This window comes from Centroberyx affinis, unplaced genomic scaffold (assembly GCF_046629955.1).
Source record: "Centroberyx affinis isolate AG114_WGS23_722 - 3 ecotype Tasmania unplaced genomic scaffold, CSIRO-AGI_Caff_v1 ptg005195l_1, whole genome shotgun sequence".
In the NCBI taxonomy this organism is placed as follows: Eukaryota; Metazoa; Chordata; class Actinopteri; order Beryciformes; family Berycidae; genus Centroberyx; species Centroberyx affinis.
The window spans coordinates 5,397-145,829 of NW_027282584.1; the positions used below are offsets into that span (position 1 = coordinate 5,397).

At 40.7% G+C, this 140,433-nt stretch overlaps 14 protein-coding genes and 1 pseudogene across 19 annotated transcripts in view; 7 read left to right on the plus strand and 8 right to left on the minus strand.

Annotated features, from left to right (window-relative positions):
• Window positions 1-10,002: 10,002 nt before the first annotated feature.
• Window positions 10,003-16,031, minus strand: cenatac (centrosomal AT-AC splicing factor). The gene is made up of 11 exons (XM_071546272.1): window positions 15,778-16,031; window positions 14,273-14,439; window positions 14,037-14,135; window positions 13,877-13,943; window positions 13,638-13,700; window positions 13,135-13,202; window positions 12,917-13,031; window positions 12,791-12,821; window positions 12,010-12,111; window positions 11,219-11,351; window positions 10,003-10,302 (listed from the first exon to the last, which is right to left on the minus strand). The coding sequence occupies exons 1-11, from the start codon at window positions 15,892-15,894 to the stop codon at window positions 10,209-10,211; spliced, it is 1,056 nt and encodes a 351-aa protein (XP_071402373.1). The 5' UTR covers window positions 15,895-16,031; the 3' UTR covers window positions 10,003-10,208.
• A 1,881-nt stretch (window positions 16,032-17,912) lies between these two features.
• On the plus strand, window positions 17,913-19,154 carry LOC139666930 (gastrula zinc finger protein XlCGF57.1-like). The gene has a single exon (XM_071546279.1). The coding sequence runs from the start codon at window positions 17,943-17,945 to the stop codon at window positions 18,474-18,476; it is 534 nt and encodes a 177-aa protein (XP_071402380.1). The 5' UTR covers window positions 17,913-17,942; the 3' UTR covers window positions 18,477-19,154.
• Window positions 19,155-20,752: 1,598 nt separating this feature from the next.
• On the minus strand, window positions 20,753-22,036 carry LOC139666929 (zinc finger protein 239-like). Its single transcript, XM_071546278.1, has one exon. The coding sequence runs from the start codon at window positions 21,966-21,968 to the stop codon at window positions 21,405-21,407; it is 564 nt and encodes a 187-aa protein (XP_071402379.1). The 5' UTR covers window positions 21,969-22,036; the 3' UTR covers window positions 20,753-21,404.
• A 3,694-nt stretch (window positions 22,037-25,730) lies between these two features.
• On the plus strand, window positions 25,731-27,069 carry LOC139666907 (zinc finger protein 679-like). The gene is given in 5 exon segments (XM_071546246.1): window positions 25,731-25,758; window positions 25,953-26,323; window positions 26,458-26,599; window positions 26,602-26,865; window positions 26,915-27,069. Coding segments are annotated over 5 exon segments (960 nt in total).
• Window positions 27,070-28,423: 1,354 nt separating this feature from the next.
• On the minus strand, window positions 28,424-32,047 carry LOC139666908 (zinc finger protein ZFP2-like; annotated as a pseudogene).
• Window positions 32,048-32,441: 394 nt separating this feature from the next.
• LOC139666928 (prolactin receptor-like) lies at window positions 32,442-42,381 on the minus strand. Its single transcript, XM_071546276.1, has 9 exons — window positions 42,166-42,381; window positions 40,573-40,661; window positions 39,767-39,899; window positions 37,833-38,002; window positions 35,694-35,860; window positions 34,982-35,123; window positions 34,782-34,878; window positions 34,613-34,682; window positions 32,442-34,530 (listed from the first exon to the last, which is right to left on the minus strand). Exons 2-9 carry the CDS (start codon window positions 40,634-40,636, stop codon window positions 33,793-33,795), a joined length of 1,581 nt encoding a protein of 526 aa, XP_071402377.1. The 5' UTR covers window positions 40,637-40,661; window positions 42,166-42,381; the 3' UTR covers window positions 32,442-33,792.
• A 1,087-nt stretch (window positions 42,382-43,468) lies between these two features.
• malt1 (MALT paracaspase 1) lies at window positions 43,469-61,309 on the plus strand. Of its 2 annotated transcripts, XM_071546261.1 has the most exons (17): window positions 43,469-43,714; window positions 44,606-44,772; window positions 49,030-49,151; window positions 50,678-50,825; window positions 51,391-51,569; window positions 52,593-52,689; window positions 52,818-52,865; window positions 53,322-53,345; window positions 53,470-53,514; window positions 54,532-54,735; window positions 56,037-56,214; window positions 56,874-56,945; window positions 57,056-57,183; window positions 58,020-58,169; window positions 59,199-59,356; window positions 59,977-60,102; window positions 60,555-61,309. In XM_071546261.1, the coding sequence occupies exons 1-17, from the start codon at window positions 43,566-43,568 to the stop codon at window positions 61,047-61,049; spliced, it is 2,490 nt and encodes an 829-aa protein (XP_071402362.1). In that variant the 5' UTR covers window positions 43,469-43,565; the 3' UTR covers window positions 61,050-61,309. The 2 variants fall into 2 exon arrangements, with proteins under 2 accessions (XP_071402362.1, XP_071402363.1); XM_071546262.1 differs by lacking the exon at window positions 52,818-52,865.
• Window positions 61,310-61,820: 511 nt separating this feature from the next.
• Window positions 61,821-64,775, minus strand: LOC139666932 (complexin-4-like). The gene is made up of 3 exons (XM_071546281.1): window positions 64,693-64,775; window positions 63,492-63,579; window positions 61,821-62,185 (listed from the first exon to the last, which is right to left on the minus strand). The coding sequence occupies exons 1-3, from the start codon at window positions 64,755-64,757 to the stop codon at window positions 61,958-61,960; spliced, it is 381 nt and encodes a 126-aa protein (XP_071402382.1). The 5' UTR covers window positions 64,758-64,775; the 3' UTR covers window positions 61,821-61,957.
• Window positions 64,776-66,098: 1,323 nt separating this feature from the next.
• Window positions 66,099-72,327, plus strand: emb (embigin). The gene is made up of 8 exons (XM_071546271.1): window positions 66,099-66,256; window positions 67,946-68,023; window positions 68,335-68,518; window positions 69,195-69,277; window positions 69,448-69,584; window positions 70,453-70,750; window positions 71,181-71,214; window positions 71,364-72,327. The coding sequence occupies exons 1-8, from the start codon at window positions 66,199-66,201 to the stop codon at window positions 71,422-71,424; spliced, it is 933 nt and encodes a 310-aa protein (XP_071402372.1). The 5' UTR covers window positions 66,099-66,198; the 3' UTR covers window positions 71,425-72,327.
• A 986-nt stretch (window positions 72,328-73,313) lies between these two features.
• On the minus strand, window positions 73,314-77,960 carry mrps30 (mitochondrial ribosomal protein S30). Its single transcript, XM_071546274.1, has 5 exons — window positions 77,347-77,960; window positions 76,738-76,883; window positions 75,659-75,764; window positions 74,491-74,667; window positions 73,314-73,830 (listed from the first exon to the last, which is right to left on the minus strand). The coding sequence occupies exons 1-5, from the start codon at window positions 77,957-77,959 to the stop codon at window positions 73,571-73,573; spliced, it is 1,302 nt and encodes a 433-aa protein (XP_071402375.1). The 5' UTR covers window position 77,960; the 3' UTR covers window positions 73,314-73,570.
• A 742-nt stretch (window positions 77,961-78,702) lies between these two features.
• Window positions 78,703-80,632, plus strand: hint2 (histidine triad nucleotide binding protein 2). The gene is made up of 5 exons (XM_071546275.1): window positions 78,703-78,943; window positions 79,204-79,341; window positions 79,496-79,600; window positions 80,055-80,127; window positions 80,286-80,632. The coding sequence occupies exons 1-5, from the start codon at window positions 78,857-78,859 to the stop codon at window positions 80,375-80,377; spliced, it is 495 nt and encodes a 164-aa protein (XP_071402376.1). The 5' UTR covers window positions 78,703-78,856; the 3' UTR covers window positions 80,378-80,632.
• A 5,620-nt stretch (window positions 80,633-86,252) lies between these two features.
• On the plus strand, window positions 86,253-95,132 carry LOC139666922 (long-chain-fatty-acid--CoA ligase ACSBG2-like). 2 transcript variants are annotated; one of them, XM_071546269.1, is made up of 12 exons: window positions 86,253-86,699; window positions 87,195-87,283; window positions 87,953-88,080; window positions 88,263-88,336; window positions 88,648-88,797; window positions 89,619-89,786; window positions 90,198-90,379; window positions 90,861-91,094; window positions 91,720-91,937; window positions 92,208-92,347; window positions 92,435-92,678; window positions 93,269-95,132. In XM_071546269.1, the coding sequence occupies exons 1-12, from the start codon at window positions 86,391-86,393 to the stop codon at window positions 93,352-93,354; spliced, it is 2,022 nt and encodes a 673-aa protein (XP_071402370.1). In that variant the 5' UTR covers window positions 86,253-86,390; the 3' UTR covers window positions 93,355-95,132. The 2 variants fall into 2 exon arrangements, with proteins under 2 accessions (XP_071402370.1, XP_071402369.1); XM_071546268.1 differs by having other exon boundaries at window positions 87,953-88,073; window positions 88,256-88,336; window positions 93,269-95,131.
• Window positions 95,133-100,057: 4,925 nt separating this feature from the next.
• LOC139666934 (flavin reductase (NADPH)-like) lies at window positions 100,058-105,247 on the minus strand. Of its 3 annotated transcripts, none has more exons than XM_071546284.1 (5): window positions 105,154-105,247; window positions 103,380-103,627; window positions 102,402-102,603; window positions 101,297-101,461; window positions 100,058-100,581 (listed from the first exon to the last, which is right to left on the minus strand). In XM_071546284.1, the coding sequence occupies exons 2-5, from the start codon at window positions 103,512-103,514 to the stop codon at window positions 100,424-100,426; spliced, it is 660 nt and encodes a 219-aa protein (XP_071402385.1). In that variant the 5' UTR covers window positions 103,515-103,627; window positions 105,154-105,247; the 3' UTR covers window positions 100,058-100,423. The 3 variants fall into 3 exon arrangements, with proteins under 3 accessions (XP_071402385.1, XP_071402384.1, XP_071402383.1); XM_071546283.1 differs by having other exon boundaries at window positions 103,380-103,523; window positions 105,154-105,239; XM_071546282.1 differs by having other exon boundaries at window positions 103,380-103,561; window positions 105,154-105,228.
• A 3,309-nt stretch (window positions 105,248-108,556) lies between these two features.
• Window positions 108,557-122,534, plus strand: ppef2a (protein phosphatase with EF-hand domain 2a). The gene is made up of 17 exons (XM_071546270.1): window positions 108,557-108,605; window positions 108,957-108,965; window positions 109,453-109,580; window positions 109,678-109,732; window positions 109,844-110,019; window positions 110,872-110,986; window positions 111,439-111,485; window positions 111,866-112,032; window positions 112,682-112,718; window positions 113,645-113,794; window positions 114,544-114,909; window positions 116,609-116,794; window positions 117,793-117,935; window positions 118,865-118,971; window positions 120,151-120,314; window positions 120,577-120,664; window positions 122,281-122,534. Exons 1-17 carry the CDS (start codon window positions 108,557-108,559, stop codon window positions 122,532-122,534), a joined length of 2,241 nt encoding a protein of 746 aa, XP_071402371.1.
• Window positions 122,535-131,376: 8,842 nt separating this feature from the next.
• scarb2a (scavenger receptor class B, member 2a) overlaps window positions 131,377-140,433 on the minus strand; it is a 12,360-nt gene continuing 3,303 nt past the window's right edge. Inside the window, exons 2-13 of one of the 2 annotated variants that reach the window (XM_071546263.1) lie at window positions 138,728-138,885; window positions 138,103-138,250; window positions 137,442-137,636; window positions 136,637-136,728; window positions 136,135-136,254; window positions 135,465-135,643; window positions 133,869-133,987; window positions 133,365-133,438; window positions 133,213-133,264; window positions 132,946-133,098; window positions 131,945-131,992; window positions 131,377-131,561 (exon numbers count right to left, since the gene is read on the minus strand). In XM_071546263.1, coding sequence (XP_071402364.1) covers window positions 131,430-131,561; window positions 131,945-131,992; window positions 132,946-133,098; window positions 133,213-133,264; window positions 133,365-133,438; window positions 133,869-133,987; window positions 135,465-135,643; window positions 136,135-136,254; window positions 136,637-136,728; window positions 137,442-137,636; window positions 138,103-138,250; window positions 138,728-138,885 — 1,470 coding nt within the window. In that variant the 3' untranslated portion in view covers window positions 131,377-131,429. The remainder of the gene's footprint in view (window positions 131,562-131,944; window positions 131,993-132,945; window positions 133,099-133,212; window positions 133,265-133,364; window positions 133,439-133,868; window positions 133,988-135,464; window positions 135,644-136,134; window positions 136,255-136,636; window positions 136,729-137,441; window positions 137,637-138,102; window positions 138,251-138,727; window positions 138,886-140,433) is intronic. The other variant, XM_071546264.1, reaches the window with a different exon arrangement.

Consider the following 140,433-nt stretch of genomic DNA (forward strand, 5'->3'; position numbering starts at 1 on the left):
ACAGCAAACATCAACGCTACTGACTGGGCTCTTAAACATAACACTTAACATCCATTTTGGATCACTACCTGAGTTCATCACTCAAGTAAATCATTCATTTTTTACAGTCCATAACCGTGGTATCATTTTGTCAAAAGTTACCTACTATCCTTGATTCTGTAAGAGTTTGTCACAATTTTCCAAATGGTCGACAGAGAGAGAGAGAGAGAGAGAGAGAGAGAGAGAGAGAGAGAGAGAGAGAGAGAGAGAGAGAGAGAGAGAGAGAGAGAGAGAGAGAGAGAGAGAGAGAGAGAGAGAGAGAGAGAGAGAGAGAGAGAGAGAGAGAGGCTTGATAAGCTCTGGGTTGACCCATATAATGCATAGCCATAATACATCTGCTTGTGACGCTGCTGACGCTTGTATGGGAGCCTGAGCTATTGAACCGCCATATGGACAGACAAAATGAGATACAGTTATATTGAGCCTATACATTTAGCCATCCAATAGACTCAAGTATGACAGTCAGCCCACATAAAATTCATTCATTAGGCTACTGCTTCAGATATTAGACTAAATGCAACATATGTCTGCAGCAGAATTCTGTATTTTAGCAACAATACCCAAGAGAGTGTTACAGAGAGTACAAGGGCAATGCATCATGGCTATTATGGCTTTTATACAACTCCCTGAACGGTTTTCTCCTAAGTAGTATAAATATATAAAAATAAAAGAAGAAAGATCACCGACTAGCTTCCTGTTCATGCAAGAGTTGGTATAACAAACAAAGCACGAGTAATTGCGGTTTATGAGTTTTCTCAGCACTGTTGGAACGCAGTCTTGGTGGAAACTGAACTACCCACTGTATAACAGCCGGTCCATCACAGCCATGAACGGATACCTTCTGCAACCGTCAACACGCGACTACCCACTCAGAGGACGGTAAATGCAACTTGACCAGGCTCGACCTTCCTCAATAGGCAGTGAGGAGAGTGGTGAGAGCCGGTCGACCAGTGCGCTCTGTCTGCTCTATTCATGATGTCCTCCAGCTATGCAACACTGTTCAGCATGCGTGGCTCTATTGATTTCTGTATGTGGACCATTTAAAGTGATGTTGAACTTTGGTAGTACCTTGGGTTGTAACAAGTATAACACTGAAATATTTACCAATAATTGTAAATAGGCAGAAAAAAAAGTGAGAGACTCATTTTATATGTTGGCAGAATCTGCTTTGTCAAAGTCCTCTCTCCTTTTTTCACCTATTTACAATTATTGGGAAACGTAATATTTTCTTTGTTCCACCAGCGTTTCCTCTGATCAGATATCGGTGTCACACTTGTTCAAACTGAAAGGAAAAAGGAAGTGATCACTTAACCACAATTCAGCAGCATGACTAGTTTTTTTTTTTAATATATTGTCAGAATCTGCTTTGTTCGCGTTCATTGTGTTATGTGTTATGTGTTATGTGTTAGAAGTGTGATTTTGAGACCTGTTTCCCCATATAATGGCAGTGAATGGAGAGAGAAAAAAAACACAATTCTCCAATCTCCTCCTATCAGAGCAACAGATAACAAAGAATTGCCAATTTTGGGGTTATATCATGTCCAGGAAGTTTCACAAGCCAAGGTACCACCAAAGTTCAACATCACTTTAATCGGTAAGGCTAGGACAGTGGAAGACACATAAACACATAGGCAGGCACACACACACACACACACACACACACACATACATCGCCTTGCTCTGCTTCAAGGTGTCTCTGTGTACCACAGCTTGAAGATCACAGGTGAGACTCAATACCCTGACGTCTGTAGAAAAAAAACACTATTTTGTGCGTGTGCATGTGTGTGTGTGTGTGTGTGTGTGTGTGTAAATGCTTCTAATTCAAGGTCAGTGTGACATTGCTTTGGCCCAATTCTTGATCTCCAAGATATATCCGCCAGTACCGGCACTTGCAACGGCAAGACTTGACTTTCTCATGAAGACACAGGAGAAGATAAAACTCACACACACACACACACACACACACACACACACACACAAACACTTATACATACAGACCCGAGTATCACAGGACTTTGCCTTTCAGGGTGTAATGTCAAACCATGCTGATTTATTCAGCAGGCGGTACTGTCGCCTTGCCATCCTCCCTCTCTCTGGACTGTCAGCTGTGTTTGAATAAAGGCGTGTACGCTGCTGGGTGGTGCTACCAAAACACTCTGAATAGGGAAGTGGTGCTTGTCAAGACTGAAGATTGTGTCTCTAAAGGTGCGATATCAAATGGTGTGAAGCTAGTTTCTTTTCATTCATGAAAAATGATTGGGAATATAAGCAGTGTTGCAGTCTATCTTTTTTTTTTTTTTTAAATCAAATTATGCTTGCGTCTGTGTGGATTCATTTATACAGAAGAGGATTAGGGCCACGTGAAAAATGTATTGGAGTTAGGAGATTAATCTCAGAATTCTGAGAGAAAATTCAGAATTCTGAGAATAATGTCAGAATACTGACTTTTTTTCTCATAATTCTGAGATTAATCACTCAAATATTTTTTTCACATGTGGTCCTAATCATCCTCCGTACATTTCAGTCATCCAGGTAGTAACATCTCTCATTTAACATCTTTACCTTGACAATTCACAAACACGCCAGCTACTCCCATTCAGTACCTGGAGGACGGGCGTCACCATTGGGGCACTGCCGGGTTTCAACATCTAGGCCTATCTCACCCCGCCAGTTTCACACCTATTCACACCTTCACTCATGTGACCTCAATGACTCTCACATGACTTCATGCTGTGAATCGCCCACAGAGGTTAAATGCAGGGGAATTCCCCATCACTAAGCAGAACTGATGAAGTCTCTTGGACGAGTGGTGAAACGTCTTCAACTCTTCATTTTATGTCCAGTGGATTTTGTTCCTATTTTTGTTTTTTTGGACATCATGTTGTGCTTGCAGATCTGCTCTTGCACAGGAGGAGTCATGATCAAGGACAGATATATAAAACATAATATATGTAGCTGCACCGCGTTTCTTCCGAAACTGCAGCCTAAAGACGATTCTTTTCATTATTTCTGTATTGTGCAGTCATTCTACTGAAGCCTGTTTTGGGGTACTGGAGTCCCAAACGCTTGTCCACCAATCAGACGTAATGTAACACTGGTGTCAAGATCCACCATTCACAAGCACTGTAGTATTAGCATCAAGCCTGTGGCGAGCTCCGCCAATCAGAAGGAATGTATTAAGATGAGAGTCAATCCTGGCTCAGCTGGCTTGGTACAAGATGGCGGTGCACCAGTGAAAACCAGTGATATCATGGCTACTGCCTGATTTTGAGCCATTTAGATTATTTAAGTGAGACACTGAAATGTAAAACCTCAATCTGCATCAAATCTGTACATCATAGCCAAATTGAAAAAAAAATGCAGCTGAGGTGATTAACTCACTAATTCGAGTTTGGATTGGCATTGGATTTGCATTAGTGTGTGATTGGTCTGGCCTCTACACACACCACTGGCCCCCGGTGTCCACTAATTTGTGCTCGAATTCATTTGCATTCATTGCAAAGTCTATAAATGGGTTCATCTATTAAGCATAGTAACCATTCAATACTGGTGCATGCACACACAATTTACACACACACTACAGGTTTTTAAGAGGACTTCTTATAGACAGTCTGTTAAGTGGACTACCTGACCTCTAAGGTAAGCCTGACTGTTAAGCTAGGTTTTAGACCAGAGGTGACACAGAGAGTGTGTGAGGGTCACAGTGGTACCAGTCAAGGCTGCACTGGTGCTATTTTAAGAGCTCAGGAACAAGCTGTTATTTAGATAACATAAGGCATAGTTCAAACACAAACACAGACTTCAGCAAGCATGCAGTAAAAAGTGGGATTTCTGAAATGGCTAGCCACGTATGTATGTATGTCTATACTTGTGGGGGCCCTCTATTATCTACATTCATCCCCATAAAATAAACCCTTGCAGAAGTGAGAACCAGACAAATGTCCTCACTGTGGAGGATTTTCCTCATCTTTCTATCCTTGTGAGGTCATTTGGTCCATATAAAAGATAAAATTACAAGAACACACACATCTGTTGCCCTCTGACCCCTTATTAGTTTTATCTTTTATCTCAACCTGCCTCCGTTCTCTCCCCGGATCTATTCACTATCACAGGATTTATTGCAGTGGTTCTCAACCGCAGGATTGGGACCCCCGAGAGGTCATGAGATGATGTATGGAATGTGAAAAAACCTAACATCTAGTGATAAATGTCCCTAATCTCTGTGATAAATGCTTCACTCTTGTAAAAAATAATGAACAGTTCTGCCTCTTGGCTTCCACAAGTGAAATAGGTTAAAAAGCTAAAACTGAAATCATGGGTTGGTGTCACTGTTTACCATTGTGTGCTTGCAAACCCACATAAGGGATAAGAGTTTAATTTTTACGGGTTACTGGCAGAATGACTGTGTTTAACAATTCCAGCATGTTAAAGTGACTAAGGAGCAGCTAGAAAGAGGTAGAAGGTTTTTTTTTTTGTTTTACTTCAAGACAAGAACATATAAGAGCAAATAAAAGATGATGACATGGGAGACGGAGTTGTGATTCAATTGCAAGAGAGAGAGACAGAGACAGTGTTCCTGTCAGCCTACCGGTCAGTACCAGTTCTTAGGGATGGTTTAGGCTACGCACAGAGAAATGCAAGGTATTTACAGGCACATACACATGCTTATACTATTATACTTGTTCCCTTGAGTACATTCCTCACACCTAAACCCTACATTTAACCTTCAACAGTACATGCCTAACCCTTAAACATAAACCTAAGACAAAACCCTTAAATAGCTCTTTTACTGAAGTGAGGTTATTTGGCCCTCATAAGGATGTAAGTACAAGTGTGTACACATACACAAAGACACACTCACACCGGAGATCAATATAGCCCCAGAGCAGCGCTGAGTACTGGCTCTAACCCACATAATCATCTGTAATCTCTGACATCAAATCCTGCAGAGACACATTAGAGGGCTGACAACAAGCCTTCATCAGCCCAAAGCGTTTAATAGCCCCCCCAGCTCCCCATACACACACAAACACAAACACACACACACACACGCACACACACACACACACACACACTTGTAGCATAAACACTATGCAGAGCCTACACACACACACACACACTCAGGGTTTTTTCTTCAGAAGGCTTATCTATGGCTGGGGTGTAGAGAATGAAGTGCACGTGAAAAACTTTATCAGCTGAGCACCAGGAGCAAGCTGCACTTCCTCTGTGTGTGTGTGTGTGTGTGTGTGTATTTTGCCATCTGTGAGATGCTTGGTATGAGGAAAAAGAGAATTGCAGCCATAACCCATTAACCACACAATTAGATACTGGCGATCAGCGCTGTGGAAGGCATATGCCACTTGGCAACCGGTGAACTCCTTTATCCAAGTGGCCTTAGAAGGTGATGTGAAGTAGGGTGCACACATTAATAGCACGGGTGGCCCCAGGGCGAATGGAGTCCCTAGTACCGCTCTCTACTCACTGCTCTACCAGATGAGCTGCGCAGTATCACAGGCAACGCCAGGAAAGCTACATGGAGGCTTACATTTGACACAGGCTATAACACTGTTAGTCTGGGCCTAATCTATTCAGACGGAATCAGGGGAAACTCTGCAAGCCTGTCCTAAGGATTTGCCTCATGTTGCCCATAATCTAAATCATCTTCCAAATGGCGTCAGTAGGCACCGGTGCCTCCACATACATGGTAAAAAACACAACATACTGTACATTCTCTCACTTTTCCATCATGAAAACACACACACACACACACTCCTACTCATGAACATACTCTTGCTTTACTCGTTTTATTGGGCAGGGCCATAAAAAAGCACAGCACCATACATTTCCCTGGGGTTTAAGATAATGTGTCAGTGAGGTGTGGCCACAATGGCCCCGCCATCACTAGGGACATGTACTCATTTCCTTTACTTGCTATATGCATTTTGTTTTGTTGTTGTTTTTTTAAATCTTTGTTGCGTTTTTGATGATATTTATATTACTGTTTGTCATTCTAACCCCCCCCCTTCTCTTTTGGAGATGAGAGCTTTTTACATGTTTCTTTGTCTCACCTGCACGGTTTGTATTTATTTTCTTTTTCCCACATTTGCCTCATTTTCCCAGTGTGATTCGGCATTTGTAAGCTAAAATAAAAGAGCGACTGTGCACCAGACAGGCCAAGACCCAGGATTCAGGTCTGCTGAACAACGAACACCTTGCCTTCAGGGTTGCAGTTCGGCTCTGCATGACGTCACACTCAGCTGAGGACAATGCCCATTGGTTTTTCACAGACAGAGAGGGGGAGTGTGTGTGTGTGTGTGTGTGTGTGTGTGGGGAGGGGGGGGGGGGGGGGGCTGTCAGAGCAATGCAAGGGCAAGCCACAGAGATAAGAATGTAGACCTGCAGATATATTTTCAGCAGAAAAGACTGAGTGTGTGCGTATGTGCGCCAAATCTTCTGCCTACATACATTTGAGACCATTGGTGGATTTGCATAGGCACATGTACTGTATGGGTGGTGTAGGGTGTGTGTGTGTGTGAGAGTGTGAGAGAGAGAGAGAGAGTGCATACACGTGTGCCTAATGTGTATGTCAATGCAATGCTATCATGCCCTGCTTGTCAGGACAAAGGGGGCCAAGGCATTGCAGTTGTGCATAATAAAACCACCGTAATGCACTCTGATCTATTACTTTATAGCTAGATTAAATATTGTAACAAAGATTTAGTGCCAATTTTCAATGTTCCCGCCGCTGCATGATGCAATGCAATTCCCAAGTGCAAACCAAGGGAACAATAACACACCCACTGCATTCAGGTCTATCCTCTCTCTCCTGTAAGCTTTCCACTGATCATCATTCCACCCGCTGAGGTACAGGCATAATCTCAAAGATTTATGCCAATGCTGGTTGATCCCTCCCTCCCTCTCTCCCTGCCTTCCGCATAGCCTATGCATTCAGCCTGTGATTGCATATAGGTGCGCATAGATTAAGCACACACCCCCATTCATCATGGTTAGCCGATTCACTGGGATTTCTACCACTTTGTCCCTCACTACCGCAGACTGCGCGCGCGCGCACATACACACACACACACACATAGGAAGAAAGAGTGAGGAAGGCAGACAAAGCAGGGGAACGCCCCCTACACACTGCAAGATGCCTGTAATAGCTAATGTCATGTCATCAGCTGGCCTCGGCTGGATTCCAGTGATTGTTGGTTCGTGCTCAGATTCCAAGATACATTAAGAAAGAAAAACATATAACTGTGAATGAATATACATCTCAGTTGCTCGGAATTAGCTACCTGGGCTCTTGCACAATTTACACACTAGCTGCCTGTCAAGTTCACACAATGCAATGACATTGTGAGCTAGCTGGCTGGCTGGCAAAAGCTTTATACTCACCAAAGAAAAGCACTGCAGAAGACGTGGAGTGAGAAGGGTTAAAAAGGAAAAAGACTGGCACCCCAAGGCGTCCCCGTCGTCCGGGACTTTGGCCTTTTTTATCTCTCACCCGTGTTCTCTGCTGCGTTGTAGGAATCTTGCCTGGATTCAAACAGCTACAGAAAGAAAATGGACTTCGTAGCAGGCTAAGAGCCGTTAGCCACCTAGCTAGAAATGTCTTTAGTGGATGGTCAAATAAACGGACAGTTTTAGTCTCGTCTTCCCAGTCTGTCTCCCTCACTCTTCTTGCCACATAGCTCGCTTGTTGGCTGACTACGTCCCTCCTCTCTATGCTTTTTTTTTCTGTGCTCGCAGCTGTTTTCGTTGTTTCAACCTTTGCCTAAAAAAAAAATCCTCCTGTCCCTTTAAACGACGACGTTTCCGGGGTTTGCTGGATAATAAATAGGAGGCGGGGCTTTCGGGACAGCTGAGCGCCTGTCATTTAACCGATTGGTCGCTTCTGCTCCGCGTAGCCAATCAGAGCTCGGGGTCACGCCCTGTTTAAATTACGCAAATTTATTCGAAAATCCCACTAAGTGATTGGACTGCGGATTAACGTAAAACACGCCCAGTACACGTGCTTTTTCTCTCCTCCCATTCTTTACTGCTAAGGCTACTGTGCTGTCAATAGGGCAACCAATCGCCTAAAGAAAACTAGAACAACGATAGATAATAATATAACAATGCCTCAAATGCAATCCATACAGTGAAATCAACATATGATAAAATTGATTTACGGAAGCTATTCAACTGTCAATCAAATGCATCGATGGTGTAAACGGTGTGTAATTTTCCATCTGTACAGTGTTCTCCTACAGAATGAGCCACAGCCATGTTGTCAGGGAGCTAAGAATAGACCAGCTACACGTTGCATCCCCATTCCCTCCACACCCATCTGCCCAGAACACACTGGGGCCTGATTACGTTTTCCTGTACAGAGAAAGAGGCCCGTACAGATAAAGAGACCTACTGTACGCTCAAGGAGTGGCCTCCCGTGCAAAAACGATCTTGAAGGAGCAGTAGGTCCCTCGATTTACTGTTCTAGGCAATTCATCCATCTGTTTACGTTCTGTTAATGTTCTCCTTTGACAGTGAAACAGTAGTCAATTTTATTTGTAGTAGCACATTTCATACACAGGTAAGCTCAATGTGCTTCACATTAAAGGACAAAGTGTGACAATAGTGACAATAAACAGATAAGTAAATACAATACACATATATAAAATATACTCCACGTAAATAAAATAGCATTTCAGCCACACACATACACACACACCCCCTACACCACCCATACAGTACATGTGTCTATGCAAATCCACCAATGGTCTCAAATGTTTGTAGGCAGAAGATTTAGCACACACACACACCCACACACACAAAATAACCCCCAGTCCTAGCCCTACAACAGCGCGCACACACACACAGACTAACTATCCAAAGGCCTGAGAAAAAAGGCAGGTTTTAAAAGAGGACACAGTTGCAGCAGATCTCAGATAATCAGACAGCTTGTTCCAAAGAATAGCACCAAGTGACTTCGTTCTACAGTTAGGAGACACATGCATGGTTTAAAGCCAGTATAGCAGCCATTGCAAAATCCCCCTTTCATGCATTTACCCTGGATCTATTCCACATTAATGTAGGAAATTCTTTCTATACAGCAGAGCCAAATCGGTATATTGCAGCACCAGATCATCCCTGATGGCAGAAAAGACAGCAACACTTTATTTTCCAAACAATTCCTCTTATAGGGATGGAGTCAGAGCACAGCAGCAGTTTGGCATGTATGCAGTAAAGGGGGACTTCTTAATATTCAACCTCACAATCTCTAGTCTTGGTAAGTACAGGGTCTAGAAGTGGATTCAAGCAAGACGATTCAAGAAATATGATTGAAACATGAAACATGATTTTCTAAAATACAAATCTAATCATGTTTAATATTGTGATCAGTCAAATTTTTTCACAACATAATGAAAATTTGCAGCTTTTAACCTTCTTCCAATATTTCATCAACATACCTTGAAAAGGGAAATGTCATCATTTAGTGTAAAGGTTCTCCATTTTGTGCATTTATAGGTCATGCGCAGGCAGGCATCACTTTATTGTTGGGGGTTTTGAGCCGAAACACAGAGAAACACAGCTCTACATGGAGAATAAAAAGATTAAATTTGCAATTGAGTACTGGTATTCCAGAACTATATCTATACATTTTGGGGAGGAAAAAAAATCTACAGGATTCAGTCTATAAACATGCTATCATGCATCGTATAACATTTTTTGTTGTCTCAGCGATATCCTTCAACACACTGCCTTTATCATCTCAACACTGTTCTTGAGCATCTCTTCCTCTGGCCTCTGGTAGCTGTGTGACTGGCGCCCCCTGCAGTTTATTGGCCGAGTATTTTGGCAGGGAAAGTAAAAGTTGAAAAAGAGCATACAAGCTTAGTAAACTTTCCTTTTTTTATATATGTAAAAAGGCAGAAAAGTTGTTGTGAAGTTGCATCATGCATGTTTTATTCAGAAGTGCCATTCTCAAAGGTAACTTTGTAACATGAACATGTCCAATAGGTGCTGCTTTACATACAAACTTACAGCAGGTTCTGTCCTTACAGTGGTTGTCCTACTACTCAGAAAAATACACAGTATACAAATTTTATTCAAATGTTACAGACTATATACATCCTTTCATACATACATTCTGTACATACTCCAGACTACTGACAGAATTTTTTCAGCTACTGAGTTTTTGTTTTCTTCGCCCCCTCTGTACCATGCTCCCTCTTCCTCTTCTGTCTGTTTGTGTGCCCCTCCTCTTCTCTGAACTGGTGCCTGTTGACAAATAAAATCCATCACATCCATATGTATAGAGATCCACGAGATCCTCCAATTAATCTACTGTAGTGATGAACAAACAAGACATACAAACAGCAGGTTTGGCAGCAGTCTTGTGTTAGTGAATGTTAGAAATGCTGGTGCAAATTCTTTGTTTAAAAACTCCATTAAACAGAGGGGCACTGAAACAAAAGGCAGCAATTAACTGGTTTGGCTGATTAATTTTGGAGATTCACCAGCCAACTGTGGCCTGTAGATAAAAAGCCCCAGTTCAATACTATCTAAATCTAGATTTAGCTTGAAGACAAATGTGAAAACAAGTAATCTGTTGGCAGCCTGGGAGAGAGAATGCAGGTTGCTTTTATCTGAATGAATGTGGTTTTGCACGTGTGTGCAAGGTATTTTATAGCTATGAACTAAGGCAAACTGGAGTGTCACTTGTGGTATGCTGTTTTCTGCAGGGATGTGATCAAGAACACTAAAAAGGCAGGAAAAAAAAAATGCATCAAGTTCTGGGTGAAATTAAAAAGCAAAATATTTTTCACCTATACCATTACAATTTGAAAAACTGTAGGCTGAATTATTCTTCTCAAGTGGACAAATAACAGGGCAATATTTCTCCAACCAAATATGATTTTTAAAATTGAAAACAAACTTTTAAGACAAACTTACCAGCCACAGCCAAAATGTACAAGGATTTGGCTGGTTCCTGGTGGCCATTTTACACCCCAAGAAAAAACGGTTTTCCCCCACTTCACCCAATAAAACATTACTAACTATGACATTTTTCTGCCCCATGATACCTATTGTCACATTTTTGTATTGCTATATATTATTTTTTCGATATATCATTCCATCCCTAATCATTCAATCGTCTCATTCAAAACAACTGCTGCTACAGAAGTGATCTCACCTGGACTGCCAGCGTCGGCCGCTGTTCCACACTCTGCCAAACGACGGCAGCCAGTTGGCGTCCGTCTGGGAGCTGTGGTCAAAGTTGGCCCCGACTCTGTTCGGCGGCAGCTTCCTCAGCTTCTCCTGCTCCTCTGGCAAAAGACAGAAGGAGCACATTTTGATTATCCTCTTATCTTTCATGTGATTTTTTGATTGTATTGTTTTATGTGCCTTTGAATGTTGCTCTACGTTGTTTGTCTGCAACTGTTCTGCAACTTGTTTTTTAGCCAGGTCTCCCTTGAAAAAGAGAATCGTCATATTGATGGAACTATATGGATAAATAAAGACACAGGTTAAAATATATATAAACAGATTCCTGACTAAGATGAAGGTCAGCGACTAATATGTTGATGCTGTGATTACAGTTAGTATAGCAGTAATACCCAAGAGGGCATTCTTTATTATGATCATGGGTGCGACAGTGATGTGAGAGTAGGCGGCAAAGAACAAATCAAGAACATCTTCAAGCATATTATGGCTTTTAGAACGAATAAAGAAACCAGAAGAAAACAAGAAATATCACTAAATTAGCTCCCTGGTTACCACTAGAGATGCCATAGCAACCAATAAAACACTCATAGGAATTATCATCACGGTTGGAACACTTCTTTGACCAAACCGATTGCTGGGCTGAAACTGTTTTTATAAAATTGACATAACACATTACAACTTAAAAAAAAAAACCCACAAGACATTCTCAGCTATTAAATGTGTAATGTGGAGGTTTTGTGTTGTGAGTGCATTTCCTACTCTGTTTGAGGAAGTCTTGGAGCGACGGGCCGATCTCCTGCTGCGCTGCTGCTCCGGAGCTTCCCTCCAGCGGGTCGTCCTGGAACCAAGGAGGAATCGCTCCTACAACACACAGTGTACATGCTCAAGAGATGCACTGAGCACAGAAGTCATAATAAACTCTTGGGAGAGATGCAGGGTTCCTATACAGGTTTGGAATGTATGGAAATATATGGAAAACAAATGTAGCAATTTCCAGGTCTTGAAAAGTTTGGAAATTACACAAAAACATTTGTGGTACGGTAAAAGTACAGAAAAATATTGTTGTTCCATTCCAATGTATGCATGACGACGCATTTTCTGTTTTTGCACTACGTAGCATCTCATGTTCATGTTAGGGCTGAAGAATTAATCGAAATTTTATCGAAATCGCACATCATATTCTACAGACTTAAGAAAACATCTTTGTTTGGTACAGATCCCTGCAAAAATCACACCATAATCATTTTAATACGTTTTTCAATGAAAATGAGAATAATGATGTAAAAATTATCATTCCCTCTAATATTGCAAATCATATCGCAGTTGCAACATCAGTCAAAATAATCGCAATTAGATATTTTTTCAAAATCGTTTAGCCCTAGTTCATGTCCCAATCCCCACTCAGCAGGACTGGTCCAAGATGGCTGTGCACCAAGGAAATCTCGGAAATTGTTATTCAAAGGCAGGCACATAAAACTCAAACATAAATTCTATTCTTCAATGACATAAATGAACATGCGCATGTAACCCATCATTTTACCTGTGTGAACATTTCCACTGTTTGACGAATCCTGGGAAAGAGGAAAAACAATGCATCAAGTTAAGCATTTACAGTTGTATAACAAACCTGAAACACATTTTTTTTTTACAAGAGCTGTGCATCTACCTGGTAACCGATGAACGTCAGGCCTTGTCCTGGTCCGGCCCACTGCACCTCCACCATCGGGTCGACCCAGCTGGGCCCCGCCTGCTGCTCTGAGCCCTGCGGCCTAAAGTGAGAGCTTTTCTCCCAGACGACATCAGACAAGATGAGCTTCAGATCTACAAATCATTTTTGGTGATGATATGCAAAAAGATGTACAATGTCGCCGGTGGAAACGTTACCTAGCAGCCTCCTCCACGGAGGAGCCGGGGCCGTTGGCTCCGTTGGGCAACTCCAGCTCTGCCTCGGGCTGATGTTGATTCAGGAAAAGCCAACAGTAGTTCATAGAGGAAGGCTGACCACTACCCACGCCCCATCATCACAGTCCTCACACACACTATTTTATCACAACTGTTACAAATATCTCTCCATTTCACTCTTTGTCTCTCTTAATCTCTGTGTTTTTCTCTCCCTTTCCACTGTTCTTTATTTTCTCCATCTATCTACTTTTTTCTCCTCTTTCTTTCTTCTGTTTAGGAACTGAATAGAACCTCCAAATGATGGTTGGTTACATGCTTAAGTGGCTAGTAGAGATGACAAACTTGCCAGCCACAGCCAAACATTCGGCTGGTGGATGGTGGCAATTTTCCACCCTAAACCCCTAAACACAACTCATAATGAGGAAAAGAAAAACAGTGCGAGGCCACAGGGAGGGATACTGCCCTTGCATCCTGGGAAAACAAACCTCTATAAGGGCCTGGAGGACCTCCTGACGATGCTTCTCCTGGGCCCGGATGTGATCCGCTTGCTGGGTGCACAAAAAAAAACCAAAAAAAAAAACCATCAGCTAGACCTGGGCCAAACAGCATCTCGTAACAACTACCACCAAGGTGCTCTTGAGAAAAGGCACTAAGACGGTTTACCTGGTCTTCAAGGTTTATGCAAAGCTAATCTCAAAACAAAAAGAATGAACTTGTGCGTTACCTGTTTAATGAATTCATCCTCCTTCTCCACAAATGTGCCCAATACTTTTTCCACCTCAGCTTTGAACCTGAAAAATAAAAAAAATCTATAATCCTCAGTAGAGAATCCTCACTTTTCCAAACTAGCTTTTACGCATAGATGTCTGGCTCTGCAAGCTTACCTTTCGGTTTCCTCCATTGTGATGATGACCTTGTCTCTAAGCTTGGGGTCGGCCTTGTTCTCCCACCAGAACTTGTGTGTATTCTTCCTGTGTTCTGGTCTGAAAGCAGTGACAGCATTCAAAATGTATTAGATACAACAGATATCAGCTAACAGTAAAACTCTGTTGATTGGACTGGGTACCTTGTGTGAACGTGAAGCGTAGCTGAAAAAAGTGAAAATAAAAAATAAGCTTACGTGGCCATGTGCTCCAGCAAGCCCCCGTACAGCACAGTCATGTTGCCGTCGGTGACATTTCTTTCAATTTGAAGCCCGCAGCAGTAGCACCAGAACGTATTCCGATGCTGAGTGCAATCAAACTTCTCTACTTGGGGTTTTTTAATTGTTCGCCGGGCTTCTTTCACCTGGGAGAGACAATGGAGTCAGCAAAAACAGGAAGGTCAAGTTATCTTTCTGTTTCAAGGAAAAAAAAGAAATCTATCAATGGGACAGCATAACAGTAATACCCAAGTATTACAACTGCTGTTCAGTAACAATGTGGGCAGGCCTTTTTAAGTGCGAAGAAGTCATTTTTTATCGCATACATGACTGTTCTGATGGAAAAAGCAAAACAAATCACTAAAAAATCAAAAATTTTGTCTGCAATAGACTACACTGTGACCCATCAGCTTGAATAGTTTTAGCCAATTCATAGACCTACCAATAAAAACCATTAGGCCTACGGTACATATCAACAGAAATCACAGAACATCCAAGTATAACCCTTAAAATGTCTTTGATGTAATTATGGTATTTCTATTTAGCAGTGTGGGGCAGCCTGTGTTATGAATCAAACGCCCTGTCTTTTCAATGGTGTGTGCATTTTTTAAACTACTTATCAAGAAAGGATCGGGACTGATATAGGCCCACAGACAGTGACTTAATATATAGATACAGAATATATAGATACAATACTGCCTTTTAAGCCAGTGTATATATTAAGATCACTATCACATCTGATCTCGAACCATTTAAACGAATGGACACAAATGAAGTTCTGTCACTTGACTTCTCCGCTCAACGTGGGGTCCGGGGACCACCAGGGGTCCTTAAGAGGGTTCCAGGGGGTACCCAAGCCAATTGATGAAGTGTTAAACTTCACCATTATTTAATTTACAATAAGTTAACACAATTAGAGAATGTAGAAGAATGACTGTTTTGATCATAGTTTCTCTGTTATCTCTCTACCTACAATACAGATAGTGATGAAATTCTAGACAAAATCATATGCAACAATAAAAATATTCTGAGATTTGGGTCCAACAGACAAAATCTCATCAAATGGGGGTCCGTGGCCCTAATGTGGACTAAATTAGGGGTCCTTGATATGAAAAAGGTTGAGAATCACTGGTTTACATGATGGCACTTTTCATTCTATGCCAATAAATGATCGTTGAAGATGTGATTTCCTTGATGTTTGCGCCTCCCAGTGGCCATTGTGAAAGTATGAAAAAACTTGGATGTGAAAAGGAATCCCAGAAAAACACCTTTGTACGGGGATTTCTGTTTTCTTGGCTATTAAAATAAAAATACAGATATAACCATTCGCAGCTTGGCACGGTGTGACAAACAATTGTAGTGTTGAGACTGGTTAACAGCTATCATTAAGCCAGAAGACTGTTTAGAGCGCCTGTGGGTGCACAACATTAACTGGCCAAACCTCTGGTCATCAGTCAGAACCAGTTAAAAGTTAACCTGCTTACCTTTTCCAAGAATTTGAGAAGAACCACTCTGAGTCTGCTTTGGTGACTTTTTCCGAAGATGTGCCCCTTGCCAGAGAAAGACGTTTGCCTACATATGGCACAATAAAATGCACCCATCTAGCCAATCTGCAAGACACGGACACAATATAATTAATGAATAAACGGTCTATCTAAACTAGAAGCAGAATTTTCTATCCATCTCGGTTCTTTCCAGTCCGTCTGTCCGCCTACTCGGGTTCGGGTAGCGAGCAAGCTAACGTCGGCTAGCATAGTCGGCTGGAGAGGAAGCAGTGTCGTCCAGATATGTTTCCCCCGTATTTCAGTTCCGACAGTCTAACGATGATGCGATAATGTCTAATCTGCGTTATTGCAATCTTTACCATCTAGTATCCAGTATACACGCTCTGTTCGTTTTGACATTTTTACAGCTATGTTACATACTCAATGTGACAATAGCTTTAAATAAATAAAATAACCACGATAAGCGGAACGATTTCCATATAAAATCATGTAACGTTCCGGCGGAAGTTTTTAAAAAATTACGACTTGTGCAGTTACAATGAAAGGTAAACTGTACAGTGTCCACTTTATTCTGCAAATGTCACATTATTACACTATGGCTGACTTTGAGGGCCTGTCATGAGTTTTCTTAAACAGCTTGGACCTAAATGTTAGTTTGTAGTTAAAGTACAGGTCTGTAGGAGTGTTTTGACATATAACTTGTGCACTTACAATGAAAGGTGGCCTGTGTAGTGTTTAATCTGTGTAGCCTATGTAATCCAAAAATGCCAAATCTCTGTTTAAATGTAGAGGGAAACCATCAAATAAATTATTACAACAATTCTTATCAGGGAAAAAATAAGTTTTTTAGTCAACATTTGAGTGTTGTGGATTTCTAGAAATGACGCTCTTATTCTGAAAAGGTCGGACCAGAAGTCTTATTATTATTTGAGCTGGCGGAACACAGCCGTTTTATTTAGCTGTAGCTGAGAGTTGGATTATCTGTGTTCCTTGTACAGTATCTCGTGTCTACTTCAGTGGAAATGTCTACAGCCCAGAGTATGAGGACGTTCGTCAACGAGCGACTAACTGCGGCTGCTGAGGAAATATTAGGAGTGTTTGAAAAAACTATAGTAGTGTACGAGGAAGAGATCGACCGTCAGCGCAGGCTGCTGGATATCGTATTGAAGCCTGAGATAAAGCTACACAGAACAGGTTGGTAAAATCACAATGTTCTTTGTTATTCTTGTTTGGTTGGGATTGGTCGCCCATATTATATTATTTCAATGTTTCAATGTTTTTAGTGAAACAAATAGTCACCTCATAGGTTCCACCTTTTAAAGCAGCCCGATTTGGATCAATTGAGGAATAGATCATAATTGACCATAAGTGGAGCTGACTACAGGCTCCCGGGACTCTACTGTCCTTATAGTTCCCTCCACCAATGAGGTAATATGCCTGCGTCTGTGTGTTTCTCCGCCTGTTAGCAGGATATCTAAGCGTTAGGCACGGATTTGCACAAAACTCACCAAAAGTTGGTTGTCAGACGTGGCGGAGGTCTTTGCTCTGCTGAGCACATTTTCTAGTTAAAATGTAGGTTTCTATTTGTTTGATCAAGTGTCCCATGTTCCTACCACTATAAAAAAAAGTAGTTACTTTTGTCCTCCCCCCTTCAGACCTCCCACAGCCATCTGTTGTTAAGGAGGAGGTTCTCCTTGACCAGCAGCACTGTAACCAGCAGAGGAACTTCAGTCTGGGTCAAGAGGACCCAGAGCCTCCACAGATTAAAGAGGAACAGGAGGAACTCTGCACCAGTCAGGAGGGAGAGCAGCCTTTACTGCAGGAGGAGGCTGGTATCTTTAAGTTGACTCGTGCTTGTGATGGAAGTGACCACAGTGAACATCAGTCTCTGCATTCAGATCCTTTCCAAACTCAGAGTGTAGCAGAGAAAGAGGCTCTAGAAAGAGCCTGCAGTATCAGAACCAGACAGTGACCGCCAGCTCCTCTCTCACAACTGTCATGTAGCTGAGAGCCAAGGTTACAAAACATCCAGCTGTGGGAACGCAGGATCAACTAGGAGTACTGAGCCTAAACCAAACAACAAACTGCACAAGTGCGGCAGTTGTAGTAAAGAATTATCCACATTGACAAACTTAAAAACTCACATGAGAACCCACACTGGTGAAAAGCCTTTCAGATGTGACACTTGTGGGAAAACGTCCAAGCAGAAGTCCGACTTGGTAAAACACATGAGAACTCACACTGGGGAAAAGCCTTTCAGATGCAGAGTTTGCGGAAAAGGATTCACCTGTCAATCGAACCGCAACCAGCATGTTAGGATCCACACAGGGGAGAGGCCGTATGCTTGCAACACCTGTGGGAAAAGATTCAGCCGTGGTAACGAGTTAAGAAAGCACATGAGAGTTCACACAGGCGAGGGACCTCACAGCTGTGTCCACTGCGGGAAGGAGTTTGCCGACAGCTCATCTCTCACAAAGCATGTCCAAGTGCATACAGGGGAGAAACCTTATAAATGTCTTTTGCGTGGGAAAAGATTTGCTGTCAGAGGCAATTTGAAAGTGCACACCAGAACCCACACAGGGGAAAAGCCATATAAGTGCAGCACTTGTGGGAAAGCTTTTGCTAAAAACAAAGGCTTGATAAAATATGTTCGGACCCATACAGAGGAAAAACCATAAAGATGCAGTTTCTGTGGAGAAGGGTTCAGCAGCAGATCAAACCTGAAGAAGCACACGACTGTCCATACTGGAGTTGCCAGTGCTAAAAAAGTGTTGCATTATTGAAGTGCAAATTTGTTAAAAAGTTTGAATACATTTATGACTGGTAATCAAAGTACCACAAGAATCCCACAGGGAATACTGTGACTGAGGTTCACCATGCTAGCATCTTGTTTGTTTTTTTCCAGATGTTTGATGAGCAGCAACATTTTTTTTTATTTTAAATTTTTTTATTTAACCAGGCAGGTCAGTTAAGAACAAATTCTTATTTACAATGATGGCCTAGCAAGAGGACAAAAGGACCTCTCGAAGGGTAAAGGGAAAAGGGGACAAAAAAAACAAAACATGTGGCCCTCATCTATTATTACAAACATCAAAATGATTTTAGAATGCTCACAATGTCCATACTTGGGTCAGAGTCACTAGAGGTCTTACTCTCATTTCAAACAAGTACACAATAAAACTGAGGCAAAGTGATTAAAAAACAGTGATGGAGATTTTTTTTTTTTTTAATCATAAAATACATGCAAAATTACCTGTCTGTCAGTCCGACCACCTACCTGTCTCTCTTAACTGTATATTTATCTGTCTGTATTTTCCTGCTTGGGTCTGTCAGTTAGTCCATCTATCAGTGGCTCACTCAGTCATTCTGGGCTCCAGAGTTGCAGTGGCCCGGTGTCATTTTGAAAGCATGTGACAACTAAACACAAGTTTGCTATGTATTTTGAAGCTGCTAACATGTTTTGTTTACATTGGCAATGTTTGTGTCAATTAAAATAAACTGTATTTTTGACTTTCAATCAATCCAAAAAGTTTATTTTCCATAGATAAGTTAAAGAGGAATTGTATGTATATACATCTTGGAAGGTATGTGAACAAAAACGATTTCTGTCTTAAGGAGACATATAAGGAGACATATCAATGGCACGACAAACTGCTGGAACTTTGTCAACCAGTGGAGTATAGGTACATTTGTTGGAAATGAGAGAGACTGGGTTGTGTTAGGGAGGGGGTTCTTTTCCACAGTGTTGGCTGATATGAAAAGTGAGGGTTAGGACCCCCAGCATTGGTCAGTGGTATGTGTATTATAAAGTGAAGTGTTAGTCTAGAACAGGAACCAGGTGTCATGGAGGCCCAAGACTACGCAGGTTTTCAGTCCGACCATACTAGTTTGTCAGATAGCCTCAGAGGTTGATATTAAATGATGATACTTATCACGCTACTTCACATTGCATCCTCCTTCCAGGCTTCCTCCCAGGCTGGTTTGTCAGATCCTGGCGCAGTAAGTATTATTTCATACTGGCCTCTGAGGCTATCTGACAAACCAGTCTGGAACAAAGTTAGGAGAGAAGTGAATCGCAGATGGAATCAATCTTCCCTTTTGAATCAGACCAGCCTTGAAGGCACTACTGACCACTAATCTGCCTGTATGGAGTCTAGAAAACGCACTGCAAACTAGCAATTGAGGGTCTAACTTTAATTAATTGAATTAAATGAATAATTATCAGAGTCTATTCGGCCATGGGGGCAAAAGAGACAGACAAGCCCGGCCAATTCACCGTCTGATGCAGCCTCAGTTGGCAAGTTAACTTCCAGGATCTTTATCCGTGCTCCGTTGTTTTGGAATCATGCTTTGGACATTAGTTCGATATTATGATATGATGATATGATTGTACCTTCCACTGTATGACAATATTTCTATCTTTAGGGAACAAATATCCAGTGTTGGAACTTCAGCACCCAGCACAATGGAGGCACAGAGATTATGGCTAGTTTGCAAGTTAACTGGCTGGCTATTGTCTGACAGACTATGGGACACCACATTAACTATGCATACTGTCGACCAATCAGAGTGTTCATTAAAACCCGGGTGTAGGTGACATCATTTACACCAGGAAGTAGATTGGAATTCTAAATGTGCTTAATTCTCATTGCACTGGGCCTTTCAAAAATAAAACCATAACATAAAATAGACGATAGTGCTTCCTCGTCAGTTAGCCGTCATTAGCTTTCTTACTACTGCAGCAGTAGGTTGTTGTAACGGGGGGAGAAAAGAAGACCTAATAGTAATAATACATTTTAATAATAACTTTATTTATATAGCATTTTTCAAAACAGAAGTTACAAAGTGCTTTACACAATAAAAGAATAATAAAACACAATAAAACAGTGACACAGAGAAAACAAGGATAAAATGACAAATGATAACTTGAAAATGCGTAGAGCAAAAAGTTGATAGAAAAGCCAATCTAAAAAAGTGGGTCTTTAAGAATGTTTTAAAAGTCGATACACACTTAGCTAATCTGAGCTCTTCGGGAAGTGCATTCCATAGTTTTGGGGCCCTGACAGAAAATGCTCGATCCCCTCTTGAAATGAATTTAGATCTAGGAACAACTAGGAGAGACTTTCCCGCAGACCTCAGGTTACAAACAGGCTCATAAGGAATTAACAGATCTAAAATGTAGTGCGGGGCCTGTCCAAAGGACCTAAAGGACTAGAACATTTTTGTCTGTAGTTTAGCTAGTTAGTAAATCCAGCTTTGGTTTTGCTTTTTTTTTTGTTTAGGAGTGTTGAAGATTTGGTAGATGGGTGCTTTTCACTGCTCCATATGCAGACAAACTTAGAGGTCAATGTAGCTAAGCATGTTAATGTTAACTTCATGACCAGCCTAGCGCTAGCATTTTCACAATTTCCTGTTGTGCACTCACAAGCTCTCAATTTTCTGCCTCAATGTTAGCCGTTAACCAGTCGCAAAATCACAGATCTTTGTCACACTGTACCAGGTTGTGCATTATAGCTTTATTATACAATAAGTAGTGGGTTTTTTCCCCAACGAAAGGCTCTAGTTAAATACTTAATACTTTCTCATATGAAGAACTGTGACACTTTTTAAGCACTGGTACTCTGTGCAACTCTAGCATGGACAGTCATGTGCCTCTTCAGGTTTGAGCCATTGGCAAACCCTTGTCCACAGAAACTGCATCTGTATGGCCTCTCCCCTGTGTGGCTCCTTGTGTGTATTTTCAGGGATGCTTTTTCAGTGAAAGCTTTCCCGCAAATGCTGCACTTAAACGGCCTTTCCCCTGTGTGGATTCTGGCGTGCTTTGTCAAAGCTGCGTTGACAGCAAATCTTTTCCCACAAAAGAGACATTTATAAGGTTTCTCCCCTGTATGCACTCGGCGATGCTTTGTGAGATTTGATATGTTTACAAACTTCTTCCCGCAGTGGTCACAGCTGTAAGGTTTGTCCCCTGTGTGAAGTCTAATGTGATTTTTTAAGTCTGCACCACGGCGGAATCTTTTCCCACAGCTGTTGCAAGCATGCGGCTTCTCGCCTGTGTGGATTATAAAATGCTGGTCATGTTTTGATTGACAGGTGAATCCTTTTCCGCAGATTCTGCATCTGAAAGGCTTTTCCCCAGTGTGGGTTCTCATGTGAGCTTTTAATTTCATCAAGTTAGGAAACTCTTTACTACAACTGTCGCACTTGTACAGTTTCTTGTTTGGTTTCGGCTCAGTAGTCCTTGTTGATCCGCCACTGTCTGGTTCTGATACTGCAGAGCCCTCTCTGTCAGATTCAGATGAGATGTTGGCTAGAGCCTCTTTCTCTGCTACACTCTGAGTTTGGTAAAGATCTGAATGCAGAGACTGATGTTCACTGTGGTCACTTCCATCACAAGCAGGAGTCAACTTAAAGATATCAGCCTCCTCCTGCAGTAAAGGCTGCTCTCCCTCCTGACTGGTGCAGAGTTCCTCCTGTTCCTCTTTAATCTGTGGAGGCTCTGGGTCCTCTTGACCCAGACTGAAGTCCCTCTGCTGGTTACAGTGCTGCTGGTCAAGGAGAACCTCCTCCTTAACAACAGATGGCTGTGGGAGGTCTGAAGGGGGGAGGAGAAAGGAAGGGACACTTGATCAAACAACTAAAAGCCTATATTTAAGTGGTATAAAGATAAGCCCTGACACAGGAGCCTTTGGTTGTATTGGTTGTTGTCTCTCCCAAAGGGTCTTGTGCTGCTCCATTAGTCCCAACGGGATGCTAGATGGGGTTGATTTGTATGTGCCATTAGTATTGTCCCAAAGACTTCTGTACAAATCAGCCTAACAAGTCCTTAATTTTTGAAAGTTTAAAAGTCCCTTGGCAACATACCAAAACATGTGAGAGAGAAGAGATGTGCACAATACTTTGCGGAGTAAGAAGGATTGTAAAAATGGGTTCATGTTTATTAGTAATGAAAAAAAATCAAAACAATTCATGACTTTACAAATAAGTGGGCCTATATATACACGCTATCTGACTACTTATGATCTATGACCTTAGTCAATTTTTGTGAAGAACATATTTAGACATTGTTACTTTATTGGGCAGCATTCACTGGACTGACACAGGGAAGATGAGGATGACATGAAACAAACATCATGAGCGGGACTTGAACTCATGACCTTCACTCCTGTGGCCTGTACTTTAGACCACTGAGCCACAGTGACCTGTCACAAACTTCACTTGTAGGCTGAATCCCATTTGTGTTTCCATCTTTGTGTTTTGCTTTTCTTAATTCCTCTCTATGACCGGGGAAACACTGGGGAAAGTCATGATACACACCTTGGCTCTAGTCTTGCTTCTCTTTATAATGGGTAAATTACAGTATTTTGCTTTGAGAGTGGCCAGTCCACTCCCCTTAGTTATTTAAATTCTTGAGACAATAGGAAAGCTGAGGGGGGTATAGAGTAGGGGAAAACATCAGAGAAGGTTCTGGTGGGACTGAAGCCCAGACCAGCAGGGGAAGGCCTGCATGTAGACCCAAAGACAGGCGGACTGCCACTACATCTGGACATGAAAATCTACCCTAAATGATAAGGAATAAGAGCAATCATTTTATGACCTGGGTTCAATTCACTGTCCATCCAGGAGTTTAAGAAAAAAACAGAGAGGAAGATTGAGGGGAAAAGTGCATTAACTTACATTGGAGTTGAACCCTTCAGTAATGATGGTTATCTTACAGTGAATTTTGTCATGTGTAAAGTTTGAGGTCACTACTTTGTGAATGAGTGGAAGGCCTATCACACATCTAAAATGCTCAAAGGCTTGTATATAGGCCTTCCCATGTGAATGATTCTGTGCCTTAGCTCTGATACAGTAATGATAAATTAAGCAGGATTGCAATGTACAAACTAAACACACGCAGTCTTGCGCCATCTTTGATTTCGTTACAATTGAGATTTGGGGTATACTTGTTTTTAACTACGTTTTAAAATTAATTTGTGTAAAGGAGATGTAGCGCGGTGAAAGAAGACAAGGGATTATTATATACATCTGTTTGGGTAAATTAAATGAGCCAGCACAGTCAGAAGTAATGTGTAAACACATGAGCCAATCCCGACTCAACTACTAGCAAAGGCTTGAGAATAATTTATACCTCAATTGATTCAAATCGGTCTGCTTTTGTGGAACCATTATAATAGCTATATAATGAATGGCCGATCCCCGTAATTGTTTCACCGAGAAGAATAACGTACAAAGATTTTACAAACCTGTTCTGTGTAGCTTTATCTCAGGCTTCAAAACGATATCCAGCAGCCTGCGCTGACGGTCGATCTCTTCCTCGTACACTACTATAGTTTTTTCAAACACTCCTAATATTTCCTCAGCAGCCGCAGTTAGTCGCTCGTTGACGAACGTCCTCAAACTCTGGACTGTAGACATTTCCACTGAATTAGACACGAGATATTTTAACTTTGCAAGCAGCGCAGGCAGCGGAGTCTAAACAAACTCATTCAGCTAACTGAACTAGCTTGCCCGCTCGACCTGTGTCTGAAATAAGAGAACCAGCGGAACGCATCTCGGATGGTTCCGCCAGATACTTGTGTTCCGCCGGATCGAATAGTAACATGCAACATGACAGCCTTCCGGTCCGATTTTTTTTTTCAGAATAAAAGCGGAATTTCTACAAATCCACAACATTCAAATATTGATTAAAACACTTATTTTGCCCCAAAAACAAATAACAAGATGCAACTATATACTCTGTACAAAGTTTTTATATGATAATAATTAATAATTGGTTAGTTAATTTATAATTTTATTGATGGTTTTGGTCCTAGTTGAACACATTAGCTTGGGCCCCTCTGCATCCTTGCCTGACAATGTTCTCCTACAGAAACACTAGAGTCTTTTAGGTAGTTTTCCCAAGATTAATTAGGTTACATACTTCCACTATGTAGCCTAATTACAGAATTCACTTTCACTTTGACAACTCATAGCCTACATCTCACACACTTTCAATTTTCACCCTGAGTGAAAGTGTTCAGGCTCCAAACACCAAACAGAACAGCTTGTAACAGGAGTACAAACAAGTGAAAATAGCACAACTGCTGCTATCAGCTTGTCATCACAAATTGGGACACTAATGATAACATTCAAAATAAAACGTAGCTAATATCTAGGCTATACTTCTGCTATGCAACTCAAAGTAGGCCTACTGCAATGTTAGGAATCTTTGTAGCGGATGAAATACCTTTGAAATACCTTGTGTTATATAGTAGTATAGTAGTAGCTATTAGGAGTGTACTATAGTAGTGCACGAAGAAGAGATCAACCGTCAACGCAGGCTGCTGGATATCGTTTGAAGCCTGAGATAAAGCTACACAGGTTTGTAAAATCACAATGTTCTTAGTGAAACAAAGGGGGGATCTGTCGCCCATTTTATATTATTATAGCTACAAGGGTCTCAATAAAGTAGAAAAAAAAAAGCGCACATCCCAAATACTTTCTACAGGTGCTGGATCAAAAACAGTTTTAACAGAGAGAAAAAAAAGCGTTTTATACAGTGTGCTGATTCTACTTTTTTCTCCCTTTTCTCTCACAGTGAGCCCGATTTGAATCATTTGCTGTAATTCACAGCCGCCTTACAGTTGACTCTTGTGTTAAAGGAATACTTCACCCCAAAATTAAAATTCGGTCATTACTCATTCTCATGCCAGTACAAAATCGGATGGGTGTTTTTTCTTCATACAACTTACTAGGCTTGCTGCAGGAGAAACTGCAGCATAATCCAAGTCTTCTGACGCCATGCGATCGCTCTGAGTGGAAAAAATGACATTTGATCCATTATTTAATGCAAATTGAGTATTCCTCCATTGTATTCAGCTTCAGTGCGTGACTTTTGCATTAAATAATGGATACAATTATGTTTTTTTTCCCACTTATAGAGAGACCGCATGGCGTCAGAAGACTTGGATTACACGAGTTTGTACTGGCATGAGGATGAGTAGATAATTACCAATTTAAATGTTTTGGTGAACTATTCCTTTAATACACTACTTATGATTGGAGGAGCTGACTGCAGGCTCCCAGGACTCAGATATCATCAGAATACTTAAAATATAGGTTTATATTTATATATATTGATATATTTATATATTTTCTCCTTCCCTCTTCAGAGCCCCCACAGCCATCTGTAGTTAAGGAGGAGGTTCTCCTTGACCAGCAGCACTGTAACCAGCAGAGGAACTTCAGTCTGGGTCAAGAGGACCCAGAGCCTCCACAGATTAAAGAGGACCAGGAGGAACTCTGCACCAGTCAGGAGGGAGAGCAGCCTTTACTGCAGGAGGAGGCTGATATCTTTAAGTTGACTCCTGCTTGTGATGGAAGTGACCACAGTGAACATCAGTCTCTGCATTCAGATCTTTACCAAACTCAGAGTGTAGCAGAGAAAGAGGCTCTAGCCAACATCTCATCTGAATCTGACAGAGAGGGCTCTGCAGTATCAGAACCAGACAGTGACCGCCAGCTCCTCTCTCACAACTGTCATGTAGCTGAGAGCCAAGGTTACAAAACATCCAGCTGTGGGAACGCAGGATCAACGAGGACTACTGAGCCAAAAAAGAAGAAACTACAAGTGTGACAGTTATAGTAAAGAGTTTCCTAACTTGATGAATTTAAAAGCTCACGAGAACCCACAATGGTGAAAAGCCATTCAGATGTGACACTTGTGGGAAAACGTTCAACTGGAAGACCAACTTAAATACACAGAAGATAACTCACACAGGGGAAAAGCCTTTCAGATGCAGAATTTGCGGAAAAAGGATTATGCTCTAAATCGAAGCGTGACCAACATGTTACGTGAAATGCCGCATGCTTGCAACACCTGTGGGAAAAGATTCAGCCTTGGTGAGAGTTTGAAATATCATGTTAGAGTCCACACAAGCGAAAAACCTTACAGCTGTGTCCACCACGGGAAGGAGTTTATTGACCCCTCAAATCTCACAAGGCATCAAGTGCATACAGGGGAGAAACCTTACGAATGTCTTTTGTGCGGGAAAAGATTCGCTCTCAGCTCAACTTTGACAAAGCACACCACACAGGGGAAAAGCTGCATAAGTGAAAAAGCAAAACTGAAAATACACAAGGAGCCATACAGGGGAGACACCATACAGATGCAGTGTCTGTGGAAAAGGGTTCACCACCAGCTCAAACATGAAGAGGCATCTGACTGTCCATACTAGAGTTAACCAGTGCTTAAAAAGTGTCACAGTTCTTCATATGAGAAAGTATTAAGTATTAAACTAGAGCTTTTCCAGAACTGGTACACTTGTGTAGTGTTTTGACATATTTTAGGAGGGAGCGGGGGGGTGTCATTGCTTTCTTGGTTGGAAAAAAACACTACTCATTGTAAAATAAACCTATAATGCACAACCTGGTACAGTGCGAAAAAGATCTGTGATTTTGCGACTGGTCAACGACTAACATTGTACACTCACACGTTCTCAAATTGTTTCAGAGCTTGTGAGTGCGCAACAGTAAATTGTGAAAATGCTAGCGCTAGGGTGGTCATCAATCACAATCAGTTAACATTAACCTGCTTAGCTACATTGATCTCTCCTTTGCCCCCATGGCCGAGTAGATTCTGATGAATATAAGTTAATTAAATTCCTTAAAGTTAGAACTTCACTTGCTAGTTCGCAGTGCGTTCATGTTTTCTAGACTCCATACAGGCTCCATTCAAGAGTTTTACTTATCTATGGAAAATTAAACCTGTTGGATTTATTGAAATTCAAAAATACAGTTTATTTGAATTAACACTTTACAAACATTGCCAATGTAAACAAAACATGTTAGCAGCTTCAAAATACATAGCAAACTTGTGTTTAGTTGTCACATGCTTTCAAAATGACAGCTCTGGAGCCCAGAATGACTGAGTGACCCACTGATAGATGGACTAACTGACAGACCCAAGCAGGAAAATACAGACAGATAAATATACAGTTAAGAGAGACAAGTAGGTGGTCTGACTGACAGACACAGCATGTATTCTATGATTTAAAAAAAAAAACCTGCATCACTGTTTTTTAATCACTTTGCCTCAGTTTTATTGTGGACTTCGAAGGTAAACTAAAATTAACTACACTTTACAGTTCACACACACTTGTGACAGCTAAAAGCATCCACTGTACTGATGCAGTCACAATAAAACTTCAACCACAAGTCAAAGCACAATTAACGGGTAGGCCTGACCTGACATCCATCCTCGCTCTCTCACACAGAGACACACGCACACATAAAAAAAGCAAGCATTAACTGCAATACCTGAGACAAACACAAAGTGATGCTAAAGCTCCACTGCAAAACAACCCTGGAAACATAATTTATTTAATTGATGAGTGTATGTTTGAAATGAGAGTAAAACCTCTAGTGACTCTGACCCACTCTGAAGTATGGACATTGTGAGCATTCTCACAATGCGACATCTCACTAAGCGTTACCTGACTGACTGACTGACCGACTGCCTGGCCTGAATTTGGCTCGTGATGCCCTCGGCTGTGCCATGGGGAAAATAATAAGAAATTTAAATCAAACCAATAAAACCATCAAAGATTTTGACATTTTTTAAGCACTGGTACTCTGTACAACTCTAGTATGGACAGTCATGTGCTTCCTCAGGTTTGAGCTGTTGATGAACCCTTCTCCACAGACACTGCATCTGTATGGTGTCTCCCCTGTATGGCTCCTCCAGGTTTGTATTTTGAGTAAAATCTTTCCCGCAAGTGCTGCACTTATACAGCTTTTTCCCTGTGTGGATGCTGGTGTGCTTTGTCAAAGTGAAGCGGAGAGCAAAACTTTTCCCACACAAAAGACATTTATAAGGTTTCTCCCCCGTATGAACTCAGATATGCTTTGTGAGATCTGAGCGATCGGCGTCTTCCCACAGTGGACACAGCTGTAAGGATTTTCACCTGTGTGAACTCTCATATGATGTTTCAAATCCTCACCACAGCTGAATCTTTTCCCACAAGTGTTGCAAGCATGAGGCTTCTCGCCTGTGTGAGTTCTCTTGTGTTTATTTAAATTAGACTTCTGGGTGAAAGTTTTCCCACAAGTGTCACATCCAAACGGCTTTTCACCAGTGTGGGTTCTCATGTGAGCTTTTAAATTCTTTACTACAACTGCCGCACTTTTGCAGTTTCTTGTTTGGTTTAGGCTCAGTACTCCTAGTTGATCCTGCGTTCCCACAGCTGGATGTTTTGTAACCTTGGCTCTCAGCTACATGACAGTTGTGAGAGAGGAGCTGGCGGTCACTGTCTGGTTCTGATACTGCAGGCTCTTTCTAGAGCCTCTTTCTCTGCTACACTCTGAGTTTGGAAAGGATCTGAATGCAGAGACTGATGTTCACTGTGGTCACTTCCATCACAAGCAGGAGTCAACTTAAAGATATCAGCCTCCTCCTGCAGTAAAGGCTGCTCTCCCTCCTGACTGGTGCAGAGTTCCTCCTGTTCCTCTTTAATCTGTGGAGGCTCTGGGTCCTCTTGACCCAGACTGAAGTTCCTCTGCTGGTTACAGTGCTGCTGGTCAAGGAGAACCTCCTCCTTAACGACAGATGGCTGTGGGGGACAGTCAACTGCACGGCGGCTCAACAGCCAACAACTGAGAATTGCAGCCAATTTCTGAATTGATTAAAATAGCACTTTGACTATTTACTGTTGTGCATTCACAAGCTCTCAAACAGTCTTCTGCCTCAATGCTAGCCGTTAACCAGTCGTTAAATCACACTTCTTTGTCACACTGTGCAGGTTGTGCATTATACCTTTATTAAACCATAAGTAGATGAAAACATGTACTCTTCACATTCAAGTTTTTCCATACTTTCACAATGGTCACTAGGAAGTGCAAGCATCAAGGAAATCACCTCTTCAACGAGCATCTATTGACACATACTGAAAAGTGACATCATGTAAACAGTCGTCCGCGTTGGCGGAGAAGTCAAGTGACAGAAGTTGTCTCCATTTGTTTAAATGGTTCGACATTAGATGTGATACTGATCTATATACATGAGCTTAAAAGGCACATTTAGCAAATATGTAATCTATCTGTGAACCTCTATCACACCTGAGTCTCATTGATAATTAGCCTAAACACACACAATCAAAAAGGCAGAGTGTTTGATTCTTTCCACAGGCTCCTGAAAATACATTAGATACCATAGAGAAACTCTAAGGGCTCTACTGGGATTTTCTGTGAATTCTAATGGTGTCTACTGGTTTCTATTGGTAGGTCCATTAATCGGTAAACAATGCCATGGAGAGCATTATGATGTTGATCAGTTAAGATAATGGCTTCTGGGGAAAGCAAGTCAGGATAGTAGTCAGTCAGTCAGTCAGGATAGTAAAGTATGGGATAAAAAGCTGACTTCTTCACAGCGAGAAAATCACCAAACTCCTGAGTACATTGATGGCAATGCAGCCACTTTGACAAGGTTCAGCCGATCTACGGTGTCACATGGTTTTCAGGAAGTCCATGTTTTGAGTTTGGACCCTCTGTGTGGGTTCTGGTGTGCACTTTCAAATTGCTGCTGACAGCAAATCTTTTCCCACACAAAAGACATTCAAAAGGTTTCTCCCCTGTATGCAATCGGAGATGCTTTGTAAGAGCTGAGCCGTCTGCAAACTTCTTCCCGCAGTAGACACAGCCGTACGGTTTCTCACCTGTGTGAACTCTCATGTGCTTTCTCAAACTTTCACCACGGCTGAATCTTTTCCCACAGGTGTTGCAAGCATGCAGCTTCTCACCTGTGTGGATTGTAACATGTTGGTCACGCTTCGATTTAGAGCATAATCCTTTTCCGCAAATTCTGCATCTGAAAGGCTTTTCCCCTGTGTGAGTTCTCATGTGTTTATTTAAGTTGGTCTTCCACTTAAACGTTTTCCCACAAGTGTCACATCTGAAAGGCTTTTCACCAGTGTGGGATCTCATGTGAGTTTTTAAGAGTGACATGTAAGGAAACTCTTTACTACAACTGCCGCACTTGTGCAGTTTCTTGTTTGGTTTAGGCTCAGTACTCCTAGTTGATCCTGCGTTCCCACAGCTGGATGTTTTGTAACCTTGGCTCTCAGCTACATGACAGTTGTGAGAGAGGAGCTGGCGGTCACTGTCTGGTTCTGATACTGCAGATCCCTCTCTGTCAGATCCCTCTCTGTCAGATTCAGATGAGATGTTGGCTAGAGCCTCTTTCTCTGCTACACTCTGAGTTTGGTAAGGATCTGAATGCAGAGACTGATGTTCACTGTGGTCACTTCCATCACAAGCAGGAGTCAACTTAAAGATATCAGCCTCCTCCTGCAGTAAAGGCTGCTCTCCCTCCTGACTGGTGCAGAGTTCCTCCTGTTCCTCTTTAATCTGTGGAGGCTCTGGGTCCTCTTGACCCAGACTCAAGTTCCTCTGCTGGTTACAGTGCTGCTGGTCAAGGAGAACCTCCTCCTTAATGACAGATGGCTGTGGGGGGTCTGAAGGGGAAAGGATAAAATGAACTATTTTTAGTGGTAGGAACAAGGGACACTTGATCAAATAAATACAAACATATATTTTAACTAGAAAATATGCTCAGTAGAGCACAGACCTCCGCCATGTCTGATAACCACCTTTTGGTGATATGTCACGCCCACCACCACGCCTCCTTTTGGCCAATCGAAATGAAAAGTTAATCAGTTCTTCCTTAACTAACCATCACACCAAGTTTTGTGCAAATCCGTACCTAACATTTTTAGATATCCTGCTAACAGGCGGATGGACCTACGGACGGACAAGCAAGCACACAGACGCAGGCGAAAACATTACCTCCCTGGCGGAGGGAACTATAAGGACAGTATCAGAGTCCAGGGAGCCTATAGTCAGCTCCAGTAATGGTCAATTATGATCTATTCCTCAATTGATCCAAATCGGGCTGCTTTAAAAGATGGAACCTATGAGGTGACTATTTGTTTCACTAAAAACATTGAAACTGTGAAACCATTGCACAATAATATAATATGGGCGACCAATCCCAATCATTGTTTCAACAAGAATAACAAAGAACATTGTGATTTTACCAACCTGTTCTGTGTAGCCTTATCTCCGGCTTCAAAACGATATCCAGCAGCCTGCGCTGACGGTCGATCTCTTCCTCGTACACTACTATAGTTTTTTCAAACACTCCTAATATTTCCTCAGCAGCCGCAGTTAGTCGCTCGTTGACGAGCGTCCTCAAACTCTGGACTGTAGACATTTCCACTGAAGTAGACGTGAGAGACTTTACAAGGAACACAGGTAAACCAATTCTCAGCTACAGCTAATAGAACTGTTTTTTGTGCGTGTGTGTCAAGGTTTGTACTTCCGCCGGACTCTTCTTCTTCTTCTTTCCGGCAGGCTAAACGCCCGTTGCCGTGTTGCTGCCTCTCACAGATTATTATGAGTATTACACTTTCTGCTTAAATCCATTCCAGACCTCACACCCTTAGGTGCAGTAGCCTACGTGGAGAAAACAAAATTAAGCTCTGATTTGACAGTTGTGTACTGATGTACCACAGGCTCGATCAAATATTTTGTAGTGACCGGTGACACGCCAGACTCTATATAATGTTACACTATTTTATGCGGAAGAGTTCCTGTTTTTTGTGCTTATTTTATTGTTAAAGCTTATATCACATGGGGAATGTATCATAACTACAATAAAATCATTAGCTAAGATAAAATACAAGCATATACCAAATAGTTAAGATTAAACACAGAAAAAAAACAGAACAGAATAGAATGAAAAGTGTCATGTAAACAGTTGTCGGCATTGGTGGAGGTGTCAGGTGACACAAGTTGTCTCTATTTGTTTAAATGGTTCGAGACCAGCTGTGATAGTGATCTATATACTGTATATGAACATGCACATTTAGCTAATATGTAATCTATGTGTGGACCTATATCACCCCTGAGTCATTGATAATTTAAAACACAGACACACACCTGTAAGAGGTAGAGTGTTTGATTCATTCCACCGGCTCCTGAAAATACATTAGGTACCACAGAGAAATTCTAAGGGCTTCTACTGCAATTTACTTTCTATTGGTTGGCCCATGTTGGTGAAATTCAACCATGCCATGAAGAACATACTGATTTTGTTCTGTTTTGGACTTTTATAGTGATTTGTTTTGCTTGGCGCTACATTTAATAATCCAATAAGTACATTTTGTCATTTAAACCGTCCCTGCAACTTACCAGTTTAGCAGAGGTATTTTTTCACCCCAGGGAATCAAACCTTAAATCGCATTAACTGGATCAGATGAAAGCACAAAAACAATCATTTGTTTTTTCTTTTGTTTTTTTTTTCTTTTTTGGCGAGGATGATGGTCAATGTTTTGTTTTATGTCAACTAATTTCACATCATATGCTTTGTCCACAGATATATTACATATATACAGCACTGTGCAAAAGTCTTAGGCACCCTAGATTTTTTTATATAAATTTCTTAGAAGTCTTAGATGTTTATTTGTTTTCTGCATTAGTGTGTCAGTAGACTGCTGTTTATTGTAAGTTTTTGATATTCAGAAACTTTTCATTTAATTAGTTTTGAAAGCATCTTCACTTTATGGATATCTTTGACATATGCCTAAGACTTTTGCACAGTACTGTATATATATATATATATATATATATATGAGAAAATCCTACATGTAGCACTATAAGTTGGCATGGTTACTGCCATAAATATACTGTTGTAGTTTAGCTTAGCTACTATGTGATAGCTATTAAAGTAGCTGTGCGGTCCCTTTTGTTTACTTTCTACATTCCACATACCTCAGCTGAATAAAAAAAATAATAATAAAACCAACTAAAGCAAACTATTATGCAATCATTTCATTATCTTTAAGTACACAGTTATTATCTAGTCTCTGAACTAATAAATCATGCAAACTAACAATAAATCAGGGCCATTTGCCATTCCCATTTGGACAACACAAACATTTATGAAACAACAAAATATCACATTGTAGGCAGCGAAGGCATAGTTTCTACATATCCACTATCTATGAGTTCTGTGCACACTCCCACTTTGGTGGCTACAGTCACATGAGGCTTTCTCGACCTCTGATTGGTGCAGTCCGCATGGTTACGTTTCTCTTTACAGGAAGTGTGGAGCGGGACAGTTTCCTTCTGGAGGAAAAGCACATTGTCACCGTTCACCCCACTGACCCTGCTGTAGTCCTCCTGTCGCTCATCCACCTCCCTCATGTTCTCCACATAACCGCTGTCTGCAGGCCCGACTGTGTTCCCAGCGCTGCAGTCAACACTGGGTTTGCCATCATGGTTTGATGGACTCTCGGCCGTTCCCTCTGTGTAGTGTTCACTGGCAAAGTTTATGCTTGGGCAGGGCTGTTTCTGAGAAAGCAATTGGGGTGGTTCCACTTTAGATAAAAGCTCCCCAGATGAAGGTTTATTGCTTTTTAGAATAATAGCCTGTCCCTCCTTTCTTTCCCCAGCCTTCTCTCTGTCATTCTGGCTAAAGGTTGGCTCTTTACAATGGGCCTCAGGGTGCAGGTGGAAGCCACCGAGAATTATTGAGCTTTTCCTCCTTTTTTGAGTCTTGTGAGAATCTGGCAGGGGGCCGTCGTCACTGTCGAACACAACCAGGTACTCCTCCATCTGGTCCTTCCAGGCTACCATAGGGGGAAAGCCCTGGTTGATGATCAGGGCGCTGACAGTGTCTTCAGAGCGCCCGTTCTGGAAAAATACAGGATGACCTCACCACTCTTATCAGGGCAAAAACAACATTTTTTGATATGGAAATGGTGCACAATGTTACCTTGAGAAGTTGAGCGTCAATTCCTCTTATCTTTGGACCAGGAACAGGGGGCAGAAGACACTGCTTCACACTGAGAAAATGAGACTTGTATCAGATTGTCCTTCTTGTCGTCTTGACTTTTAATAAACATTAGTGTTAAGATATATTTTTTTATGCAGGAGATACATACTATTTCCTCTTCATGATCAAGATACACATCACTGCAATAAGCGTAAATGCAGAGAAGATGGAAACCAAAATCCAGAATGGTCTCTCCTTCTGATTATCTAAATAAAAAAAAAAAATGTTTCAGTCATTATTAAAGCAAACTATAACAGTCACTGCTTTGCTGTAAAGCCAAAGATGGAGTAAAGAATGTTAGAGACTTACATTTAGGGACTTTCCTGTAGCTGGTGTTGCTCCACTCGCTCCAGTAGCCATGATCTAGTTTACAGCGCACCTGCACCATGTAAACCTCCCCGGGATGGAGGCTGAACATCCTGTAATGTGTCTGTTTACCTGACGTATACTCCTGCCAAGAAAACATTCAGTTAACATTCACCTCATCCATTATTACCTATTCCAAGATAAGTCGAGTCAGACTCGAGTCACAATATTAGTTGCTTGAGACTTGACTTGAAAAGGTTTCTAAAGTCTTGACAAAAGATCTTGTGTTTGTGTAAATTACTTAGATTGAAAGTCATGAGATTTGTGTCAACAGACGACTGAATTTAAATTCTGTTTTCTGAATTTGTATGGAATGATTGAATTAATTGAGGTTGAAACTGATTATAGAAATCAAACTCATGATGCTCTTACCAAGTTTTTATATGACATTGCATTGAAAAATTCTACATTTAGACATGAGACTTGACTTGGTAATCTACATTTAAACTTGACTTGAGACTTGTTCCTCAAGACTTGAGACTGACTTGGGACTCCAGCAAAGTTGACTTGGTCACACCTCTGCCAAAGAGTCTAACAAAAAACCCCTTGATTGGGTTTGTAAATACCATTTGACCCTGGTCTGGTAGATACTGTTGGTGTGTAGATGATTTAAAAACTATTCCAACAATTCGACAAGTCTTTGCATTTCACTCACCTCCCACTGGTCGTCGTTTTCTCGTTTGACTCTCAGCTGGTAGATGAGGGTGACCCAGCCGGACTGGGTGTCTGTGTCAGGGGGCGGCTCCCATCTGACCAGGAGATGTGGACTTTCCTCTGTCTCCTCCAAAAGCACCGTCACATTCTCAGGAGCGCTGGGCTGCACTGTGTGGAGAACAGACAGCAAAACAAGATATGTAGAGTGCATCCATACCGCTATCTTATAGGATAATCTTCTTTGAGGGGGTTACAGGGGGAAATAGTTTAATTTCACCAACCTTTTTCTAAATATTTCTCAATGAGAATATATGCATTTGACTATTTTGATCATAAGTGTCCCAGTCCCCGCTTTTATTGAGCCACATAGAGTGTAGACACATGCACAACACTATAATCTTTATTTATAGAGCACTTTTCAAAATCAAAGTTACAAAGCGCTTCACAACAAGGAACAGGTACAACGAATAAAATGTGTGGCGCAAAATAAAAACTGAAGGTACTATATAAATAAAATAGATAAAAATCGTGTAGAAAATTCAATAATGAATGAGGCAACTTGGCTAAAATCAGACAAGGATTAAAGGTAAGATTTTCAATAAAAGTACGTTTTTAGAAATGATTTAAAAGATGACTCTACTAAATCATATCTAATCACAAAAAATCCTCTCAGATGGAGGATCTTATCTTCTTAAAATCGTATGCAGTGGGGTCTGTGGGCTAAGATATAATGTATTTATATGTTGGTCCTTGGTGTGAAAATTTTGGGAACCTGTGTTCAAGTGCAACGCTCTATCAATATGTGACAGATTTCAAGACACTGATCCAAATGCATTGGGAATCCAACACAACATGTATGAATATCATGCATCATGTGAACCACACGCTCCACTACCTGTAACCACACCAAACATGTGAAATTTGATCTGAGGCTGTCGACAAGTTTTACACAGGGAGCAAACCAGTTCCTCCTCATTCTGTTCAGGTTTTCATTCGTGCCTCCCATATCCATGTCCATCGCTCATCACTCAGTACTTTTCCACTCTCGACTCGACTGAAGACGGTGGCACGTGCCTCAAAACCACAGTGTCAATCTTCCACTGAATCAGTTACTGCTTTGTTCTACTCGTTCCGATTCAAGTTACTCAAAATGATGAATACACAGATCTGGTAACACAGTGGTTTAAAGTGTGTCCCTCCTCCTGTCTGTCATATACACAAAATCACACTGTTGATCGAAGTAGATTTAATTCTTTCATCCCCCACACTTGCCTTCTTCTATCAGATATCCATCAGGGCATGACGGATATATCTATGCATCAATATTATCAGTCGATATTAGCCTTTCACCGATTTTGCTCTGATAATATTAGCATAAAAATATGAAACTCGGGCAAAACAACTTATGGTTAATTTGAAACATTTTCATAATTACACTACATCTTTAATTTACTTTTGAGGAAAAAGCAGAATTGTACACAGAAACCTGGTGTTCTTCACTGATTTAGCTCAAGTAACTAAATGTTTGGCCCACAATGTAGAAGAAAAAGAGATCCAAGGCAGTCCAAAGGAGGTTAAAAAGCCTTTATTGTATTTGGCTATTCATTATCAAAAGTTTAAAAACCATAAGCACCATTTCACTTTTCAATAGGGCATAATGTGAGATCATTTCCAGTTTGTGTGCTTCCTCACCATGATGAAGGCAGCAGCGCCGAAATATACGCATGGTCACAGTTATTAGACTTTTCATATTGAATAGCCAAATAGAATAAAGGCTTTTTAACCTACTTTGGAGTGAATTGGATCTCTCAAAAGACCCATTTTCCCTGTAGTTCAAATTACAAGTTACTCAAATTCTTATTCAGATAACCTCTTTGTTTTATTTGTTATGTTGCATTTTGGTTTTCTTTAACGAGGGAATACTTGAATACTTGCTTTCATTTATTTCTACATATTTCTTGCTCATCCTTTTATCATCAGGTTTTTGCTGGGTTGTTATTTCTTATTTTTATTCAGGATGAGAGGGTAATATGTTGCTTTTGACTTGTGATTTGAATAAACTTCAACTCCAAGGTTTGCTATGTTCATCGCTCATCCATACCCTGTTTTTTTTTTTTTTTTTTTTAGAGGAACAGCTTACCAATATACATGACGTCCACCTCCAGGGGGTCGGAGGTGGCGTTGCCCAGGGCGTTGGAGGCCTCCACCGTCAGGATGTAGTTGACCCAGATGGAGGTCCGGCTCCGGTCGAAGAAGCAGGAGTTCCTCCCTGCCGACCGGTAGTCTGGACACTCGTACGTTCCCTCCGAGCTGCACGAAGAAACAAAACAAGACCTTTACTGACACGGATACGGGTGAACGCTGCCCAGGGCGTTCGCTTACGCACGTACACAACAAACAAGGTCAGCACTGTAAAACTGTCAGCGCTGGTGGGCAGTAAATAGATGTGTACATTCAATAAGCAAGTTAGCACAGATCACAGTGACTGGGGTTAGACCGATATTGGCTTTTTTTTTTAATATCAGATATTCATCCACTGCCAATATGATGGAGGCTCCTCCCTGACCACAGTTACATAAACACAGTCTCTAATGAAATTTTATTTTCTTTGAACATTTATTATTTATTCTTTTTTTTTTTTCTAAAGCCCTAGTGTATCCAAGAGTTTCCCCTACCATTGATATAGATGAGGGATAAATGCTGCTTCAGAGGCTTTTCCGCACTGACAGTTAACAAAATTCTGAAGCAATCGCTGAATCCTTGTAATTTTTTGGTATGAAAACAGTCAAATTTAAAGATACTGAATATCAGCTATCAGTGACTTCAGTCTAAACTATCGGTATCAGCATCTGCCCTCAACAACCCTTATCGGTCAAAGCAGTGACTATAAAAGCCCTATAGGCCAGGCAGTGGTGGGAAGTAACTAAGTACATTTACTCAAGTACAATTTTGAGGTACTTGTACTTTACTTGAGTATTTCCATTTGATGCTACTTTATACTTCCACTCCACTACATTTCAGAGGGAAATATTGTCCTTTCTACTCCACTACATTTATTTGACAGCTTTAGTTACTTTTCAGATGGAGATTTGACACAATGGATAATATAACAAGCTTTTAAAATACAACACATAGTTAAAGATTAAACCAGTGGTTTCCAACCTTGTTGGCTTTTGACGTCTTACAAAAAGCAGTGTGTAATCGGGGTCACATTTCAGATGTCTATGAGTTGTTAACAGCTCCACCAAATAGTGATTTTCCCCTCTAAACCTCACATGGTTTCATTTCAATAAATGTTCAATCCAATTTCAGCAAAAATCAAAGATTAGAGAAAAAGTCCAAAAACTGAAAACAGATTTGTGTATCAGAACTTTGTTTTTTCTTCTTTCCTCTCCTTCCCATTAATCATCTCACGACCCCTCAGATTTATCTGGTGACCCTTTGGAGGGGCCCGACCCCTAGGTTGGGAACCACTGGACTAAACTAGCTAACTGTATATAAAGTAGTTCAAACTAGCTCCACCTCCAGCAGCTACAACAGTAACATGCTGCATACACACTGATGCTTCAGTATTAATAATCTAATGATGTCATATATAATAAAATATCAGTCAGAGGGACCAAACCACTACTTTTACTTTAATACTTTAACTACATTTTGCTGCTAATACTGTTATGTACTTTTACTTAAGTAGGATTTTTCATGCAGGACTTTTATTTGTAATGGAGTATTTTTACATTGCTGTATTGGTACTTTTACTTAAGTAAAGGATCAGAGTACTTCTTCCACCACTGAGGCCAGGCAGAGAGTGGCTCACACAGGGTAAGTGGTTGAAGTGCAGCGCTACTTGCTCAGCAACACAGATTTGTGCTCAGCTGACTGAGCATGTGTGTGTGAACGAGGGAGCTGGTATTTTTCCACTCTGCTGTCCGCAACCTTCCACTGACAATTCTGTCTGGATGATAACTTATCAGAAACTTTGAAGTTGGTTGAGCGAGGCAAATGATGATGTGATGGGTTTTTTTGTTTTGTTTTTTTTTAAATAAATGTATTTCTCAAATGAAGTGGACTGACTCTTCTCTCTGGTAGTAGAGGCGGTGTGTGGTCGGCAGCCCCCCATCGGCACCCGGCTCCCACCAGCAGGTGAACGTCTCCTTCTCGGGAGACCTACAGCTGAGGAGGACTGGTTTCCCCGGTGGAGACACGCCTGGCAACACATGTGACAAACAAGCAGCTCACCACCTTCCAAATTTAGCACTAATACCAGAAAAAAAGAGAAACCTTGGCATCGTGAGACTGAGACATAAACAGCAGGGTTGGGGCCATTCATGAATTGAATTGAGAATGGAAGGTAAATTCCAATTCAGTTTCTGCAGTTGGAATTGGAACTGGAATGTCACCCAGCTCTAAGGAAACAAATTCATTTAATTCCATTAAATTACATGAAATTCCACTTCTAAGAGAGTTTGTCTTGACTTGCTAAACATTATAAATCAAACATTATGAATCACATAAAAGACAGTTAAACAAATCACATACATTCAATCATAATGTGTGTATTAAGATTACATGTTCTGCATCAAATACCACCTGAAAGGTTCTTTTAACATTTTATGATATTCAGTATCGATAACATATAACACTACGTGTCATCTCAGATATGTGGTGAGAAAAGAAAGAAGAAAAATGAAATTAAACTTACTGAAATTCCAGTTCAATTCCAATTCTGTTTCCTGTAGGTTTTTTCAAAATCCAATTCCAATTCCTCGGTTGAATTGGAATTGATGAGTTCATTCAAGAATTGACCCCAACCCTGATAAACATCAGCTTGATATCAATTAACCAAAGATAATGTTGTCATCATCAACACTTCAACTCACTGTTGCACTCTACAGCTGCGGAGAGAAGCGACAGGAGCAGCGCCACCCCGGCGCCTCTCCTCATCCTGGCACAAGCTGTCCCTGCTGCTCTGAAAGAGGAAGTGACATCACCCGCCTGTGGTTAATGAGGCTATATAAACGTGTGTGTTGGCTGCATGTCGTGTTTTTACCAGAAACAAAAGATATGGAGGGAAAACAACTAGCACAACCAATAATTGTTTGTACATGTTATACACATACGGGCCTTTTGCAGGTATCACGCTGATGAAACATGACATAGAACTAAAAATACATGTTTATATATGTGAGCATTAACAGGTAATACATGTTACGATTTGATTCACAGCACCATACAATGTTGAACCATGTCAAACAACACACATCACCAGTCATAAACCTGAGAAAGACTTTCAGGGTTACAAGTTAACAAAGACAGATCAAAGGTGAGGAATATGAATGGACTTTAGGCAAAGTTTGTTTACTTCCTTATACTATGAACTCATCTTCATTCAGACTTACTGACCCAGAAACACACACACACACACACACACACACACACAATCTAAGGAGGGTGAACTAAAAGGACACTAACCTATAGAGATCAGCAGACAAAAGTGAATTTCCAGACTGCTGACATTTCAAACATTAACATACATGTTGGACGTGCATGTTGGTGTTCCAGACGTCAGCAGTCTGGAGAGAGAGAGGGAAAACAACACACACAACTGTAATGTCAAGCTAACTTGTTGCTAAACCAGTGCTTATTTTCTGAGGGTATGTGACTGTGGAAAGTTACTGGAGGCTGATTGATTGGTTTTGAGTGATCGCTTGGCAGATTTATGCCTGGAAATTAGTTTTCAGCTTCCCTTGCTCTTTGTTACAGAATCTCACTGAAATGCTTTGATGCAAAAAAGCCACTTCAAGAGGAATGGGGAAGCTACCTTGACTGGCAGGCAGTCTATAATTTACTGGAGACTACAAAGGGAGTTAATTGTTTTTATTTATTTTTTTTTGTGACGACAATGGCAAATAAAAAAAAAAGAAGTCCAGCTCAAGGTCATGCTGTGACATGTGACAGGTGATCTGACAAGTTTGAACAAGATATTGAGCCAGGCAGAATCTGAAAGAGAAACAGACTTATTCCTTAATTAAGGCATAGAAGAAGAAGTAGCCTGAGTGTCAAAAATTACAATTACAGCCTAAACATTCAGCTTTCACCCTCTCACACAGAGCAGTGTCAGGGGGTAGGACACCCAAATCAGAAAACAACCAATGCCCTTTGTGTTTATTTATTGAGTTATTGTATTTTAGATTATTTACCCACTTTTTACTTACACTACTTGCTAACATATCATGAAGAAGTGGGGTCATGCTGAGGCCATAGCTGCACATAGCCAGCATACCACTATCACCAGCTTCTTTAGTTCTGTCTACCTAATTTACACAACAAACTAAATCCATAACTTGACAACCAGTTTAAACGCGTTTTGATTAAATTGCTGCAATAAAAAATAACACTTTTAAACAAACATTTGCAGTTAAAACTTTAAAAAAAAAAAAAAAAAAAAAGCACAGGTGTTGGTGTTCACTCACCTCTCTCAACAAGGCTGGACGGATGTCGACCCTTGTGTTCAAATCCTCACGGTAATTTATTACTGAACTACATAATTCAACGAGACTAATTGAAGCCTAGATGATGCGTGCTGACAAGTAGGCTTACTGATTTTGAGAGAGAGAGAGACATACAGACAACGAGAGAGAGAGAATTTACTTCAGTCATGGGATACCGGCTGCCTTTGCAGAGGTACCTGAGAGTTGCTCTCGGTCGTCTCAGGTATGAGGAACGTCTCCAATAAATCCTAAAGGAGGAGGGACCTGTGGCCGTGACGCAGGTAAGTGACATGCCCACCTGAGTTCAGCCAGAGAGTGCATGGGCAGAGCGAGAGGTCTCACTTCGGTTTTCGTTTGAAATCCCGTTATCAGTCCGATTTCTTTTCCGCGTGATACTTATTTTAACCAAACACTGTAATGGTTCATACGGAAGAGGATTAGGGCCACATGTGAACACACGTGGCTCTAATCCTAGGTTCAGGTATTAGGAAGCTTCTAGTAGTTTTGGGAGACCTAGACATGTCTTTAAATTTGTCCACAAAAAAAATAATGTATTTAGCATGGTGATGGCATAGGATGAGGGTGAATGTGCCCACTTTTGCAGATTGGAGGGAGGGGCAGTTTTTACCAGGATGCCATCAGAATATTGCCTGATATTCAGAATGAATGGCCATTTTGTTCTCAGCTGTCATTGTCCAGTCTGAAATTGCTCCAAGTTCAACTGATTTAAAAGAGGGGCGCCCCGGAATGTGTTGCCAAGCGCAGAGTCATCCGAGAGACATAAAACAATCACAAAATTGGCTTTTTCCAAATTCTGCCTAGCAACAGATGCTGATTGGCCAGAACATTTTTTTTACGATCGAAACCTATGAGTAAAACCAGCGATTCCGGGACTGGTGCCAGGCAAATCAAAACAGTGTCATAGTCATCAAAAAATCACATTCAAGTCAGTCAGTCAGGTGTCACTCACACACTCACACACTTCTCTATCAAACTATCAGACTTCATCACAGTTCACAGCACAGAGAAAATGTATTCTTTACTGACTGAGCAGTGTGACAGGAAGTAAAAGTTATATTTTCAGGAACATCTAACTTCAGCAGCCACGAATCTCCGCACCTTAGGCTACTGCTATAAATAATCACACAATTCCCTCAATTCTCATCCATGAGTGGTTCTTTCTAAACATAGACGATCTTTGGTATAGCCAGACTGCAGCCGTGTGGGAAACTACCAAAGAACTGTAGGTGTGCCTGCATCACATCACTTGTTTCTTCCAGGAAGTAGTGTCGTTGAATTGTTGTCAAGTGTGTGTGTGTGATCTTAATTTTGTACCAATCCCGCCAGCTCCGAGCATATATTGATGAAAACCTCTTGCTGATATGTCGGATTCATCGGATCGATCCACGAACATCAACTTGATGAAGGAGCCGGTTTTGAGGAAGCTGTGTGAAGTGTTGGATAAAACCGACAATAAGGGATGGCGCAAACTGGGAGAGATAGTCGGCAGTGACAGACGGTTACGAGTCAGGTAGGATGAACTGGCTTGAAAGTTTGCAACTTACCTCAAAGTTATTCTATTTGAAGCTAAATTTCCTGACGAATCACCATAATATACGTAAAACGTCCCTATAGTTTGTCTGTGGTACACAATAGTGACTTATAGTGATCTTGTAGGCTACTTACTGGTATTTTTGTCTTTCTATGGTATCACTATAGCATTCGTAGAGCACACACTAAAGCATTTTGCAGTGATTTTTGTATAGTATCCTTACTATACTACTATACTATTAGGCTACTATAGCTCTTTTTCATAAGGGTATGGTTCCAGGATATTGGGCCATTTAGTTCAGTGAGACCACCACAGATGAAATTAAGCCTGATTACAGACTTTTAAAAAAATCTCATATTTTCCTCAGGATAAACTACACTTTTATCATTATACGTACATATATCTACATATATAGGTACATATAAGTATTTTATTTCGACTGCACATGGCTGCTTCTTCCATTTAAGCTTCAAATGACCTGCTGCTTGTACACTCTTATAAACTATGTGTCATTTTTAACGCATCTGTGTGTCTTCTTTGGCACAGCCACACTTGTGGTACTTTTAAACACAACATATGTTATTGGCAAATACATTTTAACACAACATGTGTTGTTATTAACATATCTTGTGTTGAAAAGTGTACAAGCAGCAGGTCATTTGAAGCTTGAATGGAAGCAGCAGCCACGTGCATTCAAAATAAAAGACTTATTTCAGATTTTATAATGATACAAGTGTACTTTATCCTGAGAAAAATATGAGATTTGTTTTAAAGGGACTCATTTTTAAGTCTGTAATAAGTTTCGTCTGTGGAGATGCGTTAAAATGACACGTCCCTTTCAAGAGTGTGTCTTTTGCTTGTGTCCCCCAGTTCAGATGAGATGGAGATGTGCTCTCTGAAGGTGCTGGACCTGGCGGGCAGCCCCAGCCGCATGCTGCTGAGGCTCATGGGAGAGCGAGGCTGCACCACAGGCCACCTGGTCGACTGCCTCCAGACTCTGGGCAACTCGGAGGCGTTGCAGTGCCTCAAACCTCCAGGTAACAGTAACACAGCTTCCTGCTGACTCATGCCTGTTGTTGGCTGCTGTGTTTTCATTCATCATAACCAGGATGAGCTCTGATCTTTGTTTTGCATTGCATTCATTACTGCAAAGGGGAATTTATGGCATTTGGCTGACACTGCAGGGAGGCTTACTATGAGTGCAACAGTAGAACAAGCTCAAATTCCTAGATCACCAACATGACAAACAGGGGGAGGACCGATGTTTGAAGGCCGATACCAATACTGTTTCCCCTTAGGGCTTGGTGATGTGGTTGAAATCAATATCACAATAGTCATAAGGATTTTTTTCAATGTTGTTATATGTCATGATATGGCTCAAGTATGCAAAATCACATGTTAAATAATCAAATTAATGTTCATCCCACTGAACCGAATGGTAATGTTGGGTGTGATGTCAAACAAAGCTGAAATTTTCAAATCATATTCCTGCCACACCTCATTTTGTCAGAGTTTTAAAATAAAATTTCCTTGATATCATCAGTTTAGATAGCAGAATTGTGTCACAATATCCTAAAATCATTCCACCGAAAGACTATAAAGGGTAATATTGAATTATCACCCAGCCCTATTTCCCCCAGTTTTATTCTTGTCAGGCTGGAAAAGCCTCTGAAACAGCATGTAGACCATCATGGGACGCTGAAACCCTCCACTGAAAACCCAGACTAATGAAATTCTTTTAGTTTCAGCAGCTCTTTAAGGCAGAGTGACGCACCATACCTATTCAATGGTAGGGAAACTCTAGGATACATTAGGCCTTTAAGTGAAGAATTAATAAATAAAAAAATTATTGAACGAGCAAATAAAATGTTCAAAGAAAAGACTGTTTTTATTTAGCTTTGGTCAGGGAGGAACCCCCATTGTATCATTGACATTGACTAGCTGTTGTCCAATATTGGTAACCCTTTAAATTACAGGCCGTTAATTACGCAGTAATGACTGGAAATAACTAAGTAATATCCAAGTAAAATAGATGTAATAACTAGTAATAGCATTACAATGACTGGTAATATAGTAATAAACAAGTAAAACAATATGCTTTTTACCAGTAATTGTATTGTAATGACTAGTGGTTATTTTTAGGCAATAATGGTATACAACACTGACAGACGGTTCATTGCCTATTATTGAATATTTAGATCAGTGGTTCATGTCAAGGACCCCTAAACTGACACAAATTAGACCATGGACCCCCATTTGATAAGATTTTTGCTTTCAGATGTTTTATTACAGAAAGTGTATGAAACCCATGACCAGAATAGTCATACATTCTGTCATTGTGTTACTTATGGATGGAATTATAGTGAAAATAAATTATGCCCCTTTTTGCTGGGTACCCCCTGGAACCCCCTCAAGGACCCCTGGGGGTCCCCGGACCCCACTTTGAGAACCACCACTGAGTTTATAGATTGGTAATGTGGATGATTTCCTGTACTAGGGTCCATGGTATACCTGATTTATTGTGTTACTATGTAGTGTATTCCAGTTCTGAACCATGGCTGGACTGCTGTACAACTATATTACTGAGGGATATATTTGGCAGCGGCCAATGTGAAGCCAGTCATCCATCAGAAGTTGAACAATGCTTTGAAGCTTAAAGTGTGAATGAGTGAGTGAGTGAGTGAGTGAGCGAGTTAATGTGTATGTGTGTGTGTGTGTGTGTGTGTGTGTACATCTGTTCTGTTTGTTTAGTTAATTCAGTTTTGATCTTTTCTATTTCATCTGTTTATTCAGTCTTTTCAAAGTGATGTTACCTATTGAATTTGATTTTTTTCAATCCAATGAAATTGAATTCAGTTACAGACAATCAAAAAAGTATTTTTGTGAAGTCCAGTTAATTTATGCTATTGTAGCACAGTGACTTTGCCTACAGTAAATACAGCCACTATTCTCAATGAGAGGAGCTACAACACTAATTACTACAGTACACACTATAGTACCTACCACTATTTACCTTTTCTGTGTGTTAATGTGTCTATTCCTTACTTTAATCGAATGTTGTTCAATCACTTTGTAATGTTTGTTTAAAAAAGTACAATATAATTTTTTTTATTGTAGTACCTGCTGAAATACCTACTATGGTGTAATATGAGAAGTGGGGGTCAAAGACTCAAACTAATTTATGCAGAATGTACCAATGCCATCGCAAAGATATTACTATTATTGAGAAATTACTTGGCTATATTGTGGAAACAGTGCCCACTACACTTTACAGGCCATGGTAAAGTAATTATGGTGAAATATCCTAGTAGTTACCATGTATTGATTTGTTATTTGGAAACTACCCAAATATTTCCAAGAAACGGCACCCACTACACTTTACAGGCCATGGTAAAGTAATTATAGTGAAATGTCCTAGTAGTTACCATGTATTCATTATTTGGAAACTACCCAAATATTTCCAGCGCCCACTACACTTTACAGGCCATGTGGAGGAAATTATGATGACATTTTTAAGCAGTTACCATGTCTTCATCTGAAACTATTCGACTATTCCATGGAAACAGTGGCCGCTACATTTTACAGGCCATGTTAAGGTAATGTTGTGGAAACTACAAGGACGTTACTATTTCTAATTCTGAAACTATTCGCCTACATCATGGAAGCAGCAGCCGCTACATTTTACAGGTCATGGTGAGGTAATTCTGCAGAAATGGCAAAGATGTTATTATATTGTTGGAAAACTACTCAGCTATAGCATGGAAACAGCGGCCACTACCTTTTACAGGCCATGGGGAGGAAATCGGGGAGAAATTTATAAGATGTTACCATGTACACATACAATTTACTACTTAATAATAACGAGTCATTATAATACAACTAGTGGTAAAAGCCCTGTTTTGGCCTGTATATTACTCAGTAATTACCAGACGATATATATTACCATTACCAGTAATTACTAGGCAATAATAGGCAATGAGCAGTCTATCAGTGTTGTATACCATTATTGCCTAAAAATAACCACTAGTCATTACAATACAATTACTGGTAAAAAGCGTCTTTTTAGTTGTATATTACTCGGTAATTACCAGTCATTGTAATGCTAATACTAGTTATTACATCTATTTTACTTGGATATTAGTTTTTTCCAGTCATTACTGCGTAATTAACAGCCTGTAATTTAAAGGGTTACCCCAATATTTTATAAAATATTCACAGTGTAACTCTAATTACAAGCATTAATGGTAAGAAGTAAGAAGTGTAATGGTCAGATCCACAGAGCCCTGATAGCAGATGTGACAAAATACACTTGTGACCGTAGACTGATCATGTTTGATGAGACAGTATTGGGTAAGTAAATAAAAGCTGAGGAGAAAAGGAAGAAAGCTTTTTTTCTACTTAAAGACAGGAGCATATTAGATAAAGCAGAGGAGGGAGATAGGGAGAGGGAAGTGTGATTCAGGTGGAAATTTAAGCTTTGAAACATTTTATTTCTGTGTTGTAGAGCAGTTCAGAGTTTATTAAGTATTAACTACTGCATGGTTCATAGCCACAGCACCCTGAAAATAGATGTAACAAAACATTCATGTGTCCCTAGACTGATCACAATGATTTCTGCTTTATTAGACAGGTGGCAGTAGAGAGAGACAGGGAAGATGTAAGAGAGACAGAAAGAGAAAGAGAGAGAAAGAGAGATGACATGCTGATTTTGAACCCACAATGTCACGGTTACATGGTGTGCATCGTAGCCAGCTGAGCCAGCAAGACACTACAGATTCATTATGTGTGATATAGAGTTGCAAGAAATAAGATCTGAAGAGGAAAGGTAGAAAGATTTAAATTTGGAAATTAGGAATTAGGAAATTATGCTCCAATCCTAATGGGACCCCCTGTTGTCCCAAATGAAAGCAAAAAGCAAATAAATGAAGCTGTAGATTGCAGCAGTGTTAATTGTATTTCTCTTGCAGACAGTGATATATGAATGAGAAGACGTTACAGATGAAGAGTTTTGTTCCAAATTAGATACCCACCATTTGAAAAAGTGACACCTTCTTGACAGCACAGCATTAAAACTAGTTATGGTACTTTTTAAAGGACAGTAGTTAACGTAAATCCTTAACAAAACACTTTTTCCGGCCGAAATCTGCTATATTTGAGAGATTCTGATATATAGCATCAAATCTCACCTTTACACAGAAACCCTCTGTCTTTGCCCTGTGTATGATCAGTTAAAATCAGTCTAAGAAAGGGGGACAAACTGTGGATTCACAGCGAATGTCTTCCTCACTCTACAGGCCTTCAGATCCTCATTCAGCCCCAGTCGGTGGCTGTTATATCTGGCCACAATCTGCGCCTTAGCTGCTACGCTGTGGGCAAATCTCCAGTACAGTACCAGTGGTTCAAGACCAAGGAAGAGGTGAGCTGTAACCCCCCCTACACACACACACACACACACACACATACACATGCTCACTTCCTCCCCACTTCAAAGGAAATAGCTAGTGTTACGAGTATTGTGTGTTTGCTGTCTTGTGTTGAGGTGTTTTCATAAGCCTGCTTCTTTATCTAACTTGCATCATGTTTCTTTTCATCATTCAATGTTACTGCTGTGTGTGGGGTTTTTTTTAGCACTGTGCTTCTAAGTTTTATCACTGTGTAAATCAACTAAATCAAACAAAACTTGAATATTGTGCCGCGCCCAACGCACTGTCCAAGCAGCAGTGTTTGGCAGGCTCAGGACTCAAGGGGATTCACAGGCAGTTAAAAAGAGTGACTCACACACTGTAGCTAAAGGGCCAAATTAACGGGCCTGGACCTGAGATCTGGTATATCAGTGGTTCTCAACCTTTTTGGCTCAAACACCGAAACACAAAGCGATACCTGTGACGTCAAACCCTTTTTGCTGGTGTAAACGTGCAGTAAGTCCCTTTTACTGTCCCCATTTTACTTGATTTATTGTTGGAAGAAGCCTAGAGAATGATTTAATCATTATTTTACAGGAGAAAAAGCATTCATCACAAAGCTGCGGTTATAGGGAGGAACACAGTGGACCACATGACTGGCTGATATCCAATATTATCCGATATTTCATATTTTAAATCGTGAAACCGGTATATCAGTCGAACCCTAGCTGTTATCTAGAGCAGTGGTTCTCAAACTTTTTCATGTCAAGGACCCCTAAACTGACACAAATTAGACCACGGACCCCCATTTGATAAGATTTTGTCCCAGGGTCCCCCATCTGATAAGATTTTTGCTTTTAGATGTTTTATTATAGAAAGTGTATGAAACCCATGACCAAAATAGTCATACACTCTGTCATTGTGTTACTTATGGATGGAATTATAGTGAAAATAAATTATTCCCCTTTTTGCTGGGGAACCCCCTCAAGGACCCCTGGGGGTCCCCGGACCCCACTTTGAGAACCACTGATCTAGAGCAACTTACAATGAGTGCAGAAGTGGAATAAAGTTTCAAGCAACCCATAGCAAGAAGTACCAGAGTGAGAATATTCCTGTGACTCAGAATAATCAGGAAACCAAGTAAAAACTAGAGCTAAGGAGAGAGGTAAAAGGGCTTTTTTTTTTAGAGCCAATAGAGTAGAGGAGAGGGAATATGATTAAGTTGGTACAATGTGACGTGAGCTACTTCTTTAACAGAGTTTTCAGCCTGCAGATGGGGATTTCTACGGAGCCCCGGGAGGTGAAATGGTGTTTTTTATTTATTTTTTTTAACTTATGGGAACGGGATCTATGTCATGGCCACAACTTAATAACTCGTGGAAACAAGATATAGTTCTCACAAGTTAGTAAGTTGTTGGCCACGAGATAGTAAATTGTGTGTAGATTTCAGATGAGGGTTGGAGCCTGGGGTGGGAAGGTTTTTCCATCGCCGCACATTACACCTTGTGTATTTGGTAAATGTCACATTTCCCAACCGCAGGTGCCCAACAGCTTCTCTCCAGACCTGGTGATGAGTCCTGTCCATCTGAAGGACGCTGGCTTTTACATCTGCAGGGTGAACTGTGGAGAAGCCTTCGAGTTCAGCCAGTGGGCTCAGGTGGACGTCCTGAATGTCGCCGCGTCTTACGGTGAGCGACCAGGTCTTACCCATGATTCCTCTTTCCTCCTCTCCGTGCTGCTTTAATGACTACGTTTGTTGATATTTCTTTTATTTGTTTATATATTTTTAACCGCTTTTCTTTTGAAAGCCTTTCCCATTTCCAATTTTAATGGTATTTTCCAGGCCTGGAAGTTATGAAAAATTATAAAAGGGATAAAAACTTAATAAAAAGTCATGAGTTTTTAATTTGTAAAGGTTTTTTTTTTGAATACCATGAAATGTCACAAAAAGCTGTGGCTTGCTCCGAAACAGTCTAGACCTTCCTGTTAGAGGAAAATATTATTTGTTGCTGACTGTTTTTTGTTGTTCTGTTGTTTTGACAGATTTAAAATAGTATTATAATCCTTGATTCTAAAGTGAAAAACAAACTAATGCTTAAAGTTAGTGTTGCTGATGGTTTCTTTTTAATTCAGTCTCTTAAAGGAGTTATGGAGAAGTCATGGACAAGTTTTAGAACCCTGAGTAGATAATCTAGTTGCGACCTGTATTTAAACATAGTGAGATGATGTCTCCCCCTCCCTCCCCTCCACCAGGACAGAGCTACCACTCCCTGGAGGGTCGGCTGAAGCTGGTGGTCCAGCCCCAGGCCCAGCGGCTGCTCGTTGGGGAAACTCTGCAGCTGGAGTGTGGAGCCGTGGGAAGACCCATCCCTCGCTACCAGTGGCATCGGAACGGAGTCCCAATCCCCACCGCCTCCAAGAGGAAACTGACGGTGAGGGGGGGGCTGGAGGGGGGGCGAACCTCCTCCAGGATGCAGCACGTATCACCCAGTGCAGTTACAGAATGCATTCACAGCAGGGTTGGGGCCAATTCATGAATGAACTCATTCATTTTAATTCAGCTGAGGAATTGGAATTGGAATTTGAAAAAACCTACAGGGAACAGAATTGGAACTGAATTGGAATTTCAGGAAGTTTAATTTAATTCAATGAAATTCTTTGAAATTCCATGTTTTTTTCGTTTTTTTCTTACCACATATCTGAGATTGCACAAAGTGTTATATATTATCAATACTGAATATCATAAAATGTTAAAGGTTCCATGCATAACATGTCATCATAATCCATACATTGTAATTGAATGTGTTTGATTTGTTTAACTGTCCTTTGTTTGATTCGTAATGTTTGATTTATAATGTTTAGCAAGTCAAGACAAACTCTCTTAGAGGTGGAATTTCATGGACTTCAATTCTCTTTCCTGTCATTCCAATTCATTTCCAATTCTGTTTCCTTAGAGCCGGGTGACATTCACATTCCAACTCCAGGAATTTAATTGGAATTTACCATTCATTCTCAATTCAGTTCATGAATGACCCCAACCCTGATTCACAGTGGTCAGGAGAAAGTTTTAGATGCCGTCTGTGTACAGATTTCACCATTGTAGAGGTCCTAGTTTTTTTTTACTGCATGCTTGCTGAGCTACTGCTGCACTGTGGCTCCTCCCCAAGATGAATTGTTTGGAAAAAATCTACTTTCTTTTCAGTTGTCAGAAGTTACAAGGCATGGACTGGCAACTAGTTGGTTGAGGGAGTTTTCCTCTATAGTATGCCAATTTATTTATACTGTATAACATTCAAGAAAGAATTGTGTGCATTAACAATGAGGGATAGATGGATGATAAATACATGAAGGGGGATTTTTATGATAGCTACAACTGTGTACTAATCTAACGTGTCTTTTAGGAAACAATGTTTATCCTCATGCCTGACTTGACAGAATGTGTCTGTGCATTTTAGATTCCCTGTGTGATGCAGGATCACCATGGGAAGTATCGCTGTGAGATCAGCAGTAACAGTGAGAGAATGTGGTCCAACCAAGTTGACGTTGTGATAGGTATGTCACACTTCTTTTGTTTAACATAATGCTCATGTCATAGCCGCTGGCTCCATTAAACCCAGCTCCACTGTTTTTATTTAGTGATTATGTCTAAGTGATTAATTGCCTTTGTTCTTGACTGAAAGCACCAAGGATATCTATCCAGATTTCAGGGGCAATGGAGTGCTCTGAAGGTAGAGTTGAAAGCCCTGGGAGCTGGCTCAAAGTTTGAGTGCAAATATAAGACACTAACCGGCAGTGGTTAAATCTTGCTGCATGCAAAGGTTAATAATAACGGTAGCCAAAATTTGCATTGATTACTGACATGAGTAGCTGCTAAATTGTTCCTATAACTGCATGTGGGTCATGATACAGAATCATATCCCTACGGACACTAACCAGCAGAATGCTCAAAGGGTTTGATCTTCAGGTTTTGCATGCATGGATATTAATTTGATTTCATTGGTTTGAATGCATGAAAATTATCATTTTAAAAGGGGCATACCTTAAGTTTTCATCTACTAGTAATTTGAAGCTGGCCTTACCTCTGACTAATCAGTTACTTCAGAATCAACAGCATGTATGTCTAACACAGAAAAAAAACACTCAGTAAACATGTTGGTAATATTTTTGTATCTTTGTCTTCCTAGATGACTTTTATGCCCTCGGAGCAAGTAAGTAGCACTCTACTTGTTGAGTGTTTTTGCATACTCTCTCTTAAATGCATTACATTTCTCTTCCACAGTACTTGGCATGTGATCTTTGCATTCTGTTTTCATTGTGGTTTTGCAATTTTAGATCCCAACGAATTCCTCCTAAATAGCATTCCAGAACAACTTTATGGTGAGTGCTTTAAGTTTCTTTTTGCAAGTTTGGTAGTGCATGATCAAAATCTGATCTCACTAGAGTATAGCTCTACTGCCGTTATATTTGTGGTTAATGTGGGTAATGTACAGTTGGGGTGATGTACAGTTCCTCTACATACCAATTTTTCTGTGCTACTGTTATCTCTGTAGGATCTTTGCGGTTATGTAGTCAGCACCCCTCCCAGCGTAAACACCAAAAATAAAGATGTGAAACTTCTAGCTGTCTCTGCTGCCATCTATTATACAGCAGGTAGTTGTAGGCCAGTTCAACACAACATGCTGTTCTGTCCTCAAAAGGCCAAAGAGATGATGAACTGTCTGGACATTGAGGTTTCAGTGGAAAGCCAAATCAAAAAGCTGCAGGTTGATTCAGAGGCTTTTGTGTTAAACAAATGGCTGAAAAGTTGTTTGCTATGTCAGGTCTTGTGCTAAAAAGGTGGCTAGCGATCTTTCTGATTTTCTCCTGTCCTTTATTCTCGTGTATGTATCCTACTGTTGAGGAAGAAATGGAAAAGTACCTATACTAAGCAACGTTCCTTTATGTTCGCTTAATATTTAACCTTTGACCTGTATGTACACCTTACGTGCCTAAATCTATAGGTGTACATATGGGTCAGATGTTACATATTAAGTGAGCATGTATGAATGTTGCTCAGTATAGGTACTTTTCCATTTCTTCCTCAAGACTACTTTGAAGAAAACTTCAAAGTATACATGTGCTGGGAACCATTGTATGAACGCCAAAATGCCCTTGAGGACATTCTTCACTTGGATTATGGGTACTTTGGTGCTGCCGATGGTACTTGGCTGTGCCTTGTACCATAATCACAGTCAAGATTGCCCTCTTGGATATCATCACTACACTATCCAACAATTATTTTTGTTGCCCTGCTCACTTTTCAGTTCCCTTGATGCATCTCTTTGTGTGTCTTAAATAATTTCCCTCCCATGGATCAACAGTATGTCTTTGTCCCTCTCCCATATTCCATCCCAGCGACTGACAAAGTGGCGCTGCTGATTGGCAATCTGTCCTACAAGAACCACCCACAGCTCAAAGCTCCCATGGTGGACGTCTACGATCTCACCAACCTCCTGCGCCAGCTGAACTTCAAGGTGGTTTCACTGCTGGACCTCACTGAGTCCGAGATGAGAAACGCCGTTGATGAGTTCCTGCTGCTGCTTCACAAGGGAGTCTATGGTATGTTGGGATGCCATGAACCCTCAGACGGCTACTTAGAGGAGTAGATGCATTTATGTTCAGTGTGAAAGAAATGAAAGTACATCGGCATCTAGCTGACAGTCTTATCCAGAGCGACTTACACTCACATTCATCCAGAACAGTTCACTAAATCATAAAATCATAAAAAGTTCTATCATCTCTTGGTCCATGGTACAGAAGCTACAGTCTACATTTACTTTACCAATGTATTTTGAAGTGACATTATTACAAGGATAATATAGAAGAAGAGACTTGTTTTACCTTGTAATTATGCATGTGGATTGATCCAGGAACATTTCCATTTTATACTGTCAAATGTAGCCCATTTGTAAATAACAATGACTACAACAATGAGTATCAAGCTAATTTCCTAGTTTGCCAGTGCCAAGACAATATAGATAACAAAATATTCCTGTCACCCGAGAATGATAATGTATAGAGAAGTGCTAGCAAAGGAAACAAGAACTGAGAAGGGAAGTGGAAAAGGTTTTGTAAAGCAAGTCTTTGAAATGTTAACATAGCCAAACTGACCCTGACCAAGGCTCATTCAAGCTGAAACGCATAATTCAGTTTTAACGTTTCAGATTGCCAATGTGAAATAAAGTCTTAGTAGACTTACTAAAGACCACAGAAATGTGGGTTTATACAAAAAGGAGGAGAGTCAGTCACAACTGAATCTCCATCTTGACTCTCCTCCTTTTTGTATAAACCCACATTTCTGTGGTCTTTACTCCGTTTTGATACATGTTGTTTGGAGTCGTGATATTGGATGCTATTTATGGATGTTACAAAAAAAACTTTTCTGATTGTTAACTTATTTTTTGATTGCCATACCTTGCCACCTGGATGGACCCTTGTACCTCAGTAGGTACTGATTTGTACCATGAGGTTACCTGATTACCTTGGCCCTATGATTGGACCATCTGTCCCACCTGTTCCCCTATATAAACAGGCCCCATTGTATTTTTTATTCAGATACCTGACGAAGGTCGCTTGACAGAAACATTGTGTCATTTATTAAATTCTTGTTAAGTGAAGACAGTGTGCGGGAGTCTACTGATTTTACTTTGTCCTGCTCCTCCGACGCACCTGGCGCACACGATAGTGCAAAGATCACCTTTTTGTTTAAATAAAGGCTTTTAACATTTGCTATTACAAAAGACTGGTTTTTAATACGTTCCTGTAATACACCTGTTGATGCTTTCTACCATGGACATTTCAGGTTGCAAATGTTTTTTTTATAACCAAATTAATATTGGAATACATGCTTCCCTTTCTAGGTCTGCTGTACTATGCTGGCCACGGATATGAGAACTACGGCAACAGTTTCATGGTGCCAGTAGACGCTCCAAACCCATACCGGTCAGCCAACTGTCTGTGTGTGCAGAGCATCCTTAAACTGATGCAGGAGAAGGAGACGGGCCTCAACGTGTTCCTGCTGGACATGTGCAGGAAGAGGTAAGCACACGGCACATCACACTTTTACATTTATTACAGTTTAGGGATTTAGCTGACGCTGTTATCCAGATCGACTTAAAATGGGTGCAAGGGTAGAGTAAGCTTCCCTTACTAGATCACCAACATTACAAGCAACCAATAGTAAGGAGCGTAAGGGTGAGAGCCATTGTACCCCGACAATATTCCTGTGACCCCAGTCATTTAATAGAAAAGTGCATCATTTAATATAAATGGGAAATAATTGAGGAATAAAAGCTAAAGAGAGAGCTAGAAGGGACTTTTTTACTTCAAGATAAGAACAAATAAGGGCAAGTAGAGGGGGAGGAAATGGGAGAAGGATTAATTTTTTGCAGGGTGGTATGATGTACTTTCTGAAGAGATTAATTTTCAACCTATGACAGAAGTTGAAGCCAGACCTGCTGTACGCTCTAAAAAGTTAAAAGGGCTTCGAGGAACCTTTAGAGCTTCTTCAGATTGTAACCATAGGGGAGCCCCAGAAGGATCCTTGGAAACCCCTTCATAAAGGATTCATGAATTGTGACGGTTGGATTCTGAGCCCCTGAGAACCCCCAGTGAATCTCTGTTTTTTAGAGAATAAAGTTCATTTGTTTTGACATGCTTTATGTGAAACTGATTTGATTTTTTTTTTCCAAATTCAGGAATATTCATGATGACAGCACTCCAAACATTGTCTTGAGGGTTACGGCCAACATTGTCTTTGGATATGCCACGTAAGTTTGAGTGATTCAAAACTAAATTCCTATTTAATGTTTTTTTCAAGGATATAAAAAGTTCTATTCTTTGGCCTTTTATCTATTGTATTCTCCATTTCACTGTTAAGTTGCCAAGACGCCGAGGCCTTTGAGCTGAGCTCCAGTGGCTTCACCAACGGAGTGTTTGTCAAGTTTCTGAAGAAGCGTCTGCTTGATGATGAGAAGATTACCGTGGTGCTGGACAGAGTGGCTGAGGGTAAGAGAGGAACAGAAACACATTTTATAATCACAAATACACCACAAAGAGCTATCAAAAACCAGGGTAAAACAGCATTTGGTTTAGTTTATACATGCATAATAAATGCGTAAGTAGAATAAATCCAACTCTGGCAACACTTACATTACAACGTGAAATGAATGAACTTCCATTAGAGAGCAAGGCATTTGACATATTAAGTATGATTGAGAGGCTAGTTTGTCCATCTTTTCTGTTTTAACAGTGAATCTATTATGTTTTTAATGTTAGCTTAAGTTGTAAAAATGAACTTTACTCATACTTTACTGGTGCTACCCTTATTGACCTTCAGCACCTGTATGAAGGGAGGGCCATCTTAAAGGCACAGACTATTGTTTTGGACCCTCAACATCCCTTACATGTTGAGTTCCAGATGCTTCCATCAGGGCGGAGGTTTAGTCTCCCCAAAGGTAGCACTAATAGATACAGATTGTCCTTTGTTCCATCTGCCACTGGTTTTTTAAACCTATAATCCCGGATGTCGTCGCGTCTTTCTTTTTTCCATGATTCATGGTGACAGTGTAGGAGATATGGATCTTGTGCTGTGTTGTGTATGATGTATTGTATGTATTGTATTGTATTGTGTTGGACTACTGTCTGCAAAGCAAATTGCCCCTTGGGGACATTAAAGTTTTTTGAATCTTGAATCTTGAATGCGATGCTCTCAAGTTAAAATTCTCCTCATTGGTTGCAATGTTGCTTTTGGTCAGCAGATGTTGCTAGTTAGACCCTTTTTCAACATGGCTTAGGTCTCTAACTCTGAGATGTGAATTGTAATGATCTTGTGTTGTGTCCAGACATGGGTCAGTTTGATGCCACCAAGGGGAAGCAGGCTCTGGAGATCCGCAGCAGTCTGTCGGAGAGGAGAGCGCTGACCGATCCCATCCTACCTGGCGACAGCGCTGACCTCGCCCAGGCTCACAACCGCCAGTGGGCCAAGGCTCATGGTGAGATCCGAGCACAAACTCTCTCCTCTTCCTACACTGTATTAGCTCTATTAGACTCATTTTTGTTTATTTAACACTTGTTTAGGGAAGGTTGACTGAGTATGTAGTACTCACTTACAGTACACAATTGCACACATGGGAGCTGCCCAGTGCATCCACAGTCTTCTACTGTTGGCCAATGAGCGGCATGTTGCAAGAGTGACAGTAACCTGATTGCAATGTTATCGCCCCTATTTCCCCTATTTCTGTGTGGAAGAAGAATGTTAAAAATTGTGCTGTAAAAGAGAAAAAAAGATTTGTTTGTAGAATACTGAGCATAGGGAACCACCAGGGTTTGCCAGGGAGGAAGATAACAGATGATTTTGTTGTCATTCTTCCAACATGGTGGAAGGTCTCTGAACCATTGTTAAACACTCTGCAAACATTACAAGACAGGCATCAACTGCATACTTGTCAACCTTGAGAGTCTAGAAATAGGTGGTGGGGGCTTCTGGAGGTCCTCCCCTATAACATTTTGAGATTCAGAGACATATTTCCTGTATTCTGGTGACACATTATGCATAAAATAATGAAAATATAGTACAAAAACTACATCTTCAAAATCCATTTATTTTGTTTGTCTCCGACCGCCCCAGACCTAATAACGTAACCATAGAGACTACATTTTTGACATATTTTGTTCACCGTTTGGAAACAGCAGTGATAGTATAGGGCCTAGATTTTTTTTGTGTTACTATTTTTGACAAATATAATAAATCAGAAGATTTTGAAGTTGGATCAAAATATGGGTGAAAATTGGGAGAAATGACACCATGGGAGAACACTGGGATAGGAGTTTCCTGGGAAAATCGGGAGGGTTGGCAAGTAAGATTTACAGGTGATTAAGTACCTTGCCCAAAGGCGCCTCAACAATAGTTTCCCTGCCAGATTTTCCACACCACTTCTCTGATGTGTAGGCTCCCACTGCCCCCCCCTAATGTGTAATGTGGTTTTCAAATTGATCAAATGGTCTTGTGTTCGCTATTCCAGAGCTTCCCGAGAGTATGAGTCTGGACTTTGACTGCGGCGCTCAGATCAAGCTGGGCTTCGCTGCGGAGTTCTCCAACGTGCTCGTCATTTACACACACATCGTCAAGAAGCCTGAGGACTTGTCCTTCTGCCAGGCCCACGTCACGGACTTCTCACAGGTCAGACTCTTTGGAGTTCATTTTGAAAAGAAAAAGAAGTGTCATTAAGGAGTGGTTGTTGGGAGAGGGGAGAGTGTTTCTTATTCACTTTCCCCGGTAACACTTTATTTGAGGGTTAGGGTTAGGGTTTGATAGTCCAGTGTTGATACTCAACTATCAGGTGACAAAAAGTAGATGTTCAACAAAGTGTCACTTGCCTATTTGGTGCATCTCCGTAGGCTATGTAGCACTAACCCTGACTTTAGTCAAACCCCAACCTCAACCCTAACCTGACCCAATTTCTAACATTACGAACCGTAGCCCAGACACTGAATATCTACAGACTACTTTTCACACAGTTATGGCTGTCAGTTGAAACTCACTTGTATCAACATTGAAACAATCACTTGACAGGAAGTTGAGTATCAACATTGAACTATCCAAATAAAGTGTGACCCTTCCCCCACCCAATTTTTACCAGCCGGTCGGGGGATTCAAACCTGCTATCTTGCAATAACAAGCCCGCTTCTTTAGCCTCTAGGCTTCTGCTGCCCCCCCATTCGCTATCAGTAGATTGCAAGTTAAGTATGAATGCTAGTTCGTTGAATCCAACAGGAACCTGCTTCCCTTTCTTTCTCCAGGACCTTGATGTGGATCCCAAAGAGATGAACAGAGAGACTCCAGAAGAGACGGGTATCTACCTGCTGTCCAGCAGCCTGCCGCAGCACTGTCTCTACACCAGACTCAGCTCCCTGCAGAAGCTCAGGGTAAAACTCTAACAACTTTCTCAGAAGACTAAAGCATAACACAGTTGCCGGGTGAAAACCTTGTGTCTCCAAAATGTCAGCTTTCCACAAATTAAGGAAAACAGCCTTGATGCCCGGACATTTTTCAGTTTATCCAATGTGTTTTGAAAGATTTTCATAAGCCCAAGAGGTCGTAGAACTTTCTCAACCGACAGAGGAGCATGTAATCCTTCAATTTAAGCATGAAGATCACCAAAATTGGATGATGATAAGCTACTTTTCTTTTGCTTTCACTTGACATGACATATCCCATTTGTAGCCATTTTGCAAAATGTAATAATGTAAGCGAGCATTTGGTTGAGTGCAAGCAATCCATTGATTTAGGCCATGAAAACAAAGGAGGAGCACATTGTGTATTTTTCTGTTGTTATCATTTCTTCTCTCATTCCATTTTCAATCCCTACCTGCCACAGGAGGAGCTGGTCTTCACCGTGTGCCTGCAGGGCAGCTTCACCTCCATGGAGGACGACCCCGTCCACTGGACCAAAAGCGTCAGCATCGGCAAGCCGCTGATCGCCAGGCTGGACCTGCACCGGGCCATGCGCCGCAACAGCTGCCTGCAGACCTGCCTGATGCCCCACAGCCCGTCCCACAGCCCCTGCCACAGCCCCGGGCCCGAGCACCACCTCCACCTGCACCACGGGCAGCACCAGGTCCAGGACTACAGCCGCCTGTCCCCGCAGCAGCCCTACCTGGACGTATACGAGCATCTGCAGGGAGCGGTGGGAGGCTGTGGGGAGTCCTATTACGAAAACCTGAGCCGGTCTCACTGTGAGCCTGCCGCGTACGAGTTGGCTGCCGGACCCCCGGGCTCGCCGGGCCGGCCCAGCATCCCCATAGAAACCACCGATGACATCAACGAGCTGCAGACTGTGTTCATCAATAGTCTGCAGCTTCAGCAGCAGTGAAAGGGCCTCTGGGTGCCGAGGGTTTTCAGAAGAGAAGATGACAAAGTCTCATGTGCTGTATCTGGAATACTGCTGCTGTCTGTTACATGTTGTGACTTTATAGGATTTAAAAAAATGTTGTATTCTTTTCATTATTTACATTTGTCTAGACAGAGATATATATATTATTCATGTTTTATTCATATTTTGAAGAGATTTTTGTATATGCAATACATTTTTAGAAAAATTGAACATTGCATTTCAATAAATTGCCATGTTTTCACCACAAGAGGGTATTGTTGCAATCAAGTTGTGTATTGTAAGCAAGAGTTTATTAATAGGATACGAAAAACTTGAATTTATTACAAACAAGCAGGCACAAGAACAAAATCCAGTTGTATACAGTCCAGTGACAAAGGCTTTACAAAGGCTTTCAGATTTCCTGTTTAAAAGCATTCACTGCACCCTCTCAACTTGTGAAGATGACCAAACACCCGATATTGACACTACTGCTGTGAATATACATGTAGTTCAACTCAGTCCTCAGTTCTTTTCTCACTTCCGTGCAGCTTTATTAGAAGGACACTAGGACAGATTAAGAGTCCTTCCCCTAAGAGGAGACTCTATTGATAGATAAACCAAACTGAGACTGACAAATTTAGTAGTAGCAGTAGTCAGGAACAATTAGAAAGCTGGACGTGAAGCTTTGCTTAATTTGGATTTGGAAAGGTCCCTATACAGATAATCCATGGGTGCCCAAATACAGCCAACAATTGCCTAAGGTTAGACTTGGTTAGTCAATGAATTGCTAGTTGTTGATAGTTAATGTATCATCTATAAACCGTTTAGAAAGAACCTTTTTGCTTAAAGTGAGTTCACACTAATAGTATCAGGTCATGCAGAGTCTCATCTGTCCTGTCTGACTCTCCTCACATCACACAGCACTTCTCCTCAGCCTTGGTCCTCAGCTCTGTCATCGTGGCCGTCGCCTTCTCCTTGATCTGGTCCATGTCCATGTTCTGCAGGTTCTGCATCTGGTCCAGGATGGAGTCCTTCTGCTCCTCCTCCGTCGTGTCCTCGTCCACCATCTTCAGCAGTTCCTCGGGGACGTCGACGTCGTCTCCGGCCGTCTCGATCATGTTGGCGTCCTGCTCGCTCTGGAGGGACAGGAAGAAGACCGGAGTGAGTTGAAGTTCATCACGTTATTAGCCCAAATTTGGTTTCCAGCAAGGAATATCACACAATACAAGCTCACAAACGGCTGTAAAACAATGCATGCTTACAGTAAACTGCAAACATCAGTTAACATGAAGTGAAGAAGACAATGTATTTTTAGTCTTCAATCATGCTGAAATGATTGACAGAAAATGAATCAATTATCATTTAGTAAAAATAGCAAACATTTGCTGGTTGCAGCTTCACAAATATAGATTTGCTTGCTTTTCTCCATTTCATATCATAATATCAATATCATATAATATCATAAATTGAATACTTTGGGTTTTTTTAGTAAGCATTTTAAGAATCACTTTGGGATCTGGTAACTTATGATGGGCGATTAATCATTTAGTCTATAAATGATTAATCGATTAATAGAAGAAGAAAAAAACGATAATGAAAATAATCTTTAGTTGCAGCCCTAGTCTTCAGTGTCTTTGATTTGTTGTATTATTTTCTATATCCTGTTTGCTGCTGCAGTGGCCCAACTTTCCCACAAGGAACATTAGTTTAATCTTATATACTGAAACATACAACACCCATTAAAATTAATTAATTAATTTATGGAAAAGGCAGCAAACTGAATGGTTAGGTAAATGGGGACAGGGGGTAGAGAGTGCAGAGTGTAAAACATGTCTGCATACACTTCTTCACTTTCCTTTAATGAAATGAATGGAATCCCAGTCTGCGAAATTGATTTAATAAACTGTTCTTTCACTGTACAGCAGCTTCAGATCAGTGTAATAGGTAATTTCCCTAATGATATGAGGCAGATGCAGCGTATTTTCCAAAGGACAAGTAGATTTGCTGACACCGACAATTGATTTTCTCCTCTAATTAATCGGTTTAAGCGGTTTTAAACATGACAGGATTTTACCTGGCAGGACCATGAAAAATCCCTGTGGATTTCTCTTTGTCAAATCATCAGAAATACTTTCCTGCCTCTCCCAAAGTTTTAGTATATCAGCAAATTCCTCCTACTCTAATGTTTTGTACTTCTGTTCCAAATAAATATAGTGAAAAAATTAATTATTATAAGGGTTTGTAGTTAACACTGACTGTTGCATCACTTCACTCATTCTGTTTTATTTGTATTTAGGGAAGTTGCATAAGACCCTCACCGTAGGTCATTCTCTAACCATGAAAAAGCTACGTTTCTGTTTCTGTTTTTGTTGATTTCATATTGATGAGATGCTTTTTTGTTGTTGTTGTTTTCAGGGACCGAGGGAAAGAAAGCCATCTCACCTTTGGTAGTCTGTATTTGTCCCTCAGACAGGTTCGCAGTGTGGCCCGCTCAGCCTTTTTCACCAAGAACTCTGCATCTCTCTCCATCCTTGTTTTGAACAAAGAACAACATTTTTGTCAATTTTTGCTGCATCCTTTAATGAAGGAATGACAGTACATTTTGATTTGAATATCATATGATGTAGCTTCAGTTTTTCATCATCATCAATTAGGCACTTTTTATGCTGTACTAGCTTTCTCATAATTATACAAATAAGACAAGATGAATGAATGAACTAATAACATTTTAGATATATATTATATACATTATATTATACTATATATACAGTATATTAGAATAATCATATAGCAGTTGTTCCTGATGTTAGTGAATATCTAATACTGATTTGATTATATTTGATTTGATTCTGCTTTTGTGGCAAAGGAATTGATCTTCTATTCGTGTGCATAATGCAGAATGACGAGATTGAATGGTAATCAGCTTTAAGCTTGATGATACTAGGTTTGCTGTGTAGCGGCTGCTAAAAGAAACGAATACATTTGACAAAACATGCATTTTAGTTGATTTGTCACTAAAAAAATCCCCTCTACCTTTCTCTTTAGCTTTAGTTTTTTTTTTTCTTTCCCTAGTCCTTCTGTCTTGCATGATATTTTTATGGTCACAGAAGCAATAATGTTCTTTCTATTGTTATCATTAGTAGTTATAGTAGTATTAGTATTAATAACATTGTTATATTCTTTTTTTCCCCTCCCTTTCCCCCCAATTACCCATCATGAGGCATTTTGCCTCATGCCAGGCAAGAATTTGTTAAATAAACATTAAAAAATAAATGATGTCAGGGCTATGGATTTGCAATCCTTATTATTGATTTTTTGTAATGGTGATCAAGGAATTAAAGATTATTCTATTGTACGACTCACTGTTAAGTCAATCTGGATAAGAGCATCAGCTAAATCCCTAAAATATAAAGGTAAGTGTAGGTGGAGAATTTGTTGGAGTTCATTATTTTCCCCACAAAAAAGATTATACGGTAACTAATTCCAGAGAAGTAACAAAACTATTATGTCACTCTCAGTAAATGCCATACACATTACAGACACTGTTTTTCTCCCTCCAGTATTCTCCCTCCATCCAGTATCTGTCCCTCACCCGTCCGGCCCTGACAGACCGGTGGGAGAAGGGCTTGCTGCTGGGACTTACTTCTCCTCCACCAGCTGCTTCTGGTACTCCTCGGCCTCCTCCCTGGACATGCCTGCAGTCGCCATGCTATCAGCTCCTCCAATATCCTCCTTTAGCTCGCTGCTTTCTGTCCGTGAAACTATGCAAAGCAGTTCCACTCAGTGACAATCCTGCTCTACCGAGGGATTTGTGGCACTTTTCTCTTTTTTTTTTTTTGGCCCCCCACAGGTTTAGGTTGCTGCTTTTTGATTGGCCTGATGGTGAGAGAAGCCAATGGGAGGTCAGAAGCTGAAGGCTGGCATGGCCCAGCGCACACACTGACTGACAACATTATCCCTGAATCAAAGCAGTTTCAGCTGCACACCTTAATCTAAGATAAGCCTACAAAGAGCAGATTGTTTCACTCGGTGCAATTTGCGTAATGCAAGGTCATTGTCAGAATCCCACAATTGGTAATTGCTATGGGCCAGTGAGCACAGACATACTGTGCTATTCCACACTGCTCTATCCAATTCTGCATGTGACAATTTGCCATTAATCCCCTTACATAAGAAACCATTACTTGTGTGCCAAAGGACGTCCCAGACAGTAAGCATAATCTAGTCCTACAATAAGACTAACCTCACAGTCCAGCCCCATTTTGGTTTTTTTATGTAATATTTATTCACATTGGGTCAACATCATTTACTTTAGAGGAATATTTATCAAGGTTTAGGTTTGGTTTATACAAAATAGAGATAGAATACAATCTGTGCAGGTGAGCCAAAGAAACCCCAGAGGAAATGTTTAGATAACATTAACAATAAACGAATGGTACAAAAACAACAATATGCATATATTTACAGGTAAGGAAAATGAAATTAATTAAAATAGCCCTAATCCAGGTCAAGTGAGACTCATAGTGAGTCATAGTGAGAAGGACATTGTGTATATGTGTGTTTCCAAAGGCTGTATTCATCATTGCTTCATTTTACACATTTATTTGTCTGTGCAATGGTTGCTTAACTTAGCGTTATAAGTATTGGTAAGGGGGACCATGTGGGGTCATGTGACCTACAGCTGTCAGGTCTTCTCACATTAACAGTTAGGATACGACACTTTGCAGCCCCAGCAGCAGATTGTTTCACAGCAACGCCATAACACTGCTCTCACACTGGGACAGGAGTAAAAATTTAGCTTGAATACACACACACACACACACACACAGTCCCATTTGGAGTATTTAATCATGCTCTGCTTAGCTCTGCTGTATGGGACGGCACAGCATCAACAGAATACGCTCTGCCTGGTTGAATAATGGATGGGAGGCAGCTACAGCAGCAGCAGGCTGATATCTAGACTGCGTCACTGACTGAGGAGGGAAGGGGGAGGAGGGAAGGCACAGAGGAGGAGGAGGAGGGGGGGTGATGTGACTGTGAGAAGAGCTGCTGTACCTGTGTGAGAGAGAGAGAGAGAGAGAGAGGGAAACCTTGCAGTGAAGACCGAGGAATAACAAACAGACAGAGAGTCTGACAGACAGAGAGAAACATGTCAGCCTCCTTTCACTTCCTCCTGCTTCTCCTCTCCTGCAGAGGCATCAATACAAGTAAATGGCTGTTTAATTTTGCTGTGTGTGTGTGTGTGTTTGTGTATTAGCTTTGTACTGCTTCCTCTTTCTCTGTGGCTGTTTACTGAATTCTGTGTGACCTTGTAAGGAGTGGAAGGAAATGTGATGGGTTTTCAATGGTATCGTACTGTACTATGTAATACAGTAGCTGCTGTATTGATACGTTGATACAGCCTGTACTGTAATACTGTATGTAGGGTGCAGTGAGTGTGTGTGTGTGTGTGTGTGTGTGTTTGCTCTTCTTCTGAGATCTAGTTATTTCATTGGTAAACCATTTAAACTGGTGTTATTTTGATACTGAATCATCACGGAAGAGTATTTACAGTGCTAGGGCAGTGCTAGGTTTCGACCGATATGGGTTTTTGAACACCTGTACCAATACCGATATATCATACCGAGTTGAAGCTGTCGATAGCCGATATATTGTGCTGATATTCAATATCTTTAAATTTTACAAGAAGCACCATTTTACAGTTTGTCAAAAGCAAGTAAAAGGAGGAGCCTCTGAAACAGCATTTAGATCATCATGGGACACTAAAACTCTCCTTTAAACCCCAGACTAATTAAATTATTTAAGGGTTAGCAGATGTTTTATTTACAAAAAAAAAACTATTGAACAGTTAGATTAAAACCTCCATCGTATCAGTGGTGGATGACACTGACTGATATTTAATAAAAGGCTAATATCGGCAAACTGATATTGTCGTGGTGGATTTCCTTCTCTCTTCAACTTCCACCTCAGGTTCGAGCTGAACACAGAAGGAAAGAGACAAACTCTGACAATTTTCTCTTTGCTTTATTCTTCATATAACAGAGTCTACATCATACAACTGATATGTGAAGGGTCTGACAAAGAATTCACATCTTCAGGTTCTTTTCTATCTTCCAACCCCCCTTCACATCATGCTCCACCTAGAAGGATAGTCTGTTTCCAAACTTGACCTAATGTGGCTCTCTGATTGGTCTAACTGGCATATGGTCAGTGCGTCCAGTGTTTTGTACCTCAAGGCCGAAACTAGGAGTCTTCCTCCCTAATTCCTGGATCATTCTGTCCTTGATATGAATGCTCTTCTGTGCAATATTGGATCCAACCTCTCTTTCTGGCAATAACAATCCCATTATTCTCGCTTGTCTGTGAGAAACTTACTGGCATGAGCTGGTATCAAAGGCCTCTTTCTCTCTACTCTCTTCTTACTGTGCATAGTACATGTACTGTATGTGTGCTGTCTGATCAAAGGAATGTGCAAATATATATTTCTCTTTGATTATATTGATTAAGTATAGATTATGCATTGAAGATAACATAATTTCCATCAACAATATATCAGTGAGGTAGTAAGCACATGTGTTTTACACTTTTAGCTTTAATAAGTCAAGATCTTTCTATGTCAAGAGTGTTGACTTGTCTGTTTATTGAACATAACCATGATAATCACATACTGTAAGTAAACACACACTGTACATAGATTCATTTCCACAGGTTTCAGGAAATGAATGCTATTATTCTTATTATTCTTCTTGATAATGCCAAAGCAACTTGGAAGAGGAAGAGGGCTTTTTTTCAAGGCCAGGAAGAGGGTTTTGTGTGCTACACTAAAACACTATATTAATTAAATGGTGATTTCACATTTAAGTTTGTGTGTATACTTTTGTTCCTTTTTCTTCCAGAGGATCCTGACCCAACGCCCCCCCCATTAGTTCCCACCACTTCACTCCCATCAGATGTGAAGAGTGTCGTCCTAAAAGGTAATAACTGCACAAGTCTGGTTTTTGCCACACCAGTCTGTCATAATCTGTGTAATAGATGTGTTAAATTTGATTTGCTGCCATACTGTGTCTTCCTCCATCCCAGTTTGATGTGTTAATGTTGCTAAGGAACGGTAGTTAGTCAAATTATTGGTGCTACAACTGTAAAAATTATGTATAATGGCAGAGATGGCTGTTTTAATCAAAGGTGATGATTCATTCTGTTCATTCAAATCACATTTTCCGAATGAACAGGTGTCTGATTTTGGCTTGTGTCTGTGTTTGAAATCCTCCCACAACTCCCAACGCAGGTGAAAGTCACGTTGAGAAAGTTGAACTGTTGAAACCCGTCAATTTAGCGCTAGAGTGTACCTGGACTGGTAATCAAAACAAATTGCCAAACATTACTGGGTATTGGAGAAAAGATGGGGATGAAATTGAGAACAGCCGTCTCACAGTGCAATTGGAGAATGGGCAATATAATCTCAAAAGAGAGTAAGTATGTGTTCATTATTCCAATAGGTTAAGAAAATGCACATTTACCTTGTTTGTTTCTGTCTTTATGCGTGTAAGTCCCTATCCATTGTCACATGTGTTGGCTGATTATTTAAAAACATGGTGTGTGAGCATCAGGATTATCATTTACAGTGATATTACTTTTTGTGTTGTTAAGCAGTTTTTTAAACAGTGGGTGTTCTCAGTTTCCTCTGTAGCAGTTCAAGACTTTTGTCTCCAGTGTCGTATCTGAAATGAGTTGGATGCTTGATGAAACTAGCTGATATCAGTCTTGCCAATGCATAACTTAAGTTGTAAAACATATTTGTTTCTTAGATCACTGCCAGTTCATCAACATTTTCTCTAATGATTTAATCTATCCAGATTTGATTTATTACATAAAATTGATTACAGATTACACTGAGTTTCATTCCAAAATGAGAACAAAAAATGCCACTTGAAGAACCTGCACCTTCTCTGACAAAAATGTCTGCTTGAATCAAAGTAAAGCAACTATCAGTACCTATTAGTTATAACCTTTTCTTGCAAAATAGTTATGTTTTGATTATAGAATCATATGCATTTTAAGATATTAACCAGTAGCTTTCAGGTTACACTTTTTTGCAAATGGGATATTCAGTGTAAAACCCCTCATTTATATATTTTTCCTTGACAGGTTCCGCATTGTTGATGAGGAAAGCCTGGGAAATTACTCATGTGTCTTTGACAGTGAAGCAGAGATACACTTCATTTTGGCAGGTACACACTGTTTCATATGAGTTGTATTTGCAGGTGATATTACACATACCTGCTGCCATTCTACTGAATTTGAATATTTATAACTGTATAACTGTATGCATAGGGTGCAGTGTGAAGGGTAGACAGTGCAGTTTCCTCGTCATCATACTCTTTTCCTTCTTTCCTTGCAGTTCCACAGATGGGTGAGGAGCGAGACAAGCCCATAGTCAGCTATGTGGGCGATTCTGTGGTTATCGCATGTAAAATGGAGGAGACCAAACCGCAGCCCCGCACCTGGCAGTGGTATAAAGCAAATGGGACAGACAAGGTGGGCGGGCCACCTAGAGGCCGACTTTGATGTGGATTTAGGAAGGATTTGTGTCACTGGTGATGTTAAATCAACATGGGAACACTTTTCAGCATTTGGTTTTACTATCCAATATTTAATTGGTCAGTGGAATAAATTATATAAGTACATCTAGAGTATTAAACCCATATAAGGTTAGGTTTGTAAGGTTTTGTAAGTCTATTTTAACACCAGAAGTAACTATCTGACTCTTCAACAAAAGCCACACCTTTCTATAAGAAACGACCAGTTTGTTTCCAAAATGCTCAAATCATAACCTTAAGTTTATCATACAATAATTTTAAAATATAGATAATCCAGAGAATCATCATTTTATCAACCAGTGACTTACGTTACCTACTATTTTAAATTTGTGCTACCAATCAATCTGTTAAAGTAAGTGTTACTTTTTTCCACATGATATTGGTCAAAATTAGACATCATAAAGGCCTCGTTGTTTTACTCATTACCTTGTCAAGCCATGGAATCACAGTAAAATCCTTCATTTTGGAAGTGCTGCTATATCAACACAAATCTCCATCACAGGGGATTTCCTCAGGATGTGAACTGTTGATCCTAGGACAGAAAGAAGTCCAGAGAGAGGAGTACTTTCAAGGCCATCTATTCATTTTCCAAAACTTTAATCACCTTATTTTTCCCAAATCCACAAACTTTCAATGTTTTTCTCAAGAACCTTGCAGTGTTTGAAATAATAGTTGCAAAGAAGACAGTGCCATCATCTAACTAAAACATGTAGTGTAATACCAGTGAATATCCCCTCATTTTTTACCCTGGACAATAATTAATGCTCATGTTGGTTTTTTTTTTTGTTGTTGGTTTTTTGTCCCAGGAGCCGATCAACGCCGATGCAGAGCCTCTCCGGTACGAAGTGAAAAACGAAGCGGGGACGGCGGGGAAGGCGGGGAAGACGATGCTGACGGTGCACAAGCTGACAGAGGCAGACTCCGGCTCCTACTACTGCGGCGCGGTCTACGACATCGGCATCAGCATGAGCCACGTGGAGCTGAGGGTCATCACCTTCCTGCAGCCGCTCAAGCCCTTCCTCGCCATCGTGGTCGAGGTGCTCGTCCTGGTCGCCGTCATCCTGCTCTATGAGAGGAGCAGCTCCAAGAAAAAATCCACTGCAGGTAGGTAGAAAACAAAAGAACAAAAAAAAAAAAACACCATACTGACTTTCACCTTTAAGTCAAGATCAGGGATGTAGTGGAGGGTGAACCCACCTACACCCAGTTTATCCACCTTTTTATTTGCAGGAAGAGAGTTTATCCACCTTTTTAGGGTGATATAAATCTTTAGGACCAAACATTCTTAGTATACATCCTAGTGAATGGTGTCAAACTCATGTAAGTTATATAAAGAAGGGGGAAAAAAAGCATAAATTATTTTTTTCTGAAAGAATAGTTTTATTTATCATTTTGTTTTCCATAGTTTACCAAACTTTTTATTTACCACTACATCACAGGTTAGGAGGTTATGTTGCATATTTTTAAGTTCATTATTTGATTTTGCTTTGTACTGTGTATGTAATTTGTGTATATGTATCTGCCTTATTCTCAGGTGATGGGATGAATGCCGACCAAGCGAATAAGTTGTGAGTATAAGGGATCTACGTTGAGTTTTCCCAAGGTCCAGATAGTTTATTTACTTACGTTTAATAAACTTACGTTTATTTACTGCAATTTTACTGTATGTGCAGTTTGTATTTTCTCATAATGTGTATTTTTCTCTCTCTCTCTTCAGGACACAAGGAGAAAATAATGGAATGGAAGGAAGTTCCACAATGAGACAGAGGAAAGTTTAGCAGCAGAGGATCCTCACACTGTTCACATATTGTATTTTGCTGATTTCAGCGGTGTTACCTGATTGATACAGAGCTAAAAACAAAAAAAGCAATATTTCATCAACTATTTGGGCATCTATTATAATCAAAACATGTTCACCAAAGAGAGTGGCAACAACCACCACTCCCACAAAATAGTCATTCTCTTAATTATTATGTACATTTAGTCTCTTTTTTTACGAACCAGCTTTGAAATACTGCATTGTCTCCTGTATTATCTCCTTTTTCACAGATATATTGTATTTCCTTGGAGCGTATGTTTTTTTTTTTAATTAAACAAAGATGTCATGATGACTAAAAGAGCAAAGCACTTCAAGTAGTCTGTGCTTTATTAGCCTGAAATCAAGAAACCGCTCACTTCCTGTGGAAATACTGCAGTGAGACTTGAGATCATGTGGTCGGCCTCGCACGTCACGCTGCCTTTTCACTCGCTAGTCAGAGAGGAAATACTATTCTTCTACTTGCCAACGACTTCATTCTTAATTGATCTTAACTTCAGTTATACATTATGATTTGTGTGCAGTGCCTTATACTATCAATAAGCAATTAACCAACCGTTCCTGCTCTGTTTGCAACGACTTAACCTGTCAGTTTATGAAGTGTGCCCTTGAAGTAGTGTGTGTGCCTACAGTGTAACTACATCTCACCTGAATTAAATGTATATCCTGGTATATGCAGATGTTATATTAATGTATCGCTCTCATATGTTAAGCAGCTAGTCAGAAAGACCATGTTTACTCCTGTTCATGACTTCAGCTGTCACTTTGTGTCCTAAAAGTACTTGTTATACCTCTTTAAATGTTTGCCTGCACTTTACTTTAACTGTGTCACAGTATATGCAAACATGCAGATTAAAAATACACAAACTACTGTCATTGTGTTTGTGTCAGAAATGACTTGTAAAAGCTTTCAATTCACATATATGGATGGTAAACCCCAAGGTAGAAAATACTACTTACTGCCCCTTGTGCTTTTCAGTATGGATGCCTATTTGGAAACCCAGCTTGGATGCTGAAGGAAAGTGGGTGTTTCAGAAAAATATGTTTTATAAATGTATTGTAACACCAGAAGTAGCATACTAAATTATCTGACTCTTTAACAAAAGCCACAGCTTTCTATAAAAAATGAGCAGATCATTTCAAATCATAACCTTCAGTTCATCATTCAATAATTCCAAAATATAGATATATATATATATATATTGATGTTCCAGCCTGCAAAAGTGTCATTTTGTCAACCATTGACTTAAGTTATGTACTATATTCTAAATTTGTTATACCAACCATTTTGTAAGATTAAGTGTTATTTTTCAAAAGGTGGATCATTTTGGAACTTCAAATATTTCCTAATCCTGACCCGGAGAATTTATCCAATTAGTTGCAAAGGAGACAGCGCCACCCTCTGACAACAAAATGATGGTGCAATACCAGTAAAGCCTCAGACATGGGCCTGCACTCCTCCCCTCATTTTTGCTTTTGTTACACCTCTTTAAATGTTTACCTGCACTTCACCTAAATGAAATATGTCACAATACATTACAAATACACAAACCACCGTGTTTGTGTCAGAGACGACTTGTAAAGGCCATCAATTCACATATGCAAAATACTAGTAATTGTCCCTTGTTATTTAGTATGGTTGCCTATATGGAAAACTAGCTTGAATGCTAGTAAAGTGGGTGGGTGAGAGTGTAATTGGAGTTATCAAGCGTGTGTCTCCCATTACAGACATGGAATCCGACCTACACTCAAATAGACTCCCAAATAAAACCCAAATTACCAGATAAAACATGTCAACAGTAATTTCAGTGAACCGTAATAAGCATCGACAAACACGCTGTAATGTCCATTTGAAACACATGGTTTTATCTTTGCATAAATACAATCTGTACAATAATAAGAGACATGTACAGTACAGTTAGTCAGTACTTTGTTCAGTTTTCCAACACATAAGACCGTGTGGCACGGCTCAATCCAGATGTTTCCGCTTTTACAGCCATTATGCTTTATATAATCGGAGAATTTGTTAGTCTCTGAACCGGCTGAACTCTTAAGTCTTTCCTTGACCAAGAAAAACCAAGAGACAAGACTTTTAAACCTATAGATATCTACGGCTTGTTCATGAGGAACTGGACCAGAAGTTTGAGCACCCGGTCATTCAGGCCGACCACCGCTCCGTCCTGCACCGCCTCGTACAGCCGCAGGCTCTGGGTGCCCCAGAAGAGGTTTTTCCTGGGGTTGTCGGCGTCCGTCTCCACAGACAGAGCCAGCGTGTTGAGCTGGTAGCAGAAGAAGGAGAAGAACTGTCCGTCTGTGATCACGGCCTGGGACACGAACGGCCTGCTGACGTCCTCCCTGCTCCAGAAGCCTGCAGAGGTGAGATGGAAGTACAACCAGGGTGAGAAAAAAAAATCACGAGTCAGATGCTGGTGAATACAGGCTGTAGCTGGTAAGTATATGGTGTATTGTCCCAGCCACTGAGGCAGGAAACCATCATTTGTACCGTTTTTTTACATCATCGTTTTACCTTTAGATCATCTGTTAAAAAGGAAAAATCCACCCTAAAACACTTTAACATTGCTAAAAAAACGGTGATGTACTTTGCGATGTACTTTGCATTTCTGGGCTCATTTTGTTGTTTGGTGGTGTATTTTTCTTATTCCTACAGACAGCTGACCGAACATAGACAATGTGACATTACATCAAGATATTTCCAGTGCCGCTACAATGGAGTTTGATAGCAGAACATTTTTCCAACTGTCTAAAACATCAACGTTAAACTCAGTTTTTGGTTTCAGTCCTTTGAATCAAAGAGCAAGGGCTTCTTATTTGGAAGTTTTTGCCAGTGGAAAAAAAAGGGGGAAAAAAGGAAATAAGGAAGAAAAAAAAAAGAGAAAATACAGAAAAAATGAGGAATAGAAAATAGATAAGGAAATAAATAAGGGGGAAAAAAATCATGAGCTGTAACATCCATGCTGCCACCAGCCAGCTGTGAGTTGCATGTAAAATGTGTGTGATGACATCATACCCTGGTACGTGGCCTGCGCTGCGGTCCAGGCGAACAGGCTGGCGAGGCCGTTGGCCCGCAGGAAGACCTCGACCTGGTCGGTCTGCTGCCGCCTCGCCATCACGTCCCGGCGGTAACGGTCAGGAACCAGGTGGAACTGAGTGTGACCATAACACGCCGGGTCTGGCAGCTTCGCACCTGGTGAACGACACCAAGAGGTTGGATGTGATCAGAGGGAAGTTTAAAAAGAGGATGGAATTCATGTACAGGATGTCAAGCTTCTGTTATTTTAGGGCACATCACAGTGATAATCTGCAGCTTTTACATATAAATACATTACTTTTGCTAGTCTGTAGTCGACTGACCATACAATAGAGATTCAACCTATACCATGTTCATGAAATCTGTTTGTTTGGAATAAATATAAGAAGGTTGGAGAAAAATAAGAAGCCACAGTCTATATTGAGCGTCTTTATTGTTACAGTATGTTGGGCCAGTGCCTACGTTGAGTGCAAAACACCAAAGCAATGACAGCTTATCACCAAAGATGTCACCAAAAATCAAGAATCTCACAGATTATCACTTTAAGAGAAATGATGGACAGCAGCTAATATACGACTGCTTTACTCAGGTTAGACTGAGCATGTACCTGACTCAACTGATGCTTAAAGCTGCACTAGACAACTTTGCACGTTGACGGCGCCAAATAGCAGCAGCTCTCTGAAAAATTGTAACTTTAGAAATCATAACGTGACGTCAGAAAACTGCACTCAGCACGTTCATGTTTGCCAGCCTGGCCGGTTTGTGATCGGTTTATATCAAAGGAAACCAAAGAGACAAGAGGCAAAAGATCTAAAGTTGGTGAGTCCCGCTTTCTCTGGACGGAGCGTTGCTCACTGCTGTTTCGGAGACAGTGTGGAGTTCAGTCTTAAGTTTGAATTTGTCACTTCCTCTTGGTGGATAAGTGACCATACCCAAAATCAGAATTTCATATGGGGAAATGGTGCGAAACTACAGGGTCTCGATTAGGGGAGATGGGACGCTCTTCTCTATTGCAAAAATGAGTGTATTTTTACATTATAGTGCAGCTTTACGAATGTATCTATCGGCTTCTCAAAAACCATGTGACCATGTGATCATGATGAAATAAGACACAGTGCATGTGATTGGTCAGTGGTTGTTGTTTTACCTGTGAAGATATTATTGTCGTACTGTCGTTTGAACAGAGGCATCAGGTCCGGAGCATGTTTGATCTGTGGCACTTCAGCTGCATAGGAAGCCTCTAATGTGGTGAACTAGAGGAGATGCAATTGATAGGAACGGACAAACAACAAAGTGAGTGAAAGTTAGCCATGAGAATAGGAAAAACACACCAAAACAAAACAACAACAAACCGAGCCTAGAAATGCAAGGACAATAGCTGTTTTTTAAGACGTTTTTGTTTACGTGTTTTAGGGTGTTTTTTTCCCTTTAAGTCTCAGTAGTTTCATCCAAGCCATCTTATTGGTCAAAGACACATTCCAGCCACCATGCTGATGAATCCCAGTAAGTATGGCAAGCCATGCTTTTTTGGTTGCTTTCCCAACTCTTTTAATACCCAGGGAACTAGCTAGTTACTAGTATTTCTTGCCTTCTGCTGTTTTTTATGCTACTTTGGAGAAAGCTTTAGTACACATGTTGGTAACAACTGTATAAAAGTCATAATACATCACACTCCAGACTTCGGAGATGCCAAGAGTGCCTTGTATCTCTTATATCACAGGCAGACCCACAACCACAATAAGGAACGTTCTCTTGGGTGTTATTACTATAAGAAACCATGCTTAACAGGGAAACAGCGTGGAGATTAGGGCTGAACGATTTTGAAATAATATCTAATTGCGATTATTTTGACTGATATTGCAATTGCGATATGATTTGCGATATTAGAGGGAATGATAATTTTTACATCATTATTCTCATTTTCATTGAAAAACGTATTAAAATGATTATGGTGTGATTTTTGCTGGGATCTGTACCAAACAAAGATGTTTTCTTAAGTCTATAGAATATGATGTATAGGCCAGGACATCTCTGCAGCACCACAATATATAATTTAAAATGGTATTTTGACACACATTTCGCCTTTAACAAATATTGCGCCTCCTGCGATTTGAAAATTGCAGTAGGCCATATTGCAATTTCGATAAAATTTTGACTAATTGTTCAGCCCTGGTGGACATATTTGTGTTTTCCAATCAATAACTCCATCATCTGAAGGTGATTTACCTGTGGCAGTTGCTGAGTGATCCTAATCTGACTGTGCGGTTTGTCATCAATCTGGAACCTGATTGGCTCTTGCCGGCCCCTCCGGTGTCCCTTTGGGATGATCCTCTGCCCTCTCATCCAATAGAAATTCACCTGGGGTTTAAGATCTAAAACAAAACAAGACAAAAACGTATGACTTTCATAGTCCAAACATTCAGGAATCTTAACATAGTCAATTTGTCAATGACAGGTAGAGTAAAATCCTGTTTTGTTTACCAGCTACAGTGGCTGGTTCATCCCAGAATACACCAGCCACACTGACTATTTTGGTTGTTTATGTGTTGTTTTTTACTTCTTTTAATGTTCTGTTTTATGCCCAGCTTTGAGCTGCAAACCGTGTATGAACGGTGCTTTACAAATTAAGTTTATTATTATTGTTTTACCAGAAAGGTAGTTTTCGGAATATAATATGGCTTGGAAGTGAGGGTTCCCTGCCAATGTGACTGGTAGGATTTCCCAGCCAAAGCCAAAAATTACCATAAATTGGCTGGCTGGTGGCAAGCACTCACTCAAATGACAGAATATCAGCTTATTAGAAAGATCTGACACATATCAATCAATCAGTCATACCTATACTTGACAGGAGCAGCAGTGGGTTGTGTTTGGCCAGGCTGTTGGTGAGTCCAGTCACCAGGTTCCTCAGAAAAGGCCCCATGACTTGCTCCTGCTCTCTAAACAGGAACGGCTTGCGTTTCTCCATGTACCAGTGCTCTTGTAAAATCGCATGGGTGACCAGGGAGCGGATGTCCGCGAACGCATCATCACCAATAACGGCTGATGCATCTTCGGTTGCAGCAGCAGCAGGCGACGCCGAGTCCTTTTCGGTCTCCTCGGAAACGGTGAATTTCTCGGGCAAACCGGGGATGTATGCGGTCTTGGTGAAGTGCTGGTACCACCTGTCTGCGTTGCGAGCAAACGTCTGAGGAACCACCACGTATTTCTTTCGCTGGATGCGGGTGAGGAGGGAGAGCTTGTCCTGCACGTCGGCGGCGCGGACCTTTTCAGCATGTTCCTCGATCTGACGCCGTCTGGCAGATTTACTTTTGGCGGTGAGAGAAGGGACTACCGGGGGATACGCGGGCTCTTGGACCGCCGCTTCAGTATGAACGACCCTCTGGTTTCTAAACGAAGGCAAGTTTCTATGAAGTAGTGACTGCAAGGGCAACCGTGTGCGGGCCGCCATGTTTCTCGCAATGCGTCAGCTGACTTCTTTTTCTTCTTCTTCTTCTTGTTCCGTTGCAGCGAATGTTAGCTAGCTGTCCTCCACAACACCGCCACCTACAGCACGAAAGCTCAAAACAAACGGGTTCATTATTTGACGGTATTTTCATTACCATGTGATTTTGAGCAAACATAAAATGACAAAAGTTAGTTTGCTTTGTTTAATTCACATCAAGGTCACTGATAGTTGTCGTTTAAATATTTTTTAGCATCGGAGAACGTTTAGGCTCTTGAAGCGAACCTGAGCCCACACTCTCGTCTACAAGATGCTGCATTTTGGTGCAGTCAAAGATATCGTAATTATGAGTTGCAGCCACACGAACAGGTAAATACGACTGGGGCAGGCGGATTTTTCACGAACACCACAGTTGCCCATGTTTGACTTTTCGAGACAGAGATAATTAAAGTCGTGTCAAACAACTGATGGTAAAAGTAACAACAAATTTAGCCTAATAAGTTAATTAAAACCCCAATCGCATATCTGGGGCGCATTTGTGAGTCTCGTTATTACCTCTGTACCGCTTGATTTCTAAGATAATAATAATAAAAAAAACTTGCTTTGTTACGGTGTCCCGTTTGTTGTTATTCTCTACCCAAAAGTACCTGAATGCGCGACGAGTCGTATTTAGACGGCAGAACCCGGAAATATAAGCCTACGAGGAACACTTGAAGGCAACCTCAGTGTAGTCCGGATGCGGAGTTTTTTGCCTTTGAACCTTTGAACCTACTTTGGACGAAGAACTTTTTTAGCAGATTCAAATCTCACCCTCTCGGTGCAGCAGTATGTAAAAAACCTAGCTAAACCTGAAGTACTCCCTAAAACACATTCTTCAGGACAACTGCTAAGAACAGCTAAGCGATGTCTTGTCTTCAAATTGTACGGCTACAGTTCTTCAGGAGCAGCACTTGTCACTTCAACCTTTTGCGCCGTGCTTGTCGAGCAGAGGTAGCTGGTCTAAAAATAAACCGTCTTGCTGTAATTCTCATAAACGTTTTATTTTTTCACTTTACTGACGCGGAGCATTTTGACAAGTGTGTTAGCCCTGGTGGCTCTGGGATACATGTAGTGCCCGACCACCAAGAGGTTTGGTTTGTTATTGATTACCCTTTAGCCCCCAAATCAGACCTATGAATGTCATATTTGCATGCCAGCAACAGTTTTTATCAACTGAAAACATTCACTTTTCTGCTGCATGTGCTTCACAGAGACCCTTGTGCACCAAAAGTGACGAGGTGAGACTGGCAGAAGAGGCGAGCAGGAAGTATGGCTCCCCAGCTCCAACCATCTTCTCCAAAGTGATTGACAAAAGCATCCCCGCAGATATCATCTATGAAGATGACAAGGTAAACATCACACACTTTCAAAAACATGCATCACTATCACTGTATTCCACGTGGAGTCCAGAGATAAATCAGCACCCGTGAGTGTTTGGCTGCAGATAAAGGGATTTGAAGCTCAATACTTCACATTTATGTTTGTTTTTTTTGTGATTATCAGTGTTTGGCCTTCAGGGATATCAGTCCGCAGGCTCCAGTCCATTTCCTGGTCATACCGAGAGTCCCTATTCCCAGAATCAGCGACGTCAAAGATGATGATGCTGAGGTCAGTTACTGCCTGATTTGTGTTGCCTGCACCAAACTCACTGCTAATCCTCATGGCCTTGTGCTGCGTTCAGGTCATATCGGAATAAACTGAATGACGGGATGACATCTTGGAAGCGTTCACATGTTTAAGTCGTTGTGGAATGCAAAATCCCAAATCATTTTTATTCCTGAATTTAAAATCGACCGTAAACAAACTGCAGTAGATGTTGCTCACTATTTGTGAGTAGAGTTGATTGTGTTAGTGAGAATATATTGATTTTGGGTTTTATTCCCTTGGACATTGGTGGATTCACTGCCATGTTTGCCACCTGTGTCAACACACTTCCGCAATTTATGACGCAAACAAAAATCCCACATGTCCTGCTTTTAATTACCACTAGGAGGCAGGAACGATTTGTCCCAGTAGGCACCTTTCTTCAGCTCTTTTATTTTAATTTTTTCTCAACATTCAGCTCTTAGGACACCTGCTGGTCGTCGCCAAAAACGTGGCAAAGAAAGAATCTCTAGCTGAAGGATACAGAGTGGGTAAGTTACACGCTGTTAGTTTGAGTGATTGCAGTAATGAGTGGTTAGTGACTTGCATTCAGGTTCAGGCTGTTTATTTACACATTAAATTCTGTGTGTGTGTGTGTGTGTGTGTGTGTGTGTGTGTGTGTGTGTGTGTGTGTTTCTGTCCCACGCAGTGATCAACGATGGGAAGCACGGCGCTCAGTCGGTTTACCACCTTCACATCCACGTGTTGGGAGGGAGGCAGATGACATGGCCTCCAGGATAATGGAGTGTGTGTGTGTGTCTGCCTGTTTCTCTGTCCCTTTTGTTACTTACATGTCTATGTCTTTATTAAAGAGGTTAGTGAGCGTGATCAATGTATGACATTGGTAATATTTCCAAAACTTCTGATTTTCATCACATGAATTTCTGCACAATAAAAATCTCATTTCACCTAAATAGAAAATTTAAATGTATAGATGATGACAAATGTTTAGATGTACAGGAAACACATAATGTCTGAGACAACTGCAAATAAAGATACAGATTCAATTATGGAAAGTGGAAAACCATTTTTTCTATTCAAAACAACACCTTATTCTGTTATCACCAGCCATCTAATTGTTTACATTTGTTTAAGGTGTGAAAAGCAGATTCCTGTCAGTAGACATTATGTACAACCCACCAGTTGCAAATCACAAAGTCAATAGGAATATTATAGAGGTTAAAGAGCTTTATTCCAGACAGGGAATTTGATCAATTATCTGGGGAAGTCAGGGAATTTTACAGATGTACCAGATATACCAGATATACCAGAATATATTTTACAGCTTGTTTCAAACATTTATTGCATTGGTTTCAGCTGTTTCTTTTATAAATTGTATCAAATAAAATAAAGAATATGACATATAAAATAGAAAAAAAAAATCATGTTTCAAAAGTAGGTATATATTTTTAAATACATTATTAATACTCTGTATTATAAAATATTTTTTCTGCTTCCAGGTACACCTATTATTTATAGGCTATTGAATGTTGAATTATATTGCCAAAATGACATTAGTTAAAAAGTTAAAAATGACTAAAATTACACAGCATTTTTATTAAAAATTGTATATCTAGTTTTGAAACATGCTGTATAAAAACATCAAAAATAATATGGACACTTCCCCACAGCAAGCCCAGCTGCAGTGGAAACCAGACTGTTTGCCCCTTTAGAAAAACAAGATTAACAAACCAGGAAGGAACTAAATGTTTTTTGCCCATGGCTCTGACTAAGCTATGGAAAGTCATGTAAAAGTCCTTGATTTTCACACCGGAGCCTCGGTTTGAACCCTGTTTTAAGACACAATGATGTAATATTTATTATCTATAGATCATTTTTATGATTCCTGGGTATATGGCGTATTTTCCTACTATCTGTCCAGTGTTGCTGGCACTTATCGCTGTGTAACTTCATTCACAACCTTCAGAGACCCTGTGTGCCGATCCGAGCTGCAGGACTCGGGGCAGACATGGTGTGACTGGGTGGTATGATTCAGTGACCTTGGTGCCCGTGATCTAGGTTACTCGGTGTCATTTGAGAAGTGGGTTGAACTTTCCCCTATATTTACTAAAAAAACAATGTTCACCTCCTTGCCACAGCTATCAGACAGACGCTATCAGACACAGCTCACGAGTAAAGGGGAAATGAGGCTAGTATTGCTGACATATAAGGATTATAGAGTGTGCAATGTGTGTGAAATACACAGAAAGGGTGAATGTACAAGATGTTAGGGACACCTACTTTTTTCAGGAGTTAACTCCAAGTAAAAGCTATTATCCCGTATTGATTTCCCCGTATTGAACTCATTGTATTCAAACAGAGCAAATCTTAACCAACCACATCCTAGTTTTTTATTAAAAACAGAGAAAAATATAAAAAAATCTGTGTCTGTATACTGTATTGCAATTGCAATATTCCGCAAAATAATCGCAATATGATTATTTGTCAGTATCGGGCAGTCCTAATCACAAAGGAAGAGATGTAGATAAAGAGAAACAGACGAGTTAGAGAAGGATCTTTAATCTTTGAGTAAAAAAGTCAAATTGAGATGTGGATTGTGCAAAAGGAGCTGCAACGCAATATCAGGAAGATGTGCCTAATATTTTGTACATTCAGTGTATATTACTAACATCTGACACTATTCTCTTGATGTGTCAAGGGGGGGAAAAAGCCGCAGTTGCACAAGTTTTGCTCAACTGATGAAAAACGATTTTGTGGGTCAAAGTCTCATCTAGCCTCATAAACCTGAAGATCTTATCTGGCCTTTATCATTATATTTTCCTCATCACATAAATCTGAAAATGATAATGATAATGCTTCATAAGCTACTCAGGTCAAATTAGGATAATGAACATTTCAAGAAAACCATTCACATATTCAAGCCCAGTTACACTGCTTCACAGAGTTTATTATAGCACTAAATGTTTTGAACAGACAATTACCAATGCCAGCAGTTGTCAACAACAATAATTTCTGTTGATTGTCACCAAGTATAACAGACAAAGCTGGTTTCCACTGGTTGCAGACTCTTTCTGTCTCAGGTTTCAGGTTCTCCTGCACCTTGAGGAGGTAACCTTTGGTCAAGTTTGCTGGTGGATCTTTAACTGGTCGACTCTTGCCGCAGCAAGTGTACAGAGGATTGCGTAACTCTCCGTGGTTCTGGACAGACCGAGAGGAAGGGTGCTGGTATACCCCCACGCAAGTCCCCTATAGGCTGATCATTTCCCAGGGGCAACTGCTGCGCACCTGTGCCAGGCAAAGGTTGATCCGGGTTTTGTCCTGCACCTGACTGCTCTTGTCAAGTTGATGTCATTCAGCTTTGTCCCTCTGGATAAGGTAGGATATCTTTAAGTGTCTTTTTTATCTTTTCATGTTATTTGATATTGAAGTCAAAGGAGTGGGAGACAGCTGCTTGCTCACAAGAATGAGACTTGTGAAGTGTGAAATGCCTGGTGTAGAGCGTCAGTGTTCAGTTTTGATGCGTGACTTGTGTTATGATTTGCCATGGTGCTTGTATGTCAGTGTGTGTGCACTTGTATCAAGATTTACATGCCAAGTTGGTCATAGACATCCTTGCCCTTGTAATATTATGATATGTGTGTGTGTGTGTGTGTGTGTAACTGTGTGTGCTGACATGTGGTGTGAGTAAGGGTCATATTTGTTTGTGTCATGCTACACTTTTTTTGCTGAGTGGACTGTTCTTAAATTGCAGAATAAGATAAGTGAAAGATCATGTAAGTTTAGTTGCATTTCACTCATTAACTTAAGACTTAAGACAATACACCACTATATACACTCTGTTTGTAGTTTCTATAATTGAGAGATATTTGACATAGGTGGAACAAAACTGAACTCATCAGTCCCCATGAAACCTAAGCTAAATGTGTTTGAAACAAACACAGATGACTTTAAGATAGAGATGTAGAGATGTTTGTGAGCAGGTTGCTCATGTTTTATTGTTTGGTCAACAGAGACAGACTCATTCTCTAAAGCCCCCTCCTCAGCCACAGGCTAGTTAAAAGCTAAACAAACACTGACTGACTGCGACAGACGTGAGCTGCCCGCTCCTGGAGCTTATCTTTACATACAGAGACTAAACATCTAAAAGAAATCTGGAAGTGAAGTGTTTCCTATGGGAACTTAGGACTTCTGTTACATCCCTGGGATCATTTGCAGTACTGGAAGTATTGATTTATCTTCTTTTTAAAGGTAACATCTTATTTCTGGGTAATATTCAAACTTAAAACTAAATCATGAAATGTAGTTTTTTTTTTTAGGTGAAGGGTACTTGAAAGGATGCTTGCATAATCCTGAGCAGAGACTTTGCCTCCAGCACATCATGTTGCCACACTGTAGTTTTGTAATTAGGATGAACTTTGCCCCAGAGAAATCTTGACCAAAGTATATATACCAGAGGTCAGATTGACAGTCTGATTGAGTTACCAGATCTTTATCTTTATTGAAGGAGAGTTTGTCGTTACACTAGTCAGAGTCATTAATTCATTGTAGTCTTTACTTGGTTGTAAATTCGTAATTTGTTGCCTTGGCAGTTTGTTTGAAGGCACAGCTTGGGACTGAAAGACTCAGGTAACAACTATCTGAATTGTTTCCACAGTTGCAAGATAATCACACTAGATGGCATGATTTCACTGCCTGCAGTATAGATACAAGAGAACTGGGTTAAGAAAGCTGTAGATTTCAGACCTTTTTTTGTCTTGACAGTATTTACATTTCATGTCATGCTGACTAATTTCTGAAAAAGCCATGAAATAGCATACAATATATACTGATTTATCACCACTTTGGTAGTTTATATTCAATTAATGATAACAGAGACACAGAATTTTCTGTTTCAGTGATTGTCTTTGTGGAAAGTTCTCGGTGTGTGAGGCAAATGGTTATAAATAGCGCAGCAGATGGCCTAACACCTTCTGGCATAAAGTTCACAGTTTCAACATTTAGAGCACTGTTGTATGCGATTATTAGCTTTGGTGGCTATTGACACTGACCTGTTGCAATGACCTTTGTGAATGTCTGTGTCATATAAATGACCAAAGCAGTGCTGTTTCATAATAGTTGTAGAAAAGCTGATCTGTGTGAAGAGACTCTTGTGGAAGAAATCTAAACCATTTTCATTCAACTTTACTTGGCATCCGTCTAATATAGCACATATTTCCTCTTTTCAAGCAAATACAAGATGTCTGAGCAAGTGGATTCTGTTATCAGCAATGGGATCTCAGTCATGGATGGTGATACTGAGAGGTATGTACAAGGATGCATATCACGAAGTGAAGAGCCATCGCTTTAACCAAGGACCATGTGATTGTACACCATTTATCTAACATTGACATTTTTACATTATTGGATATTAGCTTTCATTCATGCCCTCTCAATTACAGCATCCCTACCCAAAAGGCACGGACTCTTCTAGACTCCAAACCCCTACAGATTGAGACCCACTCCAACATCCTTGTCAATGGAGAAGACTCAAACATTGGGTCCGAGAAAGCTGGTGATGGAGTAACACAGAACTGTGCTGTAGAATCACACCTGCTGGAGCCCAGTACAGAGTCAGCTTCGGAAAGCCAGGAGCCAGCTGCTGAGCCGACAGCGATTGCAGCCCCGTCCGGCAATACTGAGACAACGGCCAAGCCTCCCAGATCCCCTGGACTGGAGGGACCTTCTGGAGGACTTTCATCAAGTAAGAGTCTGAGTGTGATCTGAGGAGAGAGAGAATAACTGATTTGGATTGGGGAAAAAATGCCTTAAAAGTGAAAAGTCTTCAGAATGGACAGATAAAGTTTTTTTTCTTGTTGGTTTGTTAATTGCATTCGTAGCTGAATGAGGGGCAGAGTTTGTATATTCTAAGAGTGTGAAAAACTCTAGTTATGGAATACAATGTACTTCATGTGCAAGAACAGCCCGAGAGAAATCAAATTAAAGGTTGCAGGGCTATTCAGTAAACAAAACAAAAACAAAATTTACAAAGCACTGTGCAAAGACATTACAAAAAAAGACTTTTGAGTGAGGCAAAAAGAAAGAAGGTCACTCTTGCATCATTAACTGTCTAACTGAATTCTGAAGTGAAGTCTTTTCAAATCTCAAAGGAGACTTGAAACTTGTTAGTTTTCCCTTTGCACTCTGGCATTGGCTCTTTAAGGCCCAAGTGTGCCCATTTAGCCAACGTGAGGCATTGGGTTTCAATTTTTCTAGTTTTGTAAAGTGTAATAGTATCAAGGATGTATGAGCAGGTGTGAGCAGGGGGACATCAAAGACAGTGACAATGCAGGGTGATGCCAGAAAAACCTCAGAAAATAAAGTAAATAATAATATAATATTATAATATTATTTTGGAAGGGATTTTTAGCAAGACTTTGTATGATTTTTGACAACAAATACCGCACTAATCTGCTCTTTCATGCCCCCAATCTCCCTATATATTTCATCTGAACTATAGCAAGTTCCTCTGGCCAAACTCGATTGGTAGGTAGACAGGGAAATTCCACAGCTTCCTGTTTGGTCTCAGGTAACCTAAAGCAGCCTGAGGCCAACCCCCTGCTCTCTGAATAACCTGCAAATCATGTTACTCTCTGAGACAGCCAGCGTGAATACACACCCACAGTAGTAGACCAGGGATAGACATGTCTGCAGCTTCAAACCTCTCACACACCTGACTCTCCCTCTCACCGGTGAACTTGATGTGTCTTGGTGTTGTGGGGTGACTTCTGAGTTTGACTCCACTACGCTGTCACTAATGGCGGGTAACTGCCCCTGTTGTCCTCGTACAAAAGAGCCCAAGGCGGTTCCTTTGCCAACGGCGACAACGCTGGCCCCTGCCGACCACCTATGGAGCACCAGCAGAGACAAGGCGGTCAACCTGAGAATGGAGGGTTCAGGCCCGGGGTCCGAGACTCCCATGACGATCCATCAGATGTTCCTGGAGACGGTGGAGAGCTATGGGGATCATCCAGCCTTGGCTTCCAAGCAAGAGGGGCAGTGGGTCACCGTGACCTGGAGGCAATACTATGAGCAGTGCCGAGCAGCCGCCAAGAGTTTTCTCAAGGTTTGTTTACCTATGTTATCTTTGTTTACTATGTTACCTTGTTATGCATGCCTAGAGCACACACTTGTCACTCTATACAAACTATATTACAATACACTGGAAATACGACATATTCTACAGTTATAATCTGAATGACCATAGAAGCAATTTTTGATTCATTAGGTGAATTCATATGTACAGATGCATTTTGATATAAGAAACTCCACTCCATACTGTAATTCGTAGCACCTGGGAAATGCTATCGGCTGTTTACATATTAGGACAAAACCTCCTTCATCCTCAATTATAATCTCCTTTGTTGGGTGAGAATGGGCTGCTGAAAACCAACACTTGGGTGTGTGAAATTCTCAGCTTGTGTTACATCTCCCATTTCACGGCCATGTCCGTGTCCCGTGAAGTGGGGTGGCTCTCGAAGCGTGATGTAGGTCAAAAGTAAATGAGGCACTGTGTCTCATTAAAGATACATATTCTAAAGAAGTACTTGTCTTCTTTTAGTTGGGGCTGGAGCGTTACCATGGTGTTGGTATTCTGGGATTCAACTCTCCTGAATGGTTCATCTCAGACATTGGCTGCATCTTCGCTGGGTAAGATTACATTTGGGCAACTGTAATTGAGGTAGATAAGATTCCTTGTGGGATTTACACTTCACTGTTATGCATGAGACCCCTCACTATTATTTAACCTGACACTGCACACTTCTCTCTCTTTGTATATATCTAAGTCTGTCTCTGTGTCTGTAACCTCACTTGTTTGGGTTGTACCACTACAGGGAATTGAATTAAGTTGTAGTTAGTATAATTAAGATGCTTAGGAAACCTAAAGTGGCTACAGGCTTGACATTTCCTCTCTGCTTTCTAGAAACTATAGGGCCTAGGGAGTCAGCAAAAATATTGTCAGTATTGCACATCCAGCTGTTTTCCTCAGATAAATGATTGACAAACAAACAGGATTATAATGATCCTTATTTTAAAACTCAAATTAACAGTGAAGATTCATATGGCAATAACTGAGATAATGCTTTATTTTGAAGTAAATTCTAGATGACACATCTAATCAACATAACTTCAGTGATGTCAGCAGTTTGGCAATCAACAGTGTTCCTTTCTAAAAGCAGAACAATATGTAATTATTAACCAAAGAGTTTTATATTACAATCTCTTGTAGCAGGTGAGTAAAAGCCACCGTGCACTGTGCTGGCAGCTGTACAGATTCAAAACTTTGCATTACCATCCAACATTTGATTTGTGTCATAGGGGCCTGGCAGCCGGCATCTACACCACCAACTCCCCCGAGGCATGTCAGTATGTGGCTGCCAACTGTGAGGCCAATGTCCTGGTTGTGGAGAACCACAAACAGCTCGTCAAAATCCTACAGGTCAGGAGTCGCGCTGTAGTACTAGTCTTTTTGTGTTAGTGGAATCATCCATCACGAGTCTTATCTGAACATTATGTCAAGACCAGCTGATTACTGACTTTATTGTATGTTGCACTGATTCACTTTCAGTGTATGAATTTATTCTTAATTGATTTTATGGAATTTGTCCTTTAACCCCACAGGTTAAAGATCAGCTACCTCATCTGAAAGCCATCATCCAATATAAAGACGAGCTGCAGCCGAAGTTACCAAACCTGTACACAGTATGTTTCCAATGCAATAACCTTGATCAACAAGTCACATATTTCTGAAACACTTGAAAATGTGGCAGAATAGGTGCATATGGTGTGCATACTGCAGCTCATTATCTTTTTCATGCATTGCCAACATCAGGTGTCATTTCTTTTCAAAATGTGTCGATCTGTGATAGAAGATGTACAACCAGACTAGTGACACAGTATAGTTAAACATGGCTATGTAAGTTCAACCATGTGAAACAGCACAATATAGGTGCAGTTCAGTGTTCAGTCTGGAATGAAGCCGTTTTATTAACTTAATCTCTGTGTCTCTGTAGTGGGCAGAGTTCATGAAGCTGGGAGAGGAAGTGCCTGATGAGCAGCTGGATGCTGTGATTGGCAGTCTTCGGGCCAATGAGTGCTGCACCCTCATCTACACCTCTGGAACCACTGGCAACCCTAAAGGAGTCATGTTGAGCCATGACAATGTGAGTAACTGGGCCTGGATTAAATACTTTTCCATCCCTAACTTTCATTGTATTGACTTGAAAAGACTCCATTTTAATTTTATTTATCCTTTAATGTATCCTTTAATTTAACCTAAATGAAATGAAATGAAATGACATTAAATTACATTAAGCAGATAAGAGTTGGTGCAAGAAGTGAGAGGACAACTGATGTATGACATAACAGTAAAGGCAGGTTATAGAGTACATCATAGGCATTAAGATGAGGCAGGACTAAACTACAAGTAATAGTAAAGACTACAAGGACATGGCACATGTGAAAGCAGAGATTAACAAAGGGGTGTTAGTATGGCAGTAGTTTCAGAAAGAATGTATGTAATGCAGTCCTTGATGGCAGATTTTGAGATAAAACTGTCAAGATTCAGTGATTTTGAGGTCATTCTATTCACTGGCAGTGACATCAGACTTTTATCTAAACCATGATGTTTAAGATTAGGGAGGGAGTCATTTCTATTGAATGAAACTTTCTTGAAGAGAATTCAAAACAGAGACCAGGGAAGGGCCAACCGAAGATTGTATCATAAACGTTCAGTTTTTTAACAGCTTCCAATGGAGTGTGTAGTTTTTTATATATAAATGAGAAGCAGAGTAGACCCCAGGATAGAGCCTTGGGGAACTCCACTCATGATAGGCAGGGAGTGCTACAACAGATGCTTCCGGTTAACAAATTGAATTCTATCAGGCAGGTAGCTGGAAAACCAGGCTAGGAATATTGCATTACAAAATTCAACCTACATTTTATCTAATTTCTGATGACTCCTCTCCTACTTCTTAATGTCCAGCTCACCTGGACAGCCAATGCGGCAGGGCTCATGACAGAATTGAGCTACGGTGAGGAGGCGGTGGTCAGTTACCTGCCGCTCAGCCATGTGGCCGCCCAGGTCAACGACATGTGGATCTGCGTGAGGTTTGCAGGGACCACCTACTTTGCTGAGCCAGATGCCCTCAAGGTCAGGATGCCTTTTACATCTTTTACACCTTCCTTCACCAAACCAATGACTTGCCTATACTCACTCACCCTGAAAGCTAGAGTAGGTAGCTGGTGAACGTTGCTGCCTGTCTTATGGTGCTATAGATTTACGACGGTATAGCCTGATGTTTTCTATGGTACTCACTTGTATGGTAGTATATCATTCTGTTAAACTCTGAATTGGGCCTCTATATGAATGCTCATCTTGGATTATGGCACAAGGGATAGTACCATCATATCCTGTGTATTGATGAATGCTTAATATACACACATGGTTTTTACTATTCTGTGAAAGATGGTAGTGTTATTTGATTAATTCAGGATGTTTTGGTGATGACACTGACACAATACACAATCGGATACTCAACCTACTATAACACAAATTTCCCAGGGTTCCTTGGGGACAACTTTGAAAGAAGTGCAGCCAACTGCTTTCCTGGGGGTTCCACGCGTGTGGGAGAAGATGCAGGAGAAGATGAAAGCTATAGGTGCCAAGGCATCTCCAATGAGGAAGAGAGTGGCAGACTGGGCTAAGTCCATAGGACTGCAGTACAACTACAGTGCCATGAACGGGTGAGACAGCAGCAAAGATCTTGGGCAGAATTCAGCAAAAAAAAACAAAAAAACACATTTGCATCATTTGTTAACAATGGCCATTTCATCCATTGGTGCAGTGTTATACTGCACTTATTACAATTACTGTGTGATTATTACAGTCTGTGCTGGCAATGTGCTGTGTAATTACTATATAATGTATTACTCTTAAGTGCAGCATGTCCAAATTACCTGTTGAATCATTCACCATCTTCAGCTGTTACCCTAACCTTCTCTGTAAGACAAATGGTAACAGGAGTAATTACCATGTTAGTAGGACTGTATTGAGTAGAATTCCTCAGCCATTGGCATGCTGCTCATCCCTGATCTCATCACTGATCTTATCAATGATGGCGCCATTGCTAGATTTTGAAGTGAATATTTCTGATTTAAATTCCATTCCCAATATCAGTGTCAGAAATCTAATCCCCTGCCCTGGTGTGTTTGTTTTGCATGACAGGGAGCATGCTGTGCCCTGGGGCTTCATGCTGGCTAACAATCTGGTCTTCAAGAGGGTTCGCGCCGCACTGGGCTTAGACCGCTGCAAGGCTTGCTACACAGGCGCCGCCCCCATCACCAAGGACACTCTGGAGTACTTCATGAGCCTGAACATGCCTCTGTTGGAGCTTTACGGCATGAGCGAAAGCTCCGGCCCGCACACCATCTCCACGAGCAACAGTTACCGCATCATGAGGTCAGCAGCAAAGGATTGTGGAACATGCTGACGTGTGTGCTGGTAGTTTGCCGCTGATTCATGTGTGTTGTTGATATGGATGTTTTCTAAAAAGATAAAGATAAAGACAATCCTGTGTATGTGCCATGTGCGTCAGAGGAGAAAGATAAAGTCAGAATCAGTAGATTCCCACACACTGTCTTCACTTACAAGGGTTTTGTTTCAAGTTTAGTTTCAAGACACAAAGGTCACTTGACTGAAATCTTGCTGCAATAGAGAAGAACGTCCCATTCCCTAATTGAGATCCTGTTGATTCACCCTATTTACACACAAAATTCTGGTGTCGGGAATGTGCACTTGTGAATGAAGTACAAACTGTACAAACAGCAGCGATCTTTTGCCTCTCTTGCCAATTTGGTATTCTTTAGTATAAGCGATCACAGAGTGACCGGGTTTGTGTATGTTTATATATGAGTGTGTTGTGTGCAGTTTACTGAGGATACGTTACACGATTTCTGGGTACTGAAGTTCAAAATTTTCAAACAGTCATCCCTCTCTGCCATTTGTAGCTGCAAACAACTGGTCAAAACAGAAGTGAAACACTCTTACTGGACATGTTACTGACTTTTGTCTTTTGTCTGCCTAGCTGTGGAAAGGTGATGCCAGGCTGCAAGACAAAGCTGGACAATCCAGACAAGGATGGGAACGGAGAGATCTGTTTCTGGGGACGACACGTCTTCATGGGCTACCTGAACATGCCTGACAAAACAGAAGAGGCTGTGGACCAAGACGGCTGGCTGCACTCTGGGGACCTGGGGAGACACGACCAGTACAACTTCCTGTACATCACAGGAAGGATCAAGGGTAGGGTGTGGTCAGGAGTCTCTGCATGTTTGTAGCCTGACAAATAGAAGAGAAAAAAATCAAGATTGTGCAGTCTACATAAAATGCCCCAAGAATCTCACTTCAAAAGGAGCAAAGAAATAAAAAACAACAAACAAAAACAACTGGATAACAGAAACTGAACCACAGCAAGGTGGAATATGGAAAAACAAAATGCATAAATGACAAGTGAGGAAAATAAAATGCGTTGAGTTGAAGCTCAGACGTTTAAAGTTGTTGTCTTTTGGACAGAGCTGATCATCACGGCCGGTGGAGAGAACATCCCCCCGGTTCCCATTGAGGACGCAGTGAAGTCCGAGACAGCCATCATCAGCAACGTCATGCTGATCGGAGACAAGCTCAAGTTCCTCTCCATGCTGCTCACTCTCAAAGTAACTGCGCTTTTGTACCTGTGTGTAGCCACAACTACTAAATAAGTCAGCAGTATAGCTTATAATGACCCTTCTCTCTTTCCATAGTGTGTTGTGGATGACAACGGCGAGCCCACAGACGAGCTGAGCCCCGAGGCCCTGGCCTTCTGCCAGCAGCATGGCGTCACAGCAACCAAGGTCTCAGAGATCCTAGCCAATAAGGAGCCAGCTATCTACAAAGCCATTCAGGAAGGCATGGAGCGCGTCAACGCCAGAGCGACCTCAAACGCCCAGAAGATCCAAAAGTGGGTCATCCTGGAGCAGGACTTCTCGATATCTGGAGGAGAACTGGGTGAGTCAGTTAAGTTCAGTTCACTTAAGTTCACTTCAGTTTTGGCAAGTTCACTTAAAACAGACAGAGAGGGAGAAGGTTAAAATATATCACAAGACATAAAACACTTAAAACACATAAAACACAAGGTAAAATCAAGCAAATGAAAATAATACAAAATAAAACACTACAAATAAAATACAGGTCATCGGAGTCATCATTAAGTCATCGGAGGAGGTCGCTGTTCCAGTTCGTATTGAAACAATAAGGTTAAATAAAGGTTTAAAATGGACAAAATGATTATTGAGGAAGGAAGAAGTTAAAGCATTTACTATATACTTTCTGTAAATATTGAACCCACTGTAATCAGACATGGCTTTGTGTTGTGACAGTGCTGCATGCCAGACAACATTCCTGTTGTTGAGAATGTTTGGCACTCATTTTTTGGCACCCGCACATGATTGAATCTCTTGCTGTTGGACATTTATCCCAAGCTTCTGTATACAGTAGCTCAAATGTTGAGCCATTGTTGTTGCCACCCAGCAGAAAGAACATTTTAACTTTTTAGAATAAGATTGAATTAACCCTTTTTTTCTTCTCTGTCTTTGAAGGACCCACCATGAAACTGAGGAGGCCTGTTGTTGTGAAGATGTACGAGGAGAAAATAAATAAGATGTATGGAGTGGAAAACCAGTAGAATGTACTACAGAAGGATCATACAACATCAAAGAACTAGGGTCATGAGAAACTTGGGCCCAGTGTATGAACATTGCATTGTGCCCATCCTCATATTCAGAAATGTATAAACTCCAATTTAGTGCTGATTTTCACCTGAAAGTCAAAAAGAGGTTTATAATTGAGGCGCCTGATCAGGAAAAAGTCTTGATTGTAGTTGTATTGTATTTAATGGCTAAGAGGTTTTGTTTTTTGACACTTTTAACGTGTCAAGTTTTCCTGAAACTGGAGAGAAATCCCTTTGGTATCTGATATTTAAGTTGTTTTAAATGTACATACGGTTTCACAGCAGCAGTGCACTTTTTGTAAATAAACCACCTCATCATAGCCAAATCTTGCCATCTACGGGATGCACAGAAGAATTGTACCATCACAGTACAAATCAAACTATATTCACCAGCAGGGTGGGAAATTACTACCAACCACCAGCCAAGTGCTGGTAAATTTTGGCTGTGCCTGGTAGGTTTGGATACCAGTAATGTTGGAAGGTCGCCAATAATCATTTAGAGGGTCTTTTCTGTTCTAAAATTATATTGGCTGGTCAAACAATGAAAGTAACCATTAGCCACTGTGGCCAGTGAGCAGAAAACCTTCTTGTCCTGGTCAAAAGCCTCTTATTTTATTTTTGAAGCAGCAGTATCTTTGTAAGATTTTGCCGCAGTAAATATTGTCCTCCTGTGAGGTTCCAGTTTAAATCCCTATCTTGCAAAGCTGCAGACGCCGCTTCTAATGATTGGAGGTGATGTTTGAACAAGTATTGGTATCATGTATTCAAAATATGTAATAATAAGAGTAATAGTTTTAATTTCTCCAATCATAAGAATGTGCAAATGTACATTGGCATTTTTACCCAGTGCTTCTCCATGTACAGTTTGAGAAATATTGAAAGGTTTATTTTGTGATGCATGTTGTATCAAAATTGTCAATAAAAAAAATAATTTGGGCAAAAATGCTTAAACCTCTTATATTTAACGTCAACTTCAGCACGGTAAATTGTGACTTCGATATTTGAAATAATCACTCTAGTTGTAGGCTACACTGTGAATACGAGGGATATGACTCATGAACTCATGTTAGACTGCAGTTCCATTTTAAAACTTCAGTCTTCACATTTCTCTCACTTCAGGCTTCAGTTTAACCCTTTAATTATTGACAGCCTCATCACTCAAAAGACCAGTTAGGCGGGGGTCACTTTAGAAAATGGGAATCCAATGGGGCCTTATGTATCGGTATGTAACAGAGCCGGAAATGCACTTAAGGGTGCTGGAGTCTGGAAAGCCAAAGTGTTAAATAACACTGCAACCAATTACCAGCCAAATGAACTGCTGCATTCTCATTTGAAATACCTAACCCTACTCCAATAACAGGTAAAATTCATAAGATTTTTTTTTTTATCTATGGCATTGCATTTAATTCATTGATGTAAGTCACTGTAACACTCAGAAATAATTGTTATATGACCTAGATTACTGACAGCAGGGTGACCTAGCAGTTAGAGAGACTACCATGTAAATGAAAGGTCACAGGTTTGATTCCCACACCAGCCAATAACTGTTTGATTGTCCTGTATTGTAAGTCACATTTTTTCTGCAGTGGTTGCACAATAATTTAGACTTTAACTGAATGTTGACATCAAAAGTATAATAATATTACTATTTCTATAGTATATATTTAGTATCGTATATTTACTGTTTACATAGTATTAATAACTCAATACACAAGTTATTAAACTGCCTGACTTGCATCAAAAAGGACACAGAACTCTAAAACTGGAAATAAATTCAGCTCATTAAGTATTTCTTAAAGCTTCTCTAAGCTTCTTCTCCTTGTTGTTGTATTGTGCTGCTTTCAGTATAAGATATGAATATGTACATTCTAAATAGAAAATTAATTTATGCCATTGTGGTAGGCTATATCATTCATTTTCCATACCCGCTTATTTCTATTCATGGTCACGGGGAGGCTGACTGGAGCCTATCCCAGCATGCACTGGGCTGAAAGCAGGGACACACCCTACACAGGTTGCTAGTCCATCACAGGGTTTAACACACAGACTGACAAATAAACTCATGCTCACATTCACGCCTAATGTGTCCCATTCACCTATATCATTAACATCACAATTTTAAAAGATTTGCATAGAAAAGCACTACTATGACTGACAGACATACGATGGAGAAACTAGTTGTGTTGCTCTGCATTTCAGAGCAGACAGTTATTCAGATAAAGACAAAGACATTCCATTCCGGTCCAGCTATAGGCAATGAGGATATCTGAACATCTTATCAACCATCAAGCCTGGTGTGTTCATGTCACATGTTTTACGTCACAGAAATACTAAACCTCACCTTTCCTAATGTGTTTGATTTACTCTGTTTTTGTTTATACTGTATTTCGTGTAATTAGATGTTCCAGTGCAGCACTATTCAACAGTTGTATCTGGTGCTGCGGGGCGACGGCCTCTCTCCGTTCTCGACTTTTCAACACCGCTCTGCCGATTCCAGATCTTCCCAACAAAAACTTTATCTACTGCCACCCAGCAGGGGTGGAAAGAGTACAAAAAAAATCTACTCAAGTAGAGAAGTAGTGTTACTTTGATGAAATTTTACTTAAGTAGTAGTAAAATTACTGGTGTAAAAATCTACATGAGTAAAAGTAAAAAGTAGCTAATTTAAAATGTACTCAGAGTAAAAGTTACTTAGTTACTTTTTTTTTTGGGTGTGGGGGGGGGGGTGTTATATCATCTCTCCCATGCAATAAAAAAGTACAAAAACAATATAAACTATAAAGCTCAAACTAGGTTCTTTTTTTTTATTAAAGAACACCTTTGCAAAATAAAGTGCATAAACAGTCAAACATGTCAATTCAACACTGCATAACAAGGCTGTTGCACTTGAAGTCGAAGAAGTCCCTTAAATATGGCCACGGATTCACCTCATTCTCTTCAAGTTCATCCTCAACTTCAACCAAATCTGATGGGGTTTCAGTTGGATTTAGGTCCGCAGAAGTGTTTTCTAACTCATCTGTCTCCATCTCCTTTGTGATTAAGCGGCAACGTATAGATTGGACAGCCAACAGATTGGACAGTTTCTGGCGCGCAGTTCATAGAAAACTTGGGGAAACTTTGGATTTCTTTTACTCTGTAATGGAAACAAACAAAATATACTTAAGTAAAAGTAAAATTACTGATTTTAAAAATTACTCAAAAAAGTACAAGTACACAAAAAAGCTACTCAATTACAGTAACGAGAGTAATTGTAATTTGTTACTTTCCACCTCTGCCACCCAGACAACCCATACTCCCTTTCTTTAAAAGACAAACCCAACCCCCTGGCACTCTGGGAAACCTCACCAAAAATACAACTCGCCAATCGGTTTCAAGCACTGGTTTTACGAGGAGTTCCAGTCCATCCAGCCTTGACAAATACTAACCAGCATGCACTTTCTTTTTTTTTTCACCTTTATTTGGTTTGTATTATGTATTATTATTATTATGGTTTATACATTAGATCTAGACAACATCCTGGCTAATTATACCAACAATGACAATATCAGTTTTAGTGGCACATTTCAACACATTCTGGACACTTAAAACAGGTTTCAGGCCCCTTCACACATGACTTCATGGACCACCTTCATGTGCATCAATATGGCTCCCATACTGTATATAAATAACTTTTAACTATTTTTGGCAAGCCCATCCTACTTAATTGCAATGGCCTTCACCCAAACAGGACGTTGGGCCCAGATGCGGTCTGATAACGTGGACTCATGCCTCAAATATAATAGGAAAAGCCTCGTCCCAACTACCGTTCCCTGACCCTGTATACACCATTATTTCCTACCAAGACATACAGCTGCCAATAGAAACAACCTAACACATATTCCTGGACAGCCTTCAGTTCTTTCTCCCACCGCTGACAACTGTCTGGCACACTGAATGTCAGATCTCTTTCTGATACGTCTTTTATCTTCCATGATTTTATTACTGTGGTTTTATTTCAGTGGCGGCGTCTGTCACAAAAATGATTTCCCATCTCCTTTGACGCTTGTTCCTCTTTTGAATCATTTGAATATGAATTTGAATAGTTTCCTGATAGGGCCTCCAAGCGAAACAATAACTTAATTCTCTGACTTTGACCCGGTGGCACACAATGTAAATTGCATTGCATTAAGATGGTAATGTATGCCTTGGAAAATGTCTTTTGATAATAAAAGTTGGCTGTTTTATTTGCATGACAATATGATAAACATAAAGAGGATTATCTTATTCCGTGTACTTGATGTCTGCAAGGATTCATGGGTAGTGTTACATACAGACACTCCTTGGGATTGGTTAGGTGTATTTTGTGGATGAACACACATTTGGTTGGCAATCTGATGCAGTAAGCGCTTGAATATAGTAGCAATGTCTTTGTTTTCTGTTTCTTCACTAAATAGCTATAGCCACTGGTCAGAAATATCTTCCTCTGGTTGGATTTGCAAGACTGTAAACCAATGACGTAAAACGTATTACTACTCCAAACCCTTTGTTGTCTCAGTATAATGTGTTGCTAAAATATGAGCTGTTGCCTGTATCCATGATAGTCATGGAAAACACTTAAAATGATTAAATTACTTGCCAAGATGCTCACAGCTGACAAACATGTGCTGTATAGCATTAAGCTAGTTTTCACTTAACAGTTTTAGAAGAAGGTCTTACTCAGTTATCTCAAACATTCTTGAGATTCCAATCAGGTTTTAGCCAACTACAATGCACACAGACTGCCTTTCTTCAAGAAATGGAGACTGTATGCTCCTAATCCTTTTATTGCAGCATCTTACATTGTCATACAATTTTAATAGACTGCCAGAAGCACTGGATGAGTATCTCTGGCTCTCCACAGAACTGCAAGTCTTATTTGGCTCCAAAAAAATATTTAAAAAAAAAAGACAGAGGCCAGAAGTGATTTGTGACAGTAACTTGACTTCAGAAGAACAGGTAAAGATAGTAATATTGCCCTACAACTGAGAAACATATCCCACACCAAGTTATTTTGTCCTCCACAGACTCAGAGAAGTTCATCCATCATTTTATTTCATCTTGTGTAGACAACTGCAGTTCCTTCTGTTCCTGCACAGGTCAAAGGTCGCTCACATCTCCAGCTCATTCAGAATGCAGCAGCTACGATTTTAACTGGTGCCAATGAATCTGAATTTTAGCATCTCTGCACTGTTTACCAGTTAGAACAGATTGTAAGATTTTACTGATCAGGTTTAAAGTATGGCTAGTTCTGGCCCCTTGCTACACTGCAGACCTTTTAGTTCCCGATGTTTGACTTGTACTTTATCAATTCCACTCTGGCAAATTTCTTTAGCACAGAAACATCACAAGCAATGCAAGACACAGTACCAAACACAAACAGGGCGTTCACAAACCAAACAGCACATACATATGCACAGCCATCCATGTCTATACTAAACAGACAGGTTTTCATTCTTGCCATCTAATCAGGGACAGATGTAGACCGAGGACATCAGGTGAATTCAGGTAACTACCTGGCAGGATAGAAAGTAAAGGTGATTGCACTCTGCCATCAGGGCCACTAGACTGTGGAAATCCCTGCCAGATTAATGTAGGATCACTGATTCTGATCATGTTTGAAATCACTTCTTAAAATACATTTTTATCACCTTGTTTTTATGTAATTGTTGATTTTGTCCACTTAGTCTTGTTTTTGTGGGTTTTTTTCTATTTTTATTCTGTTTCATGCATTTATTTTCATTCTAAGATATTTTCTTTTGGTTGTGGTTCCTATTTTTTTAATCTCCTCCTTACATAGTTTACTGTTATTGTTTTTATTCCTTCATGTAAACCACATTGTAAACTTATTCCGTTGATATTCATCAATGCTGCATCTGGCCACTGAAATGTTGTCAAAACAGATTACTAGGCAATGCCTTAAACACTTTCTGAGAATATCTACATCATATATATACCATCAATTTAGTTGGCAGTTCTGCCTAGCCCTTTCTAATCCCTCTCGCTCTAAATCACAGACTGGTTGTACTGGGCGACTCCTAGCTGTGAATAGGTGTAACTGTGTGAATGTGATCAAGACTGGAAATGCTGAAAAAGAGCATGTGTGCTGCATCATCTTTTCCTGGATAAATAAGGGTTTGAAGCTAGGGGACTTTAGGGAGCAAGAGCAGAGGTTGAAGCTTGGGCTCAAAAAACTGCTAAACACTACCATAAGCAAAATTAGTTCACATACACTACCAGTCAAAAGTCTGGACACACCTGATTGAACGTACTATGTTTTTAATTATCTATTATATAAAGTCATTTTGATCTAAAGGCTAATGCTTAAATGCTTGAAATTTGTTTCTAAGCAAATTAACAAAGTGAAGTTGATGCCTATGTATGAATTTCTTTCCAAAGCCTTTGCCTTTCCATCAAGGCAAAGGGCGGCTACTTTAAAGAATCAAAAATATAAGATATAATATATACATATATTTGTTTAGCACTTTTTTGGTCAATGCATAATTCCATTTGTGTTATTTCATAGTTTTGATGTCATTGTTATTATTCAAAATGTGAAAAATAGTAAAAATAAAGAAAAATGTGTGCGTTTTTATGAAACTTTCAAACAAGTCCTCAACATATCAATGATACTGCATGTGTATTTATAATGCACCATATGTATCTCTACATACAACATTGTTTATGCTTTTATGTTACAGAACCAACAGTACATTTTTGAAAATGAAATGCTTCTTTGAATATGTTGCACAACATTGCCCTCATGTGGGCAAAACCGTGAAATACAATCACATGTGATTTGATTTACTGTACTCTCAGAGTAGTGGCATGACCATGAAAAACATACACTTGTGAAATGAAATGAAATGAATCCTATTCATGTTCAGCAAGATTTTCAAAAATGTTAAACAAGACTAAATAAAAAGATATCAATCAGACATTATCATCCCATCAGCACACAGGGAAAAGATGGCACGTTTTGTTACTAAGGACGCTGGCTTCTTGTTTATTATTTGGTAGTGATGGCGACTCCCTTCTTGACCCAGGCGTTGCTGTTGAGTAGAGAGAGCATGAAGCGTGCCACGTCTCCCCGAGCCACTGTACTGCCTTTAGGATTCCCACTGGAGTCAGGAACAAAGAAGCCCTCATGGGTCAGGAACTCTTGAGCTGCAGAAGAGGCAAAGACAGAACATTAGGAGTCATTTACCTTACCATTACTGGTGAAAATGGACGAGCATTTTCATTTAGTCCTCCAGCAAGTGAAAAGCACACCACAGTACACCAAAATGTCTGTTTGACCCTCAAGGAAAAAAAAAAACATAAGACCCATTAATTCTCATAAGCACTGCATGAAGTAATAAAAGCACGTGCTAATGAGCTTGCACTGTGACAAAATGGATCCTAAGGCCCTTTTAAGTCACATTGCAATGATAAATGACTTTTTTGTCTTTTTTAGCTCATTCTATCATACCACACACCTATTTCACAATTTATGCCAAAAAAGGGTATTTTATTGTATTTTCCTATCAAAATCTCATTAGGTTTACTTCCTGGTAAAAATGGGAAATCTTTAGTGGTGATATCATCGTGTACCAGGAGACAGAAATAAAAATTCCAACCAATAAAACCTTCACAGGTTTTTGAACAGTCCCGCCCCTCTGCCCCTCCCATCAAATAAAACTGTCTTTCTCTTCCTAGCTGATCTCCCATTGGTTTACAGTTTTGAATGATCCCTCCCTGCCCGCTCCAACATCCTGTTTCATCACATTAAGGGAGGCAAGATGCTCTCAAAATGCAGCTTCACTGTGACTTGAAACTGGATATTGAATCTGTGGATACGGTTTGTTTTCCTCTCCTCTTGGCCACTGCCTGTCTGTTTTACCTGAGGCGGGCAGGTTCTTCAGCCCAGGCGGGCGAACCACAGTCCAGTTGACATCCTCAATCCTCTTCAGATAGTGCTCCATCTCGTACATGTTGCTGAGGACGCTTCTGATCATCGGCAGCAGGAGGAACCGGATGAGGAAAGATGACTGAGCTCCAGAGTCAGCTGAGAAAACAAAACAGTGAAACTTATACAAGTATACTGGCTCTCAAATGTATTTAGACTTTGAGGTCTTTTTCATCTTTAAAGAAATGAAATCTTCTGAATGGAATGAACTTTTCATTCTGATAAACAGGCTTAAATGTGCTCAACATTTCAATAACACACAACTGACTGTACAGAATTGTTAAATGGAAAATCCACCCTAAAACTAAAACAAATATGCAATATACTTTGCATTTCTGGGCCCATTTTTATGTTTGGTGGGGTATTTTTTATTCCTGAGGATAACTGGTCAAACGCAGATGATGTGACGTCACGTCAAGATATGTCCAGCAGCTACAATGGAGTTTGAGCAATGGAGCAGAAAATTATTAATATATCTAAAACATCAACGGTAAATGTCAGGTTTTGGTGTCAGTTCCTCTGAATCGAAGAGCGAGGGTTTCTTTCTAGAGCCGCCATTTTGCACCGATGTTCAACAATCATACAGGGAGAAATACATTGTAGAAGAGGAGAGAGACCAATTTCTCCACTGACAGAAGCCTCAATAGACCAGAATGCAATGCAGCCACAAGAAAGCTGCAAGGGGCACAGCTGCCAATCACAGACGCGCCCCAATGTTCACAAACTCATTGGCTAGCTAGCTATAGCCCTTTCACTGAAAGCAACAAGTTCAGGTCTGTTCTTTGGGGGTTGTTGATAGGCATTCTGGGAAATGTAGGAAATCACTAATTTAAGTAGAAGTAGACGAGGCAGGTTGAGGGAACGTGGGTACGCCGAAAAAGTAAAATTACAATGCTTCACCACAAAGTAACTCCTGCAATGCATTTAACATCACAAACTGATTACATGTAACAGTGTAAAAGTATCCAAGGGTGGATTTTTCCTTCAACAAATCAAAACAGGCCTAGAGCATCACATATCACATATCCAGTGGACTTACGCTGGGTGTACCAGGACGTCATGGTGATGATCCTGTTGACCCGGGCCTCCCGCATGGCGCTGACCACTGCGCTCATGGACAGGGTGTAGCCCGTCACCCCAGAGAGGAAGGAGGCAGGGAAGCCGAGGCAGGACATGATCACATCCTGCCCTTTGAAATGAGCCTTTAAACTGTTTGCTGAGAAAACATCAGCTTCCACCACCTGACAGCAGAGCGGGAAACAAGAATAGATTTGCGATCGGGGTCACAGTTCGCTTCATAGATACTCTGGCTAAGTCAGTTCGGAAGCAGTGCATCAACAGTAAACTTTAAAGTCAGTGAACATCTTCCATATACAGTGTACACACTGAGTTTTGTAGTAAAGTCAACAGTGTAATCACACACCCAGCTGTTAGAGTAGGGCTGGGCGAAAATTCAATATTATCGTTTATCGTCTTTCAGTGGAATCATATCGTGATGATATGAAGATATTTTGATATCGTGACACACATTTCTGCTGTCTAAATCGATGATGACAAGCAAATTTTACTTAAAAACTCTGATAAAATGAGGTATGGTAGGAATATTATTTGAAAATTTCAGTTTTGTTTGACACCAACACCTAACATCACCATTCGGTTCAATGAGATGAACATTATTTTGATTATTTAACGTGATTTTGCATACATGAACCATATCGTGATATATATTGATATCGAGAAAAATCCTTATGATTATCATGATATTGATGTTAGAGCCAACCAAGAAGAACTATATTCTTGCTGTAGCAATCATCCGGTTGATGCTGAAAAGGATTAGCAGCACTTAACCACTCCTCTGCCACTGTTATGACTTATTATCACTTGCCAAATAAGCATAAAACATCTGTCATGTGACATCGCAGCAACAGTAAACCTTGAACCCAACAGGCAGGGAACAGAGGTAATCACCCAATGCAGCAAAGCACACAGCCGACACATTGACTTGAGGATACGGTACCTTGAGTTTGTCATGGTGCACACTGAGTTTCCCCGGGTTCCTGACTATGGCGGTGACGATGTGACCCTGCTGCAGGGCCTGGTTGACCAGATACTGTCCAGTCTGTCCCGTGGCTCCCAGCACAACTATCTTCATCCTCAGACTCTGGCGAAAACAGCGCTCAGTCAGGGCTGCGGCACAAGCTGATCAGTGGATAAAGCGTTTGCCTTCTCAGTCTGCGGGGAGGTTCCCAACCCGTTTCGCAACTCCTAAGTGTGAAATTGCATTTTATTATGGTGCAGTAAAAAGTCCTGTCTGGTGAATTTAGAGCCGTCAGTTAGCAAATATCCTGTTTAAGATGATTTTTACTATGAAACCTCCTGCAGACATTGATGACCGATGCATCTGACCAAATTGTTGATACAATATCTATAGTTTAGCACATATATGCACAATTAAGCACAAGGATTCATTGATCAACAAGTCTTGAATGCAGCATAGGAGCACCACTGTCTGGCCAAACAGTAGACAGCAGTAAGCGATATGTCTGTACTTCATCTCATCTCGACTTTGCTCTCATGATTGTGCCAAATCAGCAGTGCCAGGGAGAAGATGAAAACGTCCATTTATTGATGGGCGCACAACAAACACTGTCTGTCTTTGTTGTATCCAGACCGGTCCAAATGGATTACTTCTGCAGCAGTGAACCAGGATGAGCGGTTGGTCAGATGCTCACTGAAGAAACCAAGCCAAGGGAATCTCTGAATCTCTAATTATCTTGATTATGAAATGAGCCTGAGGATGCACATCATGGTAGTTAAGGCCAAATATTAAGACGGCAGAGAAGCAGATCTGAGCTGAGGCCCCTGACTGCCATGTTCACGTTTTAGAGGACAAGACTACAAGCCTACTATTCTTGATGTTTAAGGCAATTAAACCAATATTAGTGCTGGGAACCCTAGTGGGATGGACTGGGTGCATGCCTTAGGAGTGCACTGATATATCAGCAGACTATCGGTATTGGCTGATATCAGCTTTAAAAGCAATATTGGTATTGTTCCATTATTATTTTTAATATGAATGTTTGGCGATTGTGGAATTGGCATTTTTGTGACGGAGTGTGTCAGCTGTCAAATTAGCAACATAACAAAACTAACATGGTCTTTTGTTTAAAAACCACTTAATTATCTTAATATAGGCATGTCTGAAAAGCTTAACCTGTTCTGGACATGCATACTGAGGTTCTTACAAAAATACATTTACATCTGTGAATCGTCTCTTTGCATGTGACAGGACGCTTTCGGCTGGTGCATGTGCCAAACAAGCACATGTGCTTTGAGTTCACATGTGAGGTTGGGGAGAGGTTGGGGTTTTTGGGGGAAAACACAGACGGGGATGTTTCTGGGGGATAAGGCTGCATTCAATGACTCTGCACAAATAACAGTACAATATTGTTCAGGATTTCCCGTACTTTAAAAATTGATTGCCACTGCTCGCTGTCATCCCGAGGGAGTCTGGAAACTAAATGAACGGCCTTACAGACGAAGAAGTTGCAGCAGTTCAACTTTTGTTTATAGTTAAGTGCTGTTTGGTGGAGGTACAGTAGCCTATGTTGAATTGAAGAAGGGACCCAAACCACTCAGAAAACCTCTTTACTTATGTTTTATGAGGTATTTATGTTTACCGACAAGCAGGGCAACATTAAGCTGACAGTAGCCTAGTTTGATGTTAGGTTATCTCATTATACAATTATAATTCCTGAACAGTTCCATGCATTTAGAAATGACTTGCTCACCATGGGATACTTGATTGTCTCGCAAAAAATCTTGCTGCCAATCAGTTTGACAGCAAGCCAAGGGCATCATGTTGGCGTTGGCGCTCTGTTTAGGTTTCACAACAAGCTGCTATGCGTTTCCGGTTGACGTACACGCGGAAGGAGGCGTTCAAGAGCCGCGACGTTCAGGTGCGTCTGTAAAACCACGATTCACAAAAGCTAATTTGGTTTAGATACAGGCCCACTGATATTTTTCTCTGGTTCAGGTATGTGATCAGAATTAAGCAGCAGATAGATCTAACAATTTAAAACAAAGATTGTAATTGACTGAAAACTCTTTGTCGTCATTTATTTGTCCAATAACAATGAAATCTACCAACAGCCATTAGAAAAAAACATTGGGTGGAGGGGGGCGCAGGAAAAAAAAAGAATAATATGCACCATAAATGAACAAAAAACAAACAAAAATAGGCCTACAAGTGAATAATATTATTTATTATTATTAAACCTTTATTTAACCAGGTGAGTCCCATTGAGATTACAAGATCTCTTTTTCGAGGGAGCCCTGGCCAAGATAGCAGCAATACAAAGTTTCAAACAACATACAGCAAACATTAAAAGCATGTAAAACAAAACATACACACATGCAACTCGCAGAATCATATGCCTAAAAGACGGAGAGGAGGGAACAGGTCTAGCTAAGGAAGCAAGTGCAAGTTCCAAATGAATTTGCCTCCAAACCCTTCACTACATTTTTTTAATGCCCTAATCGGGATCAGCACATCAAGCTGCAAATCTGTCTGCAAGTGGTTCCAGGCTGCAGGGGCGGAGAACATAAAGGCCCGTTTGCCAAATTCAGTGCGAACCTTAGGGACGGACAGTAAGAGGGTGTCATTAGAGCGCAAACAATAATTACTGGTTTTGAGTGAGATATACTCACAAAGGTAAGAGGGGAGCAGACCGAGGATGGACTTGTAAATAAATATGTACCAATGAGTGAGTCTGCGCAAGGCCAGTGAGGGCCACTGAACTCTGGCATATAGGGTGCAATGATGAGTGAGAGCTTTGCAGCCTGTGACAAACCTCAGAGCGCTGTGGTACACAGTATCCAGCCAATGCAAGCACTGGGCAGAGGCGTGCATATACAACAGATCGCCATAATCAAGCAAGGGCAATATAGAATATAATAACATTAACACCAATAGCACCAATACCCACCCACACATGCACAGGTAAGAACCAAGTCTGTACCTCACATCACAAAACAAACTCACATTTACATAAATATCCATACACATACCTGTCTAGACACATATAAATAGGCATAATAACTCTTTTTGACAAAATGAAGACAAGACATGACTAAAAAATATTTAAAGTCAGATGTTTTATCTAAAATTAGAGAGATACCAGGCAAATTGAAAGCTGGACAAATTTTGTGAACAATGCTTTCAAATGTCTTCCATCCGAACAAGACCTGGTGTGATCTTGATCCACAACTGAACTCCAGTGGAGGACAAAAAGATGGAGCTCACCTATTTCTGGTCAAGATTAGGTAAGATTTCACTAGAAACATGCCAAAAAACCCTGCTGGATGAGCTGCTTGGTCATTTATCCAATCCAAAGACACCTGAGCACCCACACACACCCACACACCCACACACACATTCCTAGACTCCAAAACAAGGAGCTGTAATCAAAAGCATTTCCCAAAAGCAGCTGCCAGCTACCAAAAATGGATGCTGGCCTACATCTTGTCACCCATGTTTACCAGCGCTCTTTGCCATCTTCCTATATACAGAACAGTCTATCCGCATCAAGTCATTAGCCCAACTAATCCACTTGGGGCTCGGTGCCTTGATTATGCGATCACACTGAGGGACCAAAGACTAAACCAGCTTCAGTACAGACCAGGAGAGCCGCACACGGGGAATAGCAGCACACATGAAGCCACAGTGGTGACCTGTTGGGTTTGTTTAGGTAGTTTTGTCATCCATCCGTCTAGAATGAGTGATCTAACTGACTTCTTGTGGTTCCTGACTTGATATCAGTGGACTGGTGGAGGATGCAGCAGAGCAAATGCCTGTCAAATATTCACTGAAACAGCTGACAGCCAAACAACTTGGGAACTGGTGACTGGATAGATAAAGTGACCGCGTAAGTAGGCTGCTGCTTCCTCTGGTCATGGTATAGTGTAACTTGTTGACGCTTATAGAAAGGAATTCACATGTGAAAACCCACATGTGAATTCAAACCATGTGTGCCTGTTGGACACATGTTGGTTTTGATTTTCATAGGTGAGCATGTGAAATTTCACATTTCCCATGTGGAAATTACAATTTCACATGTGAATGATCTCTTTGCATGTGAAATTAAGTTTTCACATGTGAAACACATTTTGTCATGTGTAAAGGCAGATGAAAATTAGAAAAATGTTTCACATGTGTAAAAAACACATTCACATTCACAAGTAAAAACTGTCTCGTTATGTTAAAATACAATGTGCAAAAGTCACATATGATAATCAACATGTGTCCAAAAAGCACATGTGCTTTTTTAGGGGATATTTCTGTTGTAGCTAAATAGAGAATGACAGGAGATTACATATCTGTTAAATGCAAATATCTCTCATTTTTGGTCTTATTCTGATCTTGATCAGGTATTTGGATCATCTTCTAAATCTTAACATGTTCAGGTTTAATTCTATTAGGTTTTGTAATGTTTTATTCATGACAGCAGTCGAGCCTTGTTCATTTGTTTACCCGAAACACCAAAACAGAATCCCCCCATGGTGTGAACAACATTTACAATAAAATTTAATTTCATTTATTTCATCCATTTCGTCAAAGTAACACTGGGTCATGAAGATGAACAGCTGCACCCCTTTTCCCCCCAGGGTTCAGTTTCATAGAAGTCTTAATGTAAGCCTTCATAGAAATACAGACACAAACAGGTCTCTGCTGCAGGATTGAGGCCAATCAGTGAGGTTAGGAGTGAACCAGCAGATAACGAGATTACAGGACGGAGATGGATGCTGCCTGGCTCCTGCTCTGCTCTTTCCTAGACAGGCTTGGCTTTTTGCTCTCTGTACGAAGCGGGTTCACTCCAAAAAGCTGTATATCCCTTTTTAGAAAAACACATAACTTGAAATTCATCATTCAACAGTTTAAAAACTATAGTTGAATATGTTGCATTTGGTTGATGAGGGTCTTACAGTGGCTAATAACTTAAATGTTTTCCCAAATTGAGTGTTACTTTCATGTCAGAATTTACTTTTTTTTTTTTAGAGTAGGCATCTCTGTTTTTTCCCCCGATGGTGGATATTTCATGTTGGAACACAAAACTCTTCATTATGTCCAGTGGGATAGGTTGTGGGCTGATGTGATGTGTGTTCGTGTGTTTGTGTATTCGGACAGGAACAGTCATGGGATGTGGCGTCACAAAGTCCGACCAGTTCCACAGACAAGGAAAAGGTAACACGGCCTTCGAGACGGCTCCGAATAAGAGACCGATACACCTGTTTAGCACTCAATGAGTTATATCATCAATCAGCCTAAACAAAAAAGTTTCATATCTCTGATGAGGGATGTTCCTTAGTAACCCCCCTTGTCATTGTGTGTTTACATTGCCTTTATATTCTAACTACAGTTCCTTCTTGTTTCTCTGTCCTTGTTCCCTCTGTCCTGAGGTGTTGTTGTTCCAGGTAAATGCTGATCACTTCACTATAGTGTAATAATGTCATCTCTCAGCTTCACTTACAGTATTATGTGTGCTGTATTTAGGAATTTATGTTTTTGTTCTCCTTTCTACTGTGCTGCATGTAGCCGTTACAAGTAAGCCACACCTCTGTTTCCTTGTTTGTCTTGTTGTCTTCTGTCAAATAGGAGAAGTCGACCATAAGCTAAAACCACAGATATTCTGGATCAGGGCCACTAGTGGAAAAAGTACTGGAATTTAAAAGTACTGCTACTATACTGATAAGTAGAAGCAAAAGTACTGGTGTAAAATCCTACTTAAGAAGTAAAATTTAAAAGTGCTTCATTTAAAACAACACAAAACAGGCACTCAATTACACTAACCAGGGAGTAAATGTAATTACTGTAGTTACTTCCATCAGGCTACTTAACAATTTTTTCATCCTAGAATAAGCAACATCAATTTTCAAATGAAGAAAATCATACTGAGTGTAGCTGTAGGCCTAGTAAACAATTTAGAGAAATAGATAAACATACAAATTGATACCTGGGGACATGGGTATACCAGACACCCTGTATCTCTATGGAGCACAGCATTTCTGACTGGCTGTATTCTCTGTTCCAGCTATAAAGGCCGCTGTGCTAATTCAGCGATGGTACCGTCAGTATGTGGCCCGTACGGAGATGAGACGCAGATACACTTGGCACATCTTCCAGTCCATCGAATACTCTGGTGAACAGGCTCAGATAAAGGTGAGAAACTACAAAAAAATAATCCAATATCGTCCTCTATGTTACAGTTTTTCAAACTAATCTATAAGCTCAACCATCATCTCTCTTCCCTATGCAGCTTTATAACTTCCTTGGCTACCTCATGGACAATTTCACACCGTCAAGCAATGAACGTAAGATTTCCATTTTAATCTATCTTGGTTTGGGGTTTGGATTCACATGTTCTGATTGTTTCTGTGTGTTAACTGGACCCCTGAGTTTAACCTCTGGCCTTTGCCTCCCAGGAAATTTGATCTCGCACATCTTCAGAGAGAACGAGGTGTGTCGGGACGCAGAGTGGGAGAGGTACTTCTGCTACAAGAACATCGAGGTGCCAGAGATTTACTCGGGTCCGCACCTCACCTTCCCTCTCACCGTGGAGCAAGCCACCGGCCTGGTGGAGGCCTTCAGGGACAAGAGGGTAGGTGAAAACTGTGGACGATTCAGTTTCTGTCCAGTCTGGAACCTTGTCTTGGTTCAGTAGTCTGCATTCACATTCAGCAGTTTCATTTCACTGTGCTGAGCAGAATTTAGGAAGGAAATGTGGGTCGTAACTTTTTTTCTCTATGTCACTTCGGCAATAACATGATCAGCATTTTAGAATTCTAATGATCTACTGGAAAATGTAATCTATAAATAGGGATACACAAATGAATACATTTCTTTTTTTTAAATTGCAGTGTCGACTACTGTTCTTGTAAATGTTGAAGTAGCACTTCCCTCTGTATCACGCTGAATTGTTTAGTATTAGAACTGAATTTCAAAAGCAGGATACAAAGGTACTTGAACGTGCTGATAAAACAGACATTTATTGAGGCAAATGACTTGTGCATTGTGGTGCATACAGGCTTTCATTAGAGTGATGAAGGCCTATGCGAGTCCTTTGCCTCAATATATATGTTTTATCTGCAAATTGAAGTGCCTTGATATACCTACATCTTTTGAAACTGACTGCTGTGAGTTCCATTTTTTTTTTCTGAGGGTGAAAGGCAAGTTATTTGGTGTTGAGCAGAATTTCTGACCCAGACAAATTTGCATTTTGGAGAAAAAATGATATTCAAACCAAGTAAATACTGCGCATTAGGCTACCAATGACAATTTTCTGTCATTTTTTTGTCATTTTTTCAAGCACTGAGAAAGAAACTATGGGGAAAAGCTCTGTCTGCATGAACCACAATTCATATCAGTTATCAAATATCACAATATGACTATGTGTTCATATATTTGTCCCTATTCCTAGTCCCTTTTTGCTAACTAGTCTCTCTCCCAGTAGCAGCTGCACTCGCGGTACGTCCTCCAGCTCCTCCTGGAGACTTGGAAACTGCTCCGGATGTTGCCAAATATCAGTCGAGTCTCCACCTGCCACAGCAAGGAAATCACCATTTGTGGTGAGCGGGAAGTAACAGCTGATTTATTGATAATACACAGAACATCAAGGGAATTTCTGGGAAATTATTTGAAAACAATGGTCGTTCTTTTTGCGAAGGTTTGGATGGTACAATGTGTGACACCTTTGATACACGGAATGTACTTCCTTTCCATTAAGTTGTTATTCATGAACTGTTAGTTTATTCACGTATGTCTATTTGAAGGGTTTTATTGCGAAATATGGTGGGAAAATATTGCTACCTGGAATTCATCAGGCAATATTTGAAAACATTAATGATTCTGTCCTCAGAAAATTCACTATTTTGTAAGCAAATGTCCAAAGATTACTCCTAACTTCAATATGAACTTATCGTGCTGAACATCATGGCAGAATTCACTATGGGAGAGTGGGTGTCATTTCTTTTAAATAGTGTATATCTCATTTTGGTTCAAAACTCTTCATTTCATTCAGGTGATTTGCATGGACAGATGGAGGATCTGCTGCTGATATTCTACAAGGTAGAGACATCATCTACTAAAATCTTGAAAATGCTGAAATGTCTCTAACTTATAGTTGTACTTATAGTCATTTTTAAAGTGCAGCTGGAAATTTTTACTGGAAGTAAAAGTTTTCTAATCTTAAATCAAAATACAAGTCTGCTCCAATAAACATAAACCTTTCAAAGCTCTAAAATATGTTAAAACTAAAATAAATATTTAGGTATAACATAAATGTTTAGTTACAGAACATTTAGTTGCAACATACTGTGTTTCCTTCTTTGCACAGGATCTGCAAATCAATTTACGTGTGAAAAAGGAATCTGTAATCCTTTTGTTTATATTTGGATCACGGATTTGTCCTTTAATAGTGCTTTCTCTTGCTGTTGTTTACACTGTAGAATGGCATGCCGTCCTTGGAGAAGCCCTATGTGTTTAATGGAGACTTTGTGGACCGGGGCAAAGACTCTATCGAGATCCTCATCATTCTGTTTTCGTTCCTGTTGCTCTATCCCAGTGAAGTCCACCTGAACCGAGGAAACCATGAGGACCACATAGTCAACTTGAGGTAAAAACCGTCTACTTGGGACACGGTAAAGCCCAAAATCCCATGTATGAATTGATCCCTGTTTAAGAGTAAGGTTCAATTCCTCACTCTGGATAGCAAACATTTCTGTAAGCTTCACTGCTTGCTCTCCTTTAAGAAATTCATCAAGTGTAATCAGCTGTTTGAATCCTCAGTTTCCAACTTTAAAGGTATTAAAGCAGCCTGCAGCCTGCAGCCTGCACCCTGCGTTTCACCTTAAATTTCCCCTTAAGTATCCTCAAAATTAGACAAAAACATTTTCTCCATACTGTACGACAATGTCAGAAACCTATTCTGTATCTGCTTGTTCCAACGCTTCATTGAAACTATAGCTGCTTATATTGAGTGAAATATTCAAACCCAAGCTGGCATTTTTTATGGCTGCACCATTACAACAAATGGAACAAATCTAGATGTTTGTGCATCATTTTATACACATTTCCCTGTAATTCAGCATGACATATTTGATATCTCTGGAAACCTTTGGATCTTGACTAGAATTTAAAATAAAGTTATTTGGGTTTGAACAGAGTTTGGCTGCGAAACATGTGTTTGTAATGTAATATAATGTAACTTCTACTGGCAGGTAGAGGTGGTTTAATGTTTTCTTGTTTCTGTCTTCCTGGTTTAGGTATGGTTTTACCAGAGAGGTACTGACTAAATACAAGGTAGGTTTCTATGCAGGTTTGCAACCCTAAATACCTCAAGACACGCCTTTTACTTTGTTTAGTATTAACTCCTCATCCCACTTATCAAAGTGGTACGCAGAGGCAAAATTTATCCTTTAGAGTCACCACCTAAAACTGCAGCAGTCAACTTCGCCTACACATTCCCATTAAGGCTTAAAGCCGTTATAGGAATCCACTTGGCCGCTGGTGTGGGCCAGTCCTCGTACAATGCGGGTCACTCCTCTTCGCAGCTAAGAGGATTTGAGGTCGTTAAACAAGACGACAGCAGGACAGCTGACTCTCCTGGCGTTTGGTGAGTCAGGAGGATCATGGTGGTCTGACGGCCCACACAGGAAGACGCTCCCAGGGTGTTCACATCCACACTGACATGCACCGTCCTCATGCTTTTTCTTTTTTTGCTTTTTTTCCCCAGCCCTTTATCAAATGTAGACAAACACACAACGTGTACAAATGCTGGATACGCACTCCTTTAAAAGGACAGAGGTTGTGAAGTCAGTTCATCGGGTGATGAGTGCGTTAAAAATTCAAGTTTGGTGAAATTCAAAGACTCAAAATTGGTTTGTTTTGGGGTCAAACATGACATTGATCAAAATTAGATATTATAGTGGTCTAATTTATTTATTTATTTTTTTTACTAATTATCTTGTCATGCCAAGAAATCATGGAGAAGTTATTCATTTTAAAACTGCTGATACACAAATTTCCATCACAGGATTTTCCTCAGGATGTTAAGTGTTGATCCTAGTCCAGAGAGCTGAGGCATACTGATGAATGTGGGTGCTATATTTAAAAAAAAAAAAAAAAGTACTTTCAAGGCCATCCTTTCATTTTCCAAACACTTTTAGGGACTTATTTTTCTCAAATCCACAAGCCTTCAAGGATTTCCTGTTTGTGTGTCTCCACAGATGCACGGCAAACGGATCATGAAGCTGCTGCAGAAGATCTTCAGCTGGTTGCCCTTGGCAACGGTGATCGACCAGAAGGTGCTGGTCCTGCATGGAGGGATCTCCGACTGCACAGACCTCTCTGTCCTGGCCAGAGTGGACAGACACAATGTGAGGAACCACCATAAACTCACTGATAGATACTGGACCAAAACCTTGGACGCAACAGATATAATATAGGCACACCGTGATGTTTTAATGGTACAAGAGGATGGGTAAATATTTGGCAGAGGTATGACCAAGTCAACTTTGAGGTCTTGAGGCACAAGTCTAAATCAAGTCCATGTCATTAATGTCAAGTTTCAAGTCTAAATTTACAGTAAAACACCAAGTCAAGTCAGAACAAATCAAGGGTCCAGTATCAATTTAGAAAGAAAACCAAAAAATCTAGGACATTTTAATACAATATGGTTTCAATAGTATAAAAACTTGGTGAGAGCATCATGAGTTTGATTTCTATAATCAGTTTAAACTTTCATTCCATACAAATTCAGAAAATAGAATTTAAATTCAATTATCTGGTGGAACAAATCTCATCACTTGCAATCTAAGTCATTAACACAATCACAAGATCTTTTGTCAAGACTTTAGAAACCTTTTCAAGTCATCAAAGTACAAGTCAAAGTCAAGCCCCAAGTCACCAGAACCAAGTCCAGTCTCAAGTCTTCTCTTCATGCATCAAGTCAAGTCTCAAGCAATTAAAATTGTGATCACTGATACTTTTAGTTTGTTCAAACCAAAGATAAGAGGCCTGTAACCATGAATGGACATCACTTCTTGTCACTGTGTTATTCTTTAAAGAGCCAAGGTAGTAATTTTACAACAGTCCCTCAAATCTCTGGCCTTCTTTGTTTTTTCAGTATGTGTCGGCTCTGAGGCCTCCGAAGAAGAGACACCAGAGCGTTGCAGGGATGTCCGTCGACTCCGACGTGGACGATGAGGTTTGGGCCAGCAACAAGTTCAACCAGCGGCGGGTGTCCCTCACCTTCCCCAAACCCCTGGGCACCCGGGAGAGCTTCCAGAACCGCTCGCTGCAGGACTTCTCCGACCGCGTGAAAGTGTCCGTGGAGGACGAGCTGGAGATCCGCAGGCGGCGGGCGGGCCTTTCGGGCATCTTCAACTCGGGCTTCAGCACTTCGCAGAAAAACTTGAACCTGTCCGTCTCCTCCGACTCGTCCCACGAATCCACTGAGGCTAATGACGGCGCCAAGGAGGAGTGGAAACAGGTGATGGACGAACACAAATAGGCTACTCTTAGATTAAAATGGCCACTCTGAGCCATTTTCATCCCCATTAACTTGTTTGTAACCTTGTCTACTTTTTTTTAAGCTCAATCAGTAGAGTATTGCACTAGCACTGCCAGGGTTAAAGGTCACATTCCCTGTCTAGATCAATGTGCATTGCATGGCACCAATGCTTCCATGTATAGGGATTTCCTAAAAATGCACTCATGTGGGCAGGTTACTATAAAAATTACAGTCACTATTTACTTCATCAAAACTGTAATCAGTAACATGATCCAAGGGATTACCCAAACTCAGGAATACTCAGGTATTCTGATTACTTTTGGTCACTTTCAGATTGCCATATTTTAGGTATAAATGTACAGATAAGAACAAGTGAAAAATTACAAAGTTCAGGAATTTTATTTAAGGCTTGCATACAAACACAGATTTTCTTCTGTGCCACAGAACGTAGAACACCAGCTTTCAGTTTAAAAGTATTCCCAGAAGTAATCTTCAAATAGATTATTTTTTAGGTAATGTAACAGAATACAGAATACAATTTATAATACATAATGCTGTCAAGTATTCTGTCGTTACCCAACCATTAACTGTATGGCACTTTAGATAAAAACATCCACTGAATAGCATTATTTTTCCTCAATGTGCGATGTAGAGCTGTTTTTAGCTTCCACCTGAAATATTTGGGTAGTGACTCTCTCATGGGGAAAACTTATTTTAAGTTTGGTCAAAGCTCTTGCTAGTCCATGACCTTAGTGCCTGGGCTCGACTCCAGTGTGCTAAAGCAGTCCAGAGACACGGCCAACACACCCTAATAAACCCTCCATCAGTAATCAACTCTAACCTCAGAATAGGTAGCTTGTTGTGTTTGTGTGCGCCTCAAAATACTGTAATCCACCACGTCATTAATCCCTCCAGCTTCATTTCAATCTTGTTTTCAAACTGGCTGTCACCCGCTGTAAGGACAGGCTGTTGATGTCTCAGGTCCAATTTGGTCTCATCTGGTTCTCTAACTCTCTCTGGCTTGGGTCCAAACTTGCTCACTCACTGTAAGTCATTCAGAGTAACACTATCTGCAATGACGCGTTGAGGTGTTGGTGTCTTTATTTCATCACGACTGGCCCTGTGATTGCGTCAGGATTTCAACCCACATGGCAGACAAACGTACTGTTTATTCACCAGGCAAAAGAAAAGGCAAAAACATGGGGAAACCTCTTTCATCACACTGCCATAAACAGGTCCTGAAAAAGCCTTATAATGTCTTAAATTATATTATTTACAGTCAAGGTTTTACTTGTAGCATTTTAAGTCTGAAATTCAGTGTTAGAAGTCATAAAAAATATTGTTTCTCCGGTGACAAATCAAGCCAGTAACCCTGACATGTCATTTTCACATTCATTTCAGTTGCGAAATTGGCCTTATGTTCCATTATCACTGGCATAAAGGTCTTAAAAACTCTTACATTTAACTTGAGGAAACTTAAAGACACTATGCACAAAGGTTTCTGAAGATTTGATGGTGTACATAATCTATTCACTCAGTCAACGAAGGAGGAATAAGCAGTCGGAGAGAGTCACTATTGGTGAAGTTACATGTCCTATTACAGGATAATTAATTTCTCTAACAGGGTCAATATTTTAAAACTGGAAAATCTCCTCCATGTCGTCTTCTGTGCAACCAGATCCTGGACCTGCTGTGGAGCGACCCCATGACCCAGGACGGCTGCATGCCCAACGAGGTGAGGGGCGGAGGCTGCTACTGGGGGCCCGACGTCACCGAGGACTTCCTCAACAGACACAACCTGCAGCTCATAATCCGCTCCCACGAGTGTAAACAGGAGGGCTACGAGTTCTGCCACAACCGCAAGGTGAGCACAGAGACAGGACCGACTGCAGAACACAGGCCCATAATCCCATAATTCACTGGCCATGTTCACTATTTTACCTGCCACCTAGATTTTTAGAATAGCATGGAACTTCTGAACTCCCAAAATGGTAGGATAGACAAATTTGCCAGTCACAGTTGCATTTTACCAGCATTTGAATGGTGGCTCATTTTTCTTTGTTATGAGGCTGAGAGTGAAGCATGTATTTGTGTGCTTCACTGTTATTGTGTGTAATGTTTAATTTCATATCAGCGTTTATATACTCTGTGTGATTTGGGTGTTATTGAGGATGAATTTCATTTTGTTTTTTATTGTACAAGGTATAGTGACCTGATGAATCCTTTGTTTGAAAAAAAAAAAAAAAGAGAAAAATTCAGATTTATTCTGGTTTTATGAAGGTAATATGTTAAGATGGCTTTTTAAAGTTTTTATTTTGGCTACATTTCTAGAGAGAGCGTGGAAAAGAAGACAAAGTATTTTGTACCGTTAAGTATGTGTAAATATTCCAATCATATGAATACAGGACTTGGTTTGCTGATTGTATGGGTCGCCATGTTGGACGTATGTGATGTACTGTAGTGTCTTGTAAGCCCATGTGAGCTGGGCACCTAACTGGTGTGTGACACTTAAATAAATCAAATCATCAAATCGTCATCACCATCATCATATCACCATTATTCTGTAATGGTTTAAGGTCAGTGACTAAGATCGACACTTGACTGGTTTCCTTCAGTGTCTCAAAATGTGCAACTACTGAGCTGAAGTCCATGCAAAAAGCAACGAGTCTGACGCAAATAAATCTCCAAAGACCACTAACTCCATTTATAAGATTTAGTGAAAAACAAACGGCTTCAAATCTACAAATCACAAAATATATCTCTCACAATATATCTTTTCTTTTAGAGTGGCTCTTAAAAAGCTGTTAATGTGTTATTAGCTGGTGTACTGAACGTATTGTCCTTTTGTTTTATTTCATTTAGGTACTTACTCTGTTTTCTGCCTCAAATTACTACGATGTGGGAAGCAACAGGGGGGCCTACGTCAAGCTGGGGCCCGACCTTGTGCCTTATGTGGTTCAGTACCAGGCCAGCAACATGACCAGAGAGCTCACCGTCAGACAGAGGTACTAACATTGACCTCAGACAATATGAATCATTTTACAGCTCTGAAACAATCAAATGTTTTACTCTATATTGAACATAAGATCAGATAAGAAAGGATAGGATATCAAGGTACTTTCAAACATTGCTATTTCTGTACATCTATATCGTTATCAGTACATGAACATAAAAAGGATAGAATTCAGTTTTTTTACTTTTGCGACGCTGGATTCGTGGACTTTGCACAACATATATTTGCATACAATGTTTTCGGTACATCCCTTTAATTTCACACTCTCTCTTTTATATTTATTGTTAGTTGTTCTGGATAAGCCTAGGTATGGGACAATATCAAAATTCAAGATACACACAGAAATGTGACAATACGTATCGTGGGGCAGAAAAATGAATCGTGATATTAGCTACATTTTATTCTGCTGTAGTAATCACAAATGAGACGGCTTGCCCGCTCTCCATCAACATTATATTATTTGCACTTTGTAATGGCATTTTTTGAACTGTTGTTTACATTCTAGCCAGCCAATGCCATCGCTAGAACGATTTGTGTCTCAGAAATAAACATAATTCTGCACAGTCAGACTTTGTTGTCATTTAGCTTTTATTTATTACATCGTGTCGTGGTTGTATCGAATCGTGAACCACATATCGTTTATCGAATCGTATGAGATAAGCATATCGTCCCATCCCTAATATATGCTTAATGCCTAAAATATAAATGTAAAACTTTAGGCATGAACTTTTGAACAGGAGATATCAGAATCCCAGACATGAACCTCTGTTGGATAGCAAAGCAAATTTTTGTCTTTTTGGATAACCATCGCATGCAGGAATGCTGTTTTCTGATTGTTCTGCCTTTAGAGAGAGAGCTGATATTCTGGAGGAGTTTAAATCTGGATATTACATGTCATATCTGCTATTATCCTGTTGACAGTGTGGGGCGAACAGAGCGCTCGGCCCTCAAAGTCCTGCGGGAGCAGCTGTTTGCACACAAGTCAGACCTCATCTATGCCTTCCAAGAATTTGACAATGAAAACAAAGGTGTGTAGTGTGAATTTCACAATCATATTCAGTCTTCAGCGGATCATGTGTTACTCTTTTCATTTTATATCTCACCCGTTCCTTCCTCTTCCTTTTATTTCTCAAGAGTCCCAATGTCTTACTGGGAAGAAATGTGAGCTCACCCCTTTGTATTTATTCTGAACTTCATAATCCCCATTCGGAAAAAAACCAAACCCCAAAAAACAAAACATTTGGACCCAGCTGATGCCCCTTCCCGGAACACTTGACAGTTTCACAGAAACTGCAACCTGTTGCACCAGTTCTTCATCAGTTCAGTGATTTAATTTCATTTAGCCAACATAAACTGCTGTATTTGTTCCTCTGGCTCCTCCAGCAGGTTTTCCCATCTATCAAACTGATTTAATTGTGCCAACGACTGTAAGTTTTAAGTTGTAACTTATATCTTTGTTGGTAATATATATATTAAACTATATATAACTAAAATTTTAAATACAAATTTTAGTAACGGATAAATTCTCACTTCCATTCAAACTAGCCTACATTTGAACTTAAAGCATAACTTTTGACCTAGACCCTTTTTTCTCATCTTTTTCCATTCTGACCAAAATCTCCTCAGTTGCTTCACTATAGAGCTGCTTATGTCTTGCTTGCCTGGGTTTGCGCCACTCCAATACAGTCCTATAGGGCCAGTGGACGCTCCAACCCCAAAATCAACCCCAAAAACACCCAAAGCATGTCTTTTTCAACATACTGACACACGTTTTGTGATGAGTCATGTTGGTAAAAAGATGTAAATGACAACAGCAATGCCTCTCTTGTACAGTTTTCATGCTACCTTGTCCATTGCTGTAGCACTTCCTAGTTTACTCCTTGCTGGCTGCCTGTCTACATACACTGTTGTGTAAAGTAGTGCATAACTAAATTAACTGAAAACTAAATATATACATGTCTCATCATTACAGAGTAAGTATCAGTGTGTTGAAAAAGAAGAAAAGGTAACTCTATAGTGAAGCAATTGACGAGATTTTGGTCAGAATCTATTTTTATAATGGTAAACGATGGGAAAATAGGGTCCAGGTTGAAATGTTTGGAGTTAAGCTTGAAGTTTAACAGGCGCAAGAGGCTGCTGGACTCCGTTATGTTCATGAAACCTTTTGGATCATCTGATTCAGCCTCCTCTCCCTCCCTCTCCTCCAGGTCTGGTGTCTCTGAACGACTGGGCCACAGCTCTAGAGAGCGTGATGCACCTGGGCCTGCCGTGGAGGATGCTGCGCTCCCAGCTCACCTGCAAAACCAGTGATGGCATGCTGGACTACCAGGACTGGCTCAACGAACTCGCCATCAAAGAGCCCAACATGGATGTAATGAAGCATCAGTGTTCTCTTTACTAGTGATAAAGCTAGTTAGTGATTAAAGGGCATGGTCAGAGAAATTTTTGTGTATGATAAATTGCATTTTGTTGTATGAATTTAAGAATAGTGCAAAGAAACGTCCATACATAAAGAGAATTTAGACAATTAATGGCTCTGCTGTCAAATACATGAACAGTGACAGTGTTTACATGAAGATAAAACCTTCTGCAGGAGTTTTCTCACATGAAATTAAAATTTTCTCCCCATTCAGCATATTGACCAGAGTCTGCTGGAGACCTTGTACCGCCACCGCTCCACCTTGGAGACCATATTCAGAATAGTCGACACAGACAACTCAGGTAAAAGAAATAATTCTCACTAAACCACGTTAAATAGGTTACATGTCTACTAGGAACATTTCTTCACAAAACTGACTTCTTTTGCTTTTCAATGGAAAGAGGATATGGAGAGTTTAAAGGAAAAATCCACTTTAAAACACTTTAACACTGTTAAAAAAACAGCTTTTTCTGGGTACATTTTGTTGTTTATTGTGTATTTTTCTCATTACCGTGGATAACTGGCCAAACTTAAACAATGTGACATCACATAGAGATATTTCGAGCACAGCTACAATGGGGTTTGATGGCAGAATCTAAAACATCAACAGTAAATGTCAGGTTTTGGTGTTAGCCCCTCAGAATCAAAGAGCAAGGGCTTCTTTCTAGAGCTGCCATTTTGCACCGACGTTCAACAATCATACAGGGAGAAATCTATCGTAGAAGAGGCAGAGAGACCAATTTCTACACTGACAGTAGCCTCAATAGACCAGAATGCAATGCAGCCACAAGACAAGTTGCATTTTGAGTAAGAGATGTGACTCACTTTTTCTCAACTGGAAACCCTCTTTCTCTGCTATCACCATCAATCTCTCCACCTTCACATATAACAAGTTCACACCTGTTCTCCGGGGATTGTCGAAAGTAATTCTGGGAAATGTAGAAACTTAGGAAATCACCAACTGAAGTAGAAGCAGACGAGGCAGGTTGAGGGAAAGTGAGTACAACCAAAAGAATAAATTACAACTCTTCATCACAAAATAACTCCTGGAATGCATTGTACATCACAAATTGGTGATATACTGTACAGTATAACAGTGGAAGAGTATCAGAGGGTGGATTTTTCGTTTGACATCATTTTCAGCACTCGGGTACCAAGTGCTAGAAGAAAATATTTCAACTTTTAAAAAGGAGTGACAGTCAAACAGTGCAAAGACCAGGACTTCTCTCAGGTCTGTTTTTGTGTTGTTTGAAAACAAAGAGATGCCCATTTATTTATTTATTTTTTATTACTCTGGTCAACAACTTGACAATGCTACTAATTCAAATGGGTAATGGGTGAAGTTAGACAGTGGGTGAGGGTCTTGTATATGTGTGTTATTGTCCAGCTAGAAATCAGTGCTGTTTAACCTGAGTTCAGTCGCCCGTTAACCCACCTGAAGCGTGCAAACAAGCCTTCAGCAGTAGGTGACGGCTGGCCGAATCCTCCCAGTTAAGATGAGGATTAACCCACTGATCTACTGGTCCCTCCACCCCCCGCCCACACACACACACACACACATTGTCCTCCTCCACCGTTATCTCCTGTTCTACCCCCGTTCCCTGTATCTTCCTCCCTTTTCTCCCTCCACATTTTTCCATCCTCTCCTCTTCCTCCACTCACCTTCTGCTGCTTCAACCTTGCTCTCCTTCCCTTCCCTCCTCCTCCTTCCTTCCTCATCTTCCTCTCTTTCACTCCTGATCCTGCCTCCTCCTCCTCCTCCTCTAGCTCACTTCCTCTCCCTCGTACAACCTCCCCATTTTTCCTCCTTTGTTTCCCCTCCTCCTCCCTTTTCCTTTCCCCTCCCTGTTACTGCATCTATATTTTCTCCTCAACTTTTAACCTCGTGCTTCTTCCTTGACCCTATATCTCAAAACAGGCTTCATCACCATGGAGGACTTCAGGCAGACGTGGAAGCTGCTGAGCGTCTACCTAAAGATGGAGATCACGGACGAGGCCATCTCCGACCTGGCCGTCACCATCGACAAGAACCAAGACGGCAGCATCGACATCCACGAGTTCATGGAGGCCTTCCGCCTCACGGACAAGAAGAGCCGCCTGGAGCGAGGCCGCAGCATGTTCATGGGCACGACCACCGACCTCGTCAAGCTGGAGGGGGACCCCAACATATGAGGTCGCCGGTGTGCCGATATGACAAGAGAGAGACCTTGGACTCGTCAACAGCCAGATTACGAAGGGGAGGGGAGGTATAGCGAATGCAAGCTGCTCTAATGACGCACATTTAGACGTAGACGCTGCTGAGCGACAGCCGTGTGGATCGCATGGGATTAGAGAGAGGTCAGAGGTCAGGAGATTTGTCAGGGAAATTTCATTTCACAGGTTGAAGCGGAAAGCGATTTTATTCAGAGGAGGAATCGCTGAGAAAGTGTAGGTGAGAGAAACACTTAGAATACTATGAAGAAGAATTTTGTCTCTCTTACTAAGGTAGAGCAGATAAAACTGTTGCAAAGGCACGCTCCACAAACACATATGAAATGCATCACATTAGGGCTGCATGAAGAAATTATTTGAATGCACTTTATGCATTTTATATCCACATCTTGACTAATTCTAACTACAGCAGACATTCAGAATTACATGAAAGGTTTCATTGTTGCCGAAATGCCAGTATGCTTCAATTATTAATCTTGTAAACAAAAATTACAAGATACCATTATACATGATTAATTGTGCAGCCCTACATCATATGCACTAATTGATTGCAACTAAATGTTGCTGGTGCCTTAGTGATAGGACTCATTTTAATTTCTAGTGATTATGCACTGATTATGTTTTGTATCAGTGCCAACTGCCAACAGTGTACTGGGCTCTCTTCTTGTCGGAGTCAGGATGCAGGCCTCACCTTGTCCAGAACAGAGAACTCATGCTTTTTTCATTGACTTTCAGGACATATGACTACCTCCAAATTGTTGGTTTGACGCCCAGACCCATCACTGTACTTGAAGTTATGGAAATAATATGGTTCATTTTTAGATTAGCTCATGTTTTTCGATTAGGCCTGCTCTGTTTTCAGATTTCTATGAAGCTGTGTCAGCATGCTCCAGTGATACTTACCAACCACAGTGGCACTCTGAACTCACTGGATGTAAATGTTAATCTATATATTTTTTTTTTCAGCATGCCAAGCATGTAAACCTTTAACTGTAAATACTTCAGTCTCATTTTTAGATTTTATTTATGAGTGTGTGTGTGTGTGTGTGTGTGTATGTGTTTGTGTATGTGTATGTGTGAGAGAGAGGTATGAGATTGATGTTATTATTTTATGAATTAATGTAGAGAATTGTCATTCAAAAGGTGTATATTGTGGAAATATAAAACGTACTTAGTAACAATGATATAACAATGATATAATCATTAAAAAACAATTTCCTATTTTCAGCTATTTCATTTCTATTCAGTATTTCATTTGCTTTTAATTTACTGGATGTTGGATGCACACAATTGCCTGTGGCAATCTTCATGTAAATGTCCACTGTAAATAACTACTGTAAATAACCAAAGGACATTAATGTACTAGATGCTGTTTGGTGGAGCCAGACAGTCACTACAGTCACCACCAGGGGGCAAAAACACACCGTTTACACCAGTTGTTCACACACAACAGACTATCATTACAGCCTGAGAATCAGTCAGTAGCCTGTGGCCTTTTAGAATTGAAGAATGGGTTTATTGATAAAGAGATAGATGTCCTCTGTAATTTTAAGACAGAATAATAATTTACAAGAACTGATTGAAAGCACGAGTTATTGGAAAAAAACATGAGCAAACAAACCAAGCCCATTTGAAAAGGCACTGCGCCCTGAAGTTGAGATGCAGCAACACACAAAACCATCACTGCATTATCTCCAAGACAATAGTTTTCCTTTCAAATGAATGTCTTTGAACTGGGTGGACATTAAAACGCGCTCACAGCTGCCTGTAGTTTGAATAGGCTCTTATTCTTCCTAATAACGTGAATGAGAACAGCTACATGGAGCATTTAGACAAACCTGAGCTTACATGCTGTGTGTCCTGTAGGCCAACACGAGAGAGGAGAGTCTGTGAAGTCAGACTGGTGAAGGGACAAGTTAGGAAAAGTTGAAAAAGGAGGTGAGGCAGTGATTGGTCATCACTGCTATTAACCAGGGTTAGGGTTAGGGTTAGGGTTAGTTCACTGGTAAAGGTTAAAACAAACAATCCACAAAGTCAGTCAGCAACTCCATGTTCATGGCACCAGAAATCAGTTTCTAGGTTTAGGAGAGAGTTGTGTTCCCAAATATTGATTCCTCTAGTCCAAAGCAGCAGCATATCGCAATATTTTAACTTTTTGTGTTATCAGATTGAGCATTACTATAAAAACAATACTGCTACAGTTCAAGTTGAATTATATTTGTTAACTCTTTTAAAAATGGCAAAAGAGTGAAATACGCCTTTTTGGCACAAACATTGTCCCAATACAGCCATGCAGAATATGGGCGTATGTAAGTAAACAATTGTAAAACACATTCATTTTAATACAAATCTAGCAATTACACTTCGATCAACACTGAAATATAAAACAAGATCAGAATGAATATCTTTATCTTCAAGTAATGCTCAGCAACTTTCACCAAGGCCTTTAAAATTGTAGGCTACATGGAACATACCAAATTGATTGATACATTTTTTCTGTTAAAAACTTTTAATAAACCTTTTTAATAAACCTCTATAGGCATACGAAACAACTTTTGATTCTAAACTACTACTTTTTTTTTTCTTTTGCTAGTATAATACATTTTTGTATGTGTCCCAGGACACATCACTTGAAGTGTCCTGGGACACATACAAAGACCTGTAAAACTCCTCATAACACTGAGGCAGAACTTCAGCTACCAGCAGTCTTACTATCAGAGCTCATCTTGACCAGTTCACACTCGTAACATTATGAAATAACATTTTGAATCTATAGGCCTAAGTATTTCATGGGAATATTAACATATTTACATTCATCTAATATTGACCTAGAATATTAATTAGGATATGAATAGGATACTAACAATGATGTGATCATGCTGCCATGCTAGCATTACTTACGTCAGCATGCATTTTGAGTTGACCTAAGCGCTGTTAGAATCCTCTATGCTTGTTTAGTGTCAAAAGTGGTTTTGCTTGGTGTCAAAAGGGCGTAAGTGCAGTTACGCCCTTTTGGCAGCAAACAAAACCCTACTTTTACTGTTACAGCTTTCAGTTTTTGTTTAATTAAAACTTATGGGTCATGATTTCAGTTGTGTCCTTTTGGCACTGACAAGATCTCACTGAGACCTTTCAATTGATATATAATACTCATATTCGCCCAAAATCACACTTACACCCCTTTGGCTCCAAGCCCTTGATATGAATTCTTAAACTGAGCGGTTTTAATTTTAATGTCATGAGCTTGAACCTGCCTGCTGCAACCTATCCAGCCTCGGGGGGATGTGTGCTTACTGGGGTCATCCCACAGAGACGAACCACTCCATCATGGGCTTAGAGGTTCCCTCAGCTGTTCTAACAGGCAAATATCTTTTTGAACACTGCTGTGCTCTGAATTGTCCGTCTTGTGAGGGCATGCGAGGGCGGTGTGTGTGTGTGTGTGTGTGTGTGTGTGTGTGTGTGTGTGTGTGTTTGCCCAGAGATGGAGGCCGACATGCCGCCGCCTGCCCTCTCCTCTCGCATTCTCCTGCTTTCCTTCCATCCTTACCCTCCCCCGCAAAAAACAACAAAAAAACTCACACACCGGTGACGAATGGGGACAAAGGAGAGGGGCAGTGAGGCCTAGTTTTTCGAGTGCATCGGGGGCCGTCTATTGTTCGCTGCCCACAGGAGGTCTTACAGTTATAAAGCTGTTGGAGCTTGGCCCCGATAAAGAGGTTTGAATGGAAGGTTCTCAGCCAACTGGAACGTCTCAAAACACTCACCAGGATCACCATTGATGATATGGTTTGTGTTAAACGGTTGGGAGAGAAGTTACAGTAGTTTGCCTCAGGGTGCAGACATGGTGCGTTTACCCTCAGCTTTATGTGTGCTTATTACCTGACATTACAGTGTTTTACAGGTCTTAAAGGAAAAATACAGCCTCAGATGCCCTCACACTGTTAAATATCATCAATCTGTACTTAAGTTACCGATTTCCTGTATTTCCCATAATGCTTTTTGACAACCCCCAGAGAACCAGCCTGAACTTGCATTTCAGCCGTGGGTTTTGCATGTAGGTGCGACAGTGGCAGTGCTAAAAGGTGGTAAAAGGAGATAAAAGGAGAGCAAGTTTTTCCTGTTGAGAAAAAAAGTGAGTATGCAAAGTGCAACATGTCTTGTGGTTGCGTTGCATTCTGGTCTACAGAGGCTGCTGTCAGTGGAGAAATTTGTGAATTTTGAACTTTGATGCAAAATGGTGAGTCGAGAAAGAAGCTCTTGCTTTGATTCTGAAGAACTGACACCAAAACCTGACACTTACTGTTGATGCTTTAGATAGATGAAAGCTTTTCTGTTATTAAACTCCATTGTAGCTGCACTGGAAATATCACAAGTCGTCACGTCATGTTTGACACCGCCAAAAAACAAAATGGGCTCAGGAATGGAAGGTAATAAATAGCTGTTTTAAAGTGTTTTAGAGTGGATTTTTCCTTTAAGAGGAACAAAATGCCATCTATTGGAGGGTTGGGAAACAGCACATAAGGCCTATCAGTGAGTGATTCGCCGTAGCCAAGAGGGAATCTCTTCTCCAAACCAAAATTTATATTTTGATATCAATATTGATAATATAGGATGTTGTGACTTTCTTTTTAACCAAGCTCTTGGAAAGCATATTTTATTAAAGGACACAAGTCACTGCAGGGACTACACAATCGCAGCAACTTATTTCCCTAGCTATACTGATCACGGTTCTGTGTACAAGCAGGTTTATTGTCACAAACCACAGATATTTACATTTCTCTACCTAGCAGTGGGTTAAAGCTAGTATGCTCTAAAGACAGACAGTTACACAAAGACATCAGACACCACTTGAAGACTTTGCACTTATTGCAACTTTATTTTTTTGCAAATACACTAAAAATGTTTACAAAAGCACTGTAGAAACATCTGTGCAGTGTAAATTATCAAAACTAAAAATGGATATTACTTTGAAATCATTTTGCACCTAACATGACAAGGGGATTGTCATTTTCAGCAGCAAAAGAAATTAGTATCTCAAGAGGAAATATGTCTGTTAGTTGGTGACTTCACAACTTATCACGGGGGAAGATGCAGTCGTTACACTGTAGAACACACTGAAGAGCAAATTAAGGAAATAAAAGGATGGTATGGCACTAGCATTCATCCCTGAAGGAGGGCTTCATTCATCTAGATGGGTTAGACTGCATGTAAGCTTCCCTTATCCCCGCCTGGCAGAGAGGCAATCTCCCTGCTCACGTCTACAAAGATACTCAGCCTTCCAATAATCACTCCAGTTTGACAGAAACAGTGCATTGGCTCCACAAAAATAGGTTTACTCATACAGGTTCTCATAGTCATCCAATACAAATACATCATCTCCAAACATCCATTAACTTTCTTACAGACATTTTTAATGCAGCTCTGACACTTGCACCATTACGTTGCAATGTGAGATACTGATCCATCGTTACACATTTCATATTTGCAAGATGGAAAAAATGAAATGAAATGTTTAAAAAAAATGAAATGAAATTAAAAAAAAGAAAAAAAGAAAAGGAAATGTGCTTTGACCCCAGTTGAATATTACAAAATTACTAAACCACACTAAGAAGAAAGGAAACAAAGACCACAAAACTGAAACTAACAAAAACAAATTCAGAAAAAACATAAAGATACATAAATATTGTGTGGCCCATTACAAAACATCCACAATTTTATTTTACATAACTTTGTATTGCTTTGTCAATACATAATACTGAGATTTTTCTGCTCACAAAGAGCCTCAATTACTTTTGTATGCTCTCGCACTGGGCGAAAAAAAAAAAAGCAATACCCATCAATGTAGTTTCTGATGCCACAACCAACTGTGAACCCTTTTTTTCTTCTCTGCCTTGATGGAAAAAGCACATACACACACGCATACATGCACGCACACACAACACTGTTGCAAATACTTCACTTGGGTCGTGGCACGATTAGTAAGGTAGGCGGCGGTGGTTGGTGGCATGGCCGTTATCGCCGAGGAGAGTAAACATGGTGCTGGGGCAGATCTATGTGGGTTATCTTTGGTCAAGCAGGGACGAGCCAGTGGGCTTGAATGATTGGACTCAAAGGTCAGTGTAGTAGAAGTCAGACAGCGGAGGAGTGATGGCTCAGGTGTGTGCCTGTTTAAACAGACGCTGTACAAGCAACACACACACACACACACACACAAACGCATACACACATACACACACACACACACACAGGACTCTAGGGATTAAGGTGTTTCAGATTCAAGTCAAGATTTAAAGGTGGTTAATGATGTACTGTGATACAAGTACAGCAGAGTTTACACAAGGCCGTGATTACTTGGATATAGGTGGGATAAAAGGCCTACAGTGACTGAATTCTCTTTAAAAAAAAAGGACTAACCACCAAAGAATTAAACTGAATATACCCAGAATCCTTTGCCTGTCAGACTTCTGACACCAATCCTGAATGGCAACAGAAATGCTTTAGTGGCTCGCCGTTATTTGTTTCCTACTAGGGCATCCAGCAAACTGTCCAGTTTACTAATCCTTTCATAACCCAGAGAAACAAATAATATGATCAGATCATCTGCTAACAGATGAGTGAGTGGTTATTAAGCGTGATAACTTGGTATTACAAATTTTGCTAACGATCGTTAACTGCTAATTCCAATAAATGGCAGCAAGCTTTGGGCTTTGTATCTTGTGCTCAGAATATTCCCAGATGTCAAGGGTTGGCAACAGAAACCTTTCAAATCCCGAGAGTTGAGAAAAGCCTCTGTGGCACAACCTCAAACTGAATACGAGCACATTATGGTAAATATCCATAGACAAATACAAGTCCATAGGTTATGGCAATTATTAGCAGCAATAACAAATACAAAAAAATATATCAGAAGAAGACACTCCATGTGCTGAGAAGCAAGTAACAAAAAGGCATGGGTGTGACAAGGGTGACACCCATCACAGCCAATACTAGCCAGGACAAATCACTGAAATATACAAGGACCATTTGCACTGAAATGACCAGGAAAAAAAACAAACTACAATGAAAATATACAGGGCACAATTTCCAGACAAAGTGCAGGGAATTTTCCAAGTTGACAGTATTATGGCCTTAATTCACTTTCCATAGGCAACTGCCAATGGCTTTTGACATGTGACACGAAGAGTGTGACTGACAGAGAAATGAAAACACAACATGCAACATAAGACGAACAGTGATTCAAGTGCCGTGTTTGCCTGAATGCCTACAGCACCTTGGCAAACCGAATGACTGTTGGCATTGCATGCACAGCAGTGAGTGGTGCACAGGACTCCCTCAAATGTTTATCTAATGATTCCACTTTCAATATTCACAGCACTTGCCAGTGTCTTTTGACAGGACGAGCTGTCTATAGGAAAAATAACCTGGTAGCCTTGTTTGAGGACTGGTTTTCGCAATCCAAATTGTGCTTTCTCTAAGTAGTAGTGTAGACGTGCACGAGTGATGGACACCGGATCCAAATTCTAGTGTCTTCAGCACACCTAGGAGGACTACTTGCTGGATTTGGTCAGAGGTATCCCAACATTTCCCCTTTACATATGTACAATAATGACAAAAGATTTCCAGCTTATTTCAACAATGTATCAACATAAAGAACACACTGAAATGTTGTAAGGCAGAACGTGGGTTCAAGTCTCCCTTGTAAGTTTTGTGGGTGTGTTTTTATTCTACTACCGTTTTGAATGTGTGATGAAAGCTAATCGCATATCTACTTCAAGCGATGGGTGGCAACCCTAACAATTTCACAGCTAGCTAGCTAATGCCTCAACTGGTGAGGACTTTGAAATGTCTCCATCTTTAACTAGTGTTCTGGACAAAGGGTGAAGGGGATGAAAAGGAGATGGGGGAATCAAAATCACTAGTATTACAGGTGTCATACTACACTGTGCCTGCATCAAGAAAAGTAGTTGCCCATTGTCCATCAAAACAGGACACTGAAGTGTAAGATAAATGTGCACACACACTTTCACTGATATTGTGATACCAAGTGCGGTGTGTGTGGGTGCACTCATTCATCTTAGGAAAAAAGGCAAAAATGCTATAAATAGTTTGGCTCAGTCTGTTTTCGCTTTTTTCTTCTTTTTTACAAAAGGATATGGTAAGTACACAGTTTTGTTAGCAAAACCATTTCATACTCTGAGCCCAGGAGCTCAGCCGCGAGGAGGGAATACGTGTCATAAGGGTTCAGTTTAAGGAGCATGGGCTTTTTAATCTGTTGGCTTAGTTTAGAGGCTGACCTCACGCAACACTGATGGAGAGAAAAGAGCAAGAATGCGACTGAAAAGACACCCGAGGTTGTTCAGGTGAACACTAACTTTTCAACACTCTTCGAGCCCTGTATTGGTTGGCAGAATCTGCTCAGAAGATCTTGCATCATCCGTGAGCGTCCACACCACCTATGCTACCGATTCCCCTCAGAAGAGCAGAAGAAATACGCAGAAAGGCTTGTCCTGGCCACGCCCACCCCGGAGTTCCTCATCTCCTCCAGCGCCGGGCCAACCAGGACGGAAACAAGGAAAAGAGAGAGTGGGGGAGTTTGTTGTGTTGCAGTACGGCAGGCAGTGAGGGCCATGCTCAGCAGGTAGAGTAGAGGAGGACAGACAGTCATGAGAGGGCTCAGTGAGAGGAGCAACGTCTTGGTTGACAAAACATTTTCTGGGGCTTGTGTCCCACCCCGTCCCCGTCCCCCCACCCAAACGAGAGAAAGCCCGCTGTGTAAATCCCCACCCATGGTATTGTAGCACCCCCGCACTGCTCCCTCAGCCCCCTTCCTGAGCCCCAGACTCTAGGCAGCCTCCATCAACACTTCTGCGCCTCCACTGGAGACATGGCAATGTAGGAGCCGTTCCTCGTGGGCTGGGTGGTGTGGGTTTCCGACGTCTCCTCGGGCTTGTCGCTGACCTGAGTGTAGGCCGTCTCATCCTTCGCCGTCTGGACAGGAAGAGAGGCAGGAGGACAGGAGGATGTTAACGCAAACCGAGGCAGCGGCCAGACTTCCAACAGAAACACACATCTTTTAATACTTGACACAGACATTAAAATGGGAAACACTTGGTAAACATCGTTTTGACAAATACAATGTTAAAAATAAAACCACGTCAGTCTAAATATGGCTGATATGGAGACCAGTCGAGACAAAACCACCACAATAACGATAAACTTCCCAATAACAAATAAGGAAACCAACACTATGAGGTGAGAATTCAAAGAAATATTATGTCCCATGAAGATAATTAAAAATTATAATCAATAACAAGCAGAGATGGATAACAAATTAAAAGGAGAATAGCAAACAAGGCAAAATGAAGACTTACAGTAAAAGAATGAAAAGCTTCAGTAAAATCAATACGTTTTACTTCATTCTAAAACAGAAAGGAAAAAAGGGGGGTTACAGAAAATTAAAATTAGACCATGGTTACTATAACAATTCCTTACACTGCAATTAAGCATTTCTACAACACTTCCTTCCATTGAAATTAAGCATTACTACAACACTTCCTTACACTGAAATTAAGCATTTCTACAACAATTCTTTCCATTGAAATTAAGCATTTCTACAACACTTCCTTCCGGTGAAATTAAGCATTACTACAACACTTCCTTATGCTGAAATAAAGCATTACTTCTCTCATTCTCTCACTGCTACTGTAACTATAAAACTAGTTCTTATGCAAGCCTGTGTCTTTACATGTTGGAGGCCATTCTCTGGACAGTTAATGACCTGAACTGTTATAATTTACGGGCAGTGAGGCTGTTCACCAGGGTCAGGTCAACAACAGATAAGTGTTGAACATACACTGTACATTCTGGGGACTATTACAGTGCAATGCACTTTGGTAGGGGAGCCTGGCTCATAAGCTGAACTGTCAAAAAGGGAACTAACACGCTTCCTTTCCTATAGACAAGGATTGCATCGACTGTTAGAAAAAGTTCCAGCAAGAACAAACATCATTTGATCCAGAGTTGAAAAAATAGCACATGCTGACTGTAGTGTTCAGGGGTCATGCATTGTGTTAGCTAACATGCAAGAAGCTTGGGGTTACCCTTCAGCAGCTCGGTGAAGTTAACGCAGGAACTGTTGCCCATGCAAGAACCCAGTCAAACCCTCCAAAACTGCTGCATTTATCGTGACAAAGCACTAATATCTATCATCAATCTAAAACCATTTATACCGTGAGCTAATGTAAGTGGCTAGTGCATACTGTAGGGGCGGGGGGGGGGGGTCTCAAGCTTTTCACATCAGGATAACAGTGCGGATTAATTCTACAGTTTAGGGTCTCCTAGGAATGAGTCCCGAGCCCAGGCCGGGTCTTACCTTCTTCTGGCGGTTTCGGCAGAACAAAACGACGAGCACCATCAGGAGGATGAGGCCCATGCCCACGATGAGCAGGGGGAAGTTGGACACCAGAGTCACGATTAAGAGCAGCGTCCGCATCTGGGATGCTGAGTCATCGTCAATAGTCGCCGTCTAGAGTTGAGGGAGATGACGTTAGTGATTTGCTGTTCATTTAGGGATATGGCTTTAAGTGGCTGTGAGGTAACAGAATTGGTTTCTTTCATATTGTGCAGAGTAGATCCTCACCTCATTGACGAACATGATGGGGAAAATTGTCTCATTTATGAATTTGGTTTTTCTGTAGGGCAGTGAGAGAGAGCAGAAGGTCAGTGAGGACACCGGAGTCAACATGGGGAACAGAGTGTGGCGACAGTGATGTGGGTCAAAGTTCAACTTACGGGAAGCCTTGGATTCTCTTCAGAATGATATTGAGCTGGGCTCTCTTGCAGGCACGAATGGGAACCCCTGTGGTCTAGAAATAAACACACAGATTTATTATTTTTTGTAAAAAGAGAAAAAAAAAGAGCAATGCATTCAGTCCTTTCTACATTAACTATGTAAAAATGAATCTAACCAAAAAAAACAAGGAACAACTCAACAGCAGAGCCACAGCTATAATCACGATAAGAGTAGCCGTTTTCATTTTCACCTACTGTTGAAATGAACACATATTTTTTTTAAAGCAATGTATTCAGTTCTTTCAACATTTAACTATGTAAGTAGACCAAAATGAATATAGTGGAAAAATCCTTAAATGCAGGAGGAGCCATTGCTATGATCATAATCAGAATAGCTATTGTCTTTTAGATAACAGTAATATGTAAACAAACAGAACAAGGTTCAACACAACGGATTCAACCTTATAGCCCTAATCTGTTGGGATCATAAATACTAGTCTGTACCGGCTGGAGGTCGAGGTACGTCTCGTGTTCCTCCTTGTTGGGGTTGAGCCCCTCGACGGCGTTGATGTATTTGGGGTCCGCCTGATAGAAGTGGGGGAAAGACACCACGATAGGAGCACCTTGAGGAAACAAAAAAAATAAAATAAAAATATATCACACCACGAGTTAGTCACGGGGTATATCCTGTTCAAGATGACTCAGGCTAAACAACAAGGGCCAAAAAAGATCAAAGAAAAAATGTGAGATAAGATAATGTACTATCTGGTATTATGAGTCAATGAGATATACAACTATGTATATCTCTAATTGATGTAGCACCACAGATAGCTAGGGAATGTCTGGGTTAGGCTACTAGCAACAGGAATGACAGGATATACTGAGCCCATATACTGATGAGCCGACATGGTTAAAGACAGAGTATTTCCGCAGCCTAAACATCCCCAAAGGCTTGAAAACAGGAGGGCTAATCTAAGGTCCTCAGTGTACCTAAACAATGACACATTCATGGATGTTAGCTACTAGTTGAAAAAAGGAATTTGAAAGCTATCTGAGGTCTACACTCCAAGCCTAGTAAATGTAGTAAAATGTAGCGCTCAGTTAACTTGGGGCTCAGCAAACACTGTGAAGCAAGGTTAAACTTTTTCTTTTCTGTAAAACTGCAACAGCAGCAAAATCTAAAGTAGCCCTATTATATTAATTCCGTTTTTCATCTATTTATATACATAGATGATCAAAGATATTTAATGTAGACATTGTTAAGATTTGATATTGTTTGGGTGGTTAAATCTGAAGTTATTGCATTTGTAAAAATCCACCCCTTTTTACAGGCAGTTTCAGACTAACTCGAGTCAACGCATCACAGCTGGACTTGGTCTTGATTGGCTCCCCTCGCTAAACCATTGTTAAACTCGTTCCAATCAGGCAAGTTTGAAGCATTTGAACTCAGCAGATTTGCCTCATGAATTAGAGGAGGTGGTGCTGTCCGCCAATCAGGGCCCAGTATTGTGTATGTGTTCAGCCTGTGAGTACTTGGCCTTTGAATTCATTTGATAAATACTCTTTTAACTAAACTACATGGGTTTTTTTTCCCCAGGAAGAACATTTTATCCTGAGAGACAGTTTATTTTAAAACAAAATCATGATAACTGAATAATACAGGACCTTTTAAAGAGAATACATCGGTCGGTACAAGAGACAGAGTCATGTGATTACAGTAGCATATCTTTCACTGACATAGCAATGTCTTCACGAGAGTCAAGCCATGTGGAGATTACCTTATCACAGCTCTCACACTCACACTCATCGAGGACTATAAAATACTTCAATGGCCTCGACACATAGTTAATAATTGAACCGCGTATTGAGTGAAACCATTGAACTGTGTATTGAGTAAAATCTGGCATGCTTAAACATTGGGAACATTACATGCAAAGCAGGGAGGGCGATTGCCAACTGGATGGACTAAAGGGCCATTTTGGGGTGGGGGGAACTAGGTTATGGGGCCAGTTTGGGAACATCAAAGGGAAACGGTAGGTAACTGGGTCAGCCGCTATGGCAACAGAGGGGTCAGAGCAGGGCCGCGGGTGGTGCACCTACCTTCTCGACAAACGCTGACTTTAAGCACACCGGTGCCAAGACAGTCTCCAGCTGGCACGCAGAAGCCCTCGTTAGTCGGGTTGTCTTTGGGGCTCATTAGCACATCCGCCGGGGGTGCAAAGCGGTAAGCCTGGATGCCTTTCACCTCCACATCTTTCACATAGCCTAGATGGATAGACCTGCGGAGGAAAGGGGAGGTGCATCAGCGCCTACTTTAGGGAATGTTAAAGTAAGTATCACTTCAAACACTGTAAGAGTCTCCTGAGATCTTTATTTAGACTTCTTAAGAGCCCTCAGAAACAAGGTTGTTGTTTTTTTCCTTCTCATATTTGCTTTGTCCTTCTAAGCAGTTTGTTTGTACGACTCTAAAATAAGTAAGAGTCATTCACAAGACGATCACTTCTGGGGAATGTTCCCCTGTGTAATCACATGCAAATATGTCTGAGTCAAACTCCTGGCTCGCCACCAGACCAAGTTCACCAGACCTGGGAGAGGTGTTCTGTAATGACCAAAACCAAGGTCCATCTCACTGAATTCATGCGGATATGACTCAGCCGCAGTTTCCTAGCAATGTCCTTACTTGATGTTCTGGCCCTGGCCCTTCCTGGCTGCTTTGACTGTAAACAAATTTATGACTGCATGGTTAAGAGAGATAAGAACACGTGCGTACCTGCAGAGGTCAGCAGCGAAGATGTAGAGCAACTCGTTCCTGGACAGCAGAGGGTGGAAGACGGCGCCGTCTGTGCCGTTGATCATGTTGCTCTGGTTGGAAGACCACCAAGACATCTCCCTATTGATTGGTGTAAAACAGGAGATATTAATGCCTGATGTAATTGCCTTGATTTGCAAAGGAGAGGCTATCTACTCATGCTGATTGCACCCAAAGTGCAAAGTCATTTGGGATATTCAAACATTCATTTTGCAATCCTATCCTTCCCAAAGCCTGGACTTTGAATACTTTGGTCAGATTCCAATACAAATTGTGCAACTAAGTAAATGCAAGTGGTATATCAGGGAGAAACTGACCTAAAAGCCATATGCTAACAAGAAAAATGTTCCTTGATAGCACTGAAATAATGTTATGTGAAAGGAACGGAGGGGGAGAAAAACATGGAAAATAGGAAAGCAGGTAATTTTCACACTTCCATGAGACAATTCATATGGCTCTTTACCTCATGCCATTCCATGTGTCAATCTTGCCATAATCCAGGTAGTTCTCCTCCCCGGTGTAGAACACAAACTCCCCTTCATGGGTTCCATTTTTCTTTGGAAAAGAGACAGAGACACCTCAGTCAAGACTACCACAGCTGTCAACATGAACAAACAAATGACCAGGGTCCGGTGGAGAGGCACTGAATTAGAATCAGTGTGTTTAAGTCTGTTGACAAAGGAGACTGTGAAAGAGATACTGCTATTGTGTTTGTCTTTAACCATGCCCCCTTGCTGTATTCTCACCAGACGTTTACAGAATAAGGCACCAGCAACTGGCTGCAGTGGACAAAAATTTAAAAAAAGATGCCACATAAACTGTTTTGACAGCAGAGAAAAATACAGCCTAGGCAAGCTGTCATTTTACCGTGTGTTCTTTTTGGAGTTTCCCAAAATACAGACCTCAGAATTGCGAGACATGAGTGAAATATGTGAAATATTTGCGACTGCAATACCACCGCATGTGTCATGTTGCAGACGTGATTCTATAGATAAACAGGAAGTAAGCATGTTCCATCAGCATGATGTCAATCTCACTTCTCCTATATCATGTTACCACCAGTTTGCTTGTCTGTCTGTTTTAGTCACCCCTAACTACCAAGAACCCACTCAAGTAAACAGAGCTTCCTTTAAGTGTTTGCTCTCAGAGAAGTTATAGCTTGTAAAAAAAATTGCACTTGTGTAGAATTGTATTGTCTCTAGAGATGTTCAGGAACACTTCATGGTGTATAATTATAACTTCCTGTTTCACTAAACCATGGTGCTCACCTTCCACATCAGGCCGAAATACTCATCCACGTCAGGCTTCATGGCGTGTATCCGAGAGAGCAGGGGGTCCTTGAAGCCCCACAGCACCTCGTGGACGGTCTTCGTCATGAAGATGTCGATGCCCAGGCTGTTCATCCACATGGAGACAAAAGTACGCAGGAGGAAAGAGTAGGAGTTCAGCTCACTCATCACCGCCTAGGGAAGGAAGGGATAGCGAGAGAGAAGGGGAAGACAAAGGGGGGAAAAGGGTTAGAGTGCTCACATCCCACACAATTCAATTTCCATTAGCAATACTTTATGTCATTCAGTGGAATACCTCATGGTAGACACTGCTTGGTTTGTTGACATTGGCCTGTTCTGGCTCTCGCCTTGCTTGGATTTGAGCCACAAGTGTGTCGGTGATAAGTAACCAGTTTGTATGATCAAGTTATCCGAATGTCATAATAAAACCTTGAGGAGAATGATTTGGAGTGTGCTATTGGAATAATTATGTGTGAGCTTCCATGAAGAGTCACGGTTGTTAAAATGCAGCTGCCAAAACAGTAACGTTAATAAAACACTCTTGTGAGTTTAAGTCATATGACAAGTATGAGAGACTTGAATGATTGGTCACTGCAGGTCATAATAACATACATTAGCCTGTACAGACACAATGTCTTACCACAAATGGGATGTTGACTGTTCTGATGATGTCAACTTCGGGGTCACCAGCTGACTTCTCAGGGACAAAGACAAAGCTTTTGGGGTTCAGGGCATAAAGCTTGGTGCCGTTCTCCAGGAAGGTCACATTTTCCCTTGGTCTGTATTCCCTGGTGTGGAAAAGGTGCAGGAAAGAAAGCGGGGGATCAAAATCGGTCAGTTAGCACAGATGTGTTTGTTGTGATTTCACACAATACACACACACACACACACATAATGATCCAAGACGAACAACACAAAGGACTTCACCAGCATTGCTTTCCTAAAGACAGGCTTTTGCCTCTCAAACAGGGCTGCACAATTATGACTAAAACTACAAACATTATTTTTGTGATCAAGATTATTGCTGATGATTTGAAGAGCAAAACTGTTTTACTCCACTTTTGCCATCTTATATCAACATATCTGACCACTTTCAATGACAGCCAACATCCTTAATGAAATAAAGTATTTCACCACTGCCAATAATCTATGATCATTAATAGTGGAAACTAAAATCAAAATAATAACAATTATACACAATTAGTCATACAGACACAAGGCTGTGCCACACACTGATTGGAGGTGGGTCTCCACTGCAAACCTACCTGTAAGTATATGGCCCAATCTGCTTGACCGCTGCCTTCCCTCCAGCCAAGAACACTTCTGGATTGGTCACATTGAAGAAATAATACTCCATGTAAACAGGTGGTGGCGGGTTCTTCCATGACTCAAACACTTGGCTCTTCTCCGTCAAAGTGATTTCCTATTAAAAGAACAATCAAGAGAGGGAAATAACACGTTGAGATTGACAGACAGAGAGATCTCTCAGTGCGTTCTGTGTTGAGATGGTTAAAGGGTTAGAAAGCAATGGAAAAAAAAACAATAATTAGGTTTGGGCACCATTAGACCCCTCAGACGATTCTTTTGAATTTATGCCAAGCGAGAGCACACATGGTACTTTCTGCAAGGAGCTGGTGCCGAGCCAAGACCCCGAAACCCCGCGGGGAAGGAGAGAAAAGTCCTTCACAGTTGAAAAAACATCAGGGCAAGCAGAAAATCCAAAGTAAAAACTGCATAGAGAGACCTTGACCTCAGCAAGCCTGGGCGAGAATCTGACTGTAGGCCAATTCGACACACAATACAGTAATGCTGCGTTTCAGTCTGCAGAGACAATAAGACCTGACATCTCTAAAGCATTAGCCATCAAAATACATGAAAGATGTCAGGAGAGTTTTCTATCCAGACCATGCTAGCCTCTCTCTGAGGCCACAAATGGCACAAGAATGTCATGCGTTTTATTCCCAGTAGTTCTGCAGATGTTTGTTTGAGTGATACCACATCAGCACGTGAACCTGAGACAACAATTAAGCTACCTAAGCCTGAAAACTCAAATCCAAGTCAGTAGCAACCATGCGTGACAAGGGGCTGCTGCATGTCTGGACACGAGCCACAGTAACCTTTAACTAGACAACACAACTGTATAAGAAAACAGCCCCAACAGCATTCACTTTGAATGAAGCAAGAAATGGATCCTGTGACAACATGCAATACTGTTTTTAGTCTAGGTTTTCGTGTTACAGCTACCGGCAGGTCTATGCTGAGTTAGATTTTGGGTGTTTGTTAACTGTTGTTGATATAAGAGCGCAGACTCCAGGAAAATAAGCAAATTTGTTTCCATCCAAGGGGGTATTTTTAAACTTGGGAGTGAGAAATGACCCACTTCCCCTCATGTCTTTTTCATGAGCAGTTCCTGGAGACTTCTGTCTGAGCACGGTGAGGTGTAGGCTACTGGAGAAAAGCCATACATTCTCCTCTGTCGTCTCAGAGGCACTTGCCGGAGAGAAGAGGATACAGCTTAAGGTGTGGCTCACAAGGATGCAAAACCAATAGTTCCTGTTTGGTTTACGACTTCCGAAATTCAAACGTGTTTATCTATATAATTCTCTCCCCAGTTTGTTGCATCCTCTAGCCTTTGCTCCTTCACAAAACCTATGAGGAGATCCAACTGGATTTACCAAAAGATCTTCTTCAATAGTCTTAGAAGAAAAATAAAAAAGCAAGATGATGCAACAAACTGAGAAGAAACTTGAGATTTAAGATTTTAAAAGAGACTGGCACTGAGCAAAGAGGCTCACAATTCAGGCATGCCACTGTAAGCTTGACATCCTGCGTTCGTTACACACACACACACACACACGCACGTAGGAAGTGTTTTTAGCAGTTGTGCCGTTGTGTTCAGCAGCAGGTCAGTGAACCTGTGATGCGTTTCGCGTACTTTTCCAATGTATTTAAGTGCATAAGATTCACTGAT

Excerpts from the sequence above, each read along its gene's own strand:
- cenatac (XM_071546272.1), bottom strand. The coding sequence starts at position 15,894 with ATGGGTGCATTTTATTGTGCCATATGTAGGCAAACGTCTTTCTCTGGC. Across the intron at positions 14,440-15,777 it reads TTCTCAAATTCTTGGAAAAG|GTGAAAGAAGCCCGGCGAAC; the intron begins GTAAGCAGGTTA and ends TGTCTCTCCCAG. Across the intron at positions 13,701-13,876 it reads AGGATGAATTCATTAAACAG|CAAGCGGATCACATCCGGGC; the intron begins GTAACGCACAAG and ends TTGTGCACCCAG.
- LOC139666930 (XM_071546279.1), top strand. The coding sequence starts at position 17,943 with ATGAGAACCCACACTGGTGAAAAGCCTTTCAGATGTGACACTTGTGGG.
- LOC139666929 (XM_071546278.1), bottom strand. The coding sequence starts at position 21,968 with ATGAAATTAAAAGCTCACATGAGAACCCACACTGGGGAAAAGCCTTTC.
- LOC139666928 (XM_071546276.1), bottom strand. The coding sequence starts at position 40,636 with ATGAGGAGAGGCGCCGGGGTGGCGCTGCTCCTGTCGCTTCTCTCCGCA. Across the intron at positions 35,861-37,832 it reads GGTGGACGTCATGTATATTG|TGCAGCCCAGCGCTCCTGAG; the intron begins GTAAGCTGTTCC and ends TTCTCCACACAG. Across the intron at positions 34,683-34,781 it reads TTGATCATGAAGAGGAAATA|TGTGAAGCAGTGTCTTCTGC; the intron begins GTATGTATCTCC and ends TCATTTTCTCAG.
- malt1 (XM_071546261.1), top strand. The coding sequence starts at position 43,566 with ATGTCGGATTCATCGGATCGATCCACGAACATCAACTTGATGAAGGAG. Across the intron at positions 56,215-56,873 it reads CTGGACATGTGCAGGAAGAG|GAATATTCATGATGACAGCA; the intron begins GTAAGCACACGG and ends TTCCAAATTCAG. Across the intron at positions 59,357-59,976 it reads ACGTCACGGACTTCTCACAG|GACCTTGATGTGGATCCCAA; the intron begins GTCAGACTCTTT and ends TTCTTTCTCCAG.
- LOC139666932 (XM_071546281.1), bottom strand. The coding sequence starts at position 64,757 with ATGGCGACTGCAGGCATGTCCAGGGAGGAGGCCGAGGAGTACCAGAAG. Across the intron at positions 63,580-64,692 it reads AAGCAGCTGGTGGAGGAGAA|GATGGAGAGAGATGCAGAGT; the intron begins GTAAGTCCCAGC and ends GTTCAAAACAAG. Across the intron at positions 62,186-63,491 it reads ACAAATACAGACTACCAAAG|AGCGAGCAGGACGCCAACAT; the intron begins GTGAGATGGCTT and ends CTGTCCCTCCAG.
- emb (XM_071546271.1), top strand. The coding sequence starts at position 66,199 with ATGTCAGCCTCCTTTCACTTCCTCCTGCTTCTCCTCTCCTGCAGAGGC. Across the intron at positions 66,257-67,945 it reads CTGCAGAGGCATCAATACAA|AGGATCCTGACCCAACGCCC; the intron begins GTAAATGGCTGT and ends TTTTTCTTCCAG. Across the intron at positions 70,751-71,180 it reads CAAGAAAAAATCCACTGCAG|GTGATGGGATGAATGCCGAC; the intron begins GTAGGTAGAAAA and ends CCTTATTCTCAG.
- mrps30 (XM_071546274.1), bottom strand. The coding sequence starts at position 77,959 with ATGGCGGCCCGCACACGGTTGCCCTTGCAGTCACTACTTCATAGAAAC. Across the intron at positions 75,765-76,737 it reads TCACTCAGCAACTGCCACAG|TTCACCACATTAGAGGCTTC; the intron begins GTAAATCACCTT and ends CATCTCCTCTAG. Across the intron at positions 73,831-74,490 it reads AGCGCAGGCCACGTACCAGG|GCTTCTGGAGCAGGGAGGAC; the intron begins GTATGATGTCAT and ends TCACCTCTGCAG.
- hint2 (XM_071546275.1), top strand. The coding sequence starts at position 78,857 with ATGTCTTGTCTTCAAATTGTACGGCTACAGTTCTTCAGGAGCAGCACT. Across the intron at positions 78,944-79,203 it reads GCCGTGCTTGTCGAGCAGAG|AGACCCTTGTGCACCAAAAG; the intron begins GTAGCTGGTCTA and ends TGTGCTTCACAG. Across the intron at positions 80,128-80,285 it reads AGCTGAAGGATACAGAGTGG|TGATCAACGATGGGAAGCAC; the intron begins GTAAGTTACACG and ends TGTCCCACGCAG.
- LOC139666922 (XM_071546269.1), top strand. The coding sequence starts at position 86,391 with ATGGCGGGTAACTGCCCCTGTTGTCCTCGTACAAAAGAGCCCAAGGCG. Across the intron at positions 87,284-87,952 it reads ATTGGCTGCATCTTCGCTGG|GGGCCTGGCAGCCGGCATCT; the intron begins GTAAGATTACAT and ends TTTGTGTCATAG. Across the intron at positions 92,679-93,268 it reads GATATCTGGAGGAGAACTGG|GACCCACCATGAAACTGAGG; the intron begins GTGAGTCAGTTA and ends CTGTCTTTGAAG.
- LOC139666934 (XM_071546282.1), bottom strand. The coding sequence starts at position 105,223 with ATGATGCCCTTGGCTTGCTGTCAAACTGATTGGCAGCAAGATTTTTTG. Across the intron at positions 101,462-102,401 it reads GACGTCCTGGTACACCCAGC|CTGACTCTGGAGCTCAGTCA; the intron begins GTAAGTCCACTG and ends TTGTTTTCTCAG. Across the intron at positions 100,582-101,296 it reads GAAGAACCTGCCCGCCTCAG|CTCAAGAGTTCCTGACCCAT; the intron begins GTAAAACAGACA and ends CCTCTTCTGCAG.
- ppef2a (XM_071546270.1), top strand. The coding sequence starts at position 108,557 with ATGGGATGTGGCGTCACAAAGTCCGACCAGTTCCACAGACAAGGAAAA. Across the intron at positions 110,020-110,871 it reads AGGCCTTCAGGGACAAGAGG|CAGCTGCACTCGCGGTACGT; the intron begins GTAGGTGAAAAC and ends CTCTCCCAGTAG. Across the intron at positions 111,486-111,865 it reads TGCTGCTGATATTCTACAAG|AATGGCATGCCGTCCTTGGA; the intron begins GTAGAGACATCA and ends TTTACACTGTAG.